We start from the raw sequence: 144,179 nt of genomic DNA, 5'->3' as shown, positions 1-144,179 counted from the left end.
ATATACGAGTGCTTTATTTTGGTTGTTTTCTTCTCACACTCCACAAGAACAGAGGAATATAGGAACAATAGGCAAGCTGACAGAGAAATAGTCTTCACGCACGTGTGCAGTTGTCTTGTGAAAGTGCTTTAGAAGCCTCTGTTTCTTCTAAAAAGCATCAGAACATGCCAGTGTCATTCTCTAGAAAAGCAAGAACTGGAACGATTTTCAAAGAAACACAGTGGGGTGAGGGTTAGGTTAGGGTTAAAGTCAGGTTAGGCACGGGGAATCCCTGATGTGTGCTTGATGTGACACTTCTACAGACAGATATGGGCAGAATATTAGGAAAAAGTAGTGGTGGTTGAATATCAAATACAATGTCCTAAATGTATTCAGTTATGCATTCAGAAAACATTTAGATTCACAGATATCCCACGTTAAACAGGAATTCCAACATTTTATTTCATTTAACTGAATAAAAAATGACTGAGATGTAAACAAAGTCATTCATAGTGTTTTGACACTAAAGTATTAATTAAAGAGAAACGTACAGACTCATTCATTTATAGGGTGGTGATAGAAACCAGAGGATGCAATGTCTACAACACAGATATATCCATTTTATTTACTATCCAAAACAATTAGTGAACCTACACATGTCTTCTGAGTTTATGCTCATGTAATGTTGATGATGGTAAAATAGTGGTAAATCTGAAAAAAAGGAGTTTGCTTTGGGGACTATTTTCCCTTACAACACCCTGCATGTACCTCTCTGTCATGAATGAATTAAAAAAAAAGAATTACTAAGGCTAAGGCTTACTAATTATTTAGGCTAAAACCTTATCTCAAAAGTACCATAACACAATGTTTCACGCATCAGGCAGTGCATTTGTAACCATTTAATTTCACAGCTTTCTGTGATGTAGCTTTAAGAAGCATTAAAGGTGCAGTGTGTAAGATTTAGTGGCATCTAGTGGTGAGGTTGCAGATTGCAACCCACTGAATACCCCTCACTCACCCCTCCCTACACAAGTGTGTAGTAGAACCTATGATGGGTCTGTGTCAGATTTTCTGCCGTCGCCTGTCCTGATTTCATTTTGCGTCTTCAAGTTTTTGCTCATTTGATGATGAGGATTCACCCTTGGAAAAGGACCCACTCCCTATGTATATACGAAGGGCCCATTCTAAGCTAACCAAAACACAACATTGCATAGTTACAGATGATTATACACTGATGACAACATGAATTTATACTATATATTTCATTTTTGCTGATAGCTCCCTCTAAATATTACGCACTGTACCTTTACACATTTTGACGTCTGGTTCCTATCATCACCGCTATGAACATTCTGAAAGTTTCTGTAGAATGGAGCATTTCACATCAAACCACTCTGAATGACTTTGTTTACACCTGAAACATTTAATTTGCAGAAATTCTGAAATTTTAGTGGAATTCCCCTTTAATATCAAAATACCTACTTTTCACTCAGAAATCAGGAGCCTTTTTTATTCAGACATTGAACTATCTGCTGCAAGTAAGATTTTGTCAGAATTGCATTAACACTACCATTGCCAAAACTAACGTGTCAAGTGACAAGTTCTTCCTAGAACTTTTTTTCATAGGTTGCCATGATGGCTGAGTTATTTAAGTATGAATTTACTGACAGTGGCAGTACTGACTCTAAAAAGGAATGCATTGTAGTGATGACAACTAAAAAAAAAAAAAACATTAAACATTTCGAGTCAAGTGGAAGAAGGAATTTGTGTGGCTGGATTATGATTTTGAGAAAACTGTGACATTCTGTTGAGCATATCGTTCATTCTTCTTTACTAGAAGTACTTTGTTTACATCTTCAGCAACTCCAATGACAATCCCACAAGGCCGACTGATCAAAGCTAGAAGAGGATAGAAGTGTTTCAGTGGAATCGAATCATCAAAATCTTCAATCTGGCTGACTATATTGTGAAAAACAATGATGATCCTTAAATGTCATTCCCTGGTTACCAGTGTAATGACAAAAGACAGAGTGGATATTGGGCAGCACCTGGTTTTTGATACTAAAGCATGCTTGTCAATTACAAATACAATAAACATGTTTCTCTAAATCTGGTCACAGATTCTCAATTTTGGTCACATTAGCTTGGTGGCCTGAGTTGCCAGTGCACTTTTTATATGTCTACCTCTGATTGGAATCTACCTCACAAGTGGTGTGTCATGGTTGTCATCATGTACATGTTCTCCCTGAGTGTCACTGAATTCTAAATTGCAAGATTGTTTAGTAGCCAAAGTACCGATAATACTGCATACATGCTGCAAGCAACCTAACTCTCTTGCACACTGAAATGATGTTGCATGAAATAAGTCTACTATTAAACTTCAACACTATTATGAGGTCGCTAGTCTTATGATCTCAGCAATGAGTTCAGCAGTGTTAGCTTGCCTGTAACAGTAGTTCAGCTCCTTAGTGGCCCCGTTATTCAGAGGATCTGACAATGTTCAGAGAACACTGCATGCAGAAAAATGTATCAACTTTGGAACATTTTAGTTTACCACTTGACACATCAGCAGCGATTTTCCAAAATGCCTTTCATTTCTGAAAGACAGCTGTAGGCATCCTGTATACTGAAAAATCTTTGCTTTAAATGTTTTAAAAATCAGGTGCTCTTTGGTGTCAAGTGAAAAAATTCAATGAGGAAAAAAGAGAAGACATGAATGGCTACACATGGGCATTGTTTAACAGTCCAGCTGGGACATGTCAATATAATAAATACATTTCAATTAAATGAGTGCCTATGGTCAGAGTGTTTTTTTCTCTCTTTTTTCCTTGTTGCCTTTCATTTCTGTTATAGAGACAACCGGCTTATATGGGCATGACACTGACTACAGACAACCTGATTTCAGAGGTCTATACATTTTGATAAGACACACTGGAGAAACTATGCTGTTGTCATTTTAACTTCATTCTCACTGTTTTTTTGCTGTTACTGGTCGGGTGTTTTCTTCATGTAATTTTTCTGTTAATATGTTTCATATGAAAAATTGCTTATTTGAATGACTTTACTAACACTGAGATCAATAACTGGCTCATCACATTGATTTATCAGTCTACTCAGGCTTCAGGAGAGCTCAGTAATGCTGAGATTAATAACCAGCACACCACGTTGATTTATCAGTCTACTCAGGCTTCAGGAGAGCTCAGTAATGCTGAGATTAATAACCAGCACATCACCCTGATTTATCAGTCTACTCAGGCTTTAGGAGAGCTCAGTAATGCCGAGATTAATAACTGGCTTATCACATTGATTTATCAGTGTATTCAGGCTTTCAGAGCTCAGTAACACTGAGATTAATAACTGACTAATTACATTGATGTGTCAGTTTACTCAGGCTTTAGCAGAATTCAGTAGCTCTGAGATTAGTAACTGATCATTACATTACTTTATCAGTCTATTCAGGCTTTAGCAGAGTTTAGTAACAAGATTAATAACTAATTCATCATGAGTAATGAATCTACTCAGGCTTTAACAGGAACTTCATTTTTTGCAAAGAAGCAATTTGCTAAGCTCTTCTTTGGCCATGTTTGCACTGATTTTTAAAACATTTAATAAACAAGCACTGATGGTGTTTCTTTTAAAATATTGTATTTTTTATTTTAGTGATTTAGTGGATAGATATTCAATTCAGTAAATAGATATTCTTCCAAAAATGAAAAAAAAGTTCTGGATATTGCCTTTTAATGTTTCATGAACTGAGTACAGATATGTACTGTATGTATTCTGAATACATATTTCAACTACTTGTACTCTGCTACATCCCAATCCTGTCTACAACACTGTTAACCCAGATTTTTATATCTAATTAAACTGTTTAATTACAATGTACGTAAATTATTTAAGTTTTATTGCATTATTATAAAATTTTAGTATATTGTACTAATTCGATCACATATTTAAATGTGTGAATATTTTTAAACTAAATAAACTAAAACCCTTACGTTTTAATATATTAACTTAAAATGTTAAGTTAACATAACTGAACAGAGGAGGGGAAAAAAACGAAAACTTTTTTTTCTTTTTTTATGTGAAAGCCCGCCGTCTCTTGAGAAGGGTCTGCATCTCTTCAGCTTCTTCTGGCAAGTCAGGGAAGGCGATTTTGGATGTGGAGTTCGAGAGGCTGATAGTTAAGGTTTGTTCTAACAAGTGAGAGAGATATTTTTCACCTAACCCTGTGTTCTCGAGGGAGAGTGTGTGCGAACTGGAACCTTTGTTTTCACCAAGTAATGTTAGACATTTTCAACTGTTGCCAACGGTAGTAGCTAGCTAACAGACTGGCTTAAGACTTTTAGCTGCTGGCTAGCTAACGCTAACAGATTCGACAGACATTTTCCCCTCGTTGACTGTCTGAAGACTTTTTGCTAGCGCTAACTAAAAATCTAACAAGTTCGACAGACATTTCAGACATTTTCTCCCGTACCAACGGTTCTAACAGATTGTCTGAAGACTTTTAGCTAGCACTAACATTAAGCTAACAGGTTCGGCAGACATTTTCACCAGTTACTAACGGTAATAACAGACTGTCTGAAGATTTTAGCTACCTAACGCTAACAGGTTCCATCTCATTGTTCTGTTTTTCACCAGGTTTTTTTCATTTGTACCAGTCTATACTGTTTATACCAGCCGGACGCTTTCATCTGCTAACTACCGTTTTTCAACTTTACCACGGCCAAGTGATTTAACCTAGTTAGGTAACGCTAAGTGCTGTAATGAATTTACGAAAATTAAGAATTTGTTTGAAATAAGTCTTGTTAATGTTTCTTGTTTTTCAGAAAAAGAGGAGGTATAATAATGATCCATCGGCATTGCTTCATTTGCTAGCAAGGAGCATACTGTGTATTGGCTAGTTAGCATTGTAAGTTAGTTAACCTAACTAACGCTAGCTAGCTAGAAAAACATCTCGAGCAGAACTTTTGCGCTCGAAACGTGCACCCTACATGCTTTCACATGAGTCAAAAAGTACAAAAAGGAGTAGGATTTCTTGTGGTGGCAACGTGTAGGCTTGGTTTATGTTTATCCATGCATTAATGCTATTTATGTTGGTAATTGTATTGCCATTTCAAGCGAAATGTTGGCAGTGCATTTATATCAAAGAATCATAGCTACCAGATTCAGACGGAACCATTTCCTTGTTTATATGAGGAATGTGTTTGTACTTTTAAATCAATTAATGCGCTAAAAGTACACCTATCCCGCCTTCACTCCAAAACTTTGGATAACCAGCCACATGTAGATGAATCAGTCACGTTTTACAGTCTGTCATGTGGGTTCACTGAGTCTTGTTCTGAAACTGATTACTTTACTCACCTGCATACTGTACATTATAAAGTAAACCATAAAGTCAGGTGCCCTTTTAAAGACTGTAACTTTGTAGACCAGTGTGTACTCTACTTTTAAAGTGCACAAAAGTAAAGTACACAAAGGGCATAGCTGGAAGAAGTTTAAGTCAGAAATTATTGGCTGTGTAAGCCATGACAGTGATGCAGTTCAGGAGGAAATGTCACATGTTGAAGATACAGAGAATTTAGAAGAGGTGAGCAAGGAGCCAGTGAGCATGATCTTTGTGACTTAGGAACACAGCTTGAGCACAACATAGCATCTCTTCTGTTAAAGATGCAAGCAGTTTTGCACATACCAGAGAGTTCTGTGCAGGAAGTAGTACAACAGTTTTATCAAATACATACCCTGTCACAGCCACTTCTGCATAACAGAGTGAGAGAAGTATTACAGAAACATTATGCTGATGTGAATGAAACAGTAGTGAAAGACGTTACCAGCGCTGTGTCAGAAACTAACCTGATGACATTTTGTGACAAACATAGACCCTTAGGAACTTCTAAAAGGAGAGCAGCCTATGTACGGAGAGAGTTTCCTCTGGTTAGCCCCGTAGAATATACTGTGGAAAAGGGTCAGAAACCACTTGCATATGTCCACATTTTTCACATGCTCCAGAAGTTGCTTAACAAAACTGATATACTGGACAAAGCCATGTCAGAAAAAAATCATTTCCCACAGGAATACAGATTATATGTAGATGGACTGCACTTTAATGAAAACACTGCTAAGGATGAGTTCTCAATTGCTCTTGGCCTCTACATAGACAACTTTGAAGTTGCTAATCCTCTCAGAACGTCAAAGCTAAAACATAAAATGTGTGCAGTATATTGGGTCATTGCCAGCTTACCTGCAAAATACAGGTCAACCCTCAACTCATCCAGCTTGCTCTGCTCTGTAATATCTCCACTGTAAAAGAGTGTGGTTATGAAAAAGTGCTTCAGCCACTTATCTATGACCTAAAGTTGTTGGAACAAAATGGTCTTTATCTGGAGCAACTAGGTGCATGTGTAAAAGGCACAGTCCTGTATGTTGCTGCTGATAATCTTGGTGCCCACTCTCTTGCAGGATTCTTGGAGAGCTTCACAGTTGACAAATTCTGCAGATTCTGCTTGACAAGCAAGAGTAACATTGAACAGCACGAGGTACGTTCTGGTTTCTTTAAACTCTGAGACAGAGACTCTCATGAGCAGCAAGTGCAGGAGGTGAGAAAGGACCCAGAACTGAGTCAGACTTATGGTGTGAAAAGAGCATGCCCTTTAACTGAAAATTTGAACACTTCCATGTTAGTACTGGTTACCCACCTGATATTCTACACGATATCTTGGAAGGCATTGTTCCAAGTGAGTTATCCTTGTGTCTTACAGACCTGATAGTGAAGAGGTATTTCACTCTAGAAATTCTAAATCAGGCCATCAAGTACTTTAGTTACACATTTACTGACAAAACAGACCGACCTTAGATTATTGGAAAAGGATTTTCCAATAAAAGGACAATTGGAGGAAACGCTCATGAGAATTGGTGCCTCATAAGTCTCCTTCTATTTCTTATTGGCCACTGTGTCCCCGAAGGTGACAACACATGGGAAATTCTAATGCTTCTTAAAGACGTTATTGAACTGGTTGTGGCACCAAGGCATACTGAAGAGATACTGCACTTCCTGGACTGTAATATAGCGGAACACAGAGAGCTGCTGCAGTCAACATTTCCAGATTTTAATTTGAAGCCAAAGCATCACTATTTAGAACATTACCCTCAGCTTGTAAGGAGGTTTGGTTCCCTGTCTGAGGTATGGACAGTGTGCTTTGAAGGAAAGCATACGTTTTTTAAGAAGGCAATTCGTGTCAATTTCAAAAATTTCAATTTCAAAAATGTTGCCATGACACTTGCTACCAAACACCAGAAAGCACTCAGTTACTATCTTGACTGTAGCTGATTTTTTAGGCCATCAGTTGAGATTACAAAGGCTACCCCGGCTTTGCTCACTTCTTTCCCTTTGAATGTTCAGCGGGTTATCACTCAAAACTTTCCAAAGCAAGGGTCACTTCTTGTTGCATCTTCTGTCTGTGTAGGTGGAATCAAGTATCATCCAGGCATGATACTTTCTACTGGCTCATCCTCAGGTCTCACAGGATTTGCCCAGATTGAAAAGATTCTTGCAGCAAACTCAGACATTCAGTTTGTCTGCCACAGAATGACAACATGGTACTGTGAGCACTTGAGATCTTACCAACTTCTCTATAGTGACACCCCCTCTATGTATGTGGTCAAACTGTCAGAGTTGAATGATGTCTTTCCATTATCAGCATACAGTGTGCATGAAGAACTTATGGTTACATTGAAAAGATATGTTATTTGCTAAATACCTTCTTATATTTTTCCCAGATGGCTGTGCAACAGACATTTACCATGAGGGTTATTGTCTCTGAGGGAGATATAAGAAAGCTGACAATGTCAACACGACCTGACACATTGGAAGATTTGATTGGTTGGCTCAAACGCACTCTACAAACAAACTACAGCTTCTCCGTACAATACCAAGATCCTGACTTTAACAACGAACTCTGTAACCTTACAGATCTTTCTGAACTCCCAGAAAGGCCAACCATCAAAATCATCCTATGATTGAGCTTGTGTCAGTGACTGCAACAGCTGAATCAATTAGTGACACAAGCAGTCATGCAGACACTGATATCCTGTCTGTGTCCCCTCTGGATAGAAGTCATCATTGGCCAGAGGTCTTTGACATTCTCAGATTTTCTGTAGATGTGGAGTACAGACTTCGTCAGGGTAACTTATTATATCTTAGGGATGCAACCTGCCTTAAAGTGACAAAAGAACTGAAGCATGATATCCTGGAGACGATGTATGCATTTAAAGCGTACCCAACAAAACAAGATTTTGAGACTGTTGCAAAAGCTTTTGTACAAGCACATCCGTGTGTTACAGAATCAGGATCACCTTCTGGCTGGGATGGATGGAAGAACAGCCTCAAGTTCAAAATGGGTAATTACAGAACCAAAATGCGCCAGCTGGGTCGACTTGATGTCTCCTTCAATTCTGGTAAGCGTGGAAAGCACACTACAAATGGAGACCCTCCCAACAAGGACATCAAGAAGCCAAGAAAGGGGGAAATAAATTATCTACCTGAATATCCAGAAGGGATGGATAACCACATCCTTGAAGCAGCTCGTCAGATTCTGGTCAATGAAATGATAAAGACAAAGCCAAATGGATCTCTTGTTAAGAAACAAATGGATGTGACATTCGCTCTTCTGAGAAAATAAGTGGTCCAGGACAAGCCTGCCATCAGCCAGATGGTATATCGTTGGCCAGCACTTTTCACAGAAAATCAGGTTTGCTTTGTGTTATGTTTCAGGTGTACTGTGGGTTCACCAGAGTGGTGGGGAAAAATCTCAGAGACAGCTTCTTTGGTACACTTCATGATATTGCTCCAAAACTGATTAACCTCTTTAGAAAGAAGAAAGGACTTACCAGTCAGCTTTTGGCTGAGCTTTTATGACAGACAAAGGTATTTTTTCTTATTTATCCTTCTCTTCCATTGGTCTCACTTCCTCTTCTTTTCTCTTTCTTTTTCCTGTTTTCTTTTGTCTAATTTTCTTCGTTCCGTATAATGCTTTTTTTTACTTCATATCTTGTCTCATTTTCCTGTACACTGTTTTATCCCTCTTCTTCTGTCCTTTCACCACATCTTCTGCTTTCATCTCTTCTTGTTATTTCTGTGATGACTACACATAAGTATCCTTAACAACTTTTTGCTGTGTTCTCCACTATATCCACTACCTTGCAGACCACTGAGCCAACAGACATCAGGTGCCTTTGTCTTCGGGGGCTGCCAATCATCTTGGGGGATAACGCTTCTAACTTCTTCAAGATATGCTCTGTAAGTAACTGAATTTGTTGTTCTTTCCCAGTTTTAGGGTGTTCTCTCAGGTTGACTTGTACTGCGCCCGAGCACTCCCCACTCACCCACTGGTCTGCATTCACACTGTGTTTAGCATTCTGGGCCCATGATTTGGACTGCTTATTCGTTGTTCGAGTTGTTTTGGTCACGTTGATACACAGCTCTCTCACATGCTTTGAAGATTTATGTTCTGTTAATCGCATGTATAAGAACATTTTTACAGAGGCAGCATCACTGACGTGCCCACCGTGCATCACTGACTGAACCGTGCCTGAGCCCACCTCTTCAAGCGGATCAGGGCATGGTTTGGAGCGATTGCACTAGTCAAACGAACCATGCTTTTGGGGGGGTTGGGGGCTGGGACTTGATGGGGTACGGTACGGATCGCCTAGTGTTAGCACACCATAACTTATTACTTAAACAGTGCCTGCTTCAGTATTAGTATAGTCTGTTTTATGGCCAAAGATTTTTAACATTTTACATACTAAATCTTCTTATTGATCTGTCATTTGTTCATAGACAGATCATAAATGGAAGTTCTGTTACATTTTTAAATGAGCAAAAAAACCTCAAATTAACAACATAGTAATAATATTGTATTCTCACTTTACCTCTGTGTGAGATGAGAGAGTAAAAAAGTGTGGCTTTTTGCTGTGGCAGTACAAATGAAAAGAAACAGAATTACTGACTTTAAAGGAATAGTTCACTTAAAAATCAAATTTACATGGTTTTTCCACTTCCTTTTGTACACTATTATTTAACACAGTTACATAGTTTTCAGATAGTACAAAGCAATTCTGAGATTGGGGCTGTAAAGAATAGTTTGTAGTGGTGATTTGAGGCAGGTTTGTCCATAAGTAAAGTAAGTTTCTTTCTTTGTTAGGATGTAACTGACGAGGACTCCTACAGTCAGACTCCTGTGGGACTCCTCTGTGTTGATCAGGAGCATCCTCAGCACAGCCCATCCAAAGTGGGGATCATCTTGGAAGGGAGTGTGGTGATGGATGACCTAACCAGCCTGCCTCAGGCCTTCTGCCTGCTTTTCGGCCTGATCTATGCCCTCCACTTAGACTACCCCAAGGGCATGAAAAACACATTTTACTTTATTCAGCAGGTAATGCTCAACCTGGGTAGTCATGAGCTGGGACCCAAAATTCAAACCTTAAAAAATCAGCTTGCTGTGTGAAACTGGGTTCAGGACAGTTACTGTACCACAGACCGAGTGCTTTGTTCATGCTGTTGCTCTGTTGCACTGTTTGGCAATGTATGCCTTAAATTTAAAAGTGTAAAAGCTTTTTACTGTTACTCTGTTCAAATTAACATTAGAAAAAATACTGAATTCGCTTCAGTCTTTGAGATGGGGGAGTAGAGAAATATGGCTTTTATTTGTTAACATTTTGTTACTAATGCCCGTTTGTGTTTAATATAATGCACTGTTGAGCTTTGTGATTGGTCATACCTCTGACTTAGAAGGGTGCTTTTATTTATTTATTTGTTTATTTATTTATTTTTTTGGGATGTAGTTTGATGTACTCAGGCTTTGTGATTGGTCATACCTCTGATATGTGAGGTTTATTTTTTATTTATTTTTGGAACGTAGTGTTTTGAGTTTTTTTTTTTTATCAGGACAATGATGTTCCCTTGACCATTATTCTATGTTGTACTTTCATGTTAATACATCTGAACTGCAATAAATTACAAAAACAATTTTATTCTTGTTTTTCCATTAATATGTCTAATTTCATATTTTAGTTAAATGAACTTAAACAAAGAAATCATGATAAATCGAAATGGTATTACCTTGGACTTATGATACTAAGTGGAATTATTGGGCAGTGTAATAGGTTTAACAAAAAGAAAATTACTAAATCAACTTGCCATTTAGGCATTACAGCTTGAAGTTTTAATTTGAATTAACTCAAGTTTTCGTGAGACATTACTTAACTTTTTTAAGGCAACCGGTTTCCTCAAATTTTTTGAGTAAATTCAACTTATCCGGGCTTACAGTGAAGGCACAGAAAAAGTACAATGATAAATAACACCTTCATTTAATATGAGGTAAATTTAGTCTTTCATTCATGAAAAGAACACTTTCTCCTATTAGAAGAGTGTCCTGCAAATACATGGACAAAACCCTACAAACCACCAAGGATCAAAAAAGAAAACAAACTACTCTGAATGTCAGATTTCTGCCCCTCAGGTTGAGAGCATGTACACACAAGAGAACTTGAAAAAGCATCCAGTTAATCTTCAGTTAATTCTCACAGAGGTGCTGAAAACCAGTGTGTGTGGGAGTGTACGTGTGTGTTTGAGAGAGACAGTGAGAGTGTGTGCGTTTCTGTCTGTCTGCTTGTTTGAATATGAGCTTATACTTGGTGGATCAGAAGGACTGCGGCAGCCAGCGTTGATGATGCATCCTCTGAGGGAGATGCCGGCACTAGCGAGGGCTTGTGCAAAAAGGGCCGAGTGCCGCCAAGTAATCCCCATATCAGCAGCAGCTGTGAGCTCATAACGGCAGAGGCACAGCCCTCCTCTCATCACCCCTTAACTCTCTCATGGCTGCTGCCCAACACTAACACACACAACATGTTAGCAAGCTGTTAGAGTGCAAGTTTAGAATGTTGCTTTCAGTTCACATTTCTTTTACTGTCTTGCACACTTAACATAGATATGTTTTTCAAGGGTTCTTTAGTAAAAGCAATGATTCTATTTATGATTCTGTTTGCAATCGTTCCATGCGTGGTGAAATGGTTCTTCACATTGATGGAGAATGTGTCATATATGGGTCGTTACGGAACACTTTTTGGTGCTAGAAGCATTTTCCAAAGGGTTCTATATAGAACCATATACAACACATTCCCCATAAATTTGAAGAACCATTTCGCCATGAAAGAACCCTTGAAGCATGAATTGGTTCTATATAGAACTCTTGGCTCTAAACAGAACCATTGTCTTCATGAAAGAACCCTTGAAGAACCATCTTTTTGGTAGTTGTAAATACAACTGTTTGAATTGCCAACTTTGCATAACAAAACAAGCACAAAGAAGCATTTGGAGAGACCTGAATAGTGTAAATAGTGTCTCTGAATTTTTGTGAAGTGTGTACGTCAGAGTTGGAAACAATGCATTTGCAATGCAAAACTTAATGTCACAGTCAGGCTTTTTAGAACAAGCCACCCAGCATCAAATGTGAGTAGCAAAACTGGCAATATCAAACAGATTTAAAAGGTTCGTTAAAGGTGCATTAGGCGTTGTGCTTTTTAAATGTTCTTATTAGAAGAAAACGTCAAAAGTTTCTTTCCATAATGAATTAATAATCCTAATATAGCATTGTTATTTCTTGTTTGTGTAAAGCCCATTCCTAACAGCATTATATCATGGAAAAAAAGGGTTTTGAAAGTGGTCTATAATGCATTTTGAAATAAAACCCCTCATATCAGGGGTGTCACAGTGTGCATGTTAATATAATTTTTTTGGGGGGGGGGTGGCTGAAAGTACGTGCTGTGATTTGAATACGGTTTGATTTCATACTATAAAAGGTGTGATAATGGGAATGGTTTCTATATTTTTATTTAAAACAATCCACTATATACCTAAAAATGACTTCACTGTGCAGCTCTCGGAACTGTTAAAAGGGCAATGGATGGTTGATTCGCCAACTCGAACTAAGTAACAGTGGGCAAAGAGTGGGAGATCAAATGGTGACAGTGTGCTGACATTGCTCAATGCAAGGGTCAAATACACATGGTGCCTCAATTATGCTAACTCATTTGTGAAGATGTCAATTTAATGTGTCAGTTACCGGAGTGAGTCAAAAACACAAAGCTAAAGTTAGTCAGCTTCTTATTCAAATTTTCAGAACAGAAATTTTAATAAGACAAGTAGGAAGCCAACTTCAGCCTCATGGACAGAACAGCATTCAAGCAGCCACTAGGGAAGTTAATTGCTTCTAATTTGCGCCACTACTCAATTGTAGAGTGTTTGCTAGCAGTGATTGAGCCACATTAGAAAATCACCTCTCACTCATTTCAGCCAGTTTGTGTAGAAGCACAAGATCAGACTGTAAATTAACTTGTAATGCTCAGTTAATTTAATATTGAGATGTTGCCTTGTAGTTTACATTTATGTTTAGTTTTTGACTAGATAGCATAAGACAGCACTTTTATATTCTTTTTTAGATTTATGTCTTCTAAGAAAATGACTCATGCCAGTTATACCTTCAACAAGCACTGTTGTCTTTTAGGGATAGTGCAGAAGTCAGAATTACAAAAAAAGGTTTTGGTTTAATGACAAAAATGTTAGTAATGTTAGTTACATTATGTTTTAAGTTTGTATCAAAAATGTACTGCAATTTGCATATCGTTACACTCCTATTTCATATGTACAACATGATAAAAAATGTTTTAGCAATGGTATCAGCACAAGTATATTATGTGCCTCAGAAGCCTCTTTTGAGAAACTGCACCATGAAGCAGAGGAATTGACTGTGTTCACATTGACCTCATGTCAGTTATTTTATAAGACACTCTTCAACGGGACGTTACTCCACCCCATCTCAGTCTGTTCAGCTAATAAAACATGGTGGAATCCGGTTAGCATCCTGTGCCAGTAGGTTTTAGTACCTTAGGGAAAAAAAACAAACAAACTGTGATAGCAAAAAACTTAACGACAAGGAACATGCTAAAACAAAAATCAACACTGGAAACACATTTCCAAAATAATGAAAGTTATGTTAATATATTATGTATTATATTATATTATATGTATAAGGCAATAAAGTAGCACGCAGAATTAGCAATGTTCCTCCTGGACGGGTTTGTAAACAGAACTGTTTGATTGGTCAACTATGCATAACAAGACAATTACAAAAAAATTAAAACCATGGTATTCACTGTTGTTAACAACTTATTTTTGCTATGAAAAAGGGCCGCACTTGATGTGTTGAGATGTAGGCTATCCATATGCATAATGCCATTATCATTATTTACATTATTATTTATATCTAAATAACAAAGTAAACAATACCCTTAATAAACAGCCTACTTTGTTGCTAGAAAGTGAACTCATAATCCTAGGTGATGCTAGCAAACTCTAAACAAATTCTGATAGGCACCTTTAGTTCTACGGGCATTCTTTGTGTTAATGGGCAGTAACAGAAGGGGAATCCAGAGAGTCGAAAAATTATTTCAGTGTTGTTGTAGTTCACCTGCTTAACCACTAAAGGTAAAAGCATTTGTTAGAAGTAAGGGTAAAGTAAAGAAGAATCTGGATTTTTCCAGACTTTGGGTCACATATATTTGGCTGAGAGGGAAAGCGAAAGCGGTTCTAAAAACTGATCCCTGATATGTCTAAAAATGGCGGTTTGGGATTCACTTCATGTGAACCCTAGTAAAGCAACTGTTCATTTTGTCACATTACACTCTCTTTTAAGTTTTGTAAAGCAAGGAGACGGAAAGTGGTGCAAGTGTTGGCAGTGGCATATGGCTAAAATTCTTCTCAGTTGAGAACAGCTTTTCATTTGCAGGTTCCTGCACAAGGCCATGCCACACATCCAATAACCAATGTTCATCACTGTTTGAGTGTTGGTAGCCTTACAAGTGGGCATTGCTTTCCAGAGCTGATCCCCTTTTGCTCTTAAATCCCTTTTCACAGCAGCCACAAAATGCAATTTCCGCCTGTTTTGGAGGTCCTTCAATTTTAGGACCTCATTTAACATTTTTATCTTTAGTAGTGTTGATTGGAAGGAGCAGGTCAACATTTATAAGGATGTTTTTGTTGCGTTTAAAGGCTATTTTTACTTTTTTCCAGGTGAAAAGTACAGATTTGTATCTTTTGATAATCTAATGTTTTAAAACAAAGCAATAAAATAAAAATCTGGAGACGAAACAGGGTGTGTGGAGTCAATACAACTTAGAAAATATAATTTCAATGGATTATGGACAATTATGTTCCCTGACTAATGGTACTGAGATGTGCCCTTGAGGGAACCACCCCAGTGACAAGAGGGATACTGCCTTAGTGACAGTTTCATACCTTTATTTCTGAGAGTGCATGGTTTTGAAGAAATTCACCTGTGTGAAAACAAACCTGCTATAATGTGCCCCTCCCCCAAGTAATTATTTATAACCCTATTTTCAGAAAAGTTGGGACGCTGTGCAGAATGTAAATAAAAATAGAATGCAGTGGTATGCAAATCATGTAAACCCAATTTTAAAGGAAAATACTACAAAAACAACATATCAAATGTTGAAACAGAAATTTTGTATTGTTTTTTGAAAAAGACATGCCCATTTTGAATTCGATGTCTTATTTGATATAGGATTTCAGCTGATCATCAGTTTGGGGGCTCATTTGTCATATTTTTCATTTCATAATGTGCCAAATGTTATCAGTGGGCGACAGATCTGGACTGCAGGCAGGTCAGTTTAGCACCTGGACTCTTTTAATACAGAGCAATGCTGTTGTAATACATGCAGAATGTGGTTTGACATTGTCTTGCTGAAATAAGCAAGGCCTTCCCTGAAAAAGATGTCTGGATGGCAGCATATGTTGCCAAAACATGTATTTATCGTTCAGCATTAATGGTGCCTTTACAGATGTGCACATCACCCATGCCATGTGCGCTAATGCACCCCTATACCATCAAGAATACTGGCTTTTGAACTGTGCACTGATAACAAGCTGAGTGGTCTTCAGCCCAGAGGACACAGCGTCCATGATTTCCAAAAAGAATCTCAAATTTTGGTATGTCGGACCACAGGACACTTTTTCACTTCCCCTCAGGCCATTTTAAATGAGCTCAGGCCCAGAGAGGGTGGCAGCATTTCTGGATCCTGTTTATGTACGGTGTCTTCTTTGCATTTTAGAGTTTTAACTTCTGTGCATTTGTGGATGCAGCGACGAACTGTTTTCACAGACAGTGGATTTCAGAAGTTTTATGAGTCCATGCAGTGTTTTCCACTACAGAATCATGTCTGTTTTTAATGCAGTGCCCCCTGAGGGTCCAAAGATCACGGCCAACAAATACTGGTTTTTGGCCTTGTCCGTTGTGTACAGAGTTTTCTCCAGATTCTCTGAATCTTTTAATGTTGTTATGTACCGTAGACGATGAAAAACAAAAGTTCTTTGCTGCTTTACGTTGAGAAATATTATTCTTGAATTGTTGCACTATTTGCTCGTGCAGTCTTTCACAGAGTGGTGAACCCCTCCTCATGTTTACTTCTGAAAGACTCAGCCTCTCTGGGATACTCATTTTATACCAAATCATGTTATTGACCTGTTGCCAATTAACCACCAGGTGTTTTTCCAAGCATTACACATTTTTACCAGCCTTTTGTTGCCCCCGTCCCAACTTTTTTGGAACGTGTTGTTGGCATCAAATTCAAAATGGGCATATATTTTTCAAAAAACAATACAAAATTCTCAGTTTCAACATTTGATATGTTGTCTTTGCACTATTTTCAATGAAATATAGGGTTTAAATGATTTCCACATCATTGCTTTTTGTTTTTATGTACATTTTTCACAGCATCCCAACTTTTTGGGAAATGGGGTTGTACATTTAGCCCACCAAGAAGAAAACCAGAGATAAATTAACACCAAGCAGCAGGTTTAGGGATAGTGAGGGGCTGCACCAGAATGTTCCAAAGTATCCAGGAAAGGGGTTCTGTGACTTTCAGCGTCATAAGATTTTTTATCTAAATTGACACAGTTCAATGCGAATGACATCTGTAGTAGACAGTCAACCAGAACATGTATGGTGTCTGAATTTTGCTTATGCTTACTTATGCTACATTATGCAAGGTGGCTAGCTAGTGATAAAGTAAAAACTGGCAAAAGTTTTTATCTTAGATGTGACATTGTCATGACAGTCAATATGCTACAATCTAATGTTAGCTAAATAAGTTAAGGTCTTACATCAGTTAAGGTGGAATGGGAAATGAGAATAATATATATTAATATTACATTATATTATATATTAAAATTATATATATATATATATATATATAATTTTAGCTTCATCTAATCTCTATCCACTGTCTGAGACAATCAGCAACAGGGGCTATACCACTTGAGATGGGGGCTGCCGGTATAACCACTAAATTACTACAGATATGCACTTGGAGTTTATACATTAGCTCACAATGACCCAAAACACTATTGGTCCACAGGGAATGCTTCCAACTCTCCTGATAACTCACTCCAGCATTGCCACCAGCCAGAGCTGGTCGGCCCTATACGCTCACTATGAACATTACGTAGGGACCCGCAAAGTATGCAAGGGCCCCACCTCCCTTTCATGTCAAAGCTGATTATTTTTACAACTTTGATGAGAAGATGAAGAGGAACTATCCATCTGGTCACGAAAAAAGAAAAAAAAAAATTACCATGAGAGTATTCTATCCATGTCCAGTGCATCTCTTTCTAGTCTGTCTGTCAAACCTAGCTGGGCAGTGCATCTCTTCGTCTGTCTATGTCTTGTTTGCTTGCTAGCCACTTCCAGGGCTGTGTTCTGTGACTTTGTGCCTGAAAAAGTGAGAGTGAAATACAACAATTTATTACATTTGATAAATCCCAATGGACAACAGTGTTTACAAGTGCAGCTAAGAAAAGATAACTGTGTCACATGTAAATATGTTCATATGCATGTGCACTAAATGAAACTCTGCAGCAGCAACCTCTGTGCACACCAGTCCAGACAATATATGGGCATGATAGCACACACTGCTCTTAGACGCACATACTTGTAAAACAAGGCAATGGTTATCTGGTTAGTCAAGGTTTAGTTACAACTCTGGACTAATGCAAAATGGAAAGCAATGGATTGACATTGACTATTGATTAAATGTAGAATTTAAAATGTTGATTAACTAGGCACACTGGGCAATATGGATGCACATATCATAGTAAATAATAACCGTCTAGTATTCAGCCAAGCCATAGTATAAATAGTATTTTATATTTCAGAACCGGAATCAATGTACTTTTTCAAGTATGTTACAAATACAAGGAATTAGTCTTGGCAATTGCACACATACCAAACAGACCAGCAGTCAGACTGTTAACAAGCATTTAGATGAGAGAAAATTAAAATAAAACTACAATAAATAAAATAAAGAATAAAGAATAATGAATAAAGAGCAATGGAGAAAAGCTAAAGAGACATGTGAATATCTGTACAAATGCAGAAAAGAATATCTATACATATGCAAGTCTAATGACATATACTTCAAAAACTATTGTATACAGAATGCTACAGTTTGAATATTTGCAGAAATTTAACATCTGCAAATATCATTATGTTACAGAGGACTTGCTGTAATACAGTAAGGGCTTTTGATGGTTTAGTTTAAGTTCAAAGTGCGAAGTGTCCACTGTGGTTAACCCTTAGGACCTGGAGACAGTAGGTCACTTCTAGCCTTCATAACTTCAGAACAGTTTAAGATACAAACATGATCCACATATCAGGACATTCAGCAGATCCGCCTCTAACTAGAAAGCATGACACCATCGAGCTGTGAGGTGAGTTAATCAGTGAGTTATTTGGCTCGGAAAATCACCTAAAATCCTGATATTATTACTCCGCTGTTTGGCCTTCATATTTTAACAAAGAGTTAAAATAGCGACAAGATTCACACATCAGATCACTCATCAGACTCTGCCCTCACAATCGAGAGTGATTTCATCCACCTGTGACCATATATCAGCCAGCAATCCAGCTCCAAAATTACCCACAACCCACTCCCTATTGTTATATTATTATTTTATCTCTGCTTTTAGCCTTCATATTATAAACAAAGGGCTTTCAGTTTACATTGATTTTGCATATGAAAAAATCTGATACTAAATATGCAACTCAATTTAGATTTAAAAATAAAGCATTTCTTGCTGTGTATCATAGTTTAAGCACTGAGCATGAATCCAAGAGGACAGAAAATCAATAAAAAACATGTCCACGCTAATTGTTTACTCATAATAACCAATAGAATGAATCAGCATCAAAATTATTGCACTTTCAGCTCAGAGACACTCCAGACTAACATTTTTTGAAAAGATAATTACAGCTGCACTTGTATTCAAGATCTCTATAATTAAAAAAAAATACAAAATTTAGCAGGCACTGGGTAAACTTTTGATCAGAAATGACCCAAATTCATAAAGATACCAAATTTCTGTTAGCATTTACAATGGCATATCTGAATAGCACAGGGTCTCGTGAAAATAGCAACATATGGCATGTGTAGCTGTCACATGTAAATTCTTTATAATTGCAATTGTAATTGTAATTGACCCAAAAATACCAAAAAAAGCCCCGAAATTTTAGGTTTCTGAGGGTTAATGAGGTCTACAGCTCTGGGGAAAAAAAAATAAAAAACTGTTAGCATGTCTGATGATGCTGGTTTTGATGGCTCTCAATCTTCTACCAGGGGTGAGTGGCAGGAAGAGGTGATGTCCAGGATGAGACAGGTCAGCTGTTATTTTGCTGGCGCGCTTCATCACCCTACTGTTATAGATGTCCAGAAATGCAGGCTTCAGGACATTGATGCAGCTGTTAAAATTGTATTATCTGTAAGTTTTTAGGTGTTATGCTAAAGTTTGTCAGTATAGGAGATGCTGGATCAGCCAGTGCAAGCACAGACTCAGTTGATCCACATCCAGGCAGTACTAACACAGACCCATTACAGCCAGCTACAGCAAATACTAACACAAACCCAATGCAGCTGTCTTCAGCTAGTACTTATAGTGCAAGCAATGCTGTGTCCGGAGTGACTGTGTGACAATTGCAAATGGTTTACATGGCTAATGGGTCAGGTAGGAGGGCCCCAGGGAGGTCAGAAAGGGCTCTGCTACCAGCCATTTTGAAAGCTGAATTTTGCCCATACTTTTGTCCATATGTCCATTTTCCGTTTAGCTATTAGCTAATAGATGCAGTGCAAAAACTATGCTGAGATATTTTTGGGGTAAGGGAAATTTCGTGAACTTTTAACCAAACTGTTGCTTTACAATGCTTTTGCATTACCAACATATGACTGGTCGCACAGTCATATGCAAAAGTTTGGGCGCCCCAGTCAAATTTCACGTTTTGCTGATTTTCTATGTGAAAAAAATATACATCCTCTATAGACAAAGCACTTCTGCTCATTTTAATGCACAATTACAGGTAATTTGCTGAATTTAATATTGAAAAAACCCAAAATATCAAGTGTTGCCTGAGCAAAAGTTGTCACATTTTATATTTAATGTTTATTTTTCAATATGTCAAACTCAGCAAATAAATAGAAATTATACACTTGAATGTGCAGAAAAAATGCCATATTTAAATTTTTCCCTGGAGAAGACTTATTTTCATGTAGAAAATTGAAAAAAAAATAATTCGTTATTTGACCAGGGCTACTCAAACTTTTGTATACCACTGTATGTCTGGGGAAAAACAATAACAACAAAACTGTGTGGTTAGTAGCATGCAGATTTCTAATAACCTTTAATATCCATAGCCATATCATTTTGGAGGCAAACACATATGTCGCCAGGGGAATTCTTTGGAGCAGACGTCATGGGTTAGCTATAGAGGGAAAATGAAAGAACGCTGAAAAACATTTGACTGTGATTTCAGATCTGAGATTGCAGGGCATGATGCCCCCATGCACAAGGATGAGTCAAGCCTCTAGTCTCTTTATAGTTCCAGTCCATTTGAATTCCTGCAAGGCCACTACCTGTAAGTCTGATGCAAGCACTGAAATCTGCTTTCTGCATGATTTGTGCTAGCGCTCCCTATGTGTCTGACATCAAAACAATACTGCACTCTCCATTGCTTTAATGTCTATCAGCCTGAGTCTGTTTGGTTGGGCCACTTGTGACTGTTGTGAAAGCTTTAAATGGGTTTTAGAGAGAATATAGCAATATATTCTCAGCCAGCAAATGAGATCTGAGGTAAGATAAACTAATCGACACCAACTTCAACTATATAATTTCTAACACTGGCGTATAAAATATGAAACTAACTGCAGGTTCATGGCCCTGAATACAGGGCTACCTGTAAAACAATAGTAACAAACAAATAAATATTCTACAAACAACAGGCTTCAAGAAAATATTTTTTGATGCAGGATGCACAGGGCATCGAACAACACATTCAACAGAACAAACAGATACAAAATTTTTATATTGCTCATGTTATATATATGTTGGGGCGAATGGGGCACAACCTATGTAACAGATTTTTTAAGTAGTTAAATAGGTAGAAATAGATGTAAAATGTGCTTTTGATCATCTTTTATTCCGATAGCATTGTCATCTGTGAATTTATTCAGTAGTAGCGCAGATATTTCTCAAGATTCATGTTGAAGACCCATGAAAGTCTTTTTTTTCATTATAAGTGTTTTTTTTTATTACGGAACTGTGTGTACACATCACAGAATTTGTACTTTTTTAAAAATTTTAATTAACCTTCTGTAATACAGCACCATTTTGATGCATATAAATAAATTCACAGTGAGCACTAGCCAGGTTAATATAAAGCCTCCACATGGTGGGGTTAGTTTTAACACAGTGTTACAACTAAACCTCACAGAATAAATAATGAGAGATGCCCATATCTGTCTATATAAATTCAAAGTTCTTCATTCCGTTTTCTGCACAGATATACCAACACTGCAATGTACAACTGTACTATAGATGCCCTGTAAATAAAACATATTTTAATTTTATTGTGCTGATATTTGCTGTTCTACATTGTGATAGAAATTGCTTCATTTGGCACAAAAATTACTACATGTGACACATCCTTGTTTCACTATTCATATATATTTTAAGGCGTATTTTTTTGTATTTAGGTTGGAAAGCATATTTTTATGTATTTAGGTTGGTCAAACAACATACAATTGTTTTAAACTAATTGTGTTTTTCGTCAAGTCACCAGACTTTTTAGCAGCTGTTAGCTTCTAAGTCTGTGACAGTTAACACCACCTATAAGATGAATTGTATCATTTGCAATCGCGTCACTTTTGGAAGAACTGTTTGTAGATAGTAGGGGCTGGAATCAAAGTTTACATTTTCATTTGTAGCAGACATTTGCAGAGACTTGTATGTTGCTTGTAGAAAAATATTGAACTTTTAACTTTTTAAAATTCAGCAACATAAATGTGTTAGGTTGTCACCCTAATACATAATAATTTTCTAAGGTAACACATTCTCTAAAGCCCATGTGTCAAACACAAGGCCTGCGGGCCAGATCAGGCCGTCAACACAATCCTATCCGGCCCGCAAAAGTATTTTAATTTTTTATTAATATTGGCTCGTTTCACAAAGCACTGCACTACAGTTCCCAGCATGCACTGCAACATAATGTGCGCTCCAACTCTCTTACTCCAACAGTGGCAGACACTGGGACAGCGGTTACACCGCAGTTCTACACAATTCTGCACAATTCCACACCAGTCATATCACCAAACACACTAGCTGAGTTTCAGATGCACTTCAAAAAACAATATACTATATTATATATGTTACATACATACATTATATACAATATACACTTAACGTTTGCTCAGCAGCTCAGAAATTGAGCCCAAGTATTAATGAACTTGCAGCAAAGAAAAGATACTAAGGGTCTAGTTCAAGTAAATGGGTAGATTTGAAAGACCTAGCTCCTGGGGACATTTAAATTTTGAATATTTCAAGAATTCATGTAATATTTGAAGGTCTACTGCAACATTTCATTTAAGTAGACCTTTTAGAAGACCTACTAACAATTTAAAATGTGCCATAACCTTTTGCAATTCCGCAAATAATTGCGCATCAAAATGCACAGAAGTGGATTCTCTGTTGACAATGTGTTAACTTATATTCACTCACAAAATAGAATTTATTTTGGGCTGTTTCTTTTGGTCCATTCATCGTGAAATTTGCACACAATTTAAAGGGCAACAGGCATTTTTACATTAGGTCAAAAACTGAAAAATGACCAAAAATGGAGATAAATGGAGAAGGTTTTGTTCCGACTAATAAATTATAATATATATATAAATTCCAAACTCATTCCTGAAAGGAAATTATCTTTACCTTAATGTAGCAACTGTCCATTGTGAGATACTATTCAGCTGCTTTCTGCTTTTCTTAAATACATCATTATATCAGATCAGAGTGCTCTATCAGACAGATGTGTGCAAATGTTTGAATTTCTTAACAGCCTGTTTTTCAGATCTGTGGGCAAATTCCCAGATTGAGAACAGGGATAATGCTCAGGGGCTGGCTTTCACCAGACATGTGACACACAAGAGAATTCCTCCTGGTATGTAAACTGGAAATGAAGTTCAGACAGGTTGACAGAGAGGCCTTGTCCTTCCTTTCTCCCCCCTTTCACTCTCTCTGTCTGTCTATCTGTCTCTCTCTCTCTCTTTCTCTCTCTCTCTCTCTCTCTCTCTCTCTCTCTCTCTCTCTCTCTCTCTCTCTGGATTGCACAATGCACATGCTGACATGCTTAGGTGCTGCCTGATTAATCATCGCTGGTTACCACCACTGTCTCCTCACATCTCAGATTTGTCATCGGCGTACAGAAAAACCTGAACACAAACCTGGACGAGTTCCAGGAGGACTGCAAGCCAACCTGAAAATTGTGCCAAAACAGCCCGTCGGCCTCTGTGTAACCCAAGTCAGGGGGAGCGGATGGGAAATACTGCCTGGACGTTTTGTTCTGGAGCACAATGGGAAAATTAAGCACATTGCTTCACAGTAAAGAAAGCAAAAAAAAAACAAGATGGACGCATTTCCAGTCGGGAACTTACTAGTTTATGTCTCAGGACTTTGTATACAGTTGCATTCTTTACAATCTCCAGACATCACTGATGCGCACAACATGCTCGCTTGTTTAGATGATGAGTAGAAGCTGATACTTTATCAAAGCTACCTGCATGAACAGGAGTTTTCTTGGGTGCGCTGGCAAAAGGCCCAGAGGCCTTGAGAGGCGCCTACGTGCAGATCATACCTGTGCAGTGTGAACTGGCTGTGGCTCAGGTCGGCCCTAGAGAGATAAAAGGCATTTAAACAAGTCTAACCTGAACAGTTTGGCATCAGTGGCTGCTGCATTCAAAATAAACATTCATGACCATATCGCTTCATGCACATTCTCTTCAGGGTGAGTAACGAGCTCAGTAGCGAATGGCGACTGCGAGTTATGATAAACTGGTTCACGCTTCGCAGAGAACTGTAAGGTGATGTGGAGGTTGCGGTCGTCACCCGGAAAATGACTGCACATCATCGCTGCGATCTGTGTGTTTTCCTTAGCTAAGACACCTCCACAAACCAAATGTGAGCTTGTAGTATACTAGGTACCACGGTAAATCAGAAAGTGCTTTTACAGATTTAAGTGTGTCAACAGACTTTTTGATCCATAACGTTTGGATTCTAACAGACTGGAACAATAGACTTTTATTTTGTAGTGGGGCCACATATTGCATTTATGGTCAACATTGCTCGTCTAGTCTGATAAATAATATTTCAAACCCTAATTTTTTCCACAATTGTCCTGTCTAATCAACGAGCCACACGCAGTAGATTCAAACTATAGCCTATCTGTTTGACTTAATGGCATAATGAAGTATTCCATGTTTGTCTGTTTTGGCACAAAAATATATTAAGATATCTTCCGATTCTTTTCTAATAAATATGAAGGTGAAATGTATACCTTTAAACCACCAAGAACCCTTCCTGCCCTTTTTAGCTATATACCTGGAGCAGCTGCCTGTTGTTTTTTAAGCAGCTGGTGGTAGAGATAATGCAGTTCATCCCCAAAACCTCTGAAACAGTGTGCTTACTACCAAGTGTTCAATGCCATCTAATCAGATTTGGAAACAAGCTTCTTAAACTATTGTAAACCTCAACCTTCCTAGCTAACATAAGTAATAAGCTTGTTAGCCAGCTAGCTAGCTGCAAATGTGTGCCTTTGAGTACATTTAGCACCTGTTAGTTAGTAAAACAGTAGGCTAAACATCATAGTTATGGAAGGATGTCAATTTCAGTAAAACCTATTTACATGGACCAGGTCTACTGTATAAAAAATATTTGATTCAGTTACCTCATTTATATCTGACTCTGCAAGCTCGGCTACCCATGTGTCAAAATATCAGCAAATAATCTAAGCCATTTGATGGTACAGAATGAACAAGTTAAAACAACATGAAACCCATTTGTACGTACATGATTGTGAAAATTGATAGAACAATACAAGCAAGAACATGCTGCTTAAAATTGCATTTTTTAAATATTTTAGTAAGAAAATACAGTGTAATGCAATGTTAGCTTAGGCTAATGTGTTATTGTAAGAATACTGCCCCTTGTGGTCTGGAGCCCTACATCTAGGTGACATTCTGAGTTAAATTGAGGATATCAAGTAAAACTAATTTTAGCCAGAACATCCAGCCACTTCTTCTCACTTTTTTAATTTTGTGATGACATCTGTGTTGAAACTGGAACATAAAATCTTCGAAGTCCTCTCGCATAACGTCAGTATGCCAGGTGTCTAAGCATGACTTCTCAAAAACAGGCTAATTCTGAGCATGCCCGATACTCCTGTCAGATAAGCCTAAAGAGGACACCTTTCCGTGAGAATCCTTATCGGAGTAGGAAGCAAGAGCCAAAAATGTACTGTCTTCTTAAAGAAGCATGAATCTGCTGGCTAAAGCACTGCCTTCCCGATAGCCATCTTATTGTCAGGATATTGTGCATCACTCCTGATAAGCGATCTTCCAGCTGCCTCTCCTGCATCCTAGATTCCACTAGTGTCTCTTTTTTCTCTCTCCCTCTCCCTCGCTCTCTCACTCTCTCAATCCTCCTTCTGTTTTTGATCATCACCAAGTAGCATTACAAGCAAAACAGCCATTAGCTGGAAGCCACATCTGAGACACAAAAAGGTGGGGAGTGGTGTTTTTTCTTTTTTCTTTTTTTTTTAGTCTTCCTTTTTTTTGGGGGGTGCTGGTGATGTTTTAGAAGACTGGGACGTTTTGAAAAGTGCTCACATTACACTGATATGGTGATTTATTTATATGCGAGGAGCAAAGTCATTTGCCTGGAGAGAGCAGTAGAGATGCACTGATTAAGACTTGACACCTTTCATCGGCAGACAGAGAGAATGATAAAAGCAGTGAATAACAGCAGGTTTGTTGTGTAATAGATCCATCCCAGTTGCTCTGGACCATAGAGCAGCTCCAAGATGAGACGAGACTCATCTGGTCATACTGTAGAACCCTAACCCATGAGGGCCATTAGGATCCCCACAGATAAGAGGAGCAGTGCACAATGAGGTAGACAGAGAACATTAAAGATGTGTGCAGATTTAACATTATCAACCTGTATTTTAACCTTGCAGAGCTAGAATTTACTGATATGATTTCTGTGATTTGACAACAGTCTTTGTGTCTCAATTCAGGCACTATGCTCTATATTCTTACACTATGCTCTATGTACTTTACTACCTAGAGCCTTGACTGGAATAGTATCTGAAATCAAACACTTGTGTCACAAAACTGACATGACAAATTACTATATGATACATCATGCCATTATTTAAGTGACATCTAGAAGCAGCCCTGCAGATAAAGACCCAGCATGGGCAAAGCCCCAGCTTGGAAGGAAGTTAGCTAACTAGCAGGTGAGCTAGTCAAATTCTCATTCTCGTTAATGTTGTAAACATAATCACATAAATAACAATTTAAAATCTCTTTCTTTGTGTTAACTAGCTAACTAAAACTAGGCAACTAAAATCTCTTTTTCTGTGTGTTAACTAGCTAACTAGTTAAACTAGCTAACTAGTAAACATTGTTGCCATTATCCCTAACCTTTCTGAAGGAACCATTTACACTAGCACTTGGTTTAAGAAGCAACATAATTCGAACCTTAACCATTTTATTTACACAATGTTAATATGTGTGACCTTACCAACATTTTAGCTAGCTAGAAAATGGAGGTAGCTTGCTAGCTTGTTGGCTAAAAGTTGCCCAAACTGTTGCATCTTCTGCCTAAAATGAGGCTTTGCCCAGCCTGGGGCTCAGCGTGCTTGCTCAATTCTACTTATTAAATCATGCTAACAGTTAGCTAATGTTGACTGAATAATAGCTAACCAAAGCTTTAGTTAGCTGTTACATACCAAATTACTATTTCCTGCTAGAGAAAAACAGTACCGACCAGTACATCTAATCACCAGCAAAAACAGCATATGGGAAAAATATTCTTGATTTGTAATTTGTAGAGGTCATATGACAGGATTTTATTCCAAGTAATTTTTTACAATTTCTGTTGGTCCATTAATCATAGATTGTATCAATCATAGTTAAAATACAAGGAGTGTTGTATTTTGATCGATGTTTTCAAATAAAGCAAAAAAGTAAAAAACAACAAAAGTAGAGATACAAGTTTTTTTGCGTGACAGTGATGTTATGTTGTGCTTTGGATGCTGGTATACTGGTCATAAGCAATGGAAGCTGTTGTGCTCATCACCGCCAAGAACAAGAATTTGTTGCTCTTGTTGCATCTCCATTTTTGTTGAGATGATATGACTATGACCATTGGGTGACAGCAGCACCCAATACACCAGCATCAGACCAGCATAATTAAGCTTAGACCAGCATGGAATTCCTGCTGGTGTAAGCTTCTTTTTTTTCGTTTTCTTTTTAGCAGAGATAATATTCTGAAACCATAGCTATTTATTGAAGGACAAACACTCTCATTTAAAATTGTAAAAATGTCAAACTGATGGCAGCCTGCAACCACTGAGTGCTAAGTGTGTAACATTCTACACTTCTACACATTTAATTACTTTAGATAAGAATAATGAAAAAGAGGTTAATAGGGCCTATTTGTTAACAAAGGAAAACCAGTGGTCAATTTGTTATCACTTTCTGACCTATGAATTGCACAAAGCTTCTCTAATGATAACACAGAATCTGTAAGGTGGCCTTGATGACAACTAAAACTCACAACAGTCTACAGGTAAAGTTAATGGAGCCTTGAATGCTAAATGCAAATGACAAAATAAATATGGTCTAAAATATGCTGGAAAATGCCATATTTAAGCTTGTTCTGTGTAGAGGATGTGTTAATTATTTTCACATCAAGAATCACCAAAATGTGTAATTTGACCAGCGGTGTTCAGACTTTTACATACAACTATAGATTTTCATTGCATCTGAGAAAAATATATTCTTAAAATTGAGTTTAGCCCCAGTTTGCTTCATAGAACACTGATCAGAGGTTTTTTTCTGCTTAGTGTTTTACATTGCACCAATACTTCTGAAGTGCTCACTGCACCCATGTTTGTCTGCCTGGGCCCTTACACACGTCAGTTATGCTGGGAGATAGCTGATTGCCAGAGATGAGGGCCCTGATCTCGGCCTCCTCTCTTTGATGAGTCCACTGTGATGTTATAGAGTTCGCTGTGCGATAAGCATTTCGCATGATAATTCTTGTTTTCTGAACTGATGAAAGTGGACTGTAGTATCGGCTTGTAGAGAGACATAAGACGTGGGACCAGTCCTGCCACGTACAGCTTGACCCCACAGGTCATAAAAGGGTTTGAAAATTCAAGGTGAAGCCTTGTTTCAGTGTGTTGGTTAAGTTTACAAGTTAAATTTTTAGGCTCAATATATGGCTTAGAATTGATTTAACTGACTTCAAACAATGACATCTTGACAAGTACATAAACCTTATTTATAATTAATGTATGTATTGTTCATTATAGGACAGTTGTAACAATATTGTATCATTGTTCATCCTATTTATAGACATTTTAAGTTATTTTAGGTTATCTTAAATTAAAGTGATCTTGAAAGTGTTCAAAGTGAAATGGTCCGCCAGAGTAGTAGGATAATTTCACTTCCCATGATGTCTTTTGCCTTTTTTGCTCCAATAATAGATATGTTGCCTATATTTAAGATGCTTGCCACTTGCCAAGAGGTCATTTGTTGCAGTGCTTTAAGTAGCAAAAACAGTATTCATTTTCAGATCAGATGTTTTTATGCTTTTTGATATGCTTTTGTTTAGGGTGACAAAGTTATTTAGATCTTTGATCAAAACACATTTAAGCATAATGGCACCCACTGAATGAATAAATAAGCATTCATGTGCTTTTCCGACATCGACTCTTCGTTTACCATCCAAACAGAGGCACAGTGTTTTCAGTGATAAGGGGACTTTTCAGCGGTGACCTCCAGCTAGTTTTACTGCATTTAGGCTGCAGTGACCCCGAGGCGGGTCGGCGCTGAGTGTTTGGAGTGGAGGAGTAATGAGGGGGAAAGACACACAACAAGCACAAGCTGCCCAACACAAACACACACCAGGGAAAGTGTTTAACACAAACTGCGCACTGCACCGAGTTCAGGCAACGGCCCCTAATTCTGCCCTTTGTAATCTGAAGCGTACTATAAACACACACACTCCGTCTCACACACAAATACACAGACACTCACAGACGCATGCACACAGGATGGACAGTGAAAAGCCCAGCACGAACAGGCACACCTGGCTGTCAGGTGTGTTTCAGTGAAAGGAGGGTCACCGGGGTTTGATTAATGATGAGGTGACGGTTTGAAGTTGACAGTAGCATATAGGGGGTGAGGTCCTCTTTACTGCTTTTTTCACAAATGTAAATAACTCCATACTCACCCTTAAACAATTTTAGGATCATCTTGCATTTATCCTTTACATGAAACTCATTTTATGTCGTTACACAAAAGCTATTACTCTTCTTACTCTTAGCAAAAAGCATTCTACAAACCTCAATTCCAAAAAGTGTGTGACAGTGTGCGAAGTGTTAATAAAATAGAAAGCAGTAAATCCTGTTTGATCAAATTAAATTGAATGTGATACCAAAACACAATATTTCATCTTGTTTTTTTTTTGGTAAATATGCACTAATTCCAAATCTGTTGCCTGTTAGATCACCTTTCCTTCTAATGACACTGACACTCATTTAGTGTCTTTTAGACACTATACTGAATAACTGAATAATTTCTGAAAGAGGACTTTTTTTGTCATTCTTCCATAATACAAGTTGCAAAACCATATGGGGCATTCATTGTCATAGTTTGCACTATGGGCCACACATTTCCAATGAAAGACGGGTCCAGAGTGCAGACAGGCCAGTCTAGCACCCACACACTGTCTGATTACGCAGCCATGCTGTTGTAACTCATGCTGATTGTGGCTTGGTGCTGTGTTGAAACAAGCATGGACGTCCTTGATAAAAAAACGCAGCGCTTGTTGTCATAAAACGTGTATGTATATTTCAACATTAATGGTGCCTTTAAATATGTACAAGTTACCCATGCCATGACAGATTCTAGCTTTTGAACTTCATGCTAGTAAGAGTCTGGACTGTCCTTTTCTTCTTTGGCCTGGAGAACACTGTGTCTATTGTTTCCATAAACAATCCAAAAGGTTGACTCGTCAGACCACAATACTTGTTTCCACTGAGCATCAGTCTATTTCAAAGCTGAAGCCCAGAAAAGTCAGTGGTGTTTCTGGTTGACTTTGCTGTGAATTGTGCAGTCTTAACTTGCATTTGTGGATGCAGTCAGAAACATTGTTTATTAACAACAGTTTGTCCCTGAGCCCATGTGGTGATATCCCTCACAGAAACATGGCACTTAAAAAACAGTGCCATCTGAGAAATTGAAGCTCATGGACGTAGTTATAGGTCTTGCCCTTTATGCACAGACATTTCTGTGGATTACAAGAATCTTTTGATCATAGTATGAATGGTAGAGGGTGAGTCTCAACCCATTCTAAGGGACTAGGCCTTTCCTGGATGCTCTATTTATACCCAGGCATTACCTGTTTACTTTTTCTTTAACATTTAACAACATTCCTAGTATTAAACTTCTCCCTCCTACCTTTTTTGCAACATGTTGCAGGCATAAATTTCACAACGAGTATATCTATATTTAAAAAAAAAAAAGTAAAATGAAATATATTGTCTTTGTACTGTTATCATTCCTCTTAAAATCAAAGTGGATTTACAAATCACTGCTTTCTGTTTTTATTTGCATTTTACATACTGTCATAACTGCCATGTTTTGGCATTGAGGTTTATAATATAGTAACAAAAAATTACAGAGTATAGATTATAACAGCAGATCTAAAAACAATAGAGAATATAATATCTGTCCATCATAATCTAATTGAAGCAACTGAAGCATAATTAGAATAACACACCTACAACAATCATCAGTAATCATTTTGCTTGACCATTTAATATTATCATAGACTTGATTGTACACTTAAGCCCAATATTAACAGATTATAAGATCATTCTTTATCAGCACCCTGATATTCAGTCTGCTGTCATTAACTTATCACTGACATTGTTGCAAGTTCCCTAAATCTGCTGTTTGATAAACAGTGACTGAAGGAGTTGCCAAGAGAGCTGATAATCTGTATAACTTTATGATGAAGGGCTCCTGAGAATATTTATATATTTATATTTAAATCTATTTCACTAGCCAATAAATTGTGTTTAACAATAAACACAAATAAATATTAATACAATAAATTGTGGTTGTATATCTGTCAGTGTGTTAGTTTAACCATTTCCTTGTCCTCAACACAGCCCAGTATTTGTAATTACCATCCAACATCTGGCCCAGCTAATCAATAATTAATTTGCTCTAATGCTCTATAGTGTGTAAGCAAGCAAAGACTCATTTAATGCTCAGAGAAACAGTTTCAAACAATGTTCTTGGCAGGGGTAAGACTTTTGCTCATCAGGCCTACTGTATTTCTGTTGGGTCAAACTGTCCCTCTCACTCTCTTTGGCCAGTTTTACAGAAGCATAAGTGTTCCTGTTCTTGGGAAAGGCCAGCAGCGAGAGGCTGCTAGATGTAATGCTGGAGGCCTGATAAGCATCAGGTACGGCCATTGTGCTCTACTGGTGTGTGCCATCAACCACAAGTTGAGGCCTTTGAGAGCAGGAGGGTGTGAAGTAGTTGTCACTGAACTCTGAGAGAGATCCCCTAGTTGGTAATGATACAAAACTCAGGTTGAAGCACTCAACCTGCCCGCAAACTGGCATGACCCCCAAAACTCCTACTCTTCACCCCAACCTTCACCCTGTTTATCTCTCCCTCTGAGATTGAAATGTGGATTTTTTTCATCCCAAGAATAAATTTAACAGCTTTCATTGTGCTAAGATAAAACAAATAAAGGATGTGTGGTTTTGAAAGCAAAAACCCCACTAGTCATTTGCCGTATCTGTGAGGGCCATGTATCATTAAAAATTATAAAGGATCTGGCCATTTCTAAGAAAATCTCATGGTTCATAGCATCTTTTGACATTGGGAACATTGTGTTACATCATCACTGTTGTAATAAAACGCTATATGTCCAATATGGCCAGAGAGAAGGATAAAATGTTCTTAATGTATATTAATGAGATTTCAATTCAAGTAATTATGGACCATTTGTGATGGTCATTTATATATATATATATATATATATATATATATATATATAGAGAGAGAGAGAGAGAGAGAGAGAGAGAGAGAGAAATGACCAAAAATATAAATATAAAATGTTTTTATCCTTTTACACCTTATACTGAACATATTTTTTTTCTTCTTCATTTGATATTACATTTTATGTTGTTAATCTATGGACCTGAATGGAAACAAACTTCATCAAACTGCAATGTGAAAGACAAGAAAGGCGTGTATGTTGTGTGCGCAGCAAAACAGCAAACTCAGCCCACTGGTCTGTTTAGGCAACAAACGTATGCCACTCCATGCTTGAGGACATTGACTTATTTTCAGCTGAACCTGAATGCCGTTTTGCTTTGCTCGAGGTGTTTCTGCACCAGTGCCTGAAAGTCATTCAGGTCAACCACCATCTTGGCCCTGGCTGGTGTGCGGCGTGCCGTCAGGAGCCTTCTACCTCTTTAAGCCCCCATTAAAGTGGTCAGACCCAGACTCAACAAGTCTGCAGGTGCAGGATTCATGATGGAGGCCAACCTGTAACAGGCCCTTTAATTATTACAGCAACTCCTAAAGGGCTGAATCAGACAGAACTGAAATGGATTTCAAGAGTACAGTTTTTATATGAGTTTAACATATTGGAAAAAAAATTAAAATGACATATTTATATATATATATATATATCGCTGCTGTCGGTACAAAACCTCATATCTCCAAAATGGTAACTTTAACAGCGAAAGGAAAAAACATACTATACTTTTAACATTAGTGTCAATGAAATCATCCGTTCATCATAAAATTTACACACAAAGTAAAAGGCAACAGGTATTTTCAAACTATGTCAAAACCTTAAAAATTACATAAATGGAGATACAATTTATATATATATATATATATATATATATGTATATATATATATATATATATATATATTACATTTAATATAATTAAGTCTGAGTAATCAAGCCGGATGATGGATTATGACCACAAATAACACTGGGCTTCCTTAAGGAGAGGTTTGGAAAGCAAGTTAAGCAAACACAGTGACATACGTAAAATCACCACTTACTATATTCATATAATTCATATAATTCATAAAATATATATTCTCAAGTCTCAAGTACCTAAAACTTTTGCTCCATACTGCACATTTATGATTTTAAAAATCTTGGATTCTGTGGGTGTCATCTTCAGGTCACTTTGCGTGTGTGGCCCCCTTATGCCGAAATACTAAATGGAGGTGAGCGAGTGAAGAACACCCCTATGAAACCCAATCCGGACAGCTGCAGGATGTCCCCCCTTTCACTCTGATGCTTAATGAATTCCAACGCAAACCAAATCACGGTTAACTTCTCCACGATTGATGGATTGCCTTCGCACCGTCAAAACAGCTTAAATGTGCACTTTTTTCCGCTTTTGCTTCTCTCTATCTGAGTATCATGATCGGTTAAGAGGATCCACAGAGGCGCCAGGTGAATGCTGGATAGACTAATCTAATATCAAAGTCATTTTATACTTGCTTCTCACGAATCAGATGACATTTGCTTCATAAAATGCTTGCCCTGTGCAGTTTAGCTGCAAACAGGGAAATGACAGTAATGTCTTATATGAACCAAATTATAAGGGTGATAATGTAATATAATAATAAAAAGGTGGTTATACAGTATCCTAAAGGGTACTTCTAGTGTTTCAACATTTTTGCATAATTCAGTGGATGAGATTTAAACAAAGTTATTCAGAGTGGTTTGACGTGAAATAATTTGTTGCAGAGAAACTTACTGACTTGGAGTTTTTTACAATATTGATGATAGGAACCAGGGGTCATGATGTCTAATGCAAATATAGCCATTTTATTTATTATACAAAATGACAGTGAACCTACACATGTCTTCTGAGTTCTTATATGTAATGTTGATGATGGTAAAACAAAATCTGAAAAAAAGAATTGTTTGGAGACTATTTTGCCTCACAACACCCTGCATGTACCTTTCCAGCATGAGTGGCTTTTCAAAAATGTGTTTTAGGCTCGAACTTTATTGTAAACTATCATAAAACAATGTCTCAGGCATCAGGCAACACATTGAAAATCATTTCTTGTAACAACTTTGTGTAAGGTAGCTTTTAGAGGCATTAAAGGCTTCAGACATCTGGTTCCTATCACCTCCACTGTGAACAACTCTGACTCTATTATAGTATAGTATCTAGTATTTTTTTTCTAGAACGAAGCATTTCATTTCAAACCATTCTTAATGACTATGTTTATGTCTTAATCATTTAGTTATGTAGAAATTTAAAAAAATCAGTGGACTTCCCCTTTAAGATAAACTTTTTACATAACTGTTATCTCTTTAATATCAGTAGAATGTATTAAAGCTAAATTACACAGACCAGTGCACAATTATTTTTCTTTCCAACATTAAACTGTACACATTGTATACATTACTTTAAATGATTTGATGAAAAATAATCAGCAACAATCTATTTATCTATTTACATAAAATGGTACGCAGTTGGGGGAAATGTGGGAGGTTTTATTTTGGGAGGTTAGATTTTTTTTGTAACATAAGAATATCAGTGAATGCACAGACTTACTGTTACCTCTGAGATATTTGTATATGCAGTGGTTTATGGCAAAACAATACATAACAGTTCACCAAAGGGCAGCAATTAAGTATTCAGACCTTAGGTATTTACAAGGATTATGTTATGATCTATTTAAACCTAAGCCATTTATTGTAATAGTAATAAGCTAAAAATATATAAATCATCATTTATAGAGGCTTTCTTTTATTTAAAGATCTTTTTTGTTTTCTTTTAAAGTGAAGTTGAAAACCTTAGATGAATCATGAGTTTATTTTTTTTAATAAAAAAAATCATGTCATGTCAGTCATGTCACTAGCGGAATACAAAGAGTTTTATCCATAGATGGAGCCTTATTTTAGCCACACCCCAGCATTTCGCATATTCTCTGCTCTGGGTAATTTACAATTAAGTAAACCTTTTGTGTTTTAATATAAAAAAATAATCATGTACTGGCTAGCATTTTTGAGTTTGGCTATAATTGTCACTACAGAAACAGTCACTACCAGAAATTTTGGTTGTATTATGTGATTGTTTTTGTAGTGACAAAATGGGACATTCAAACATTTATTTTAATAAAATAACCTTAATTAAGGCATAAGGTCAGTTAAAGCAAACTGATTTTAGTTTGAGTTGGTCAAAAGTCCAAAATGTGTTTTCAGCTCTGACTTTTAACCAATTGTGTAGAATAATCCATATTGTCATAAAAGTGTCAGGCAGCCTTATGAAGGCTGCCCTTTAGTGAAGTGTTACCAAACCATGATCTTTCACAAAGTGGAGGTAAAAATACAATACCAAGTAAATTATGAATATGTTAAAATAAGAGATCTCTTTATATCGATGTAATTTATATATGCTTTATATATGCTCACATAACTGTAAGCATAGCAACTGGTAACACCAAAATACTCTTTGTAGGCCTCTAAGGAACTGTATGGCCAACTGCTTATATTGTCCTTTTATCCTGCTGTGAACACTTTATGGTTGAGACGTAATGACACCATGTGGGTTTATAAGTGTGTGTATGTGCATGATAACAATGGTGCTTGACTTCTTCCTTTTTGAAGGCTCAGCCTATATGCACCTGTGCACCCTCTTTGAGGTCTGAGATTTCTACCAGTGACATTTTTTACCAGTCACAATACAGAGACAACAGAGAGAGAGAGAGGTGAATAGAGAAGTGCTGGTAGAAGACTTGAAAACCAGAATCCATTTGTGTTTGTTGACCGGTCATAGTGCTCTAAAGTGCCTCGAGTTCTGTCTGAAGCTACCGCCACCAAACCTTGAGAGGCACTTTGAGGCTGCCGATGACCCTCCTCAAGTACTAGAATGCTTTTGAATGGATTTGGCGTAGCATGTATATTTCTTGTTTTGCTGAAAAAGGTCCTTTCACAGGACTTTTTGCTTTGTTTTTTAGGAAAATTCAGAAATAAGCCTAATAAACCAGTTTAAGATTTACACTGTTTCACTTTAAAGGGGAACTGCACAGATTTTTCAAAATTTCTGCAGAATTAAATAGTTACACTCAAAGTCATTGAGAGTGGATGTAAAATGCTCTGTCCTAGACAAACTTACAGAGTCAGAATTGTTCACAGTAGTGGTGATAGGAACCAGTTTTTTGAAGAGTTTAATGACTCTAAAAGCTCCCTGAATGGCTTTGCTTACATCTCAACTATTGAATTGTTCATAAATTTTGAAAAATTAGTGGAATAGCTGTTTAAGTTTGAATTAAGGTGAATTTTGATTTTTCTAAGTTGCTGCATGATTTAATTGTGGAGAAATAAACAGAGTCATTCAGAGTGGCTTCTTATGAAATCGTGCTCTGTAAAGAAAAGTTTTAACAGTGGTGGGGAATTAACATTAAACAATGTCAGTTCACATATTCATAATCAAATCATGTTGTAGCTTTTTAAACTTATTTTAGCTGTTTTGTGAATGACACTTTGTTGTATTTTAGAACATTATGTTGTAAACAAAAATAAAATGGGGTAATTTGGCAATGTAAACATATACAACATATACAACAGAGGACTAAGACATTAACAAATAAGAAAGAAAATACATGTAAGAAGAGAAAAGAGGCTGTGTTGTGTTTTAGCTTAGTTTAATTCAGTAAGTAAGAGCATTTCACATCAAACCACTCTGGAAGCTTTTGTTCACATCTTACCATTTTTATGCAGTGCATTTTGAAGGTTAAATGATGTACATTAACCATCATTAGTAGCCTAGATACTGCATTGTGGCCTTTCTGTGTTTAATATGATCCACATTCTTAGCTTATTTCTTTTTTGTGCTATCCTATGAAATCTTATTTGTTTGGCAAAGCCGATGATAGCAGTCATTCCTGTTTAAGGCGTAAGGATTCTCATAAGAGCAGAAAGCTAGGTCTCAGTAGGCCTACTGCTAAACCTGGATCCCTGAGTTAGTTGTACAACTTAAGTCAAAATATGGAATTTCCATTGGAAAAGACATACTAGCTCTCATTTGGTCCCCTTCTACCAGCTTATCGCCAGCCAATTTGGTTCATTAGAATGAGCGGCCAACCAAACAGCAGTTCCCTAGCGTTTTGTGCAGTGATAACGCCACCTCTTGGTGATACTGTGATCAGATTGTTTGCTCTGATCCGTTTTATTTTATTTTATTTTATTTATTTATTTTTTTATTTTTTGCTTAATTATTTGCTTATTAATTTTATTAACATTATAGACTAGGGACAAATTAGGGACTTGCTCAGGTAAAGTACAATGTACTTTTTAAAACCCATTAATGGTGGAGAGATGTATGTTCGGCGTTATAAGGCAAAGTAGTCCCCAATAAAACTTGTTTCCAGACTTACCATTATTTTACCATCATTAGCATTACATATAAAGACTCAGAATACATGTGTAAGTTAGGTTCACTGGTGATTTTGGATAGTAAACAATATATAGAAAAAAATTAAAATATGGCTATATAGACATCGTGACCCCTGGTTCCTGTCATCACCACCGTAAAGAAATTCGAGTCTGTATAAATTATCCACTTCACACCAAAATACTCTGAATGACTTTACGTCTAAACCATTTAATAATGTATTTTTTTATTCGGCGGGGTTCCATTTTAAACTGAAGTTACTCACTTGAGAAAAAAATAGATGTCTAATTTAGGCAAGAACATTTTACAAGGCAATGTAATAGGGTAAAATACAAGTACTAACGTCTCGTATTTCTGTTCCTCCTCTGTTATATTTCTATTTAACTTTAGCCCGGTTTGCATGTGGCGACTCAGCGTCACGATAACGACCATTTGCCTCTTCGGACAACAAACCCCACAAACCCACGCGCGTCCTTCTGTGCCGTGGTGATTGGTGCGCTGCAGTAGAGTCTCCGTTGCCTAGGAGAAGATGTTACACGCCTTATCGAGCCAGAGCTTAACTTTATCTTCCACACAACTCTACTATCTTCAGGTCCAGACAACGGAAAAGGGTGGTTCGCTGTGCAAACTGGTGAGTTTCACAAAAAGGGGGGACAGGGGATGAAGCGCAGATAAGTGAAACAATATTTTGAACAAGTGAACTAACGTTAACCTAGCTGTCGCAGCTATAGCTGTCACAGAGACTCCTAATGCGATTAGCAATTCATCGTTAGCTTAGCTTGCTACCACGGCTTGGTATTTTAATTAAACACCTTCAAACAAAGGGAAACGCGTCACTGTTACTTATTTATCATTGCCTGACTTTTAATACAGCCATACACCAGCGAAGCAAGATTAAAGTGCCATGGATTTGTAGCTTAGCTAATTAATATGGTTTATATATACCACTTTATTGACTTGCAGCATTGATCACGTCTTAACTTAATTGGTATTGGATGTGAAAGAAGGTTTATAACATAGTACCAGCAAGCGTCACATGTAAGGTTACTGTAACGTCTGTAAGCTTTCTAACATGGACTCTGCCTGCGCACTGTTTGCGTCTGTGTCCATGTGATGATTCACACGGCTACTGTAGAGCATGTGTCTGTGAGTTTGCTTGTTCACCGACCTTGAGAAGCCTGTTAATGCCCCCCCCCCATGCATCTTTCTAATTCCTTCTAAACCCCTTTTCAGCTGATTACTCTACGCCAAAGCTCAGTCAGTGGAGGGTAACTAGCACTTACATGTAGACAAAGGATGTCTTGCAATCTCTGTCTTTTGAAATAGAAGTAGTTTATATTGTAGAAGAATATATTTGAGAACTTAAATGTTGTTGTACCCAATACTGCTTAGTTGTGTCATTATGTACACTGAGGGTTGCAATGTAAGACAGTGTAGTCTAAATCAGTGTTTCTCAACCCTGTTCCTAGAGGCCCACTACCCTGCGTTTTTTTATGTTCCCTGCTCTCAACACACCTGATCCAGCTTGTTAAGAGCCCATTATTGAGGTAAAGTGGGTGTATTAAACCAGAAAAAGCATTAAAAGTTCAGGACTGTGGGTTTTCAGGACCAAGCTTGAGAAGCACTGGTCTAAATAGCTCAATGCTTTTAATGAATTAGGGCAGTTTGTTTGGCCCCGATTATTAAAGAGAGTGTAATGTCTAAGCTACTTCTTAGAGTTCAAAGGTATAGGCCAGTGTTTTCCGTGTCCTGGGGTAGCCCTGCACTTGACATTTTAGTGTTTTCCTGCTTCAGGAAGTGCTTACTTAACCTCATAAATGACTTAATAATGAGTCGGGAGTGGGAAGAACATGTGGGAAAACATGCATGGCATGGTTATTTGAGGACCAGTACTGGGAGACACTAGTGCAGGCTACCTGTAGTGGCCTAGGCCTGTGGTCAGATTTGGTTATGATTTCGATTCATGAGTGCACACTTGAACACTTGTAGTGGCTCAACCACGTGTTTTTCAAAGCAATGTACAGTACAGGCCTATTATTGTCCATTATAGAGAGTAGTGATGTAATATCTAGGGCTCAGAGTTTCCTTAGTGTTGAACTCCCCAGCACTTTGTTCTGCCTTGAAATCCACTTGACAGGAAGTCAGGGAGATTGAGTGTGATTCAGGGCCCAAAAGCATTACGCTAATGTAAGATCCTATTTATTTTCTCAGTGTGTGCTTAATCGCCTGGCCTGGCTTAATCATTTTCCCCTTGGGATGTGGCTCTGTACCTGGAGAGCAAAACACAGGAGAGGATGATGATGTCATGGGGAAAATTACAGCATTGCATATGGGCATCACACTGAATGTGCAGCAGGAGAAGCTTTGTCCTCCAGTCACTTGTTCTTTCTAGATATTTCAGAGGTTCCTTGCCCCTCATTTCAGTAGCATGCCCCCAACTTTCTGTGCAGGAGAGCCCACAGCCTTTCACATTAGTAATCCTCCTGGCTCTCTGATACAGGAAACTGTGCTTGCCATGCAGCCGCTTAACAGCCAAAATAAGGAAGACGCTTTGGACAGATGCACTTTAGTTTGGACTGTTGGATTGGATTTGTGATTGTTTGCTATGATTTTAGGTTTGATTTGTGATTGTTTGCTATGATTTTATGAAATGCAAAAATATTTTCTGGTAAGTGTGATCATGTTAAATGTAAGCAATATACTTAATATTTCTTATTATGTTGTCAGATTGTTGTAAGATCAACCTGTAAATGTCTAGAAATAATGAATAATATAGTATCACACAACATTTAATACATTGCATTACACTTCAGATGCTTTCACTTGCTAAGAAATCATTTCTTGAAGTGCACTACATTAAATAGTGTGTAAAGAAATCAAACTTACTTAAAAATAAACCAGAAACATCTGTAAAAACATACAGCTGTTACTGTTGTTTTAACATGTGTCACTGTAAGAAAGTCAAAAATAATAATAAAGAAAGTATGATGACTGACTTTGTTTTTCTTCTGTTTGCTTTAGAATTGATTGCAGACAGAGGGATGGCCTGTGCAACACAGTGGACATCACATCACACAAGCTTCTAGAGGTGTGCTATGACAGTGTGCACAGCTGTGTGCGAGTGAGCTGCATTGCTAGGCTGGCGAGGCAGGAGGTTAGCTGTACTCTGTTTCATCTGAGAGGTGGAGGGAGCTGCATGATTCTGCGAGGATGAACCGCTACACCACTCTGAAGCAGCTGGGGGACGGCACCTACGGCAGCGTGCTGATGGGCAAGAGCAATGAGTCTGGGGAGCTGGTGGCCATCAAAAGGTACAAAGAAAGATTTTGCAGGCTCTAGTAATGTGTACCCCTTAGGCTGTGGTGTTTTCATGTTTTCTCTGCTGTTAGATATATTGTCAGATTATCAGGTAATTCCTGAGGCCTATCAAGTCAGGTGTTCCAGAGCGGAAAACCACAGACGTGTAGTATGTGGGGTTCTCAAGCACTAGGATTGAGAACTGCTGATGTAAAATTGAGCCAGAATGGTAGTAAATTATCAGCTACATTATCATCAAATTAGGCCAAAAACATATATTGTTGCTAAGCCTTTTTGTGTTTTACATTGTGTGAAGGTTTCCTGATGAATAGAACAATAGAAATGGTCTGTAAGTTCTTGTTATTAATAATATCTTATTAATAATCTATCATAATATATCTATAATAATATCTGGTTATATTAAAATACAGCACCGTGCAAAGGTCAGAGACTGCCTTCATTTATTTAATTTCCAGAGTTATTCATTTTTCATGAGATATTACTGTGTTTGGTATTACTTGTGTCCCTTACAGATTTCTTGGAAAAATTAAAGAAAGTCTGAAAATAACAGAAACCATGATAAAGGCTTGACAGTAAGTAAGGATGGACACACTAAATACTAAAAAAATATGGATTCCTACTAAGATCTTGCGGCTTTTGTATAATTTTCTTTTAAATGTATGTTTTCTTCATTTTTTTCCAAAATAATTTTTGGCCATTTTGATTGGACATAAAATAAATTAAGAGTGGCTTTTGCACAGTGCTGTACATTAAAGTTACCATTTGTTACAGTATATTGTGTTTGTAATTTCATGGGTTACTCTTCATTGATTGCAAAGAATAGACAAATGCCTATCATTGGGTATCAATCTCATTTTGCCCTGGAGGTCTCAAGAGAATGTCAGCATGAGTAGGTGAGTTGTTATTAAGATAGAGATGGCCCCCTCAGAAAGTGTGTCAAGCCCACAGGGCTGGGGAATCTCCACTCCATACACAAACATTCCACTGACCTAAATAGTCACTTTGTCCACCCTGATCAACACACCACTGCATGGTCTACACTGTAGCACTGAGAGGATCATAACAAACCCCGTTTGCTCATGGGCTGATCTCAGCACGGGCTGCTCTTTCAGCAGGGGCAAGTAAGCTGAATTATGAATGGCCCAGCGAGATGCTGTTGTAGCTGCTCAGGAATGGATGGTTACCATGCAAAGCGATACTCCAGTGACGGTGAAAGGAGTGAAAGTGCATAGGCTTGTGTTGCCTCGGTGTCCCATCAACAAACGTGCAATATCGGCCCATCGTGCCTTGGGTTACATAATTCTTCATGCACTTGCAAGCAGGCTCAGATCCCTGCCTGGATTAGTTTTCACGTGCTACCCTGCTCGCCAACTGTTGTGCTGGGGACATACTGTACATAGCAACACTGCATTATAATGGAGCAGAGACCTTTTTAGTGCTTCTAGTGAAACTGGTTCTAGCCTACAATGTTGATTAGCTTCTCCCAGTTGCTTATTTGAAAAATACTTGGTCTTGGCTCATTTTATTCTCTGTTCTGTCACTATCTGCATATTATTAAGTGTATTTTGACATGTTGAATTTTAAAAAAGAGCAAAAATTGAATAAAACCATCAAAATTTACACAAAAGTTTCTACACCTTTTCACTTTAGGTGGATAATTATTTTGGCTGATAGAAAAAAATGCGATAGAGTATGATGGAAACACATTTGTGTAATACATAATGTAAATGATAGTAGGAAGTTTTTTCCCCTTGTAGAGACCTGATGGAAACTCACATATCTAATTTTCATACATTTGCTGCGACATTTTAGTTATTCACTTGAATTTAACTTCAAAATATGTTTTCAATGTAATTTTTGTCCAGTTCTTTTTTGCGTTAGTGCTAAGTAGAGTAAAAGATCAGCAGAGATGAATCGAGAGCTCCATTTAGTGAACTCACCTAGGGTCACCTGCACTCTTAAAAATAAAGGGTTTCTAGATGATTTGGACTAACCTAGGAAAAACCTGTAATTAGTATAGGTCATAAACATTATATGGAGTTATGTAGAACTTAAAAACAGCTCTTCACACTCTCATATGTCATTTACATAAATGATTCTTTAATAAACATCCACTAATATCTTTGTTATGGGACCAAAAGGTGGTTCTTCTATGGCATTACCAAAGAAACCTCTTTGGCATCTTCTTGCCAAAGAATGTAATTGAGTGATTGGATTTGAGTTGACTTGGATGGGAAATGTGACTAACTATGGTCCTTACCACCAGTTAATCTTTGCAAGTGAAGTTGTTTATGGTTGCCAGTGTTGAAAAGGGGTGAAAAGTGATGTTCTGTGCTCTACAGTCAAACCACAGTCAGAGCAGTAGATGAAAAAACACATTTCCTTTATCGCAAATGGTCCTCCAGACTTCTATAGACATAGGCTTTTTCAACACTATGGGCCTTACATCTGGAAAACACCGCATTCAAGCCCTAAGAACATCATTTCAGATATAATGCAAAGCACAGGAAGTGTCATCATTTAAATGTAGATTATGATTTTATGTCAAGATCTGATGTATGTATATAACTGCAGAACAGTTTTGCTATGATTTTGGTAAAGTTTTGGGACAGTGAACAGAAACTGGTATCCATATGGAACACTTACATCTCTTGATATTCAATCTAATTGAACTTTGCTTATTCCAAGCAGTGTGTGCTTGGATGTAGGGCTGAATGATTTAGGGAGAAAACTAATTGCATTTTTTCTGATCAGTATTGTAATTTAAATTGCATTTTCTTGAATTAAGCTCCAGTTCTGTTTTTTTTGACCCAGAAGACCAGTATATTGTCACTGTCGTAAAAAAAACGCAATTATCTAGATTTTTTTGTGTTCATTGTGACAATATGCACTTTTTTCTGGCTTGATGTCTTGAACACTGAACGGGTGGCTCGTGAGCTCTGTGTTGTTGGGTTAAATCTCACACTGTAAACTTGTTAAGGCACCTTGTTGATAATGTAGGCCATAATTAAATTTGTAGCCCTTGTGATTAGAAAATTGCACTCTTTCAAATTCAGTATAAAAGTGAATATGAAAATGATCATTTAGATAGAAAAAAATATCTTTCAGCACTACTGGGATACTTAATGAAATAACTTGACCTATTCTAAATAATCTGTGCTATTCTCTAAACAGCAGGCTGTGGTCTTTTGTTGCTAATGAAACCTTGGAGACTGAATTCGAGCCATTGTTTGTAACCTCCTCTAATATTTTTCACAGAATGAAGAGGAAGTTCTACTCCTGGGAAGAGTGCATGAACCTGAGAGAGGTGAAGGTAAGAGCTGCTGCTAGGACATGAGAGTCAACTACGGGACTGCAAACTACAGGCAGCACACCTTGGTTATGAAGTTTGGGTTATGGAGTCCTTATTCGTAGCTTATTTTTCTGATGTACGTTTATCTGCTGTGAGTCTATGGCACATTTCAACTGAAACATGGCATTTGTGTGTTTTCAGTCACTAAAGAAGCTGAACCATGCCAACGTGGTGAAGCTGAAGGAAGTCATCAGAGAAAATGATCACTTGTACTTTGTCTTTGAGTACATGAAAGAGAATCTCTACCAGCTGATGAAAGACAGGTATGAGGTACTTTAGCACATTTTTGACTGAACTAAACTCCACATGACCTGTTTGTTTGACTCCGCGAGTACAGAAAACAGACATTTATGTTATAGACTACAGCTTGCTGTTGGAATTCAGTTCTTAGCAATACTCTTAAAATCCTGTCAGCACATTCCAGCACACTGACAGCTATTAATCAATATCAGTTTCTGAGAGTATTTCTTCATTTTAATCAACCTACTGCTGTTTAATATGTACAGATGGGTGACAAATTAAAGGAAAACCAACAAAGGTGTTGTCCTATCATGAGCCGCCATAACAGCTTTGTTGCGCATTCTAGAAATCTATGCCAAAATCCCTCATAGATGTTCAATCAGGTGGAGATCTTGTGACTGACATAATTTTTATACTCAAACCATTCAATGAAAGCTTGTGCCCTGTGGATGGGTCATTGTCATCGTGGAAGAGACCACTCACATCAGTTTCATCATAAGATAAGGGGGATCAGTCAGAATAACTGTATTGATTTGCAGTGACTTCTCCCTCTAAGGAGACAGGTATACCCAAACCATCCCAGCAAACTACCCCCCCACAGCATAATACTGTTTCTATACTCACTTACTGAGGATTCCATTAATTTATCACCCCTCTGTTTTTCGCTCTTTAATAGACTTTAGGTTGTAAAATTAAAGTTGTGACTGTGTAATGCATTTGAGACTCTGTATACACTATCCCTCCTAGAAATAATCATTTGACGGTTATGTTGGTTCTCTTGTCTCCAGAAACAAGTTGTTTCCTGAATCAGTCGTCAGGAACATAACCTTTCAGATATTGCAGGGACTATCATTTATTCATAAGCATGGTATGTTAACTGTCTGAGGGCTGTGATATTCATGTTTAACAAACTAGAACAGCTGAATGGGAGCCAAGTATCAGCCCGTGCTGATCGAATATGCTGTCAAAGTGTTTGGCATGCTCCCACGATGTCTCAGCTGTTCTCATCATCATTTTAGTGACAGGATGTGCGAGTGTCTGAGGTGCACCATTAACACTGGACTGAATTTAAAAAGCTTACACTGAGAGCTAAACTCATTTTCTAACACCACATACTCTCTCGCACAACCTATGGGTGAAATGTTTTGGGGATTCTCTTTCTGTCCTTATTCTCTGCTTCTCTTTCTCTTTTCTCTTCTCCTTTTGTGCATGAAAATCTCTCTTATCAGGGAAAATAAGATGTTCACTGAAAATGAAATAAGGAACATCATGTTTCAAGTGCTCTCTGGTTTGGCATTTGTGCACAAGCATGGTAAGATTCTTATCTGTTTGTTCTGTCCTGTATGTTTTCCCCCAAAACTTTCTGTCTTATGTAGGAGTTATTTTTACTACTTCTGCTGATTCAAAGCACTTGTGGAATATTGTCAAATACTTGGCAAATAAGCCCAAATAACGGGCTAATAACCATTCTTGGCAGAATGTGAACAAAAAAAATCAGTTAATCTAAATTATGTACCTGTTGTGCACGCTTGATGGCCACTTTATTAGAAACACCTGTCTCGCAGGTCCACCTTACTGTACAGTTAGAAATGACAAATCGTCCATTTGTGTTGGCAATCCTGTAGCCCATCATCAGTGAACAGCTTCTGAGCCCCAGCTTCTGACACCCATTCCTTTTTTTGTGAACTATGTATATTCATTTAAGGTGCAGTTGACTCTGGGAGACAATAAATAATGTAGTGTAGTAATAATGCAATGTAGTAAGGGTATAGATAGTGCACTAATAATTACTTGTACTGCTACTAACAATGACAGCAAAAACAACAGTATATAGTAATATATAGTAGTTGGAACAAAGCTGTTTATCTGCGCAGCAAGCATTTATTTGTGCAGAAAAAATTAAGAAGTAACCTTACTACCGTAAGTAGTGATTTTATGTATGTCATTGTGCTTGTTAAACCATTTGTTCTTGTTACTTTTGCTGTGTTTAATTTTAAAAATCAATTTGCTTAGATACTATTACCTCAGTTTGCCTGCTGAGGTAAACTTTTGCACATTACTGTTCTGTAGATTTTTCGACAGTACTGTAAGTTCTCGGACATAGTCAGTAATACTCATTTCTATTTTTGGGTGGTGGACCACCTAACATACTAGCATGCCATCTCCATGCCAAGTCCTGTGTGATCACCAATGACCAATGATGAATGGGTTAGCAGCTCTCTTTTTGTATGACAACAGATGGGCTAGAGTGTGCAATTATATGCATCTGTGGATAGGTAGACCTCATAAAGTGAGCTCCTATTCAACGAGTAGTAGAAAAGAATTTCTACTTTTGGATTTTAAGAATTCCAATAAAAAAAAATCCATGAGGGATGAAATACTGGCTTTGAATCAGTGGGCATTACATGTTTGGCTTTGAAAGCTCTGGTTTGTGACCTTCACTGTAGTGGGTAGCTTACGTTTCTTAGTCATGCTATTAGCTACTTAGTTTACTGTGACTGTTACATGACTGTATCATGTTTACCAGCATTATTTGTGAATCTGTCTGCTTCTGTAGGGTTTTTCCATCGAGACATGAAGCCGGAGAATCTGCTGTGTATGGGTCCTGAGCTGGTGAAAATAGCAGACTTTGGTCTGGCCAGAGAGATCCGCTCTCGGCCTCCCTACACGGACTATGTCTCTACACGATGGTGAGAGACTTTCTTCTCCAGGGGACAGAAAACTGGCCAAACAGCATTCACAACGTAGCTTTATATTCTCTGCTTTTATACATGTAAACAGTGATATCAAGAAAAGATTTGCATGCCTCTACAGACTACAGAATGTTTTAATACAGTCTGTTCGACAGCAATAACAGCTTTATTCTAGTACACAGAAAATGTGTGATAAAAAAATCTGCCAGTTAAGGGACTACTGATTTTTTTCAAAATGTATTGATGAATTTGAGCATCTCTATTGTTTGGTACTGATGTAACTACACTGTAACTACACTCTTCTGGTGTCACCAGAATGATAAGCCTATTAGAAGTATTTTGTCACATTTACAACTCCTATGTGCAGGTATCGAGCTCCAGAGGTCCTCCTGAGGTCATCCATGTACAGTTCGCCAATTGACATTTGGGCAGTGGGCTGCATCATGGCAGAGCTCTACACCTTACGACCTCTTTTCCCTGGCAACAGCGAAGTTGATGAGATCTTCAAAATCTGCCAGGTTCTTGGTACAGTTAAGAAGGTAGATAAACTAAACATTACTAAATCAAAATCGAATGTGAAGAGAGATGGAAGTGTTGCTTTAGTAGTATTAAATAGATAAATTGTATATCCAGTAGTAAATCTGTCTATCCTAATTTTCATTGTCATTGTTCATTGTTATCTCCTTATTATGGTCAAGTTTTCTCATTTTATTTCCTCTGGACTTGCAGACGGACTGGCCGGAGGGTTATCAGCTGGCAGCAGCAATGAACTTCCGCTTCCCTCAGTGTGTGCCCACGGCTCTTAAGACCCTCATCCCCAATGCCAGCAATGAGGCTTTGACCTTAATGAAAGACCTTTTGCAGTGGGACCCGAAGAAAAGGCCGACAGCTGTGCAGGTTTGCTGGCTCATGCGCTGTGGCTTGTTTCAGGGCGCTGCATGGTGTTTAATATTTGATCAAACATTTTTTAGGCTGCTAAGTTGATTAACTTAGGCTGAAATAAAACAGGTAAAAAACAGGAATTCAAACTTTTGTTCTTTTTATTAGTAAACTTTCTTCAACACCTGACTGAGTCTTACCTTACTTGTTACTATGCTTCACAAGAGTTCTGTCTATACTGTTTCAGGCGCTGAGGTACCCCTACTTCCAAGTGGGCCAAGTGCTGGGCCCTCGGACACAGACTCCCGACCTCCGCAAGCCACAGGTGAAATCAACGCAGCCCAGTGAGCCTAAACCTGAGCTGCAGTCAGCCTCGGAGCCAGTCCTACGCTCTCAGGCCAAGACCCAAGGCAGGAGCTTCCATCAGCCACTCCAGCAGATTCCACTGCCTCAGGCAGACCGCCAAGCTGAGCCTCTGCCACTTAATACACAAAAGGTGACGGATTCTAAACAGAATAATCAGGAATACCTTATTTCTGATAGCTTAGACATAACCTCAGTAGGGCAGTGAGTATACAGTTGTATGCAAAAGTTTGGATACCCCCTGGTTTTGTTGATTTAGTGAAAATATGTTAACACTTCCTCTATAAGGAACACTAGTAAATATGACATTTTTCTGCAAATTTTACTGCACAAGAGTTTAACATTGGAAAAGAAAAAATAAAACAGAAAATGTGCAGTAAGTTTTGCACAGGCTGTAGTTAAGCTTTTCTTCCCAATATGCTATATTTAGCAAATAAACAGTAATTGTACATTAAAATGTGCAGACGTGTGTTCTCTGTATGTGTACTTATTTTCACTTAGAAAATCAACACGACATGTAATTTGAGGGGTGTTCAAACTTTTGCATACGAATGTATATGTAAGATAACACCCACCTTTGTCCATATCATGAACCTTTGTCCATTCTGTCCTATAAAACACTCTGATAATTTGTTCTTTTTTAGTTAATTAAGAGCTATCTACTACCCTGTTCATCAACTTTTAACTCTATTATTATTCTTATGAATCTATAAAATGTATCCCAGGGCCTCCATAGAGCGCTTCCTTGAGTTCCTTACAGTTAATCAGTTAATCAGTTTGCAGAATTATTTTTTTTTTCTGTAGAGCCTTAAGATGTATTTAAAGATTTATCTCTGAGTGAGAATTTTTTTGTAGCCCAGTATCAAAATGTGCTTTTATTTCTGAAGAGGTCAGTGGGAAATGAGAATAGCCTGTCTGGGCTGAAGAGTGGGCGGAGGCGCTGGGGGCAGACCAAGCCCTCGGACAGCTGGGACGAATCAGATCGCTCAGACACTGCTGCATCCACCTCCAAGAAACCCAGCATGGGCATAGAAGAGGACAAAACAAGCAAGGAGTGTATTTCTCAGTAAGATGGTTCTACTGGTTTTAGATGTTCTCAACAGAACTTTATTAAAATATCATTTGTGTATCTACCCATTTTCTACCCATTTTTTTTCTTTTTTCTGTTTTAGGCCAAAGGAACAAAAACCTCTTTACACTTTTAGCACTGTGACAAAACTACCAAGCAACATCAAAATGAACCAGCCAGACTCCAATCTTCAGAGCACCTCCTCAGCCAGACAGCATTACCTGCGCCAGTCAAGATACCTGCCTGGCAAGTCTGCTTGATTTTTGTGTCAAATTTAAAAGTTTTTTATTTAGTGGAAATAAAGACTGGCAGATCGAGTAAAACTGTTTACTATGACTGCTGTCTTGTGATTGCATTGTATGTTCAGTTAAAATGAATTTGCTTAGAGACTAACAAGGTCTATTTAACTACTCCTTTTATTGTACACTAAGTTGCCAGTTTATTAGGCTCCCACCTTTACATTTCCCACTTTTACATTCTAAATGTCGCACATTACATGACTGCGGCACGTGGTATAAAATCAGGCAGACAAGCATTTCTAGTGTAAGTTAGTGTTAGCGACTTTTCACATAGCATGATAAGTGTGGTAGGTGAGCTGCTTCCAAACAATGAAAACAGCATGTGGCTGTGAGTCAAACAAGAATGGTGAGAATTTTGTGTAGAAAAATTGTGTAGGCAAATCACATCTAAATTTAAGACTGGTGTGGTGTTTTCTTAGCATTCACCACTTATTGTACACTGCAAAAAAATTATGTTTGGCAAGTGAAATCATCTTAAATCTAGTGCATATGTAACTAATGCTTACCATTTTGAGATTGCTGTAAGAATATTATAGGATTATTTAGCTTATTTCTAGACGTTTTTGCTTGTAGATGTCTGTTTTATCTAGTGTACTTTTTGTTTTATTGGCAGCTATATTTTCTTGACCTCGTCAAGGTCTCTTTCTGTCCCCTCTCGTCTGTTAGCTGTGTGTTTTTGTGTTCTTCAACACAGTTCCTTGACTGGGGAGATTGGGGTCATTTTCCCCTACCTTATACACAAGACTGCAAGGTAGAATAAGTATAAGTACTTATACTAGAGAGACCTAAAAAAAAGACTACACACAGGTAGAAACATGTTTATTGCAGAAAATGACACCGGTCTCGCCACGGAACTTACCAATTCTGACAATATTAAGGAGGAGACTGGGAAACAGAAACAATAACAATAACAAGAGCATGTGATTAGGAAATGGGAGGGGGCAGAGATGAGATGGGGAGAACACGGAGGTCCAAAATCAAACCCAAAAGGATGGAATGGGAGCTGGGCTGTAGATGGGGCCAGAATAGGAAACAGAGGAAGGACCAAATACAACAACAAGAAGAGCACATAGCTAGGATATGTCTTTAACAGAAATAAGCATTTTATCTGCATAATGTCCTGAAACAAGCAAACGTATTTGCCAATAGAATAAGACAATTTAGTAGATAAAATGATAGAAAACAAGTAAACAGCATCTAGAACTAAGTTTAATGAGTTACACCAATCTAATAACGAGAAATATTACATATATTGAATAGATTTAAGATGTTTTCACTTTCCAAGATATAATTTTTTTGCAGTGTACATTGTCTTGAGTGGGCTACAACAGCTGAAGATCTTGTTTTATCTTGTAAGCAAAGAACGAGAAGCAACAAAAACTGAACTGTTGAGGAGTAGACGAATCCAGGTTCCTGCATCATATTGACGGAAGAATCAAAAAGCTACATGAGTCTATGGAGCCATGCTGTTTAGTGTTAGCAGTACAGGTCAGTTGTGACAGCATGGTGAAGTGGGGAATGTTTATTTGGCACACATCAGAGCCCCTGATACCCATGGCATATATGTTTAATGTGAGGTCATATATGTATGACATGGTGCGTATATGTATGGTTGCTGACCAAGTTCTTCCCTTCATAACTATAGTGTAGCTACACTTCCCACATGATAATGCGCCATGTCACAAGGCATATATCATCACCAAATGGTTCCAGGAATACAATAGCAAGTTTCCTCTATCATATCTATCATGGCCTCTATCATATGAAGGGTCTTTGGGATAAAGTACAAAGGGCTGTACACCGATTCCATTTGCACCAACTACATTATGCAGTCCTTTCCACATGGTACAGTGCAGCGAAAATCCATGCCCAGTCAAACTTGTGCTCTTCTAAAAGCCAAAGGAGGCTAAAAAAAAAAAAGCTAAATGCTACTAGAAGGTTATCTAATACAGGGGTTCACAATCCCAGTCCTGGTGACCCCATGCTCTGCACATTTTTGTGTTTTGTGTTTGTCCTACTCTACACACCTGACCCAGCCCACAAGGAGCTGGTTGATTAGTTAATGAGGGAAATCATATGTGCATGGTGTATGGCTGCCAGGACTGGGATTGGGAAACCCTAATCTAATAAACTGGCAACTCTGTGTTAATAATACTACATGCTACTCCATTATATTATTCCATGATCATGTAACTTATCATGTAATCTCTGTAATAATGTCCATCCAGTGTAATTAATACTCTCAACAATTTTAGGCTTGATAAGTAAGACCACGCCATCAGCTGGGGAAAAGGAGTCTCAGAGAGATAACATGTCAAACCACCCCAACAAACCACTTGCTCCTATTGGAGGAGCACCAGTTACCCGAGCCAGTCCAGGTAAGCTTACACACAACATGGGTAATGTGTTAGCCAGCAGCTGTCAGAAACCCAAGGCTGTGCACCTGTAGGTTGTAACTTGCACAGTAAAGAACTGGGCTTGACTGACTGCTGATTTTCAACACTTCTCAGGGACAACAGACTGTTTTAAATGCTAAGTGGTTCAACCATGGTAGCAACCAAGTTTTCCATTATTCATGGGCCATGTGAGCGACACTCAGTATAAAACCACAGTGCAGATTCTTGCTTTATTCAGAGGATCTGGCTAGTGTTGTGCTTGTATCAAATGACCCTCACATTGCTGTCCAGAGAGGCATCAGAGCCCAGACACAAGACGCCTAAACAGAATCCCAACACGTCCCTTCTCCTTCAGATTCTTCTCAGTTTCCTCGCACCGTTCACATGCTGCTGTGTGGATAGTGACACTTTACTTTTGAGTTGTGTTTCTTTTGCTGTAATATTTCCATCATTTCTCCTTGCATGCTTCCGTGGCCTTTCTCATTAACCACAGAAGCAGAAGAGAGTGGCCCTAAAGCCTCAGATAAGCCCAGAGAAAGGATACTAGAGAAAATTGAACAGCCCAAAGGTACACATAACATTGGTGTTCTGTTGTGGTGAACAAGCCATCATAAAGTTCTGCAGCTGGGCAGAGCAAATTGTACCTTGTGCATTAATTGACTTATACATGCTCTGCATTCCTTTGTAGCAACTGTTGTGAGGTTGGATAAGCTTTACAGAGCACTGGCTATCCTACTGAGCTGGACAGTGTTGTTGTAGTTAATTAAAAGTAAGCAGGTAATAACAACAAATTACCGTGCTAAAGTTAGCTTTATTGCATGACTAATCTATCTTAACAGTGTGATGCAATAAAGAAAAAAAAGAGTTGTGCACTACACATTCTCATTATGTTCTGTAAAGCTTGAATTTGTGGCCGCAGCACAGATAGAACATTCATCACCTGAGTATGATCTGGGTAAATTCAATTAGAGCCCCAAAGCAAATCTTTATAAAGCATAATTGCTTTGAGAACAGGGAGTAAAAGAAACTGTGGCCATGAAATCAGTAATCAAACATATATCAAAACACATACCATAAATCTGTCCACCCTTAATTTATTTTATTTCGAGTCAGAACAGCCATTCAGTACAAGTTACTAATTTTACAGCATCAGCAAAAAAGCAGAAAAGTATATTTAACAGTAAATTAGCCTCGTGAACTAAATATAATAGCAAACATTTCAGTATTTAATATATTCACACTTTGCCTTTATTACAGCTTCCATTCTTTTCAGGAGACTTCCTTTCAGTTTTTCAGAGAAATCTGAGGGATATTTTTTTGCTCCAGTTCAGTTCTAGAAGTTGGTTGCATTTTCTGCTTCTCAAGATCCAAGTAACTCCAATTACAAATTCAGTCTCATCAGTCCATAAAACCTTACTCCACATCTCAGATGTCTAGTTTTGTTCTAGTGTAAATTTTCTATTTTGTCTGTTTTCATTTTCTCAGCAGCAGTTCTTGACAGCTACACATGCTTTCAGTCCCATAGTATTGAGTTGTCTTCTTACAGTGGAAGCAAGGACAGAACCACCTGTGGATTTTTTCAGAGTGGAGCTTGATTTTCTCCTGTCTTTCAAAGATGAAATCTTCTGATAGTGCCGGTTTTGGGTGTTAAGAGTCCCTTTTACTATTCTTCTGAACTCCTGTTTTGGAAACTCCTGGTATTTCACTTTGGCTTGTCTCATATCTAATCTTTTCTGAATTATCTTCTGAGAAATTAATAACGTGTCCTTAATGGCCATTTTGCCTGGAAATTAAATAAATTAAGGTTGGGCTCTGACTTTTGCACAGTACTGTACATTCATAATTTTTCATTATTAAAGCATTTTCATTAGCTTCAATAAACTATTAATTGTGACAAGAGCCTACATACCGTACAATTGAAATATATATTTGGTATTCAGGAAACTTTATCAGCACCACATACAATCTCTCTGGAGGTTATATCCCATCTTTCCAGAAGAAGGAGGTTGGATCAGTCGGCCAGAGAATTCAGCTTGCACCAATTGGAAACCAGCATGCCCGTATGTATTAAGACTTACTAATCAAACTCTATACCTTTTTTATGTTCATTGTCTATTTCCGTTACATTCTTCTTGGTTATTCATCTCACTGGCCATCTCACTCACTCATTTCATGCTAAGCCTGATATTCACATCAAGACTGCTGACTACTTTAAGGCAACATTAAAAATAGTCTGTACACACTGCAAAAAATTATGTCTTGGTAAGTGAAATCTTAAAACTAGTCAATATATCTAATTTTTTCTTCCTTTTTGAGATTGTTGTCACCTCATTATAAGATTATTTCACTGTCAAGCATATTTCTTAATACAAGTAAAATGATGTGCCAAAATAGTGCAATCTCAAGATGAGAAATATTAGATATTTTGACCAGATTTAAGATTATTTCACTTGCCAAAATACCTTTTTTGCAGTACAGTTTAGTTTTGCAGTCTGAGAACTTGGCTATGACTCAAGAGGCAAGGAGTTCAATCCCATCTGGTGGCTTCTGTCCTTGAGCAAGGCACTTAACTCCAGGGTACTCCAGACGGACTATACCTGTAGTTGTACCTATACCTGTAGTAACGTTGCTTTGGACAAAAAGCAAAAAACGAAATAGGCCTTGTTGGTTACAGTGCCTCTTACTTGACTGTATCGGGCCTTTGTCTTTCCCCTGTTTCTTTCTCTTTCATTCTTCTTTTCCATGCTTTTCTATGTTTCCTTCCTCTTAGTCGATCTGTCCACCACTGCCGATTCTAAAACTGGCAAAACAAAACCTTCAAAGCCAAAACCTGCCGCTTCCTCTTCACTGAATGAGAGTACTGAAGGTAAAGCTTAAGGCCTTGCTCTTCATGTAGATGGAAAATGTCAACCAGTTCTAGTCCAAGTTATGACTGGAATTGTTTGTTATTTCCTTCAACAAACTTGCAAGTAGGGTTCAACCAGTAAAATCGGGCAATGTTTCTAATGATTGTTTGTTCTTAGGGAAGCTTTTACAAAGACTGCTATGCTTGTAGTCATCTAGGCCTGTCACAACTATTACATAAATGCCTTATAAATAATATTTAAAACGTAACAGGCACTAAGTTGGATTTTATGGAAAATTTTTTGGACCTCATTATACATCTTTACATATTAATGTAACAAGCAAGGAAGGTCCATCTCGATGTTTAGATCTCAAATGCAAAATCAACAATGTACTGATGAAGATTAGATGACAATAATAGATACAAACATACATACATCATCTAAACCGCTTATCCTTCTGGGTCACGGTTCATCGCAGGGCAGACAGACAGACATACACATTCACACACACACACCTAGGGGCAATTTTAGCATGTCCAATTGGCCTGACTGCATGTCTTTGGACTGTGGGAGGAAACCGGAGTACCCGGAGGAAACCCACGCAGACACGGGGAGAACAGGCAAACTCCACACAGAAATGACCGTGGTCACCCGGCCAGAAATCGAACCCAGGGCATTCTTGCTGTGAGGCGACAGCGCTACCCACTGCGCTACCGTGCCGCCCCTACAATAATAGATAATTCACTTAAATCCATGGAAGACTTCCTGTTGGAAAACAAGTTTTGACTAAGTTCTCTTTCGATACTCTTTCAGCACCCTTGCAAATGTCAGATTCACCCACCTGTCTTTAATGCGTTATATAATTTATTTGGCAGTTAATCAGCTAAAATGTAATGATTGTGACAGGCCCAGTGCAAAACTACATTGCCAATATTATTCGCTATTAAACTTAGTAGCTCCTTACAATTGGTATTGGTGACAAAATGTTCACATTGGTTGGGTACTGCCAGTGAGGCTTGTGTTCTTAAATGTGACTCATATTCTTATCTAATCTTTAGATTTCGATGGGTGGAAAAGGAGAGCAGAAAGATCCCAGTTCAAAGGATCAAGTTACTCAGCTTTGGGGAAGAACTCTGGAAACCCCCTTTCTCGCGCGGCTCCTGTCCAACCCGTCCATGGTCGAGTGGACTGGGCAGCAAAATATGGAAGTCATCGGTAGCGTGTGCTCAGATTAGCTCAAGTGGTACGGAGCAGGCCATCTGGACTGAAGTGGGGCCTTGCTGCAACTCTGCTAATTACGGAGTAAAAACCGATGCTATCGAGAAGCTGCTAAAAAATCACTCCAAGTTTCTTGTTTGGACATGTGGAATGTCTTCAGCCTGACACAATGATATCATCCCTGCAGTTTCATTATTAAAATGTGCTTTAATTATACAGGGGGCCTCTACTTGCTAACCTAACTGACTCCTTCATCTTCATCAATGGGTGTCTGTTAGTGTTCAGATTAGCAGTTTTATTAGGCGTTTTCTGGCCTAAAGCCCAATGTGCTGTGACAGTAGAATTTGTAGCCATGGAAGTTCAAAATGTTAACGTTTCTTGAGGTTAGGACCTAAACTGTTCACTTTTAAATAATAGTGTTTGAATGATTTTGTATTTAGCAATTTTTCCTTTTTTGCTACGTGACCTGGCTTTGTAGAAAATGGTTCACATTTTTGTATAACAGATCTTCAAAATGGAAATATGCTTTTGGATTCTTTACCCACTGAGTGAAAACAACTCTATTCACTGATGAAACTAAAAGGCTCATCTGATGCCTTGAAAATTAGGCACATTGATGATTACATTTCATTTTGAATGCCGGTACAGATTCCATGTCACTACTTCAGTTCAGAGTGTATGGATAATTCCTTAAAGGGGAATTGCAGAGGTTTTTCAAAATAAATTACATAATTAAAGTGCTAAGTTGTAAACAGTCACTCAAGAGTGGTGTGATGTGAAATATGCTGCCTGATGCCTCAGATATTTATGACAGTTTTCAGGTTTTTTTTTTTTTACCTAAAACTAATTTTTTATGTAAATTAATGGAAAAGAGGTACACATAGGACATCAAGGAAGGCAAAGTAGTACCCAAAGAAAACATATTTTTTGGTATTTACTGCTATTTTGCCATTATCAACATTACAAAAAATATAAAAGCATGTGCATGTTAACTGGTTGCTTTGGATAGCAAATAAAATAGCTGTATTTGGGTTGTGGATAGTGATCTTTGGTTCCCATTACCACCATTGTAAAGAAATCTGTGTCTGTAAGCATTCATGCAGTGCACTGTTTCACATCAAATCACTCTGAATGATTTTGTTTACAAATCAACAATTGAATTTATGCAGAAATGTTGAAAAATATGTGGAAATTCCCTTTAATGCCATTGAAATGCCACTGATCCAATGCAGACCCGACTATATTTTGTTTTATAGGAGTGCTCCCCGAATGACAACCCGTTTTCTGTATACTGGACCAATACTGTACCTAGATCTGTGTCATAACTGAATATATACTGTAGATAACCAAACTAATTGGGTTGTAGCTGCAAATCAATAAAAGTGATCGTTTTCTATATCTTTTTAAAGCATGGTGAATCCTGTGGTTTGAATGTGTAGAAGGTACAATGGAAATGCTGCAGTTGTGTCGCAAATGAAAATAGTACCTCCCGTAGTCATAGCTAAAAAGAAAAATCATGTTTGCTTAATTTTTATCATTTATTAAACATTTTATAAAAAATAAGATCCACAATCACAGTTGACTACTGAAAGACAGTGGTATAATATAACAATAAAGAAAGAATTTTCAGTGTTTTGTGGCATCAATTTATCCTGATTCTTGTGGCTTCTGTAGAACTCCAACACCAAGCTTCACCAACATCAGAATACTGGAAAAGAGATTAAATCAGTATGAATTAAAAAAGACTGCACACTTCCGATGTGATAATGGACTGGCATTATCAATCAATTTCTAATCCGTCAATATACATCAATAATAATTAATATCATTGTTAATATAACTGTTGTTGAAATAGTGTAAGAAAGCTTTGTGGAATTATAGCCAGCAAAGGGCAGCCAGCTGGCTCAGGAATAACCCAGAGTTTACTGAATGACCAGATGCAGAATCTCATTGTGAAGTATGATCAGTAGGTACCTTGCTCCAGCCACTATACCCGCAGGCATAATCTTCCGAGAGTTATAAAATCTCTTTCCCATGATAGCAGCCAGAGTTCCTGATGTAGCTGCCCAACAAAGATATAAATAGACAGTTAAAGTGTGTCAAATATATCGTCACTGTCCAAAAAACATGCATTTCCATTTTTGTAGATTTTTTTTATATCATTTGAACACGGTGTGAAAATTTCATGATGAAGGGATGGATAGAAATTCTCAAAAATTACTTGGAATAAAAACTCCAATGGATGGTTTATAAAGAGAGGTGTAACATTGTGACAACACATTGCACTGCAAAAATATGACAACATGCATAAAGTAGATAAGTGATACCAGCTGCATTCTATTAATTATGCCATCTAATGTAATTGCAATGTTTGAACAATAATCGTAATTAATTTAAACCACATCAGTATGGTCAGTGTCATGAGGCACACTCCCAGCTCCAGGCCTCTCACCACAACATGGATACATTCATAATTTTTCTTAATTCAGATATTGTTCAAAATATCATGAGAATATTGAATAGTGAACAGGTACAGCATAGCGAGTTGAATAGAAAAATGAGTTCAGTAAACCGTTACAGCCATATTTATGACTACTACAAAACTCTATTCTAATAATGCTCTTAATAATGGCCATTTTGAGTGTCTAATCTATTTGACAAAACTCAATCTGTTTGTGACAAGTATTCATGATTATTTACTGTGTGTCAAGGTATATAATCAGTAATATCACTTTGATTAAACATTAATATGCATCAAACTGTATAAATAAAGCAGTACATATGAAAGAACCAACCTAAAGATACCCAGATGTTTTTGGGGTCCTGTGATATCTGATAAGCACCAAAACCTGCTAGACCACCAAAGAGCAGCCCAGCTGCCAAGGAAGGGGCACTGCCTGCAGAAAAAGAGGTTACATATGATAATTAGAACTTAAGGGGAATTCCACCAATCTTTCAAAATTTCTATATAATTCAGTCATTGAGATGTAAACAAAGTCATTCAGAGTAGTTCAATGTTAAATAATTAATCGTAAAGAAACTTGCCATATTTCTCTACAATGGTGGTGACACGAACCAGGGGTCTACATCACAAAAACTGCTACTTTATTTAATATTCAAAATGACCTACACTTAAAACTGAAAAAAAAATGCAATTTTATTTACTGTCCTAAATTGTCTATTTTCTGACTTTTTTATAAGTGATGCTGATAAAAGGTAAAATAGTGCTAAATCTGGGAAATTTTTCTATGAGGCCTTTTCCTTACAACGCCCTACACTTACTCCTCCACCATGAATGGCTTTAAAATTATGTTTCAGGCCAAATCCTTACCCCAAAGCTTTAGTAAACCAACGTCTCAGACATCAGGTAGCATATTCGGAACCATATAAAGTAGTAAATTCCTGCTTTTAGGCATTAAACGCTTCAGATGTCTGGTTTCTATCACCACTACTGTGAACAATACAGACTTGGCAAGTTTCTCTAGAATGGAGAATTTCAAATCAAATCATTGTAAACACTTTTATTTACATCTTAACTGATTAATTATGCACAATGGTTTTGAACAATCGGTGGAATTCTCGTTTAAATACATCTGCTAAAACTGCGAAAAACTAATACCCAGCAACGCAGGTACTACTCTCTACACATCTCACACACTTCATCATGTTAAGTAAAAAAAGTGTACTAGGTTAGTCTGAGGGGTTACTTGAGTTGAAGTAATCGGCGACTGTAATGGCTGGTTTACTATTTTAGAATTGCACTTTACCTGCTTTGACATAACCCAACACTCCTCCTGACGCAACCAGGGCTGCGTACCCATATCCAGCCCAGTCAACTGCCATGACCAGGGCCTGGAAATACAATAATTAATGTCAATAAATCGATTAATCAATCAATACGATGGTAAACCTTGCCCCGCTCCTCGCGCTAATTAGCTAATAAACGCAGACCTGCTTGAAAAAGACAATAACAGCAGTGACAGCAGTAGCGTTCATGACTGTAAGGTCAGACAGCGACGTGGAGCCCTGACAGCCCGACCTTTTAAAAACTTGCATGAAATGCGAGCACAAGTTGTGCAGCAGATAAACCCGAGTGAGATAACGACTGTGTCAAAACTTCACTCGGCATAAGTAACGTTAGCCAGCTCACATGGCCGCGCTGCTTGCCTACATTTAAGGCTGAAAAAGTGCACCGACAACTTCTCTAAAAAAGTGCTCTAAATGCATAATTAAAAGAAACTGTGTTAATTTACAACAGTCACAGCAAATTATTTCAGTGTACTTACTTGAAATCAAGTGTAGCTGGTACTGGAGATGTCCTTGCACGTTATTTTAAAGCGACAAACTCAACAACCAATGAAATCTCATGTCCAATGACGTCTTTCACAGATGGCTGACGGGAAGTTGAGTTTTGTGAGGAAATCTTTTGTAACACTTTATAGTCTTCTATTGAAATGAGGATTTGTTGATTCCGTGTGATATGAGGAAGCTGGTCACAGCTTCTTCCGTTTTCTCAGAGAATTCAGAGCAACTTATAACGTTATAAATCGATGAGGAGAACATAGCACGAAAAATAAAATAGTTGGCGACATATTGATAAGTGCAACGACGAAGTCAAATGCTGCCCTCTAGTGGTTAATTCAGACCAGCACCACAGTTTAAAATGAAGAAGCAGTTTTTTTAGACCGGAGATCTCCAAACTCATCCACAAAGGACCTAAAAAGAGCACACCTCATATAACTAACTTGTTTGAAGACTGAGATCAATTGATTAAAAAACTAGAACCAGACGTGCTTCTGTTCGATTAGAATGAAAACCTGCAGCCAACCCAGCCTTTTGTGGATGAGATTGGTAACCCCTATGTTAGACTGTACAACTCAAACATGGGCAACTCTCTCCCTTGGCAAACACAGACCCGCAGCCGTTATTCATAATTTATTTATTATTTATTTAATCCTCTGAATGAACAGAATTGTCTAATTTAATCCTACACTTAGTGCTGTGAGCTGATACGAGAGACTTAGCAATGCTGGTAACCATGTCAAATACTGTGAGACTCTAAAAAGTAAACAAGTACTTAATAAAGAGCAATGTATTTTTGTATTCTAGTTGGTGCCATTATGGTATTATGTATATCATTTCTGACATGGCCTATGTATACAATCATTACAATGTCACTTCAGGTTAAAAGGTTAAAAGTGAGTGTACATGTAAAACAATTTTGTATACCTGCAAATAAAATAACCCTCTATATCAATATTGCTGGAAAGAGAAGGCAATCACAGGTTTATTAATTTGATGGACACGTGTCCCGTGTCAGAGGTCAAAGGATAATCTTTCAAGAAATATAAGGGCTCGCCACTCTGCCAACCATTCGCCCACAGTGCAAAGCCAGGGTACAGGGGCTGGGTGAAGTTAGAGCGGACTCTGTGGAGCAAGGTCATTGTGCTGGACACACTGTAAAAGGACAGTGTTCCTGCCCTGTGATCTAAATAGACTCCCACTCTGGTGGCTGACCTGGGGGCCGGGATTGTGACATTTTCATTGTCATGACGAAACACATAAGTCAGGTGGAAACAGTCCAGTCCCCAGGACAGAGCATCTCGTCCAAAACCCATTGCCTGACTCTGTTTCCTTCTCTGGACACCCTCACACAGGCCTATTGTGCAAATTCCACTGTCGCTGTACTCTGCCTCCCAGTAGCAGCGTCCTGTCAGGCCTTCTCTGCACAGAACCTGAGGCCACTTGTTCACTAATGAATTATAAGAGACCCATTTAACAGCTCTGCTGCCTGAATGCACACTGAGGTTTGGGTGGACAGATGAGGACTCCAAAGTAAGATAACAGGAATCTGTAAAATACAAAACCTGGCTTCATAATGGAATACTGAACAAATGACCTATTGAGCGCATGATCCTGTTAAGATCATGGCAAATTGACCCAGCATTGACCCGGCAAATTGACCCAGCATTGACCTGGCGTTACCCAGAAGCTAACGCTGGATCTATTAAGCATTTATGCTAGCCTCAACAGAACAAGTGATGTAGCTCATATTTTCACATTCAACAGAGAAAAATAAGCTTTGATAGCTTTACACATGATTCTGTCTAATTGTAGACACTGGTCTGAGTGTGTGAGCACAGAAAATCTATGAAAATCTAATGTATTAATCACATTATTTTAGCACAACTAGTGTTAAGCGAAGGTAACCAATAAGCAACATTGCTAATGTGTCAATTCCTATACTCAAGAGAAAAAAAAGCTTAGCGTGACTCTGTACATGAGTTTGCTTAAATGTAGATGGTATGACAGTACACTTGCAACGTATTGTTTCATGTCAGCCAAGTTAAGCTAATTAGCAAGCAGTGTAGCTAATTCACCAAATTAGATGCTTTATAGTGAAAAAAATTAATAATTAAAATTGTTAAGTTATTTGACTGTTCCAGTGAAACTAGAAACACTAATTAGTCTTGTCGGTTCCTGTTTGGGTCAGTTGTAGTTTTTGAATGTGCAGCGAAAAAACACAGTTGGATTGACCCAATAAGCCAAATGAACCAGCGTGAATGAGGGAGAACGTCTTAGAACATTGCAAATAGGGGAAAACATTTGAGAACAGTGGTTAATTCTCTTGTATGTTAATGTTTCTGTAATCTGTTGTCAGTTTATTCAGTGCACCTACATTGTATCAACACTCATTGGCCATTTCAGATACAACTATCACATAGGTGTGCTTTGTAGGAATATTATTACTGACTGTAGCCCATCTGTTGTTATCAGCCACCCTAGACCCTATAGCATCTTTTTCCATGCACGATTTGTGTTAGTCATCCGCTAGCCTTTTGTTACCGGTCAGTTTCTGACCACAGTACCATTGTTGGCTGAATATTTTTGGTTGGCGGGCTATTCTGAACCCACCAGTGGTGTTTCAAAACTCCAGCAACGCCACTGTTGGTTTATGGAGGTCCTTTTTTTCAATTGATGGACAGCACAGGGGGCTGACAAATTGTGCCCCAAAAGATACTCAGTGATTGTAAACCTTTAAAGTGCACCTATATCCCAGAGTACACTGATCAGACAAACACAGACATTCTATCTACATTTTACAGTTGTGTGCAAAAGTTTGGGCACACCTGGTTAAATGAAGTTTTATTCATTTTCTAAGTGAAAGGAAGTTGACATATCTTCTACAGGGAACACACTTAATACACAATTTTGATTTATTTTTTTTAACATATTGGGAAAAAATAAAATATAAAATGTGCCCTGTGCAAAAGTTATGGCACATTTTATATTTTATTTTTTCCAATCTGTTAAACTCAACAAATAGACAGAAAAATGCCATATTCAAATGTGTGCCCTGTAGATGTGATAGATTATTTTCACTTAGAAAATAAACAGGTAATTTGACCAGCGTTGTTCAAACTTTTGCATTCAAATGTATCTGTCTGTGGAAAAGTCCAGAAAAAGTACCAGTGAACAGTCTAAATCAGTGCTGCGCAAAGTGTGGCCTGTGCGGCAAAACTTGCTTGTGAGACAAAACTTGCCCCTAGGGACATTTGATTTTTTTTTTTTAAAAATAGTACATAGAACTTAAATTCTTCCTTTTCAATTTGTATTTTTCTAACTATTTTGAAACAAAACATAGTGTGATGCTACAAAATATATTGGTTATTTGTACACTGTTTTGTCTTTTTGGCCCTTAGCCCACCACAAACATTTTTGCACCCCTGGTCTAGATTCAGTCAGTCAAACACAAGTAAGACACACCAATCATATGCTTGTGTTTGTTTGCACTAGTCCATGTTTGTTCGGTTGGTGTACTTTGGCTTTTAATGGTAAGTGTTTCTGATAAAATGGCCAATGAGTGTAGGTAGGCGTACCTAATATCTAGCAACTTAGAGTAGATTTTCAGTGTACATTTGTGAGGGCACACACACAGTGTAAAACTAGTTCATTCTGTGCAGACCAATGTTAATGATTTTGTATAGTTCCTGTGTGTGTCAATACAAATGTGTGCATACAAATATACAGACTTACAGTGTAAAAAGTCTTTCCTTGTCTTTGGTTCTGGAGCAACAAACAGTACAGATGATGTGATAAGGATTTGCAAGACAGATTATATGATATTAGTTTAGAGATCATTTGAGAACTTCTTTAACCATTCAGCATGCGATTACTAACCTGGAATGGGATTCAGTGGTGCTTGTGGTTTAGGGGTTTCTGTTTGAGAGAACAAGCATGAGCAAGAGCATTAAAGTCATTTATTAAAGGAAAAACAAAACAAAACTTGACACTTACTTTGCCTTGGCTTTCTCCTCCGGAAGATCTGGACCTCCTCAACTATTAAAACAAAGACAGAATGTAGTAATACATTGACCATGACCAAGGGTATTAAACACGAATGAAACCTGTTATGAATAAGTAAAACAAGTATCATATTAAATGGTTAATACAGACCAACCCTCCTCTTGCAGATCTATGCTACTTGCTGAATCCTTGTTTTGACAATGTTTAAATAGATACCTCAAAGTATTTACAGAAAGAAACAGTACATTTGAAATGCCAAGTATTTTTTCACACTTTTACTTTAGACTTCAGACTAAAACCCAATTGCTTTAGGTGACTATTTCACTGAAATTTACATGCTAATTTATGACTATTTTCATTCAAGATTTTAAATTCTGATCATTAGCGTTCTTGCAGAGTTGTCCAACACACCTGATCCTGATAATCAAGGTCCTTCTGGATGAGGCTGAATCAGCTTCTTCTCTTCTGATAGAAATTGCAATAGCTGAGCTTAAAGTGTTGCAGAATACTGAGTACCAATCTGATACCAGTACTCTGTTAAGGCACATGCTCATAAGTTCATAAACATAATGTAGAGGCTAAGGTACCCCAGGATCAAACATAGGATCAAACATTCTTTTTAGAATTATGCATTTTTGTTTTATTTTACTGTTATACGAAGTTTATAAAATTGCAGTTTTATGATGGCTGTGACTAAGAAGAATATTCGAAAGTGTCGATCTGTTTAAAAAAGTCAGTTTCAGGATCAGGATATATCGGATCAGCATCATTAATAACAAAGTTGGAAATCAGTTCTGTGGAAAGGCAGTTCTGCAAGAGGATGGTTGTGAAACATTGGTCTAGACCATCAAACTCTGACTTGTTTCGAAGATGTTGCTCATATCTGTAGTGCAGACGTCCTCCAGGCTCTTCTGTAGTTTTGAGACGGAGTGAACGACTCTCTCAAATGTGACTTTAGGATTAGGAGGGGGGCTTGCCAAGGTTTCACTCCAAGATGGACATGTCAAGGACAGGAAATTCTTCGAAGACAGTATAAATATCAGTTGTATGGGCACCCTTGACCAAATTACATATTTTGTTGATTTTTGAAGAAGTAAAAACAACAACTTCTGCAGCAAATTATTAAAAAAAACTTTTTTTTCTGCAAATGCAAAATTCACAGGTATTTTAAATTTGATTGGTTTAAAAAAATAGGAAAATTAAATTGTGTCGTGCAAAAGTTTAGACACCCTACTAACTCAGTGCTAACTCAGTTTACCTACTTTAGCAGATAGCACAGTGCTTTTTGTAGCCAGTCAGGAGCCTTTCTATTTTTGTTTTAGGGACTTTCACCTACTCATCCTTCCAAAACGCTTCTAGTACTGTGATATTCTTAGGCTGTCTTGTGTGAACAGCGTGTTTAAGATATACCACCGGTTTTCCATGAGGTTCAAGTTAGGAGACTGTGAGGGCCATTCCAACAGTTTTAGCTTTTCTTCAAGTAGTTCATGATGGATTTTAGTTTTAGGTCACTGTCCAGTTGTAGAAGGCAGCCTCTTTTCAGCTGCAGTTTCTTGACTGCGTAATATCAATATCATCAATGTCAGTGGAATTCATTCTTCCATCTATCCATGAAAGGATTCCTGTGTCACATAACCCCAAAGCATAACAGATCATGTTTACTAGTCCTTTTTAACAAACGCTGCTCCTTTTTTTCTCTAAACATACTTTGGAGATTTTGGCCAAATTTTGAGTTCATTTTCATTTCATCAGTCCACCTCACTTATTTGCAAAATTATTTTTTTTAATTAATCATATGTAAATAACTGTGTATTAAAATTTTTGAACAGTTATTTTTAAAATAGTTTGTTGCAGAGGTTGTGTTCACTTTTTTCACTTCAAAAAGTATACATATACGTACATATACATATGCCCTAAACCCCTTCATTTACATATAACATCCTTAACTACTTAAACTACAAACACACATACATGGGTCCACACTTCAAGCCCTTACTCTCATAACTATGTAACAATATAGCTCTCATAACTGTATAACTATATAAAATAACATCATAACAACATATATGTGGTCTGTAAAAACTCATGTAGTGTCAAATGCAAGTCTTGGAGGGCTTAATGTGTGGTTAATTAAACTTTTTGGTTTGGTTATTTTGGTTATAAATCTTCAAGAATAACTAAACCAAAGTTAACTTATACTTTACCAATTAGCTGATGAGTTGAATCAGGTTGATTAAATGAGGTGGAATGCCATGCAAGGACTAAACTAAAATGTAAACTAAAGTGGTAATGTTGTCGCTTTACAAAATAAATAGCATTCATACTCAGTTTGAATAATGATAATGTCAAACCTGCAGGAACTCAAAGGGATCACAATTCTGTGAGGTCTCCTCTTGCTCAGTGCTTCTCGTCCTAAGATCCACAATCTCCATCTCAACTTGCTCTAGGACTCCCTCAGCTCCTCTGACCTCATTCTCCTCCTGTGCTCTCAGCTGTTCCATCACGTCTGAACGCATCTTCTCAATGGAAGCCAGCAGGTCAGTAAACATTCGCTCAATCTCATCACGTGCTAGCTGTGCAGAGCACTGTTTGGACAAATACGAAAGCAATTAAACACAGAAGCATTAAAAATATGGCAACATTTTTTTGAAGGCTACCAACAAAGGGACTTCATAATACACGCACAAGCATTGAGTAATGTATTAATAAAGCAACACTAGAATATTTATGAACAGCTCATGCCTGTATTCACAAGACAGCATAAGATGATTACTAAGTAAATGACACTGTACTGACAGAAGGGCCTTAAACTTATTTTATGGATATTTGTTCCACTTATAACAGAGTCTCGCTGACAGAACTTTCTGCAAAGCGTAAACAGACAACATATGTTAAATGCTAATAACATCCTAACATGATAAAAATGTGAGCACAAATAAAACTGTGAATAATCTTTACTGTGGGCGGCACGGTGGCGCAGTGGCGCAGTGGGTAGCGCTGTCGCCTCACAGCAAGAATGGCTTGGGTTTGATTCCCAGCCGTCGACCAGGGTCGTTTCTGTGTGGAGTTTGCCTGTTCTCCCCGTGTCTGTGTGGGTTTCCTCTGGGTACTCCGGTTTCCTCCCACAGTCCAAAAACATGCAGTTAGGCCAATTGGACATGCTAAAATTGCCCCTAGGAGTGAGTGTGTATGTCTGTCTGTCTGCCCTGCGATGGACTGGCGACCTGTCCAGGGTGTATCCTGCCTTCCGCCCAATGACAGCTGGGATAGGCAACCAGATGTTTCACTGGCAACTTTGTGGGTTTTTATTTACAACAACACAAGTAACACACATACATACTTATAACTAACAGACAACAACAATAAACAACGAAATTTAATCTCTTTGTTGGAGGGCGCATGCTACCTTCAGCCTTTGCATAGCCACACCTCCAGAGTCTCAGGTGCCAGCCAGTAGCAAAACGTTATAAAATTAGCTATATGTATTATATTATTTTGAACATCTTCTGCTGAATTGAACAACAGAGTTAGCTGTAATGTAATTTCCTTCATAAAACATCTTATGTCATATTGCGATTACTGACATAAGCTGTTTATAATAACCCAAGCATTACAGTCCCTATGAAATCAAGACATGTGCTTGTCATTTGCCTGCACTTGAAAAAGCAAAGCCAAGTCACAGGACTTACAAAATACTTATAGGTCACACAGATCCAATTGAAGCTTACCTTAATATTTTTAATTGCTTTTCTCAAATCCTGACACACTTTCTCTTCCTGCTGGATCCTCTGGTTTATCACCCTGTTCCAGTTCATGAGCACCTCCTTTAAGACAGAGAAACCATTCTTGCACTGATGATTTCGTTTAAAAGCAAGCAAAAACAAAAACAAACACCCAACATTCCAAACCCCTGTAATAAGAACAGTTACCATTCTGGAACAGCAGGAAATAAAATAAGCCTTAAGAGCCTTGGTGCTCTGAACTAGAGCTTGACAGATATGTGATTTTTAAGACCAATACCCATTTTGATATTTAAAAAATAAACTTGCAACTTTGGGATTTCACACTGTAGCATTACGAACACAAATGAACATCCGTCGTATTCTCCTATATAGAATTTAATAAACAACCAGATTACCTGTGGGAGCATCTAAACATGGCGTTGCCCATAACTTTACCGGAACACCTTTTTGAGACGTGAATAACGGCTCACAGCATATCAATGCGCTCTGCATTTTACAGCACACTACATGTTTGAAAGAGAAGTTAGACAACTTTGTTTAGCTACCAAGCAATGTTGGACAGCTACTTGTTCAGCTCACGTTTATGTACAATTCCCCTCTGGTTTAATAATTTCCAATGACTACAATACATACAGACATGTGAGCCGCGGCTGGATTAACCATTGCTTTTATTTAGGCTCAAGGCTGAAGCTGGCCTCCTATTCGCCAGCTTCTTGTTCGAATTGTCCCGTTTCACCTTAAATGTTGCAGCAGATACATTCTGACACCTGCGGCCTGATTCACACATATTATCTCTGTGTTGTGAGCGATGCAGCAGCGTGAGCGCTCAGCTCGAACGCGCTAGCCTTCCATACATACAGCGTTTGTCGGCGGAGAAGAGCAGCGGGAAGGTTATACAGACAATCCTTTTTTTAGATGGATAAATGGTCACATCAGTCACTCTGCTCAAGAAAAATATAATGTATAAAAGTACACGTTATATTTGTTTAGCTCTGTTTGATTAGCTGCCCTGTATTGTGCCTCATTCAAAAAGCAGGCCAGGCTGAATTATTCCTCATAACTTCATGTGAATGGGTGGGGTACACTGCTGGAGGCGGAGTAAGTGGATATATGTAAACATGTTGGTTTTCGTGACATCACAAAATGCAGTGAATTCACAAAAGGCTGATTTTGCAACTTGGTGTGCTTATATGGGTTATATGGACTGAGAAGTAAGCAGTATGTTTTGAAATTTGAACAGTATTTGCATACTAACTGTTTTATTTCTGAAAAGGCGAGGATAATTAAGTTTTCGTTGATAAGGGCCCTTTAAAATAACACTCAAGTTTAGGATCGTGCCATTGTATTTATGTTCGGACTTTAATTGTGCATTCCTCACACTGTAGAAAGAATAAAGGTAGCTGATCACATGGCTCAAAAGTATAATACCTTTTCCACATAAATGAAACACGTTGCATCAACCCAAATTAAGTAGCCTAACATATATTAAGTACTTACACATAGCAATTATATTGATGTAATATGTTTCATTCATGTTGAGCCATCTACTTATACTGGTTGAAATGCTTTCTGAACTGTTTATTTTCTCATTACTGTACAGCTCCCACGTACCACTTTCTCATCGCGGGCAGTCTCAGCTGGCACTGTGTCGTGACCCTTATGTTCGCCCATAGTGCACAAATAACAAACGCATGTCTGCTCGGTGCGACAGTAAAACTCGTAAAGCCGATCGTGAACGGGGCAGATCCTCTCCTGCAGCCTCCTGCAGGCCGGGACGAGTCTGTGCTTCTTAAAGGCAGGAGACTCATAGTGGGGCTGAACGTGATCGGCGCAGTAAGAGACCAGACAGACCAGGCAGGAACTGACGGCTGCTTGTTTGTCGTCGCTGCACACGTCGCACAAGACTCCGGCGGATCCGGATCCAGAGACAGCTGGGGATCTCCGCTGTGAGGTCTGCGAGGTTTCCCTGAATTTCTCCACCAGCTCAGCGAGCACTGTGTTCCGGTTCAGCTCGGGCCTTACGGCGAATCTGTGCCAGCACTGTGGACAGAAACAGCCTCTGTTGTCTCCACCGTGATCCCAGTGCTCCCTGATGCAGATCATGCAGTAGCTGTGTCCGCAGGGAACGGTCACTGGATTTGTCAGCAGGTCCAGACAGATCGAACAGCAGAGTTGCTGCTCGTCCACAGAAATGTTGGCCTCCGCCATTTCCCCTGTGCTGTGTGTGCACTGCACTCCACTCACTTTCACTTTTGCTTCACTGGAATTGTGAGCCCTGCTGATAACTGCTTGAGTGATATTCCAAACAAGGTCAGCACCTGCTAGCTTGCAAAAAATCTTGGGAAAAACATATTAATTATGAAACAACTTCCTGTTATTGAAAAGTACACACTTAAAAAGATGGTTGTTTAATGGATATTTAATAAAGGCAATGACTCTATATAGAGCAATACGTTCTATATAGAACAATTGCATGCTTAAATGGTTCTTTACATGGGAAGTGATTCTTCAGTCTGATATATTTGGTTCCATATAGAACCTTTTTGTAAATGGTTCTATATAACACTGGAAAGGGTTCTTCAGTTGTTACGATGAGAACCCCTTTTGGTGCTATGTAGAACCATCTTCTAAAAGGTTCTGTATAGGATAATATACAACACATTCTCCATCAATCTGAAGAACCATTTCACCATGTGGGCATGAAATGGTTCTGTGTAGAACTCATGGTTCTAAATAAAATCATTGCCTTTACTAATGAACCATTGAATAGCCTTCTTTTTTAAGTGTGTAGGGATGGGTGACACCAGTAATTTTCTTTTTCGATTCGATACCAAGTAATATCAAGGCTAATGTCCCGATATCAATGCAGATACCAATTCTTTTAAAAGGGAAAATTCTTTGTGATATCTTCAGTGAAAACCCGTAAAAAGTTGTTTTATTACAATTTGATAATGTTTTGGCCTTTTTTTTTGTCTGTTCATGGTGGAGAGATACATGCAGCAAAATGTAATACCTGTAAGCAAAATAATATCCACTACTCACCACTATTTTACCATTTTATCAATATTATGAATAAAAACTCATAAGATGCATGTAGGTTCACTGGTCATTTTTGATAGTAAATAAAATGCCTCAAGAATCAAATTATGCATAAATTGTTTAAATTTGATGGAATTCCTGTTTAAAAAACTTTTAAGCAGTTTGTGTTTGGTCTTTTATTCTTTGTAGATGCTTGTTATATTTGCACACTTTGAGCTGCTATGTGTGAAAGGTGCTACTACTATTACTACTACTACTAATAATAATATAATAACACCATTATTGTTAATATTATTATACAATGGTTTAACTATTTAGAAAGAATGTTTGATGATGATGATGATGATGATGATTATTATTATTGTTTTTGTTGTTGTTTGTAGTAGTAGTAGGAATCTTATGAAGTGATGGCATGTTTGAAATGTAGCCCTTATTTTCTTCATCTAGCCAGTCAAATAACAGCAGATGTGTGATGACGTATTTACTGCATTCTTCTTTTGTGTGTGGTGCACAAACTGTCAGAACCACTCCACTGAGTTTCATTGTGAAATTATATTGAATTCAGATGTAGCTCACAGAGACTGGCTCACACTGAATGAATTGAACCATTCATGTTTCAAGCATGCCTGCAGCTGAGGAAACTGCCTGATAAACGTTTCTATAGCGTATAACGCTATAGTTAGCCTAGTTGAGTGTGTGTGTGTGTTTGGTATGTGTGTTTGTGTGTGAGTGTATATAGAGTGTGTGAGTTTTAACTGAATTTGTGCTTGTTCACCCTATTTATCACATCACTGTGCACAATAGAAAGTCATGTCTTGGCAAGTAAAAGCATCTTAAATGTAAATCATATATCTAACATTTCTCATTGTGAGATTGTTGTAAGGAAATGATAAGACTATACAACCTATTTTTACCTATTTTTACTTGTTAAGTAATGGAATATACACTGGAAGATTATGCATGTTTCAAGAAATAATGCTTGAAGAGAACAAAATGATCTACCAGTGCAGTAAGATCATTTCACCTAATGAGATCACAGGGATGCGCTGGTACCACTTCTCCCTTCTGATACTGATACTGATACCGGTACCAATACAAATCCTAGCTTTATTACTTAACCCGCATTTATTGAAATATTTTATTTTGGTAAAAGCATTATCACAAATAAAACACTACTGTGTAGGTAAAATGTGTAGATTAATCTTACAATGTTCTTTCAACAAATATTATGTATGTATATGTGTGCATATTAACACTCACTAAGCACTTTATTAGGTACACCTACCTTGTATTTATTACTCAAGCTCCATTTACCATGGTCAGGACCCCCACAGGACCAATATATAGCAGGTATTATTTGGGTGCTGGACCATCCTCAGCACTGCAATGACACTGAAATAGTGGTGGCATATTAGTGTGTGTTGCGCTGGTATGAGTGGATCAGACACAGTAGTGCTGCTGGTGTTTTTATACACTGCCTCCACTGTACTAGCAGCGGAAACACATTCTGTGAAGTGACAAATCCTGCTTCTCTATCTGTTAGTCTGATGGACGAGTCTGAGTTTGGCGAATGCCAGGAGAACGTTACTTTTCTGACTGCATTGTGCCAACTGTGAAGTTTGGTAGAAGAGGGATTATGCTATGCTATAAACAATATCAGGGGTTGGCCTAGACTTCTTAGTTCCAGTGAAGGGAAATCTTAATGCTTCACCATACCAAGACATTTTGGACAATTACATGCTTCCAACTTTGTTGGAACAGTTTGGAGGAGGCCCTTTTTTGTTCCAGCATGACTGTGCCCCAGTGCACAAAGCAAGGTCCATAAAGGCATGATTGGGTGAATTTGGTGTGAAAGAACTTGACTGGCCCACACAGAGCCCTGACCTCAACCCCATCAAACACCTTTGAGATGAACTAGAATAGTGATTGTGAGCCAGGCCCTCTTGTCCAACATCAGTGTCTGACCTCACAAATGCTCTTCTGGATGAATCAGCAAAAATTCCCACAGACATATTCACAGGAAGCTGTTATAGCTGCAAAGAGCGGACCAACTTCATATAAATGCCTATGGATTTAGAATGGGATGTCATTAAAGCTCCTGTACGTGTAATGTGTAGGTATTCTAATACTTGTGTCCATATAGAGTATATATTTATTAATATATTCTCTTAACTGAAGTGCTCAAAGGTGAACGTATCTTTTACAGCCACTAGGTGGAGACAAAGTACAGTTAAAAACAGTCAGTAGCTCTAATTCCAGTCAGTGAGGTGATACTCTGTACTGTAATTTAATTATCATGTTTTGTTCTGATTGGCTTCCTGATTGTTTGGGGTTCCAGAGACCTGAGAGGTGTAAGACATTATACAAATAATTAACCTTTTTTCCTTTAAATTTTTTGTCGTGTTAAAACCCAATAGACAGAAACTGATGGTCCCTTTGCAACAAAGTACTTGTGAAAATATGTACATTATTTAAAGTGAGTTATAGACAAAAAAAGAGTAAGACAGACTAAAATTAAGAGGAAGTTTGCAAATATTTGTGTGTTTGCATGCACAGCAGTGGACAGATTTATTTAGTGAGGAGTATTTTAGAGCCCTCCACACCAATCACAGAATAAAGCATGCTGAATACATTACATTTAACCATATTATATAGTCTGAGGTCTCTAAACTAAGGACTAGATCTTTCTATAGAGGACCTCTGATACATACCACCAAGTCAAAATCATGTTATGTGTCAGTCCTCATAAAACAATGTTAAGTATGTTTGATCTTTTACAGGGTGCCTGGGATCTACAGGACCCCAAACATTAAATACAATACAGTTTAAATAAGTTGATTTATATCTGCTGGTAAGAAGTTAAATAGGAATTATTCTACCTAATTTTTTCAAAGTCAGAGTTGAGAACACATTTCTGTCTTCTAACTGACTTGGACTTTAGACTAAAATCCTTTATCTTTGAGGGACTTTATACCTCAATTATGTTTATTTTATTAAATCAAATAATTGAACATTCCATTTTGCCACTACCAATTTTAGCTAATTTTGAGCATAACTCAAAAAAGCTAGCCAGTACACGACTAGCAAACAGAGCTTTAAACAGTTGCACACACATTTTTCATTAAAACATAAAAAAGTTACTTAACTGTAGAAAATATGTATTTCAGTAATAATAATTCTTACTGTTACACACAGATTTTTAGATTTGGGGACATGTTTACTTTAAAACAGTTGTAAGTGCTCACCAAGTGGCCATGAGCGACAGGGATGCAGTCTCACTTCCTGCTCTAAAATGCAGGGATGTGGTTAAAATAAGGCTCCGGCTATGGACTAAAACTCTTTGTGCTTCAGTGGGGACATAAAAATGTGGGGCATCAGTTTTTGAATATATAAATATTTTATTTAAAAATTAAAATCATGGTAAATCTAAACCTTTCAACTTTAATGAAAAGAAATCAAAAAGATCTTTAAATAAAATACAAAAAGTATTATTTTAATAAATTTAAATTTAGAGGTTAGGGTTTGGGACACACACCTCCCAATAGAAAGCACTCTATAAGTGATGAATTTGAATCTATTTTTACAAAATAATAATAATTATTATTTTACTAAATATATCATAACATAATCCTTGAAAGTATCTAAGTCTGAATAATTGATTGTTGTTGTTTTTTTGGAGTTACAGTTTCAACTAATTCAGTAGAATGGTCCATGTAATAACTGCATTGCTTAAAAAATCTGCAATGGCTGGCTTCTGTTGTAGTTTCATCACCCTCATGTAAAACTACCACAAAAAGACATCAGAATGACAATTTATGGCTTCTTTTAAATAATGCATTTTCTGCACAGCCATAAAATACAAAATCATTTTTAATGCAAAATAATATATTTAGGTAAGGGAAAAAATAAACAGAAAAAAAATCTTAACAGATGTGATTTTCACTAACACAGCTGACTGAGAGTAGCTGGCGATTATTCCAGCAAAAATTAATTCTACAAAAAAAAATAGATCAGGATTTGTCCTTTTCATTTCAGTAAGGTTATGATAGGTTCAGCTAATAGATATGAAATTGTGAAAGTAATTAAAAAGAAAAAGGAAATAATGCTCTAATAAAAGTAGAACTATTATATTTTTTCAAAATGACTAACACAAATAATATGTTTACTATCTATTATAATATATTATAAGTAAATAATATTATATACAACTCATGTACAGAGAATTAAGTAAATAGGTTACATTCAGAAGTGAAAATTCAGAGATGATTGTAAATATCAGTACACTGTAGTTGAGTGTACACAGATTTTACATTGGACTAGTAGAGCTTTTCTGTCTCTGAGCTTCATCCTCCTCCCCACAGTTCATGTTAGACTGGACCACCACATGCAACAGGCCTTTACATGAGATACAAACACAGATATGCAGAAACACAAATGTGGTTTATTAACTGTTACTAATATTCTCAGTGTCTTTGTATTCTCCTACAGGTGTTTTTAAGAGACCACCCTTTTATTTACTTTCCAGTCAAAACCATTATGTATTTTTTTTAATTTTTCAATGTCAAGTACAAAAACAGGAAACATTCAAATAACAGGAAGTACAAAGAAGCCTCAACAACTAAATATAATATCATTTTTTCAGCATTTAGCGTGTCCACGGTTTGCCTTTATCACAGCTTCCATTCTTTCCTGGAGTCTTGCTTTCCATTTTTCAAAGAAATGTGCAGGCATATTTTTCTACACTTTCAAAGTTCAGTCTTAGAAGTTGGTTGATTTTCTGCTTCTCATGATTCAAGTAATCCCAATGACAAACGTAGATTGACCAGTCCATAAAACTGTACTGTCCATCTCAGATGTTCAGTTTCAGTGTTGTAATGCAAATTTTCTTCTTTTTTTCCTATTTCCTTTTTTCAGTAATAGCTTCTTGATAGCTACACATCCTTTCAGACACACAGCACTGAGGTCTCACAGCGGAAGGATGGACAGAATCACCTGTGAATTTTTGCAGATCTGAAGCAAGAGTGGGTTTGATTTTCTCCTCTCTCTTAAGGAGAGCTTTAAGTACTGTTTATCTGATTGTGACAAATTTGGTGGTCTACCAGGTCTTCCACATTTGTTAAGAATCCCATTTTTTCTATTTCTTTTAACTTCAGTTTTGGAAACTCTTGTTTTTCCACTCTCTTTGACTTTCCTCTTCTTTATGGAAGTGGATTATCTCCTTTAGTGGCAGTAGGGTGCACAAAAATAAAGAGTGGGCAAATTAAATACAGGTACATAGATTTTTTTGTTGGAGGCTTCTGTGTATTTTTTGTTAAATATTTGTCACTTTCTAAAAACAAAACAAAAAAAGGTATCTCTAAACTGGCAACTTTACAGAAGAAGGCAAAAACGTTCTTTACTTTCAATCTAAGTTAGTGTAAAGAAATATTATTCCAAGCCATTTGGAAGCATTTCTGTTGGTCCATTCATTGTGAAATTTTCACACGACTTAAAGGGCAGCTGCAACTGTTAAAAGGTGTAGAGAAATGAAAATTGACCCTTATTTTTAGGACAGTACTGGTAAGTTTCCAGCCATTTTTCTGAAGCTAAAAATGAACAACTTGCATTTAAGTACCATTTTAACTGGAAACTGAATAAACAAAATGGTGATTCCTGACTACTGTGTTGTACTGTATATCAAAATGTAATAAGTCTGATTTTATGAATTAATATTATCTCCAACAAAGGTTTCATGTTGAAAATATGTGCTAAAGTTGAATTTTTTTTAGAATAATTCAAACTTCATACTTTTTGCTGCGTGTTTCATAATGTGTATTATTTTGGCCACTACATCATCTTGAATATGTTGAGCAGAAGGCCTGCTGGCCTTACGGAGGCTGCTGTAGCCTTGAATAGGCCTCTGCACCTGGGAGCACAGTGATGATACACACACACACACACACCACTACGTCTCCTTCCCCACCATCTCTGACCACAGTACACACATTACCCAGTGGGTATAATTATTTTGCATCGGATGGCTTTCTCTCTCTCCCTCCCTCACTCTCCCTCTTGTTTACTTGGGCTCTGTCTTTTTTCCTCGCGCTCTGTCTGGGTCGTGCTCCAGCGGCCTGCGAGTCAGCCGTAGGGACTCAGTGGGTTTATCTCTCAGAGCTGAATGCCGCTGATGGTGGCGTGGAACAGGTGGAGGATTACTCATGACCAGCGGCCCTGGAAACTGCTCCACACCGGGAGCAAAGAAACCTGCCTCAACCCCCAATGTCTCTCTCTCTCACACTCTCTCACTCTCTATCTTTTACTCTCTCACACTCTCTCTCTCTGGCTTTTTCTCTCTGTCTCTCACTCTTGAGCTCTACCTCTCTGACTCTCTCATCATCTCTCTTCCTTGAGCTCTACCTATCTCTCTGTTTTCCTTTCTCTCTCTCTTTTTCATAACCTCTTCCTTAAGCTCACTCTCTCTCTTTCTTTGTTTAACCTTTCTTTTTCTTGCTTTCTCCACCTTTCTCTTTCTTTGTCTACCTCATTTTCTCACTTTCATTGTCTCTTTTTCTTCCTTTCTCTTTATCTATCTCTCCTTTTCTCTTCGTCTCTCTCTATCTTTTTTGTTTGTCTACTTCTTTTTCTATTTTCTCTCTCTCTCTCTCTCTCTCTCTCTCTCTCTCTCTCTCTCTCTCTCTCTCTCTCTCATCCTTGGCCTATTCCTCTAACTCTATTTCTTTCTCACTATCTCACCTTCTTTCTCTTTTTCTGTCTACCTCATTCTCTCATTCTCTCCATCTTTCTCTTTCAATTTGACGATCTTTATCTCTTGATTTCTCACTGGCCACAGAGGTCTACCTACTGGCTACTTGTCTTTCTTTCACTCATTCTTTGCTCTGTTTCCATTCCCCGCTGTCTCTCTCTGTCCATTCCTCTTTTTCCTCCATCAGCCTGTCGCTCTGTCCTTCGGCAAAGAGCAGGCCACTAATCCCAGCACCACTTTACCCCCATCAGTGTCCGAGAGAGGAGAGACAGAGCGAGAGAGGCAGACAGAGAGAATGAGAGAGGGAGAGAGATTAGAGAAAGAGAAGCAGTCAGTGTGTAGACCTCTGTGGCCAGTGCTGCACCTCGTCACACTGCGCCAGAGTTTGTCTCTGTTTATTCTCCAGGGGGCTCCTGTCTGAAAATCAACATATGCACTCATCATCGTGTGCTTTTCTGGAAGAAGCCCGTCCGCCTGCGCCCGCCGACCTTGTCAAGTGCGTCTCGCGATGCTAAACTGCAAAAGCTCCTTGGGTGAAATCATCCTGTCGCTCACGATTAGCGTTCACGGCGGGCCCCCGGATTCAAGGGCCAGAGCATGCATGTGTGTGTACATTCCCTTCTGTGTGTGTGTGTGTGTGTGTGTGGTCTGTCGTCTTTTCTCTCACGGGTTTTTGGTCCCGCGGCCCATGAGCGCCGGTGTGTAAGTCAAACTGCCGGCAACAGGCGGAGAGACGCACGGACTTGTGGAGACTCATCAGAGTGACAGGCCAGCAGTATGTGTGTGTGTGAGGCCAACAAGACCCCTGGCACATCCCAAACCCAAACCAACCCCCACCCCCCATTCCATCTCCCCATAACCGTCCAAAGGAGTGGTGTGCTCTCCTCTGTGGTTTGTAGGAAGTTTTGTCGTGGGGGCCATGTTTCTTTTTTTCCCCCTTTTCCCGTGCGGGATGACGGGAGGCGCCCGCAGGGGTGTGTGTGTGTGTGTGTGTGTGTGTGTGAGTTGGGAGCGGTGCCGTGCTGGATTAGGAGCTCGCTGGCTGCGTTTGACGGCAGACCTGGACAGACAAGCCCTGCCAGGCACAAACTGCTCAGCCCCATGATGTCAGGAGGACACACAAAAAAAAAAAAAATTAGCCAGCGCTGGAGCACGGAGACAGATGACACCCAGCAGGAAGCTCCAGCCAAATCTGTAAGCAGCCACGATCCAGCTGACTCGCCCTAGGGTACCTGTCTCCGTGAGGAGGAATCCACAGCACACCGTGAGCTGTCAAATTAGCTCACAGCTCTGGAAAGGCTGAGGAGATGTGGCCCCCATGTCGCGAGCAGGGATGATTATAAAATGTTATTAATTCATTGTTGCCTCCCGTCCTGTTACAGGAAAAAAGTTGTGTATATATGTGTGTGTGTGTGTGTGTGCTTGTGTGGTGTGTATATATATATATATATATATATATATATATATATATATATATATATATATATATATATATATATACACGCCATTTTACTTAAAGCTGTGTTTGCTATTCATATACTGACTAGTATTTTTGAGTTTTGCTCAAAATTAGCTAGAATCTCTGTAGGGATATTTTTTTCCACACCTTCAAAATTCAGTCTTAGAAGCTGGTTGAGTTTTCTGCATCTTACAATCCAAGTAATCAGAAACACATTCAATGACGCTGATATCTGGACAATGGTGTGATCAGTTCACTGTTCTAAAAACACCAGCAGATTCTTTACTTGATCTGCAGGTTCTTAGGGGCTTCTTGACAGCTACACATCCTCTCAGAACCATAGGGTTGAGTTGTTTTCTCATAGTGGAAGGATGGACAGAAACACCTGTGGATTTAGCAAGCCTCAAGCTTGGCTTTTCTCCTAATTCTCAAAGATGAAAGATAAATACTGTGTCTACTCACTGTCCACTCTATCAGACACACCTAACTTGTTGGACCACCTTGAAGATGTAAAGTCAGAGACAGTAGCTCATCTGTTGCTGCACTAGCAGTGACACTGAAATATTTAAAAACTCTGATCCTCTCGTACCAGCGCAACACACACTAACACACCACCACCACCACGTCAGTGTCACTGCAGTGCTGAGAATGATACACCACCTATATAATACCTGCTCTGTGGTGGTCCTGTGGGGGTCCTGACCATTGAAGAACATGGTAAAAGTATGCTAGTATGTCAAAGAAACAGTTGGACTACAGTCTGTAATTGTAGGACTAAAAAGTGCACATACATGGGGTGTGTGTGTGGTGTTAGTATACTACAATTATATAGATTATGCTGTATACTATATATATATATATATATATATATATATATATATAAAACAAAGTAGGAAAGAAAACAAGAATGCAGGAGGATGTAACATGTAACAACAGCCACATGTGAACCATGCAGCCGCAGTTCGGAACACAATATGCACTATAACACAGTAGGGAAGTATAGGCAGCTGTGTATACTCTTGTGAACACGTTCTATCTCTCTCTCTCTAACTCTCTCTCTCTCTTTCTCACACACACACACACACACACACAATACTTTCAGAAAAAAGGGGGAGAAAAAAAATTGCCAGAGGCAAGTTTACAATTATTGCCCATGTTGAGCAGTCACCTGGGAAAGATGTGTGGTGTTTTGTGGGAAAAGAAAATAAGTAAATAAATAAATAAAGCTTATCCAGTTCAGTATCTTGTTTATGACCTTATTTCAAGAAAGAAAAAAAAAAACATCTGCTCCAAAAATGCAAGTTCTAAGGTTTCATAACATACATGTTATAAAAATAATAAATGGGGAAGACATTAAAAAAATTACCATTACATGTTTTCATTATGACTGCCATAAAAAGCCACAAGGAACCAAAAGTAAATTCAGTTAGGGATGCTACAGTTTATACATTAGTCTCAATTATACCCTTTACAGCCAAAGGCCAGAGTTTGAAGATATCAATGAGAGCGACAGATTCTTCTGTTTCTATAATGTGAAATCTGTTTACACACACAAACACTGCTCCTACTCCATGGCATGAAGTGAACTCCCTGGTCAGCTGTGTCTGTGCTGTGTCACTCATCTGACCCTCTGCAGAGAGAGACAGAGAGAGAGATAGAGAGAGAGAGCGAGCGAAGAGAGACTCAGACCAGGTTGTCTCCTGAGGGACTTGCTGTGGCTGAGAGAGATGTGTAACAACATGGATGGAGGGAGTGCCATTCTCCTTTCTCTTTCCCCTCCTTATCACATTTCTTTTCTCCCCCTCTCCTCCTGTCTCTCGACTCCTGTCCCTGTAGGTCATTTACTACTGTTCTTGGCTCAGCCTTGGAGGAACCAAATGCTGACATTTTTTATGAAGGGGAAGAAAAGAGCAGCATCATGAGTTTGGGCAAAAACGTTCAAGAAAATATGATCATATTTCCACTGTGAACTGCTACATCTACTTGTATTATAACAGTATATCGCCACTATCATAACAAGATGTTATATCTCTGAAATTGTAACGTAAGAATGCTAATGAAACAAGATTTTGGACCATTTCTAACAGTACATTTGCAATCAGTGTACAGTTATGATTTAACAGTGACATTATGCAAATCAAACAAATGCGGCCTACTGCTTAAAGAATTTGGAATTTTCTGATGTAACCAAATACCTTATAAATATAGACTGTTAAGATCTTACAGGAAAATTTTAGTTTTTAATTATTTTTTATGTTATTAAAACAAAAAAATTCTGCATAATTATTTTGTTCAGTTGGAAGCCATGTCATTCAGAGTGGTTTGGTGTGAAATGCTTTGTTCTAGAGAAACGTACTGAGTCAAAATTGTTCACCGTAGTAGTGATAGAAATCAGATGTCTGAAGAGTTAAATGCTTCTAAAAGCTCCCTCACAGAAAGTTATTACATGAAATGTTCACGAATATGCTGCCTGATTCTTGCGACGTTGTTTTATGACAGTCTTGAGATAACATTTTGACCTAAAACGTATTTTTAAAAATCCATTCATGCCAGAGAGGTACATAAAGGGCACTGTCAGTTAAAGACAACTTATTTTTTCAGATTTTATACTATTTTATACTATTACCATGATTAACATTACATATAAAAACTTAGAAAACGCGTCGGTTCACTGGTTGATTTGTATTGTAAATAAAATGGCTGTATTTTTGTTGTGGACATCGGAATCCCTGGTTCCTATCACCACCACTGTAAAGAAATGTGACTCTCCACAATGAACCATTTCACAGCAAAATACTCTGAATTATTGTGTTCACAGCTCAACCATTAAGTTATGCAGAAATGTAAAAACATTGGTGGAATCCTACTTTAAAAGGTTCCCAAGTGTTTCTTAACCCCCTTAAAATTCCAGGCTTGTTACATACTAAGGCTTACATTTCAGTAACTACAGGGACGTCAGTGCAAACTAACTGAGTTATTCTTAGGTTATAGAAGTGTGTTATAAAACTTTGGGTCTGCCCATTAAAGGGGTTAAACTTAGGGTTCTTGTTGAAAACCTATAGAACCTTTACAGTGCATTAAAAACTGTGTAAAAATGTTTTTTTTTAAAGAACAATCAGCCATCAAACCATCAAAGTTCTTTAGGGAACCAAAGTAATTATATGGCATCATGCTGAAGAACACTTTTGGAGCTTTTATGTAGGGGCTGACACAAACTTTGAACCACAGATCATCTTGCGTTATGTCCAGCTGTGTATTTTAGTACACCTGCTTGTCCTTCCATCCCTTCCAGATCCTTATAATGAGTTTATTCACCCAGCAACATGGCATGAAATTACATTACTGCAAATAACACAGCGAATTAACACCAGTGGCGCAACCACTAAGCGTCCATAGAGGCTGTCACATGTTTGTCCTCAAGTATGATGAAGATATATTGAACCACTCCAAGCAAATGGGGTCCAATGTGACAGCAGGGTTCAGGCTAGTCGTAAATGAATTGAGAACTGAAACGTTAAAGGGAAACAACATGAGATGTTTTAGCTAAGGACGGCTATAAGTGCTCGCGAAGGGCTGTAATTTTGCGCAGATGAGAGAGGGACAGTAGGCCCATTGTGATAGTGATGGACTTGATGGCGTAAAACACTGATATAACCTTCTTCAAATGTAGTGCGTTCATCAACAGAGTCTTTGAGAGACTACACCAGCACGGTGCCTCTGGCTACAAGGGCTGCAGGCCCGGTTCAAAGGCTCTGGGTTTGATACGGTGGGTGTTAGAGAGAACGACCCTCTATAATGATGGAGGAGATGGTTGGGGGAGTTAACAAGAGATGTGGGGGGAACACGAGACCGGAGAGGCTGCCTTGCGGGCCTCCTGCGCTCCGGCACAATAACGTGCCTTTGTCCCTCGTCCTGATGCGCCGCTCTTGGGTGCAAATGTCGATTTCACGCCCGCCTCGAGCGTGTGTGTTTTTCAAAGGAGCCAGCAATCAGCAGTGTGTCATGTGCACTTAAATATAGCCTGAAAGATTTGCTTTCTTTTAAGATTCTCCAATAAGCAAACACTCAGATCGGTGAGATGATCTTCTCACTTGGAAAAGATGTCGCCAAGCTGAATGACTCGGGGGTGAGGAAGAGCACAGCTTGCAGCACAATGCAGACATCCTCTGCACAAGGCCCAAAGGCCTTGTCTGCAGGGCTTTTAGACTAAGAGAATGGAGGAGCAAGGTCCATTTCCCCAACAGAAGCCGAAAAACAAACCTCTAGCATGTTATGGTTTTCAAGGTGTTTCTGGATGGGGCTGCCGATTTCACAGCAGGAATGCACATTAGTAAACAAGACGTGGTTTGTTTTGGTGATGAAAGATTTGCTGAAGTGCTGTGTCTGTAAGCTGGCATGTTCATTTGTCTGATCTTAATTCAGGTCCATCTCTGGTTCTCCACATAAAAATTAGATCCAAATTAGTTCCTTAATGGATCTTGGCTTGAGTGTACTGTTCTAGGAAAAAGAACACACAGTGTCATTGATGCAAAGCACAACTCTCAAAAAGCATTTGCAAATACCAAACAAATTTGACTGCTATCGGCACCCCCTTGTGGAGAATTTGTAGCCTGCTTAACATGAGTGAGTGAGTAAGTAACATGCCAGGTCCATAAGGTGCTCTGCATTTAATTACATTTAATTGGTGTAGATCATTTTCATTCCATTGAGAAGTTTCTTTAGACTCTTAATGTAAAATGGTTCTTTGAAGGACCATCCATCGAAAGGTCCTTCAGAGAAACAGCAAAGGTTCTATGGCATTGCCAAAGAACCATTTTTAGCATTTATTTTTTACAGACTAGTCATAGCCCCTAGAGCTTTTAGGGTTCCTGCTGAGACTTCATTTGGAAGCATTGGAAGCAATACACATACGCATTTTGCCTCTCATACAGCATCATGTCTGGAGGGGGGCCTGAGTGGCACCAGCCCTTACAGAAATATGATTGGCCACCTAGGGTGCCCCCCTACTGAAGCTGTTAGGTTGGGTAGTTGGGTATCATCCACTGCTTTTTTTAGCAAACAGGAAAGAGAGGTAGTATTCTATTGGTAAATCTTCATTTCAGTCTTCACTACATGCATTAAGCTTTAAAACTGTATGACTTTTGACTTTATCAGAAGTAGTATCATGTGGTTCAAAGACCTGAAGGTTTCCTCAGTGCTGTTTTTGTGAATGAAAATGCTCACAAAGTGCGTGCTTCAGATGAATAATGCTCAAGACAAAAAACTTGCGCAGTGCTTGAGACCAGTCTTGAGACCATAAATGAGTGCTCTCAGTCTTGTCTCAGCCTCGACCTCATTTAGACTGTGTATTGTCTCATTTTCAGGGTAAGGCAGAAATTTTTGTTGAGACCAGCCAATCGCGATGCCTCCATCTGAAGTAAGTGGAAACTGAATTATTATTCAATATCAACAAAACCAGAATAAACAGAATAAAACAGTCCTATTCCCAAAATTTGCTGCTCATGGCCCACACAAATGACCCCAAAAGCTTCTGTGAATTTAAACAATCAGATCACTTTTTTCTGGCTCACCTAATGAAAAGGCAGATTTGACAGCTACTGAGTGCTGGATGTGAGGCTGAAGAGAGGAAAGCTGGACAGGTCTAGAAAAATACTCACTGTGATTAGTCTCCAGAAAACATCACAGAGCTGAGTTACTCATTTTCAGTTTTCATGCATGTGAAGAATTGAGCTACGTATTCACTGCTGTATTTCCTTTGTTTTGGCTATACTGAAAATATACCAATAACTAGCTAGTATTTTGCCAGAACAATCTACAAGTTTTATAGAAATATGTTTTATTTTGGCAAATAATTAACAATAGTTGTCATATTTAAAAGAGTTTTTGGGTTAAAAAAAACTGCAGTACCATCATGTCCCACTGGGGACACATCCCACAGGTTGAAAACCACTGCTGTATTGGTTTAAATAAAATCTGCTGGTTGAGGACCCAATTGATCCTTTCCAAAATGGCTGGAAATGACTGAGTATTATTTGTTTGTGTATGTTCATTGGTTCCAAAATTTGAGCATGCCTTCTGGCCCTAGTGGTCTTACTAAAACACTAGTGTGGACGGAATTAAAGACTTCACTTCCTACAACCAGACTATCTTGCTTTTAACTCTTCAGTCAAGGCGCTTCAATGCAGCCAAGACCAAGGCAAGGGGAAATGTTTTTTTTTAATATTTAAGTGACTTTCCTTACAGGCGCACTATGTAAATTTCTCTATTAAAATTGAAAGAAGCAGCATTACTAAGTCAGGAGAAAATAAACATGCCAAAATATGGTTTCATTCAAGGTTCGACTGAGTTTTCTTTGAATACCCTTCCTCGCAATCATCAGATTATGAGTAAGGGATCCGAAGCACAACCGACATTACAAAATGTCCCTGTTACTCCAGTCAGGGAGTCACCACTAGGGACTGCCCCTTGAAATCTAGTTTGGACATGCCACTGCTCTCATGGTTCTGAACTTGTGCTCATGTTGAGGGATATACAGACTGGAAAATAGTGTGTATGTGTGTGTGTGTGGTGTCAGATGCTCAGTGAGTGCCTGAGCTCCAGCTACATGCCTTCAGTCCAAGATGAAGGCAGTGAGCGGTGATGGCACTTGGCTGGGACACACTCAGGCAGGAGGAAAAGGTGCACTTCTGCTTCATAAGCATGTCCAGTCAGTGGTCATCCATTAAAGACACTCCAACCAGCTGTCTGCTGCCACTGCTACCGCTTCACCGTACACTAAGTAAACCATGACCCTGCATAAGAAGTGAACACAAGAGAGTGCACAACAAAAAGCAGTGGTTATACCCCAGTCATGAGGTGGTGGGTTAATTTAATTTGCATCATGCTGCTGTATTTCATTTCTTGATAGCATAATTATCCATTTAGTTCTAATATAAATCTCTGTCTTAACATGCACTGTGCCTCTTTTGTGTTTCCCTTGCTGTCACACACTTGATCCAGTTTTCCAGGGTATTATTAAGCACCTCATATCCTTAGGCAAATGTTTTAGTTTTTTAATACTGTGATCAAATATCAAACTCAGTATGCGTCCCCTTTTTTCAAGTACAAGAGTTCATACTCTTTGAAGGTTATGCTTGAAAGCTACCAGAATAATGCTTGCTAACCAGTCAAAGCTATTACACCTTAAAGGGCCAAAATGAAAGCGTAGCCATTGCTACACAGTGGTCTCTAGAGTGATATTTGAAAATGTAAAGACTGCGATGTAATTTGAAGGTGGGAGGGAATTTTTGAAAAACTACAAGTGTTTTTGGGTAGATTTTTTTATCCAGTGAATGCTGAAGGAAACCATATAGCTAGCTTTGCTGCTAGAAGCCAAGTATCTTATTGCAGCATTAAAACTGATGTAAATGTCTACAGTATATCAATACAATGGAGAGAACAGATTACTCAAATGAGTTGTCCGATGAGAAGGACAACAAGCTAAAAGCTAAAGTCAGAAAGGAAGCTGCCTATCTAGGTACCTTACCGCAACTTGGCTACTTTTCACTGGCTGAAAGGGTGAAAAAAGTATCCTTGACATACACTTTGCGCTGAATAAATTTATAATTACTATTTTCTTTATGATTTTGTTCAATGACTAAGGTAAGAGTTATACTAGCTTGGTTGTATTTATTAGCGCATAGATGTGAGGGTAGGCTAGCAGTCAGGATTGGTAGACACCAGAGTGATTCCCAATGGTTGTAGGTCATAGTCTTTTTGTAATGCATGCTGGTTATTGTCGTGAGAAAATATTAATGAACAAAAGCATGAAAATGACATAAAATGACGCCCTATGAAACACTGTATAACATGGCAAACAAGATATTAAACATACAAATTAGTTTTAGGACTATATGTCTCTTAAAGAAGCATGATATTCACAGTTGCATCACAAATATACTTAGTCCCACACAGAATTTATCATGAAGGAACTAGTATTTAAGACTGCTCCCTTCTTCTGTTTCTGTTTTTATTAGGTTTCATCATGTAGTGATAGCCATGTCAAATCTACTCTGCTTCAATAAATGCAATTGTGTGCACATTTAGCAGTAACATTACATTGATAACAACCCATGCACTGAATATTTTGTATATTTTCATGTTTTTTCTCCTTTAACATACCTGGGTTGGCTCATGAAGGCTCGCTGAATTCCTAATGAGTTGATAAGACAGGAGTAAGAGAAGGAAAAACATACTAAAATGCACAGTACATGGGACTTCCAGAAGCTCAGCCACTAACTACTTGTCTACTACAATCTATCTATAGCAACAATGTAGAAATCCAAAACTGATCTAGGTTTACGCAAAACTTTAGTTTTTGATTTACAGATACAGTCAATCTCACTAAAAATATGAGAAAAAATCTAATCTCTTACTGAAGTAAACAAAAACCCTAATATATATATATATATATATATATATATATATATATATATATATATATATATATATATACACACACATATATATATATATATATATATATATATATATTTGGTTTCAATATATATTTATATATATTTACATTGAAACCACATCACAAGTTTATACCACTGCATTTAAAACTTTTTGCAGCCTCTCCTTGCCAACGTAACAGCAATGAGTCTTCTCCTGTCATGCTTCATGAGCCTGGTGAGCACAAAGCAAGGAATCCGAGACCTCTCCTCAATACAGGATCTCTCCAGATACTCCAGTCTTCTAGGTTCTCTCTTTCAGACTCTCCTCTTTAGCTGTCCCCTCAGGTTTTCAATTGGGCTTAGGTAAGGTGACTAGGAAGGACATGTCAAAAGCTTGATTTTGTGGTCAGTAAACCATTTTGGTGGACTTGGATGCATGTTTTGGATCACTGTCCTACTATAAAATTCAAACAATGACTTAGTTTTAGAGTCCATGATGCCATGTATCCTAACATTACGGCTCTGGTTGTTATTTACTTTCTTACTTATTTACTTTCTTAACAGTGGATAGGGATAGGGTGTGTAGCCATTTTACTATAGCCATTGCTTGATTTAAGTTGGTCAACACACCTGTCTCATTTGATTTGTGTATTCTCTAATCTTAACGTTGATGAATAAGTGACGGATTTTGGCCTTTGCAGCACCCCATATTTACACCTCAGCAAAACCATAAATCATGGAGGATTGAGAGAGTCTGAGAGATAATCAATGATCCAGTCCGTTTTTGCCATCACATCATTTAATATCAAATGTATATCAAAAGTATGTAAGGTTTATCGATTCATTTAGCTCATATTGTACATACTGAACCTTTGTTTTGTCCACTTTAATTCCAGCCGAGAGCCACAGTGATGTTTAGAAGTGATGCAGTTTCACTGTGGAATTGGACTGGACTAGAAACTGACAGAATATTTTTGCTTTGCAGTAACACCACAGTTGTGTTTTGAATCATCCCTTCGTGGTAACATGATTCATTAGCATAAAATAACAAAATTTATATATGACATGACCCCTGGGCCAGTTTTGTGGTACATAGTGTATCGCCTGGAAATCAAGGCTATGTTTTCCATAAGATAATTGCTGAAATCAGCTACATTCGGAAAAGAACTTGCAACAGATATATATGTATGCTTTAAATGTAAATGCTTTTGTTTTGCTTAAAGGCAAAGGCAAAATAACTCATATGTCTCATAAAAGTCAAATAAAACAGCTTTAGTGCTTTTAGCAATGAAGTTACTTAAATAAGATGCAGACATAAGGCCATACTTGTCAGCAAAACATGTACAAGCATTAGTGTTATGCTGTAAACCTGATTATAATGAGAAACTTAAAAAAACCTCACAGAACAGTTAGGTAACAGTTTATCACAATTAATTACATCAACTCATCTTCGTGTTGTTCTGCCAAAGAGACATGTTTTCAGCTTCTTTCATTAGAGGAACATGATATGAAATGAGTGTTTTGGGGGCAACAAGAGAGAGCGAACCATAATTTCACTCCAGGTTTAAATAAATTAGTCCAAATTAAAGCTTGTTCTGTAATGCGACGCAAATTAAAAATTCCTGCACAAGCCTGTGTGTGACGCATATGCAGATGAGACAAGAAGCTATGCTAATGAGGGCTTGTTTTTGCTGCCTGTTTCTTTTCTTTGATAGTGGTCATTACGGGGGGTAGCTAAGGGTGCTGACCCTCTGTTGTCCCCCCGTCTCACAGCACATAAACCCTGCAACACGACTGCAGGGTGGAGTCCCATCTCTCAGCCTCTCGCCTCTGGAGCCCTAAGAGAGCTTTTAAAAAGGATCCTCTTTGTCATGCCGTTTCAGTTGCAATTACTTTTAGTATCACTTCCCAGAGCAGCCCCGAGACATCCCATCAGAAGACATTAAGACAGGAGGCCTTACTAAAGTTCCCTGGCAAGACCTGTAGGGGAGAGAGGGCGGCTGGGGGAGGCGGGTAGATGAGACTGATACCTTCTCGTTTGGAAAGCACACTCTATAATGGCACTGCGGTAAGGATACAAATGAAGAGCTTCTGAAAACTGCAATGCATATGCTGAACTTCTGTATATCTTTTGGACCTGACACCAAGTTGAATGTCGGATCGCATATTATGAATGAGTCAAATCAAGTCAGCATATTACTTCAAACGTGGTTTAGAATCCACACTTTCAACAGTTTCATCGGTTGTTTCAATGAGTTATGAGTGTCAAATGTTTAGTCTCAAATGACACCATGGTTTTGTTATTGCCGGCAAAAACCACAACTGAAGGGTTATTCTAAACTGATGACTCGCAGACACTGGCGTGATCAAACTATGAGTTGATCATAGAGTGTGATATATAGTAAACTTTTGCAGCTTCTGTGACCTCACCAAGTAGTCATAAGACCTCATAAACACAAACTTTGCTGACATGTGAGTGAGACAAACATTGATATGAATCATCTTGACTTCCATCCTGTCTGAAGCAGGATGACTTCTTCATGTCTTCCAGTATATGTCCCCCTTCCACCCTCCTGCTTCTCCTTCTCAACCCCTGGTGCCCTCGAGCCATATCCACAACCTCTTGAGTGAGTGGTTGAACACACATGGTGCACGGGGGCCTGCACATCCACATCCTTTTTCGCTTCTCCAGAGCGAAAAAGAGGAGCTTCGTGCAGCTGAGGCAAGGGTTCCACAGTGCACAGAGTCTAATTCTGGAACAGTCTGTCATCCGTGCCTGAGTTAAAGTGCCATCTTGGTGCCTCGGGTCACACACATGCTCTTTAGCACCTTTTCTCGAATCAGACGCTTTCTTTGATTGATGAACTGAGCGAGGAGTGCCTCATGAACTCCTCTGCACAAACATACGCACACCTGGGATCCTCCAGTCGTCTCGTGGCAAGACACTACTTTTGCCAAGATGAAAAAAAAAAAAGAAAGGAAAAAACATAATAGTTACCCTTGCTGAGTTAGGTCACGACCTGCTGACAAAGTCTTTACCTCACTGTGCGACTGACAGCACTTTGCAGCTTGTACATCACTCATGAAGCATTGTTGCAGACACTTGTCCATCTATGATACAAATGTGAGGTAAATATAAATAACAAAACAATTTTTTACCCAAACTATCCGCTTGGCCAGTAAGCATGTGGATGAACTGCCATGTCTGACAGAGGCATCAATGCCAGTGCATCCCCTCCCTCACTGGCCCCTTCCTCTTCTGCCTCTACAGTTATCTAATTGCAGCAGACAATCAGATGCCATCTTTATGGGCGCATGGTAGAAATGTCACTGCCTGTTGGAGGCAGCGAGCACAGGAGCTGTCACAACTATTTATGCTGTGCTAACGGGCCCCCATGCAGCTTCCGATTGTTTCGTCGAATCAATCAGGGGGCCACTCTGTTTTGCCAGCTTTGCGTCGCGTCCGGCGCGCGCGTCTCTTTATCTCGTTAACGAGACATAACGAACAGTTGGTGAAAAACTTATGAAGCACCGCAGGGTGATGGCATATAAACACACAGCTCTAAACACAGCCTGTCCTCGCAGAGTCGCTGCCTATCCAACCATTGCTCCAGTGGAGTGGCGTCTTCAAAGCTGACCAGTTCCAACAACGTCCAGGCAAATGGTGTTATAATGCTTTAACTTCCCTGAACAGGCTAGAGGGTGTCGCTACCTTGCAGTGGTACCCTGGCTCTCTGCTGAGTCCCCTGCTGCCTCAAAAGTAAGAGAAACCCAAAGTGTCATCATACAGATGCTCAGGTGCCTGAGGCTTGCTCCCTCTGTTCTCCCAGAATTCACTGCAGTCCATAGTGATAGGTGGTTAGATGGTGATTGGAACCCTGCTGAGCGCTGAGGTCCCCTTAGCTTCTTGCTGATACCTTGGACTACTTGCACCTTGACCCCAACCCTTATAGGGGGTACGACAAATTAATGGTATTTCGACCACATGGAGGAAGAGAATTTTAGCTCTAATATGCGGCCCATTCCTGCTCACCTCCTGTGTTCGCCTTCAAGCACAGGAGAAAAGGCCAAGCTAATTGGGCTTTCCCCAAAACACCTGCTGTGGGTTTCTACAGTGTTTTACAATTATCTAGGGCCTAGCCTGCTGTAATAAATAAAATTCTGGCTGACCTTTAGAATAGCATCTACCAATAACGACAGGACTGCATTGCCTGCACTTGAACGAATGGTTTAGCTGCACTTCGTGATAAACCCTGTTACACGTGCACAGCACATCACATCCGAGATATCTTTCCTGACATCTTTAGTACCTTGAAAATAACATTTGCAGGGATGAACGCTTTACAAATTACTGTTAATGAGGTCAGTTAAATATCACTGATACATTTTTCCTACACCTCAAATCAGTGCAAAGCTTCTCTTAGATTATCTCAACAATTAAATGTGATGGGTACAGAAATAAGCTGAGAAACAGAGGCACCACTGTGGGGATATCCGTTATCTGGTCACAAGGCCTGTTCTGATGACTGCTTGATTTGTGCTCCTTCCCCAGTTTGCACTTCTTCTAAACACATGTTGCTTTGTTCTGCTGTTTCTCTGCGGACACAGTGAACAGTCGAAAGTAAAATTCATTGAATTCCACAAAAAAGGGATGCATCAGTGACACGAGAGGAGGAGAACTCATGGAGGACACGGAAAGTTCTGCGATCTCCCTTTTTTCTTTCATTTATTGGCACAAGACAAGTTTCTGTTGACATTAAATAACAAACTTCGGCTTGGGAGCAGCAGCCGTTTCATAAAGGAGGCTTATGAGAGAGGAAATACAATAAAAAGAACAGAGGGATGTTTGTCAGCATATGCACAGCAGATAGGTGAACGCACAGTGGGGCTGCTTTTCCCAAACTTTCATTATTGGAGGATTTTCCACCACAAAGACTGCGGACAGAACGGCTCCAAACCAGCCTGGCCACATGGTGTGCATTGTAGACAGTGGCTCAAATCTACTCAAGACGACATTTTTCAGATACATGCGGCTCATAAACAATAAATCTCCCCTTGTCTGAGAAATGCATGCTCTTGAATTCTCCTTCTCAACTTACTAACAGTTTAATTTCTAAACATACAACTTTATATGCAACAAGCTCCTCAAAGATTCAAAAATCTGTAATTCTGAAATGTTTACATTTGTGATATAGCAAGTTCTTCAGCCAGTACCCAGTTGGATAGCGCTGAAAAACCGCTGGAGTGTTGTGTCACAATAGGATTTTCCAGCCCAGGGCAGCAGAGAGGGGGACTGTGGGTGAAATGACGTGTAGTGCGTGGTTGTCGCTCCCGGCAGCTGGCTGGCTGTGGAGGAGAGACGTGGCCCTGGCTTGCCCGCTGCAGCTGGTAGCCTGCCCTCTGCCCCACAGCACAAACACGCCAAGCCAGGCTAACCATTCCACACTGCCCACACAACTACTGGTACTGCAGCTGAGAGGGAGTGAGAGAGAGCGAGTAAGAGCGAGAGAAAAAAAATGAGTGGAAAAAAAAAAAAAGAGTCAGATAGAAAAACAAAAAACAAAACAGGCTACAAGAGGGTGTAAACAGGCCTGAGTCAGTCTCAACCACTGTACATGCACCTGGGTCTGGCTGATCACATTTCTTTGCTCTTTAGACATCAAGCTGACTGTGTGATAGAGTGTTTTTTTTTGTTCCTTAAGTTTGTAGAAAAAAGTCATTCATTCCTAGCTGAGAAAGTTAATTTATTAATAAACAGCAACTGTTGTTTTCCTTAGCCACTGTGTTACCTGAGCAGCACATTTCCCTTGTAACCTAAAACTTAAAATTGTTGTAGTCTAACCTTCATAAATACACTTATCCATGACCTCACACATAAGTTAAAACTTGCCAAACTGCATGGCTGACTACACAAATACATACACATACAACAGACAGACTAGCCAGACAGATTAGCTCGACACCAGTCCATTTCATCCCGAATATCTGAACTTCCCCTGGTGTTTTGTCAGGCTTGGGTTTCAGTATGTAAAACCTAACCTGCTGGGGGCAGTACAGCGAGGAAAAAGGGGTAAAGATAGACACCCCAAACCCAACCTCCACTACCACGCTGCTTGGTTTAATAGGTAGAGGTCAGTGCTGGCCACTGGGGTACACTCTATTCCTCAGAACAACCACAGGGGCCAGGTGGTGACGCACTCCTGGATAGTGCTGGATGTGGTCAAACCACCGGGTCACATTCAAAAACTTCTCCTTCTCCTGTACAGCAAGGTCCACCTGAGGGAGGAAAAGAGAGAGACAGATGGTAAAAATTCTTGGCTAAATAACTAAATAATTGCTTAAGACATGGACTAGGGAAAAGTAGTTTGTTTTACACTACTGGACAAGAGAAGAATAAAACACTCATGTCTTGTTATATAGAATACAGTTCTTTAATTCATTTTTTTTTCCTCGTTTACAATTACTGGTTGGCTCACAACCAATCTTTTTCATTACCTGAAGAACAATAAATATACTGTAAGTTTATTTGCTGCTAAATGTAATTTAACAGTTTCAACATGCTTTGTTCTCCCTCTTTTTCTCTCATAGTGGGCTTTCTGGCATCTAAAGTTTCCTTCCTTACTTACATCTGGCTTTGCTCCTTATATGTGACCACTTTCAGAAGCTGTCATTGTTTTCCTCTCACTCTACTGAGTCTTTCTCCTGCCCTCCTGAGTTAATTCTGTCTTTCTCTGCCTGATCACTGTATTCTCTTGCCTGACTGAGGTTTCTCCATCCTGTCCCCTATCCCATTTATTCTGATTTCTTGCTCATCTTCTAAAGTAAAACTGCTTTGCTGTCTTAGTACAAAAGAAAGTACTTACAATGATGTGGTGGATGCCATAGTACATCAGAGCATCTGCCAGAGTAAAGCTGTTCCCAGCCAGATAGACCTTATCCTCCAGGTACTGGTTCAGTTCCTGCAAGACAAAGAGACCAGAACTTACATCAGACCCCGAAGTCATACTTTTGGCAATAAATGAGTACATATACTGCATTCCTATACTTAAATTAACAGTGGGTGCACTTGCATGCAGCATATTTTGTAATTCCATTCCATTTCAATCAGACTGGTGTACTGAAACATAGTTTATATGTAGGCTAAAAGTGCAACTTAACTCAGAAGAGGGAAAGTGATTAGGAAGCACAGACTCTTTGACATAATCTTACCTTCAGAGCAACTTCTAAATCTATTCTTATGCACTGCATGAAGTGTACAGTGGGGAACTGGGTTGATCTTTAAAAAGAATAACCCCATTATTTCAATGGACACTTGGGGCCAAAAAAAACAAAAAGAAAAAAAAAGAAAATGAACTACACAAAAATTTAGCTGTAAAACAAACCTGATCACATTTGTAAGTAACAATGCTCCAAAGTACACATTACGCTAAAATGTAGTGAATTTTACTTATAGCATTACATTGCAGGTCACTTCTAAGGTCACTTTTAGGCCACTGTTCAGCATTTCTAGTTATTACTGACCTCAAATATTTGACCCCCTCTGTCAGCGAGCTGTCACTCAACCTCTGCTGTTGGGATTTCTGGGGTATTTCTTTGGGTTTATTACATCAAAGCACATTTTCAGATTTACCAATCACGGTGTGCTGTTAAGTATTTAATTTTTTCAAGTTTTTTTTTTTGTTTTAGGAAAAAAGCAGAAAACATATTGAACAGAAAACTATAGAGAAGCCTAAACAACTAATTATAACAACTCTTTTTTTTTAGCATTTAGTGTGTTCAGCTTTTGCCTGTATTTCAGCTTCAGGAGACTTGGTTGCAGTTTTTCAAAGAAATCTGCAGGTGTATTTTTCCATGCTTCTTGTAAACACCTCCAACCACATTCAAGGATGCTGAGGTCTGGGCTCTGAACGTCTTTGTTTTATATGAAAATTTTCTTCTTTTTTCAGTACATGCTTCTTGAAAGCTACAATCCTCACAGACTGATAATGTTGGTCACAGTTCTGGCGGTCTACCATGTCTTTGGTTGTATATCTTTAAAAAATGTTTTGAACTCCTTTGACTTTCCACTTCCTTATGCAAGTGGAGTTTCTTATATCTTGAAAATATTGCCTGAAAACTTAACAGCCACTTTAAGTGAAAGTTCAACATAAAGGGCAGGTGGCATTTTTCAAATAGCGTAAAAAAAAGCTTGTTATGACAGCAATGACATATAAAATGAATTACACTGACTAAATTTAAGATGTGTCTGTCTTTTATATCCTTGAGAAAAATATTTAAAAGTAATTATATGATCAGTCCTAAATCAAGTAAGACTGATAACAGTGATGTCAAACATAGTTAATCTAATGCACTTACTACAATGAAACAGTTAACAGGGATCACAGAGACCAGAAACTATGAAGCACAGACTCTTAAGCTGAACAAACGGCTCTTAAATAAGCAGCACACTTCTCCATCTAGTTGAACTTACTAAACAAAAGAAAACTTTCCACAGATTTTGGACTCGGACAGATGATACAATGCGAGGGTGGTGTGTGTGTGTGTGTGTGTTATGTATGTATATGTGCATGCAGGTCCCATGGGACAGGACCATCTTTAGCACTTGTGTGCAGTACAGCTTAGCATCTTGAGGGCTAATGGAGTCAGTGAGTGTTCAGTGGGAATTTAAGCATGAAGAGGCAGCCGCTGCGCTCGGCTCCTTACCGAACAGCGCTTGCCCAAACACACACACTCTCCTGTCCAATGCTCACTTGCCCTGCTCCCCTCCAGCTAAACAGCAAGCCAGCCCCCCACACCTCCCCCCTTCACCATCAGATTCTCACCAATGTGCTTAAACATTAAAATGGAAAACGAAGAGTGGAACACCAGCGCAAACCTTTAGGCTTCCAGCTTCATCCACTAAAGCTTGTGAAAAATCATTCAGATGAAATGTCTGTATGTGTACCTAATGGGTATCTCTCTCACATTGAAATGACACTATGAATTATCTGAAATTCAGGCCTAAAGTAATTATTTAACTGCCATCAATATAAATGGACAGATTTCTTTGATCTTCATTCAATAAAGTCACACTAGTAGCACAAGATTTCTGCGAAGCACAGATAATGCACTTTTTAATCTTACAATCACAGGTCAATCAATATGAAAACTGTCACTGACAATGATTTCTAGAAGCTAACATATACAGTGCCTGATAAAACTGGCCAATGTAAAATCATATGCAAAGGCTTGAACATGTTTTGTTGATTTTCTAAGTGAAAACAAGTTACCACATACTCTACAAGGAATACATTTTGATATGGCATTTTCCAGAAAATGTTTGTATCCAATTTCTATTTGAGTTTAACATATTGAAAAAAAAAAATATTTAAAGTAATTATATGATCTAAAATGTTACATAACTTTTGCACAAGCCACTTTTTGTCCAGTATGTTAAATTAAGAAAATATACAGCAATTGTGCATTAAAATGTGCAGACGTGTGGTCTCTGTAGAGAATGTGTTAACTTATTATTTTATTTTATTGTGACAATATCTACAAAACACATAATTTGACTGGGGCACCCAAACTTTTCTATGTAACTGTTAATATTACTAGTACTACATTTGATCAAGATGTAAACAGGCTCCAATAATTTTAGGTAAACATTTTTTGAAACTCTAATGAACATCAGAAACTCACAATTGTTAAAAAAAAAAAAAGGTACAACATGTACCACATCCTTATGCTAAAACGTTAGGTTTAAATGCTTTTGTTAATGTAACCATGATGGTGCTTTGTGTTCAAGTTTACCAGTTCAGCCTGTATTGCTGAAATGAAAGTAATTACTACTACAATTCTCAAAAATGAATGATTCTCCTTTGAGAAGTCTACTGGTTATAACATAAAAGAACTGAAATATATAACTTTGTCAAAAAGCTATAAAAAAATACATATAAGTAGTGTGTGCGGCAGAGGCGAGCAGGAAATGCACCAGTTATGGCTATGGCAAAGAGAACATACAGTCTATGTTCTTCTACTGTATATTTTTTACTCAATCATTTCCTAAAAAATCATAATCAATTCAAATTGGTGTGAGGTTAGAAAGTTATACCCCAGCTGCAGTGTACAGCTTTTCAAACTCCACTCAAGTCTAGTAGATCTTCATCTTTGAAAAACTGCCCACAGATCTTTCTGGCAACGTTTTTGCCTTTCTTGGATCTTGGCTCTTGGCTGTAGCCCTCCCTGCCTCCTCTCTTCTCTATGTTGTGATCTGCTGTCTCTAAATCCTGCTGAACTGCTCAGACAGTGAGCAGCCCTGGGCACAGCACTGGCCCTTCGTTACTGTTTAAACTGACACTACTAAGCGCCTATCAGCACAGCTTTGCTCCGGACCAGCCAGACGTCACAGAGGCAAGGGACCCCGGCTGCCGACGGTGACACTTACTGCCGAGAGGAGTCTGTCCTGCCAAGCTTCCGTGTCAAAAACATCGCCGCATGCTGTCCACACGCAGGCTTTTTAAACGCTTGATCCATTCTGAACTGATTCTCAGGACAATGTGTGACTTCTCTGAATCTCAGCACGTCAATTAAACTCTGTTGAGTCAGACTACTGTAAAGTCTGGTTAGAGAGATTTCCCATACTCCGAACATCCACAGAAATTATTTGTGAGGTACACAAGGCCAGATGAGTTAAATTAATTAGAGGATATCTTTAAAGCACAGAGATTTTGCCTTTCATAATTACTGCTGAGAAATACATTATTGCCTGTTGCTCTGTATTGCTATTCAAACATCCCAGCCACAAGAAAAATTGTAAGATGATGAACAAAGAAGCCAACGTACTGTGGCTTCCATGTGACCCCCCCCCCAAAAGTTTATATATATATATATGTATGTATGTATGTATGTATGTATATATATAAACAAACAAGTCTACAAGCCCAGTAGGATAATTCAAAATACACATTATCACCAAACAAACTACCAACTAATACTTGCATATTTATAGAGAATTTTTTATTAATCAAGTAAGAGAGGTAAATCAAACATACAATATAAAATGGGAAACTAAATTTCTATTCAACCAGATTACAGAAATGTTCTTGCTTTGCCAGAAAACACTATTTTATACACTTAAATTGATTTTCATAAGACATATCCTGATTTTGGGAATAAGTACTTAATAACAATAACAACAGTTACAACAATAACAACAGTTAATAATTGGGTTAGTGCTTTTTCTGTCCTCTTTTCAGTTGTACAACTCATTTTGAGTACCACATACTGTACACGCTTTGACAGAAAGCTCTATGATGTATTTTTTATTTCAGTAGTCATAAATTCTGGAGTTATGTCAGAATTGAATATAATTTCAATGTAAAAGTGGCTCCATACTAAGAATGTTACTAAACAAATATACGCTAATTAATGAATACATAAATGTTTGACTGAAGATTTCAGTCAAAAAGCTAATTTAAATTTAAAGTTAATTTCTGACAAAAAGGTTAAATCTGAATAGGTTGATTTTTCATTCAACTTAAAGACACGAAGGTGCAGGCTCCGGTAGCCCTAGTGCAAAAGTTGATTCCCACTCTTGCTGCTGGATTTGATGGTTATAGCTCCAACAGCACCAGAGCTATTGATATAGAGACATAGCAGAGATTTAACCACCTTAAAAGTAGTTTACAGCACTACTGCAAGTAAGCTATTTAGCCACATGACACAGTACTACTGCTGGCTAAAACTGACGATTGTTTTTTAATGTCAAGTTCCTCCCGTTCAGCATGGCTTACAAATGTGTTTGTTATCTAACAGTTAACCTATTTTGTTAGTCTCATGGGAAAAAAGCTTAAAAGCTGTGAACTATCGACTTTATGGTAATTGCTGTTTAAAGTTGAAGTTGGTCAGGCAAATACATTTGTTAACTTGGTCTAATAATATGTGGTAAATCTAATTAAATAGACTACATTATGTTTCTGTCATAGCTGTTTTTTCATTCAATAAAGCCTTGAGCCTATTTTTTTTTATACAAAATACTGTGCTGTTTTTGTTGATTTCGTGTCTGTGGTTTTAAGTTTATCGGTTAACAATTAATCACTGACTACCGTTATTCGACAAAAGAATTCACCAAAATTCCCATCTGGTACATACCATACATAACCATTCAAGAATCTCACAACTGTGCTGTCTGTGCTTGTGTGATTCTCCAGGCAAAGGGGGATTCTCTAAAATAAAGCACTTTTATACAGGACAAAGAACACAACTGTTAAAGTTAGGGCCAATGTAACTAGAAGGAATCTGAGATTAATGGAACATGGAGGATATATTTAGCCTGGATTTAATATCAGTTGGGTGTTCCAAAAAAGCATAAAAATACAAACAATATCACAAGACCCAGAAAATAAGGGGTGATCACACCCTGGTTTACTTGTTTGTTTCTACTGGATTAAGTGGTGGCAATTTGTGGTGTATAACTAAAAGTTATAGAATAAAAAGCCTCTTACCTTTAGTATGACCTTGACCTCATCTTTAGAGCAGTTATCCAGTCGGGTTACTCTGTACTCCAGCCATTGCTGGACCACTGCTTTCTGCTCAGCTGAGCCCCCCAACAGCTCTGTCCTTTTGGCCTCACGGACCAGGTGGGATGCTATGGTCACCAGACCAACCAAAGCTGGGCCACTGTTGTTCTGAAGAACAGGAACCTAAAAATAAAAGGAAAACATTAGGCTCATCATTGCCAAATGCCTAATTAACTAGATGCTGTTTATATTTCTTAGTCAGAAGCAGAAAAAAATTTGCTACACTGAACAAATTTTCATTTAACATTAAACAATTTTGGTGAGCAGTATGAACACAAAGGCAGGTGTCTGAAATGGATACAGGTTTATCAAAAAGCATTTTAAACTGCTTCATTTTGTGTCATGCAGGTCTTCGTGGGTCAGGACAATGCCTCAGCTTGGGCAGAAAAAGCCCCAGCTCATAATAAATGAAATAAAGAATAAGGTTAGGCTACCTACTTTCTGTCAGTGAGATCATAATGTTAGAGAAATGAAAGCGTTAAGGTTAGGGTTAGTTACTTTTCTAAGCACGCAGCTCCTTCAAAATAAAAGAGTCAAGTATGGGGCTCCTTTTGTGGCAAAAGTTTCAAATAATATGATAAAATATAATAAAACATGTCGCAAATACAAATACAGAGAGTTAATTATTTTTTCAAAAAGATTACTACTCTTTTTCCCCCTTTTTATATACATTTTTTAATCATTTGCCAGTCTTAGCTTTAATTTTTTTTCTTTTTGCTAATACACTTTTGCTTCAGGAATCCCTCTTTCCTTATGACTTTTGGCACTTTTTAACATGGTGCTCACTGTTAGAAGAGGGCGTTCACCGGCACTCTCCATTGGTCAACTGATTTGAAGTGACAAGTCTTCTGACACATAACCACTCTGCATGAACTTCCCCCAGCATAGCGGAAAACGTCGCACTGAGTGCTGCCTTGGTCTAGTGCTGTACTGGTGTTATTAGCAATGTTTGTCATTTTCCTTTTAAGTTATTAATAAAACACGTTTATGGGTCCTGTGTCGATCTGTGTGAAACGACAGAATTGTTATTTTGGGCAGTGAAGAACAAACTTCTGTTCATGAATTCACGAAGGTGTATCATTTTTCGGATTTGCTGCTACTAGCTCTAGCTGGCCTGTCAGTGTCTACTAAAGGGCTAACAATGCTAGCCATACTGGTAATGGAACTAAATTGCTTAAATATCTAATTTAAGCAATTAGCTCACTGCATTATTATGAAGACAGTAATGTGGGGCAGCAGTATGCTGTAAACTAGCGTACTGAGATAGAAAGCCAGTTTCAGTAAAAACAAGAAAAGACTGACATCACAGTCTTCATAACCCGAAAACATAACAGCTAACCATGACATGTTAACTTTATTCCCTTTGTAGTGTTTAAACTAGACTGTCTGTCAGCTATAACATGGCAGCGGTAACTCGCAGCTGATAGTAATCAGAGTTATTTTCACACTTTACTGTGTTTAGCCAGTGCTACGTTAATTTCCCCACAGCACCACATATTTAACGTGAGCATTTTCACCTGATTCAGTTCAGGCAGGGTTTGATAATCAGTTGATGAGCTGAATCATGTGTTTTAAGGCAAGGAACAGTTAAAGCAATGCAGAGCTGTGGTTAATCAGAAGCAGGGTAAATAATCACTGATTTAAACAGCTGCACAGCTCACCTAGTCAGCCCTTTAGAGGACACTAAAAGGCTAGTTGGCAGTAGCAGCTTGAAACCCAAAAAATGATACAGCTTCGCTCAGCAACTAAGTTTACCTAATATCCTTCAATTTGCAAAATATATATATTACACAGCTCAACACGGAACTACACAGGAGAGCATGTGCTACATTAATAAGTAAGACAAATATTGCTCATAATGTTGGACATGCCAGCGCACTCTTCTCTGGCATTACTACACGCAGCATGAAGTGCTCCACCATGTTCGAGCCAGATCACCATTCACAGAGTGGCTGTGGTTACATATTTCGAAGACCTGTCACTCCAAATCAGTTGACCAATATGGAGAAAGACTTTAGAAGCAAAAATGCATCAGCCAAAAAGAAAAAAAGAAAAGCAATGACTGGCAAAATGAGTAATAAATTAATATCAGAATGATAATGAAAATATATAGTAATGCTTTTGAAAAATTAAGTTTAATTTAATTCTCATTTTTTATATTTGCAAAATAAAAATATGTTGGCCATTTTTATACTTTCCATAACCAATAATTCCATACTGAAGGTTAAGGTTTGGGATAGGGCTAGCAACACCCTTGACCACATTAGCTAGTTAGTTAGCTAACACACACAGAAAGAGTGTTAGGTTATCCAGCTTTATGATGTTTTAAGAATAACTACCTCTAAAACAATTTATTTGCACTAAGACAGGTTTGCCTGTAACATTAATGTAAACTGCCTTACCAACACTTTCACTGGGGAGCTAACTTAACCTACATAGCTTGCTAGATAGGTGGGTAACTTCCACTCAGGTTTGGGCTCATTCTGCCAAGGCTATGCCCAGCCTGGTGCTTGGTCTGTGAAACCATGTACACGCAGACATAAATTACATTTAGTAAGTTTTTAAAGTGAACATATTCAAAGGTTTGAGCCAGATATTTTAAATATATACATTTCAAGGATGGTCAACAATGTCAGTGAGCGTCAACCATCCAACACTATTAGTTGGTTGTGAATTCACCACATGCCTTAACACCAGTTTTCACTTCTCCACTACACTGACACTAAAGTGCAATTACAACACAATCATGTGGATTTTGTCTTCTAAAGAGCTAGCGTTATGTTGTAGAGGGCCAGGTTGGTGTGTATATATGCCCTCTCCATCGCACTACAAATTCTGATCTGCTCTCAAGTATTCAGTGACACTTCTTATAAACGTAAGCACAGCAATATTATCTAAGAAAGGAAAATCTGACCCAGAGAACAGTCAGATCTAGCTAGTTCATCAAATCACAGGTAGTATAATATTACATGTAGGCTACAGCACAGAGATGGAGAGAAGCCCAGCTGTGTTCCATTAAGTGACAAGAGTACTTAGAAAAAATCCTATGTATCCAAGACTCGCCATATATCGGACAGGCACTTTAATAACATTTTTCCAAATCAGGTTTTCTCGATAAATCAGTCAAATAAGTGAGTGCCTTCAAGTTTTAACGCTAGCAGGTTACTTTCATTCATTCATTCATCACGAATTGTTCTCGCTCTTTGTAAACCACAACGGCGCGTAAACCATTTTACTATTTCCTCTTGAGCTCACAATTCATGAGAAGCTTGTCTGGTTATACAATATCGATAAGCGCTGTAATAATAAAACGTACTCCGTTACTTATTGTTATTCATTAGCCAGTAAGCTAGCTGATGCTAACGGTACTCTGCTAGCTGTTGACAGCATGTGCTGCTAAACTTTGTGCTTGCCACGTATCTACAAGCGTTTGCACCTGAAACTTACTAGCACTGCTTTGTTACGATACAATTATGTGGAACAAATATACAAAATTCACCTTTCGTTCTCCCTGAGTACTGTATTTATTTGGCTTTTTCAACCCGAGGCATTTCTCCAACGAGGACAACTCTCTCAACGCCATGTTCGCCGAAACAGGAAAGCGGTGTACGCGCAGGCGCTGATTGGTGGAGAGGTTTTTGGTCACACCCACATCAAAGCTGACAGCCAAGTGACGTAGCCATACTAAAAATGTTTTTCTTGTCTAAGATGACACAAACTAAGGCTTTAAGGAATAACAGCTCGTCGCTGTCCAAAGAAAAACGAGGAAAAATGTAAAAAATGGCAACTTTTTTTTTTTTTACTTTTAATATAAGTTAATGTAAAAGGGTTTTAGTTCAAGTAATTTTTGGGCATTTCTATTGGTCCATTGTAAAGAGTAACTGATTTTGTCAAATTATGTATGAAAATGAAAAATGCTAAAAAAAAACAAAACTCTATATTCATTCACTGTTAGTTTCTAGAGCCAAATAAATGTACAAAAATATTAAAGTGTAAGAATGTGTATAAAAAGATTTTAATCATGGCACTGCAGTGGAAATTACCGGCCATACTGCCATAGGAGCACGGGAACCGTGGTCATGCAAAGCAGCCTTGGAGAGGCTCTCGGGAGGCGCCATGCTCGCCGGTAGGAGAGACATTTACTGTAGAGAAGTTGTTGTTGTCAGCTTAACACACGCAGCAGTGTTGTGGGGTTGTTTGTGTTGGGTTGGGGTCTACCATTGAGTACAATTATATGACTAGAAGTTACCTAACTGCTTCTCAGCATGTTAGTTATAGCTCTCTTACTTCTAATAAAATGGTGGTCGTCTTTAAAACACAATGTTTTCTGCATCTTCTGTCTTCTGTTTTCCATGTTAAGAGACAAACTTATCTTGTTGGTCCACGTAGTTAGTGTAAAGTTAGAGACAGTTTACCTGTTGCTGGGACGTTGGCAAATTATGCAGACTATAATTTGTAATTGTAGAACTATAAAGTGCATCTATAAGGTAATTTAGGGGTTCATGATCCCAGTCGTGGCGACCCAAAAGCTCTACACATTGGTGTGTAATCGCTTAAATCAGGTGTGCTGCATTAGACAAAGCTAAAATGTGTGCATAGTGTGGGGCTGCCAGGACTGGGATTGGGAACCCTTGTGGTAAGTGGCCTGATAAAAATCAGGACAATGAGTGTCTAATATGTACTTAATAAAGTGGTCAGGCAAAACTACAAAATGTTCAAATAGAACAGATAAGACATACATTCATTTAGACAAAATCATTCATAGCACAGATGAATCATGGGTGTTGGGTGAACTATTTCCAGCAAGATGAACAGGGAAATCTGAGCCATGTTCTTGTGCAGGCATGAAATGTAAGGATATGCGGAAAGCACATAAGTAACTACAATTGTAATAAATAATGTGAGTGACTTGCACACAGTGTAACCACTGTACAATGGCATTTAACAGTAATTGGCACAAAAAGGAAAAAGGTTGTGAATAAATATAGATGCAAAAATATGGCAGTATGAGAGCATGTATTTGAATACAGACTTTTTCAGGTTACAGTGGAAGTGACAGAATTGTCACAGCAAGAGAAATACTTGGATCAGTGGTAATATCTCTAAAGTAATGAGAAGATTGATGCTGAAATACTGGAGAAAGGCCTGACAATACTAAATCTACTTTACCACACCTGCATAGACATAACATTTCCAAGAAAAAAATAGCATTGTAGTTTATTCCCAGTCCTTTCCCCGAATGGAAGGACTGATTCCAGTTGAGTGGTGCAAATACTACTTTCTGCATCAGTGGTATAGTTTAGTCTGTGACTAATTAAATAAAATCATGGTTAGCAAGACTAGCCTAGCTAGCAATATAGTGTAATCGAAACACAATAGCAACAGATATTTAGGGAGCAATGACAGTTAACACTAACTTTCATTTAACATGATTATTTTTTACCTTATTTTTGCTCAACTTTCTATTTACATTTTTAATGCAGCAAATGTAGATATGACCTAAGAAGCTAGTTAAAATAGCTGGTAGTATTTGTAATTTATTAAACTTGTGTCATTGTGTTTATGGCATATACCTGTGTGTCATGTAGACTACACCTTTATTCCTACATTACAGAATACATAGTCTGTCTGATTTTATGAATTTGAGTTTCAAACAGGCCTCATTTAATCATGTTTGGTCACTTATAGTAGAGGTAAGGCGAAATATACACCCAAGATCTTAACATCAATCAACTCCCAACTGCAAATCCACGGATAAGAGGATTACAGTGCAGTTTATAAAAGCACATATTTGTTTTCACTCAATCAGATTTCATTAAAATCATGGACAGCTGAAACAAAATGACAATGCAGAGGTCTGGAGTTTCCTGAGTTCTCCTTTGCTTCACTCCCTCTTGTCTGTCTTTCAGTGACTTTGCCTCTTTGCTTCTGTTCGCTGTGTCTGTCTGGATTTAAAGAATTGCCAGATGACTTGCTCATAATGAAATGTCAGCTGTCAATCAAATAGAGCTTATTAACTCTATGTGGGCCAGGTGTGGGTGACATCCTCAGAAGAGACTGAAGGACAGCAGTGCCATGTGTCTCTTCTCCTCATCCTCATGGCAGTCAAATCACAATTTGTCACTCATATGTAGAGATCAAAGTTGAGCTGTCTGCTCTTCTCAGAGGCAGAGACATAGAGAGAGAGAGAGAGAGAGAGAAAGCCGGATAGGACAACAGTGAAAAGCAGAAAACAAAAGAGTAAGATAGAAAAAGGAAAGAGACAGCAAGAGGACACAACTGAAAGAAAGATGGTGAGACAGAGAGAAAAAATGAGAGAGAGCAAGAGAGTCAGAGACAGACATAGAGAAACAGATAGACATAATGAGAGACTGAAAGAGAGACAGAATGAGAGAACCTGATAGAAAGCAATATGGAGACAGAGAGACTTAGAGGAATAGATAGATAATAGAAAAAGGAGAGAGAAAGAGAGACAGACATAGAGAGTGAGACAGAGGGAGAGAGCTAAATAGGACAACATTAAACAGTAAAGTAAAACAAAATAGTCAAACAGAAGAAAAGGAGAGACTAATTGGAAGAAGGTAATTGTGAAACAGCAAGTACAAGAGAGGGAGACTTGATAGAGAGAGGAGAAATAGAGACATTAAAAGAGAGAAATGGCAGAGGGATGGAGAGAAAGAGAAGGCGAGATAGAAGAAAAAGAAAGAAAGAACAAGAAAGAAAAGAGAGCGGAGAGAAAGGAGAGAGAGAGAGAGAGAGAGGCAGACAAAACTGCTGAACCTCTAACAATAAACAATATTCCAGACACAACATGAAAGAGTTTATAACTGTAAACACAACAACTCAAAACTTCTATGATGTTATGTCTCATTTGAGGTCAATGCAGCCACACATTTCTGCTGTCTTTTTTCCAGGGCAGTTAAAGCTTAAGTCCTGCGTTGCTCTGGTTTTCGTGACATCCTCCTCGCTCCACACCTTTTTTTTGTATTCTTTGTACTGCCTATGTTTATTGCATCTCCGTGTTAGGCTTTCTCCTTTGTTATTTCAAAAGACATCATGATTATTTCTTGGAACAAACGCACGAAACGTCTGTCCCTGATACCAAATTAATAATGAATACAGATACGCAAACTATCAGAAGTGATTAGGTGGCAGAAGACAAGGTAGGCCTAATTCGACCTTCGCCTTTTTCTCCGTTTTTGTTAGTGCGTCGAGGCCCCCCCGTCACACACTTTTAAGCCAGTAGGAGTAATATAAATGCCTGCAGCGAGAGAGAACGCAGAAACAGCAGAAATGCCTTGGAGCTGCCACTTCCTGTATGTATAAATGGCCTTGCAGGATAGAGATCCCTACTCCATAGCCTGTGGGAGTTTTGCTGATGCCCATACACAATACAGGGTCACATTAGCAAAAAAATATACAGAGAGGTCACCGATAATGCCGTGAGGGCCTTGTGTGTCCAAATCAGCCCTGTTCGTGATCTCTCTCTCCCCTCTCTCTCTCTCTCTCTCTCTCCCTCTCCTTTTCTATCTCTCCCGTTACCCTGATTTTGTCTAGCTGGGCTGCATGGCTTGCTTCTAGCTGTCTCCCCTGCTGCCTCTCATAACCTGTGAATGCAGCAGCCCCATATTTAAACCTACAGCGGTGGCAGGCAGCGTCCGACCGGCCGTGAGAACAGACGTGCAGCCTGTCAGGAGCGATCGGCGCAGTTGCATCTCGCCTGATCTGGAGTCTCTCAGGACGGGCCGGGGGACAGCTTGGTGACAGAGGGAGAGAGGCAGGCCTGACGCCTGACGCAGCGGGAGGTGCATGTCAGCTGTAGCAGTGGTGCATTGGTGAATGCAGCTCACCTCTGTCTGTCTCCTAACGTTCTTCTGAGGGGGCATACCACCACACAGGAGCATAGGTGAAGCTATAAACCCAGAGCCCCTTGAGGAAAGCTTACAAAATAATGCATAATAATATAGTAAGACATGTTAATATTACAACTTAAAAAGAAATGCTCCAAATTTAATTTCCATGTGCTTAATGAAGGAGAAGAAAGCCTATTGATTCAAATCATACTTATAGCAGGAGCCACTGGGAAGGTGCTGAAGTTTTAAGACAATTCCATCAGTTTTTCATGATTTCTGCATAATTTAATTATTGAGATGTAAACGAAGTGATTCAGAGTGGTTTTACATGACTTGCATTAAGGGAAACTTGACTCAGATTTCTTTATAGTGGTGGCGAGAGGAACCAGTGGGCACAATGTTTACAATGCAAATATATATTATTTTACAATATTTTATTTACTATCCAAACCACCATTGAATCTACACATGTCTGAATTTTGATATATATATTGCTGATAGTGATAAAAAACTGTGTTAAATCAGAAAAAAAGCTTTGGGGAGTATTTTGCACCCTGCACAAACCTTTCCTGTCATGAATTGCTTTTTAAATTCCCCTGCAACAGATTTTTTTTGCTATTTTGCCAAGTACAAGTAAAGGCTTTGAAATTATTGTCTGTGGTAAACAATCGCATAGTGCACATGCAGCAGACAGAGATGAGATTAAAAAAAAAACAAAAAAAAACAGAGAAACCAGATTAACCTTTAACATTCCCACCTATAAATAGCTAATAATAATAATAATAGTGTTACATGTACTTACTAAATAATAAGCTTTAGAATTTAGACATACAAAGATGTACACATACAAAGTATCCTAAGGAGTTAGAAATGGCATATGTCTGGGCTGAAAACCCCTTGTAACATCAGTGTGAATAGATGAGGCTAAACTGTTGTAGGCTGAATGGGTAGGTATATGTAAATGGATTGTTTTCTGTGACATTACAAAAGCAGTTAATTTAAAATTGGCTGTTTTTGCAGTCTAGTTTTGATAAATAGATCAAAGTGACCAGTACATTTTGAAAAATTGTTTTTTCAGGGTATGGGCCCTTTAATACATCACAAGCCTTGTAATAGAAGTAATCCTGTAAATGACTCATAAACTAAAATAAAAGAAGTTTAATTTGTTTTTGTCATAGTTATATGGAGAAGATTCTGTAATGTAATAAAACAATGTAAATAGGTTCTGTTTAGATGTTAGACTTGATCCCAGATGTATTGTTTTCTTTTTTAGTATCAGCTAAGCCACAGCCTGGAGCCTTCTAGAAGCTTTTAGAAGCTTCAGGTTGATGGCTCATGTCCCAATATAGGGCAAAGAACCTGCCCCGTCTGAGCAAATGAGAATGTTGTTTCGCAAACTGCTGCTGCTTCTCCCTCACCACACACACACATATATACAAACACATGTAAATGAGCCAGTGGGGGTGCGGATTTGGAGGGGTGAGGGGGATGAGTGGGGGTCTAAAATTGCAAGTGACATGGAAAACGATGGCAATTGTGTGACATTTCTCGTCTTTTGCTTCTCTTTTGTGGCACAACATTAGCATGTCCACCCGGGTAGAGGGCCAAAACCCTGCAGAGACAGCTGGAGAGAGAAAGAGAGAAAGATTAAAAACTGTAGCTCAGTGAAAGGACACTTTCTTCATCCTCATTGCTTGCCAGCATAAAGCTGAGGGTCATGCTGGAGGCCACAGGACCAGCTCAGCAGTCCTAGAGTGCAACTCTCACCCAGCAGCACTCACTTAATACTCTTAATTACACTGTGAATTTTTGGCCGAGAGCAGTGCTGTCTCTTCATAAAAGAAATAACTAGAAGGAAGATGGTGATCATTATACGTTGTGAAAAGTCAGATGATTTTCTCTGGAGTTGCCCATTGGCCATGCAGGTTGTCCATGACTTACACAAATTCTTGGAGGAAACTATTACGGTCATACTTTTGCAATGTCTGCTAGCGTAATTATGCATGTACAGTGCAGCACAGTACACAAACACACACATAAACACAAACACTTTACATTTTTAAATCAGGCAGGACATCATACATGTCCCATATATGTTATGTATAAAAAATGTGTACAGTACATATTACATGTATGAAACTACCTATATGTAGCAATAATGTGTGAGTTCTCATATGTAACAATAACATTCCCTGTATACATAATATGTATACAAGTATCTATATGTAATAATAATCTATTCCATGCTTTATAGAAATGTAAGAAAATTTCTGTGATAATATGTGCGTTTTATTTTTTATATGTAAGTATTGATATATAATAATATGTCCATATGTATATGTATTATATGTATGTGAGTACATGTGTATTAATGATGTTAGTCAGGACCATTTTGTTGGTCCAGTAGTATAGCCTTGTTTTTCTCTGGTTTTCTTACAAAATTAGGGCATTTTCATTCTGAAAACAAACACACACCCACATTTACCCCACCCTCCAAAAAAACAGACACACACACCCCCCGGATGTAAGCTTTAGAAGGCTCTTCATTCCCAGCCATTCAACCAGCAGGGGGCACTGTGGCTCTTCCAAATTCTCTGTATTATCAGCTACTCTTTATGGACAGGCCTTTTTTCCTTTTCTTTTCTTTCCTGTCCTTTTTTTTTACATGAACTAAAAAAAAATAAAAAAAAATAACTAAACTGCAATGCCAAGCTGTTGTGTGGCCCCACAACCTCCGTTTAAATCAAGAATTAATGAGAGAAACAAGTCACAAAAGGAGCAGGGAAATGCCTATCATCCATTTGCCTCTGACCAAAAGTACAGTAATGGAAAAATGATTAAAATATAACATTTCTGTCAAGCCGTTTATGCTCTTTCAGATTAGCAGAGTGGATGATGATGTACTGGCATGCAATCTGTAATGGACTCCAAGCGATGGGACCAGCAACGTGCTACCCAGGGAGGATCTTTAGAGAATAGATCAGGTTAATGACCTCTGATGCCATCTTTCATACTGTGATTAATACCAATGTAATTGCCAGCGTGGCCTTTCTCTGGAATATATTTTCTAAATCTCTGAATTATGCACCCACAGTTGTGATTTAGTGATGCAAAAACACAATCTTGTTTTATCTGCCTGATCCTGATGTCTAACACGTGCAGGCCCAGGAAGTGACTGCTTTTGAAACATGATTGAGTTTACATGCCTTTCTATGCAGTTTCACTCTGTTAAAACGAGGACTTTGTGTGTGTGTGTGTGTGTGTGTGTGTGTGTGTGTGTGCAGAAAGAGAGCAAAAGTAAGAGAGAGAGAGAGAGAGAGAGAGAGAGAGAGAGATGGTCTAGGTGACAAGTCCACACTTTCCCTGCTGAGATGATCTATATGAGTTCAGCTTTATTGGCAATTTTAGCTGTGGGACAGCTGAGGCTCTGGCCATGATAAATACACACACACACACACACACACACACACACACACACACACAGAGAGAGAGAGAGAGAGAGAGAGAGAGGGGGAGAGAGAAGTAGAGTCCATATAGCGTACGCCTCAATGAACCACTTCATGTCAGTACATATGTGAACTGTATACTGGGCAAAAAGACCAAATATTCCTTCACGAAAAGGAACAAAATAACACAACACAGGACAGTAGTAGCACAGTTTAGCTGCTTTTAAGTGCCGTTTATTGCAATATATTAGTATAAGCGGTCACTTAGGGCCTCAGAAAAATATCTTATGTACATATTACTTTCTTTGTTTCTAAAAATCAAGAAAGCAGCAATGATGTACGTCACTTAGATACACATTGTAATTTATGGATTTGTAATTATTTATTTTATTTAGTTCAGGGGTGAAAAAATACTCTACTATAGATAGTATTATTTCTACTAAAAGAAGCTATGCTTGATAGAAGTCAAAAAGTATCATACAAACAAAAAAAAGTTTTTCACAAATAACTGAAAAGTTTTCCCTGTTTGGTGGTGTGTGTTGTAGTCACTAATCTGCAGCATTAGTCCTCCCACAAAAACACATTACCACAGTTGTGGGCAGTTTCATTTTACACTGATATAAAGAACAAATAAAACAAAACAAAAAAGATGTTCGGAAACTCAACTGATTGACATGAGAAAAAAGATAAAAATCTCTAAAAAAAAGTACTTTGAAGGTTGTAATGAAAAGGAGAAAAAAGTGAAAATCCATGGCAAATTTCATTGTGTTAAAAAGCTTTTACCTTTATTATAAAATGGCTGTGGACTAAACATCTCTCACCATGTTTCAGCATGAGCCTTTCTCAGGGACAGACAGTTATAATACAAGCTCCATACAGGTGCATTAAACACCCTCAGTTAATTAGTCAAATAACTTTGGATGTAGTGATTCACAGCTGTCACAATACAGAACTACAGGAACAAATAAAATATAAACCACAGAAAAAACCTTACAAAATATACAACAATGAACACTAGTACCAAATGGTTGAGGCTGAAATGAAAATGTAAAAGTATGTTTCCTTCTCTTGGAAATTTGAGTGAAAGTACAAGTAGGCCTATATTAAAGTAACAAAGTACAATTATTCATGTATTTTCCACCCTGTTTATTTATATAGATAATTTAGTTGTCCAAACATTATATTTCCCCTCTATAGAGTTGATTCTGTTCTTTATTTGTTTACAATACACTACAATAGAAAAAAATCTGAAAAAAATCCTGGGCACCACCATTCAACAGGACCTCAAATAGGACAGACATAGCATTGCAGTTATGAAGAAAGCCCAGCAGCGCTTGTATTTCCTGCAACAGCTCAAGAAATTTGGGCTGCCTCAAGCACTGCTGGTCCCATACTACATTGTTATAATAGAGTCCATCCTCACAGCCTCCATCTCCGACTGCATCTTCACACACAAGCGTAAGCTGCAGTAAACACTGCAATGTGCAGAAAAAATCATCAACTGTTGGCTCTCTACCCTTGAAGATCTTTACTCATCTATGTTGAGGAAAAGGCCAGGGAAAATCATGGCTGACCCCTCACACTCTGGTCACTCTCTCTTCCAGTGGTTTCCATCTCAAGAATGTGTGTGCCCTAAAGTTTCAGACCTTCACAGCTTCCTTCCCCAGACCATCATCTTCCTAATTAAAGATCCTTCTCACATCCCTCTGTTTTAAACTGCTGCACATGCACTTCATTACACACATTGTAATGTACATCTGTAATGTACCACTGTACACCCCATACCATAATCCTTCTGAATAAGAGCCTCTCCCACTCTCCTCTACCGTAGTGAGTGCACATATGCACTCACTTCCGATATGTATATTGCACTTGTTGCAATATACATATCGGAACAAAACCTCCATATCTCTATATTTGTCGTTTTTCAGTTTTTGGCATAATTTAAAAATGCATGTTGCCCTTTATATTGTGTGTAGACTTCATGAGGAATGGAACAAAAGAACTGGCCCAGAATGACTTGTATAAAGTCTGGTTCCATTAACTTACATTGTAAATAATGTTTTTTCCTTCTCTTGTAAAGTTACCATTTTGGAGACACAAGGTTTTGTCCCAAAAGCTGTGATATTTTATAAGTATGCTTACATTTACATTTGCTGCTCAGTTCTTTTAGCTGTTAGTACTGTATATGTGTACCTGGGTACTTCACTACTTGATTGTACTCCCATTGCACATCCTTTGGCAGAATATGTGTGTTGTCTATTTTATGTTTATATGTAGTATATCGTTTTCTATGTTTATTTTAATAAATGATTCTTATTCTGATTCTCTGTGTTTACTTTACCATAAATTAACTTTATGAAAATGGTCTCCCTCAAGCAGGGTGGTCTTATGGCTCCTAAAAGTTCAGCAGCAGGCCCTGCTGCTGTGTTTTTGATAACTGTTTCCAGCATGTCCAAGAGACACACAGAGCAAAACTAGGCCTACTGTCTACCCCCGCATGGTAATGAATGCTCTACAGATTAATCATGTGATTGGCTGCTTCTCTATGAAAGCAGATTTACATTAAGACATTAGATTATTGTTCCTCAAGTCCGAACGCCTTCCCGGGCAGTTTCCCCTTAGCATATTTTTCATTTGTTTCCACGGGCAGCCCACCAGGGGAAGTCGCAGTGAATTGGCTCAACTGCAGTGGAGTCTCGCGGCTCACGCGCTGTTTTCCGCGCGCTGTGTTTTCCTCGGGCGATTCCAGTCTGAAAGACAAGCCCGCGGAGTGATGATGAGCACCATGAAATAGGCCTGTAATGAATAATCACGCCACTATATGTTCCAGTCAGAACGGGGCACCATTAACGCATTCTCTGTGTCTCTCTGAGAGAAATCGATTTGTGCACCTCGCACACAAAACTCGCGCATGCGCTCTTACCAATTCTCTTCACACGCGCTCAGCCCGCGCGCGGACTTCACAGCCGTTTCACCAGGAGACTACACCAGGGACGGTTGATAGCACTGATTTTCTTTTTGAAGTAATTCCAAAGTTAGTATCTAAAGCTGTTTATCGAAATGTAGTGTTTTTATGGCACTGACCAAATTACTAACTAAATGGTACCGAAAAATGTCACCGAAAGTCATTTGACACCACATTTCAATACCTAAGAGGTCAATCTTATCAGCGCTAGTAAGCTAATAAACATGCTTGTTCCATAATCTAGGCTGCTGGTTGGCTGTTTAAATTACATTATGCATGTTATTAACATGAGGGCTTCTTCATTAGTCTGCTTTTCAGTCAGTAGATATACCCACTTCCAGCACCCCATACTAATTTCTGGTTTAACCCACATGCACTTTTGGTTTGTAATTACCAAAAAAGTATTGTTCAGAAATCTTTATCAAAGTAAAAGTATCAGTACTGAAATGCAACATGCAATATCCAGCCCTGCTAGCTAGCATCTCAATAGCAATAACAATACTGATACTTGTAGTGTACTTGTGCACATAAACGAAAAACCATGAAACACAGTATATGTGTTCATCTGTGTGCATGTTTGAAGATGGTGGAAAAAGTTGTTCCTACACATTTATTTTTTGCTTTTCCAGCATCATTTGCATATCTAGTTTCACAAAAAGCTAGATATTTAGATTACCCCTAAGACAAAATATTGTGGATGGATAAGTGGATGGATCCTCAAAAGGAAGCATAAGGATTGGATGTATTGATACACCAACTCCTAGTCAAAAATGTGTCTTTTCTGCATGAAGGAGGGTTTTCTTAGCATTGTGAGAGGGTGGCACTGCTAGGCCTACAGGGAATGACAAAGACCAATTGATGTTTTAATGGACTAATGGAGATCAAACTGGAATGAAATGACATTGTGTTTACAGCTTACTTGTTATTTTATTTTATAAATAGGCTACAACATGACTTTGAAATGTGTGTGTGTGTGTGTGTGTGTGTGTGTGTGTGTGTGTGTGTGTGCACGTCCTTACATTTAGCCCATGATGATGATGAAATATTTAATGTTGTGGAGTTATCTGAATGGTCCCAGTGAGAACTTTCAATTGTTATTTCATTTAAATGAGCTTCAAAATAGAAGTAAATAAGCCTAAGGTGAAGGTCATGGTAGGGTGCGGTATAGGCATAGTAAGTCAATAGAAATATCTTCCCATTATGGCAAGAATACTTGCGTGTGTGTGCACATGTCAGTCTGTGTGCACCCGCACCCAATCTTTGTCACTTCATCTCAGCTGTTTTCATTGTGATGAGAGCCCCTCACTCATCTTTCTCTCTCTCCCCTCTCTCGACTCCTAATTAAGCTGATCAGCTGCTGCTAGCCTGACATTTAAAGGCCTCATTTGCTTGGCGGAGGAGCACAGAGGGACCGGCCGCAGCCGTAACGCAAGCTGACAGCATCACAGCATAGAAGCATCTCTGTTACCAATCACATATGAAACATACATATCTACAGCAGCAGTGTTAGCGGTTAGCTTTGAAGAAGATACCGAAACATACTTAAAATAGAAGCCAGTGGGCAGGTGATAAAGCATCTATTAAAAGTCTGTCATTAGTCAATGTCTTCCCTGTTCTGGTACAAGACCTGACTATGGTGTCTGGGGTAAATCTTGCAAACAACAGACTAAGGAGTATACTTTCATGACCCAAATCAAAAGCTTGCTAAAGCTGATATTAGGAAGACATATGTGGTCTCAGACCAGAAGAAAGTAGCAGGCCTGCCAACGCTCAGGCAAAGTTAATAAAGGGATCAGGTGAAGAGTGTACGTGTGTTTGAGTGATGATGCAATGGTACCATGTGTCTGTATTGGTACCTGCCTATCTCTTTCTCCACTCTCTCTCTCTCTCTCTCTCTCTCTCTCTCTCTCTCTCTCTCTCTCTCTCTCTCTCCCCAGAACATATTTATCTTCAGATAACTTTGTCAGATTGTCAACCAAACTCTCCGGTGGGAGCTCAGCCCGAAGCCCATTAAGAGGGAATAAACTCGGGCCTGGCTGGCCACAGACAGCCAATACCTTTCCCCAAGCATCACTATGACAACGTTAACGGGGCTCCTGTTACTGCCCCTAAAGCCGGCCAGCAGCGGCTAATCGCATTTCCGACCGCAGCCGACAGCCTTTGTTTCGCTGATTGCAAAAAAATAGGATGGAATCACTTTTCCCCAGACCAGATGTACGACAAGTTTAACACATCTGTAATTGTGTTGTGGATCTTGGCGCAGAAGGAGGGCCGGAGGAAAGCAATGAATATTAAAATGGCTTGGAGTCGAGAGTGGCAGAGAAGCGTGCAGTGTGTTTTTTTGCTGTGCTGTAGCTTACCATGGCGCGGTTTTATGTCTCTACACATAGACACGCTTTCTTTCTCATGCACACACACACATACACACACATGCATGCACACACACACACACACAGAGGGCTCATGAATAATTTGGCTGTGTTAATGTTGAGCGCGACTGATTTATTCTGTGTTCCTTTGAAGACCAGCATGCTGAAGGGGCTGAACAGAGAGGAGGACGAACCGAGAGCAACCCTGGCAATAAACGAGAGAGACAGAGAGAAAGAGAGAGAGAGATAGAAGAGAGGGAGAAGAGGAGGAGGAGCAGGAAGGGAATTTGGCCTCTGCAGACGAGCGGCCTCTCTTGTGCTGGAGCCCTTCATTTTCCAGCCCCAGCAGTGCTTTCAGACAAGACGAGATTCATTAGTTACAACACAGCCACAAAACATTTTAGCCTGCATCGATGTCCAGTAATAAGTGTGCTCTCTTAACCCCTCCAGTGTTACTTCAGTGTTTTTAAACCTGCTGTAAAATTACAGTACTAACTGGCACCAGTTTCACCACTATAGTGCTGTTTATTTACAGTACTGACACTGTAGTTGACAAGGACGGAAAATTGCTATAATCCAAAAGTACAGATTATACTGCTTGGACTTAGAGGTTAGACTTTTTATTTACAGAAGTTGACTGTACTGTGTATCGTTTATATACAGCACTGTTGCACCATAATGTAATTCCAACTTTCAGAATAATATTGTATTTACAGAGGTTTACTGTCTATATCTTACTGTTAATACACAACACATGATAACAATTGCACATATTTAAGACACAAAGCTGTTAGAACCCAATGTCTGTTATAGTGACACTATGGGATGAAATGATTAACTGAAACCCAAAATACCATCAATGGCTGAAAGACTGACTCCTCAATACTGCACAAATTTAAAGTCACGCTCTCAATATACTCTGCAAATAACAGCTAATTACTGTAAAATCTGACATTCTAACTTCTTTGACTAAAAGCTCAACCTGTTTCTCTCAGAATGCATCATTCTTTACAGCAATCTGACCTATTTTTGGAATAGGCCTACAGTAGATTACTGTTGTGTGTCTGCTGTAAATTTACAGCAGTTAATTTACAGTGTTGTCTGTATTTACAGTGCAGTCCATATCTGTTGCATCTGTTTGCACAGGGTCAATCACCACAGACAATAATTTTGATATGTTTTGCTGTACTTGAAAAAGAACAGAAAACCTGTTTACTAAAAATACACTTATTATAGACGTCAGTGTGCAATTTCTGAATTTAGCTAGCCAGTGGCTTTTGTTGTATTGTACAAATACAACAAAATTGTACAAATTATTGTAATTGATTATAGTTAAAATATTTGAAAAATGCTGCAGTTGAATGGTCACCTTGATTGACTCTCTCACATTGATGCATTGCTATGTGTTGATTCATTTTTACAGCACAAAAAGTTGTCCACAGTGTAAGGAGTTAATTCTGAATTGTGAATGGAAGTTGCCTAAAGATTATCTCTGCATCTCAGCCATGTCTGTTGACCTTGTGATTCAGAAATGGTCAGTAATCACACAGCTGACCACTGAGAGTGTGGACCACAGAGGGGCTGAGGGGCCACCCCTTCACCTCCCCCTTTCTTTGCCAGTGATACCCCAGTTTAACAGGGTAATGACCCAGAACTAACAAAACCCCATTCATTTAGCTCTATCAAAGTCAATGTCTCTCTCTATCGTTCTACACATGCACACACACATTACACGTCTGCATGCTGTGTTCTTCACCGTGTTTGACAGATAGCTGTCTTAACCTCGGTTCACACGTCTGTCCGCCCTTCTTATTAGGAGTAGTGGAGATGTGTGTGTGTGTGTGTGTGTATGTGTTGAGCCACTGGTCAGGCTCTTGTGACGACCATTTGCATTTGCTCAGACAAACATGATCCAACTTAAAAGCTCAAAACGCATTTAAGAAATGTTTTTTTATCTAGTTGTTTGCACAAAAAGCCTTAAAAACAAGTTTTCTTTATAAAGCAGAAGAAGAAGAAGTTTGAAGAGCAATTCATAATGAATTAATTCCAAATTTCTCTGCCAACATCTAATTCTGAGGTGCATCAACTGTGTGAATTTTGTGAATTTTTTCATAATATCATTAGATGGGATTATATAAGATACATTCAGGCTGCTGAAAGAAGTAGCATTACTAAGTCAGATGAAAAAAAGCTAAAATATGGGATTTTGTGTGGGAGTTTTTTGGACCACGTCAGGTCCAGCTTAATGTTTAGTTCTCATATGCAACATTGTACTGATAAAAAAAGATAACAAAGGCAGATTATTCACTCATATCTTTGCATGACAAGTCATGTTCTTCATCAAGTTTTGAATGGGTTCTCTTTGAATATTCTTTCAATCATCAGATTCATCTGCTTGTGGAAGAGGGCTCGAAGCACCACCAACACTACAAAATATTCCTCTGCACGTTTCACTTACAAATTTCCACCAGAGGGGTCGCCAAATACCCAAAACTTATATAATGTGTCTTTTTCGAACACACTCCATGATGGTTTAAAAACATTAAACCATTTACAAATTGAGATTTTTGCAAAAATCCGAAGGCTATCATTTCATTATGCAAAGTTCAAGACTCCATAAGATACAATTATCAAAAGATACATTACCTGTCTGTATTTAGAGCTGTAGTTAGCTCATTAAGTGTAATTTATATATCTATACATGCACTAAACACCATTGGTCACGAGGGTTGGTGTAGCATAGTGGACGACACTGTGGTCCTCTGGGGAAGATTAGAGTTTGATTCCCTCTTTGGGCAAGTATGCCATGCTATACCAATTATAGTTCTTGGGCAAGACTCCTAACACTATGTTTGCCTACCTACATAATGTAATTGAGCTTTAAGTGTCTCTGGATAAGAGCATCTGCCAAAATGCCTAAATGTAAAATAACAAAAGTCACTACAACAAAGAGCTTTGACTAGTTGTATTTCATAATAGAATGAACATTCTTATCTTAGCACAACTAACAACAGAATATCAGTCAGAATAATTAAAATTTTGCAGATGTTGATTAAAAAAAAAAGCTTTTGGAAAATTGCATGGAGGAAGCTTTATTTTTCAGAGTGTGGTAGAAACCAGCCTTACCTCACTTTTTTATACGATAAAGTGTAGTGTAAACTGTTAAAATTTTGAATTTTACTGTTTACTACCTAGTCCATGCGGTCCATATATGGACACACGTTTTAAATATATCCTGCAAAATAGCCCGTTTTTAATTTATTATTTCAGTGATGTCTTGTCCACCTATTCAACCTACAGCAGTTTAGCCCCACTCACTCATATTCACTCTCTATTCTGGTTGGCTGCCCTGTATAGTGCCTTATATAACAATCACTCCAGAGCTAAAACTCTCCTTAGAACTTCAAAAAGAACTGCTTTTCAAATGAGACCCACACAGGGCAGCCTATCAGAATAGAGCTCATTTATCTTATGAATCTTAAAGGCGCAGTAACAAAAAGCCAGTTTAATTCTAACGGATTAAGGGAGGTTGAGAAATGGTCATGTAAAGATGAATTATGACCATTTTTGGTACATAAAACCACACAAATGTTTTTTATTGGACCTCAAGGGAAAAGATGAAATCCACTAAATGTGGCATGTGGGTCCTTTAACATGACATCATTTTCTAAACTAGAACATCAAAAACAAAACACAAACAGACTTGCATAATACTAAGGTACATCAGTTTTCACTGTATTTATTCTAGGGTTAAATTATATTCAGAGCTCAGAATGTAAAAGCAGAATATTCATTTGTAGTGTCAAAATAGCGGCTGAAAAGTGGATAAGAGAGAGTTTAGTCATGTGGGCACCTGGAAAATCGCATTATTTATGCTGATTCTGTGTCACTGCATTTAAATATGCAAAGGATGGAATATCTCAGGAAAAATCTGAGGAATGTATGAGGGGGTCCTTTTCCGGCTGAGCCTGGGAGTCTGTATCTGTTCCTCTGCTACAGGCATGAAACAGACCCCACCGTGGCACTGGCTACAGGCCCAGCTGGTTAACTCAATAACATAAAGCAACCTCAGCATAGCTGATAACAAGAAACCCAGAAATAAAATACAGCTAAAGCACGGTACAGTGATAGATAGATAACCAAGAAAAGTGGAAATTATAGAGAAAAATGCAGTGCTCTCTTTCTTTTTCTTTCTTTCTTTCTTTCTTTCTTTCTTTCTTTCTTTATTTATTTATTTATTTAGTGAACTCTACAGCATTTTGTTGTTGTCCAAAGAAAGAGCATTTATCTCTAAAATAGTAAGTTTACAGGAGAAGGCAAAAGTTAAAGTAAAGAGATTTTATTCCAAGTGATTTCGGAGCAGTTTTATTGGTCCATTCATTGTGAAAGTTTCACTCAATGTAAAGGACATCTGTTGTGTTTAAATGATGAAACAAAAAATAAAAATCAACAAAAACGGAGATATATGTTTTTCTTAGGACAGCGATGATATATGGGCTATTCTACTGTATTAGTTTAAACTGCCAGATATTTACCAGGTAAGCAGTTAGATCTCATTGCTTTGAAGTAAATGTGTCCCAAAGTCTGAAAATCAGTGTGTAACCTAAGAATTGTCACTGATTGAACTGTAACAGAATTGAAACATATTTTCTGCACTTAAGTAAAGCTTTTTTTTTTTGAAGTTAACATGTTTGTGTTGTAATGAAAAATATTATGATTTTTGTGTGTACACCTATTCAAAGTTCAAAATTAGCTACAATTGTCACTACCGAAAGAGTCACTACTGAAACATTTGATAAAGTTTCAGTAGTGTTATATGATTGTATTGGTAGTGACAAAAACGGAATGTTTAATCATTTAATGTAATAAAATAACCATAATTAAGGCATAAGGTCACTTAAAGCAAAAAGCAATTTAGTCCAAAGCCCAAGTCAGTTAAAAGTCCAAAATGGGTTTTCAACCCTGACCTTTGAACCAATTCAGTAGAATCATCCATATACAAACCCCTTGTACTTCCACTCACTGAACACTTTATGAAGTCCAGCTACCTACAGGTGAATTATATAGATGTACAATTAAAGATTTTGGCCCATCTGATGTCGTAATTTATAAGCATCCCTCTACCCCATTCATCAGTGGTCAGTTTTTGAACAGGACTGCTTTTAGGTAGGCTATTTGCAACCCAACAGTGATATTGACCTGGAAATGTGTGTAGTGCTGGCCTCAGTGTATCACACACAACTGTCAGTATCACTGCTAGGTTGAGAGTGGTCCACCACTCAAAACAGCCAGCTGAGAGTGGCTCTGTGGACAGAATTATTTCTGAACAACAGCAAGGTAGACCTGCAAGGTTAGGGTGTCTAATAGAGTGGCTGGTTTTTACATTTTTACATTGTGTTACATCTGTACAAACCTCACTGGGACTTTCACTTCAATAAATAAAGTTTCAAATGAATAATACACAATAATATTCCTCTACATTTATAGTCAAAGTTGTAGTCTCTCTCTCTCTCTCTCTCTCTCTCTCTCTCTCTCTCTCTCTCTCTCTCTCTCTCTCTCTCTCTCTCTCTCTCTCTCTCTCTCTCTCTCTCTCTCTCTCTCTCTCTCTCATGCCCTAAAGGCTAAAGGCACAGACTGAACTGGGGCATATACAGCCGAAATCATTTAGGTACTTTCTCCATCTGTTAATTTCCTATTTGAATTATCCACTTAAGTAGAGGAACTACTGATGCATATCATATGAATGAACACTTCCTGGAAACCACTGAAGACATCATTGCACAGTGACTGAGTGGTGTGCCATTCAGTCCACAGGAGAAAGTCTCTCTTATCTGTGTTTTCCTGGCTAAAGCGGGACGTTTTGGTTATGTATACAAACTGGTATTTAGTTTCCTCTGTAATTGGAATGTTTTTGTTGACATTTTGGGCTGTATTGTGCTGTTTTATGATGTGTGATGTTTATTATGTGAGGTAATGCTGTTTGTGGTTCTACCACCTTTGACTGCACTATTGACCCATAAAAATAATAATAATAATAATAATAATAATAATCATCATCATCATCATCATCATCATCGTCATCATCATCATCATCACACACACTGAGCACATAAACACCCACATGGACATCCTTCTCTCCTGCCCAGGACCCTTACCTCTCTATCAAGACACTAGGCCAGTAGCACCCATCCTCGGCTCAACTAGACTTTATTCCTGTCAAAGCTGTCTGATCGGAGCTTCAATCTCTGTAACAATTTTCTCCTTTCTCCCCTGTCCTAGCGGCTCAGGCTGCCTGTGCTGACAACACTCATATCATTATACTGCCTCAGCGCTGCGCTACCTATGAGTGGAGCTGACAGCGTAATATACCTATACACCCCCCCTACACACATACACCCCCACACACACCCCAATCTTCACTGCACACACATACACAAGGATACAATCACGCACAAACACCCACCCACCCGCACACTCTCTCACACACTATTGTTCAAAAGTTCAAAGAATCATTTTATTTATTTTTGTTATTTTATATACAGCCGTAAGCAAAATATTTTGTTGATTTTTTAAGTGAAAATAAAGAATAACAGTGAAAATAACATACCCTCTACAGGGAACAAACTAAAATAGGGCATTTTTCTGCAAATTTTATTTCTATTTATTTGCTGAGTTTAACAGTTTGAAGCAAATAAAACATTTTGCAAAGGCTACATTTAAAGCCCCCCCTAATACTAATATTAAAACAACTTAAATATTAGAAAATAACTTTTTATCGAAGTTTTTTGGAAATAACAAGTAATTAAATTATTAAACACACTATAATTATCTGATTCTTTAAGTTAACTGATTTGATCACCAGTTTGGAAATGTGAGGTATAGTGGAAGTTTTTGTTTTTTTGTATCTTCATATCATTTGAAACCTTTAAAGTTTATAATGTTGCTTTTGTTTGCACTTAGATTGATTTTATATTATTGAATAGTTTGATTCAAATCTTTTGAATACATGACCATGCATTTACTCACACATGCCAGCATTCATGTATTCAAAAGATTTGAATCAATCTATTCAATAATATAAAATCAATCTACATATCAACAGAACTTACAAAAATTCAGCATTGTTGATTGGCGTAAACCAAAAGAAGAGTGAAAACGCTGCTTGTGTTTTGTGACTGTCCTGGTAAACATTTTTAGATGTCTGCCAATCAGACCCTGACAGGGCCCTACAAAGGATCGGATAAACATTTTTCATGTACAGAATTAAGCTCAGGTTTGCCTATTTTTACAGAAATTTCATGCACTCTTGCACTCTCACATGTGCATTCACTCTGTCTTGCTCTCTTTCTCTCTCACGCTCTCACTCTCTGTCTTTAGTAAGACTACAGCACAACGCCGCGCTGGAATAGCTCTAGAGTTTCAGGAGTGGGTGAATGTGCCTCTGAATCAAACGGACGGCTAATGAGAGTCATGTGCAAATCAGCTGGGGTGAAATGTGACACGTTAACATTATTCTAGCCGAAAAGATTTGAGACTAGTTAAAAAATATTCTTGGCTATAGCCTCAGAAGCCCAGGCCAGGTGACGTCCCTGTATCTCACCCTGCACTCCCTGCGTGCACTAGAGGCCACTGGGCCTATTTGATTGACTTCTGTTTAGGACTGTGGGAGTGGTCATCCCCCATCTACTATAGCCCTGCCCACCCCCTTATTTGTCAGGGTCCAGTACTAACTGTCTGTCCATCTCACTGGCCAGCCCTGATTTCTTCCACCAACTGCGCACGGCGCTGAGGCCGCGGCCAGACCTGTGCCTGCGTTTGCGAGGCTGGCTGCTCTAATGAGGCTGCAGATGCGCATGGAGAGCCACAGCAGAAAAAGAGACAGAGGGAGGAGAAGAAGAGCGGACGAAGAGGAGGAGGTGCTACCTCCAATGGAGATGTCACATTCAGGGGGAGGTAGGATGGCTGAAGACTCTCGGCCCCACCCAGCCCCCTGTTCCCCATGTGATTAGAGCAATTACTTGTCAAACTTCTGTCATGGCCAATCAGATCCGGGCCGGTTGGCAAGCGAGGGGTGACCCAGACCTGCCTGAGCCACAGACTGCCAAGCAAGCTCCTCACTTTTATACACACACTAATAAACTCACTAATGCACTCACATACCAGCACTCTACTGACACATCAATGCACATAACGTAGTGCCATTGTGGGAGGGAAGATCAAAGGTTTGGCTCTTAGTCAGTACAGCTAGAATATGTATAAATAAATGTTCTGAGCATTAATCTGGCATGAAAGTGCATATGAACATACTAACGTAGACATATGAATGTGGTTTTATCATCACTGTTTGAAAAGGTCCAGTTGTAATTTTTGAAATCCATACTAGATGACTAATTGCCAATCAAACATCACTTGAAATCTAACTGGCTAACAGGCAAATGCTCCAATCATAAAAGACGAACTTTGGCTTCAAGCTTTACAGAAAGAGTTACTTGAAAACCGAGGCACACAAAGTAAAGAATAGGTTATTGGCATTCTTATTAAGCGCTTAATGTCATTATTTAATCTAAACTGATTTCCAAATCCATCACAATGCTGAGTTAACCCTGCTAGCTTGGCGCTAACATCAAACACTAGGAGCATTAGCACTGGTTTAAAATAATAAGCAAATTAACCGATTTTTGCATGAAATATTGCTATGTAATGGCATTGCTTTGTGGTTTTATGCCTGTACTTGAGTGTGTGAACAAAAGTTGAAATAAAATGACTTTATGAGCATGATGAAGCCCTGCTGAAAAAAGTCAGAAACCATTAAAAATTTCTGTTGATTCCTAGTGGTGTCCAATAGTCAGTACTGTTGTTTTGCGTTTTTCTGATGTGTTGACACAACATTGTAAAGGATCCAAAAGGTTTAACCAGCGGGACTGACAAGTATCCAGGGTCTGCCTTATTAACACTTCTGTAACCTAAGAACAGCTCAGTCAGTTTTCACTGAATTCCCTGTATTTACTGAACAATAAGCCTTATAACAAGCCTGGGATTTTAAGGGGTTAACCATCATCTTCCAACAGTAATATCATGACATATTATGAAATATAGAATTGTGACATCCACTGTGTTGAGTATCATATTGTGAACTAGTTGGCAATATATGGCATTAACTGTTAGAGTTGCCCCTTTGCTCTTATCCATCAGCCAGACTGACCCACTGTCTCCTTCTTTTCTGCCCCTGCCCCTTATCCTCTACTCCCCACCTCATTTACTGCGATTAGACTTGTATCTTTCCTCACTGTGGTACCTCTGACAAGGGGAGACCCTTAGACTTTTCTCTGTCTCTTAGCACCTCCCTCCCTCCCTCTCTCTCTCTCTCTCTCTCTCTCTCTCTCTCTCTCTCTCTCTCTATCTCTCTCTGTCAGTCAGTATAGAGTATGATGTCATTTGGCAGTGTGTCATTACACAGAGAAGTGGAAGAGGCTGATTTTTCTCAGTAAAGCTCCACCGTGACTGATCTCAGAGCAGCTGCAGCTACAGCCAGTAGACCAAAAGTGCCCCATGTATTTTAGGCTACACTCACCAAAACAAACAAACAAACAAACAAAAAATGCTGAGTAATTTCTCCAAATGTCTGCATAACTCAATCTTTAAAGGGCCTACATCACGGAAAATCAAAACCTCTTCTTTTTTTATTTAGTTATTTTATATAGTTTCAAAACATACTATTCACTCTCCAGTTCATACAATCCCTATATGGAAAATAAGCTGCAAAGCAGCCCATTTTGAGCTCACTGTTGGCCAAAAGTCATGGCTGTCTTATTCAAAAGTTGTTGTATATTTTATGTTTTGTCTGCATATGTTAAACTCTGCAAATAAAAAGAAATTGTGCACTAGGATTTCCATAAAAATGCCATATTCAAGGCTTAATTCTAAATAATTTCCACATTAATTATGAGTGATTTAGATACATTAAACCAAACAAACGTCATAAGTAGATCTCTTTCCGAGTCTTTCTGAGTGTTTTGATGTGAAATGCATCATTACAGAATGTTCGCTGTTTACATCTTGGTAGTGAGAGGAGACGTCTAAAGCATTTAATGCCTCTAAAAACTACATCACAGAAAGTTATAGTTTTACTAAACTATAAACATGATGGAGAGGTACATGCAGGGTGTTGTTAGGCAAAATAACATCTAATAAGATTTTTTTTTCCATGATCAATATTACATATAAAGTCTTTGAAAACATGTATAGGTTCACTGGTGATTTTGGATAGCAAATTTATGTCGACATTGCAACCTCTGGTTCTTATCACCACTACTGAAAAGAATTCACCACAAGTTTGTCTACAATTAAACAGTTCACATCAAACCACTTGTAATTACTGTTTACATTTCAACAACTAAATTATGCAGAGATTTTGAAAAAAATCCCCAGTCACAATATTTTGATGGTCGCCTATAGATGGTCTGTAAAAACATAAAATAATAACAAACTTTCTGGTGGTACTCAGTTGATTATCAACAACATTAGGGTAAAAGTTGGGTTTAGGACTGTGTGTAAGCTTTGTGTTGAAATAAAGATTAGGTTTAGGTTTAGGGTTAGATGTATTAGAACCTATCACACTTCTTTTTCAGTTGCATTTAGTATATATTTAGTTGAATGTTAAAGACATTCTGAGCATCTACAAAGCATCTGCGGTGGACTTTCAAAATAAAGTGTTACCAAAAGATTTTTCTAGAACTGCACATCCAAGCCAAGACTCATTTAGGAACCTTTATTTTTAGCTTAATTCAAATGAATACATCATGTTATGAATAAGTAGGAATAACCATGGATCAGATGTTTACATTCGAGCATTAATGAGCTTTTACAATTTCTTTTGTCCTCAAATGTCTTCTATCTGCCTCAGAGAGGTGCATGAATCAGTAATCAAACTCTTGAAAAACAATGCTGAAATGGAAGTAAATAGTCATTAAAGTAACATTAAGCTCTTGCTTTGTAAACATGTCTTTATATTTACCGATGACATTCACTCTGACATGCTGTTTGTGCTTTGGTGTAACAACGCTGTAATTGCGTTAAAGGACCCTGTATGTTTGTTGATCCTTTTATGCTTTTTTTCCTCTTGAATATGAACACTAAAAATAGGGAGCAGTTGCAATCTGCAAGCCACTCCATCCAACTCTCACATTGCTGCAGGCCTTTTCCCATCCTATCAGCGAAGCTCTCATCATCCCTGCTACTCCTGCTCTATTGATATGTGTTTTTGTTATATATATATATATATATTTATTTTTTTTTCTTTTCATTCATTTGCAAACTGGAAATGACAACTGGATTATGGCAGAGGACAAAAGAGAGATGGATTCTAGGAAAAAATAAAAAAATCGTGTAATTACACATATTCCATCTAAAGTTGAAACTCAGATATATTGTTTCTGAAGTCCCCGGCCTAACTGTCACCAGCCGGATATGTCTGCATCCTTGATATTATTTCTGGCCGGCGTGAGTCCGTCTTAGGGCACAACCACGGCTCTTTCATTTTCAGTGTCATAATGCGATAGCGGAGTCTCCCCCTGCGAGGCATGGCGGCCGTTGCAAAGGCAAATAACATATGTTGTGTCTCAAATGCGTCTCTCAGCTTTGTCCCACTGGTGGAGATGACCAGCCGGCTCACCAATGCCAAAGGCTTCGGAGACTAAGGAGGACGCTCCATGTCTGTCAGGCCTACACTCACTCATGTGCAGAGGATAATAAGAACAAATCATGCTCTTATGGCTGGGGAAGAAAACATGGGATACAAATCTGTTTTAACAATCTTCCACCCGCAGATATTAAACTAAACAGTGACTAATAATATGATCATTATCTGATTTTGGCAGTTGCCAGATTATTCATGTAAACAGCATGCTATATATCTTAGATTAGGTTAAAGCCGTTATCAGATTTGAATCCAATAAACACACCTAGATTTTACCCCAGTAATCAGGTTATTTGGCGCATGTACACTGTTAATCTGATATCTTTCGTTTTTCTACATATGCATGTGAGAAAAAAAAAAAACCTGGATAAAGAAAAGAACACAGATATAACAATTCAATAAACACACAATTTAACACTGCACCTTTACCAACCTGTAAGGAAATAGAAAAAAATATATATTTATATTAAATTTGACACTACATCTGCACCAACACATTATGTCCTTCTTGTTTGGTTTGTTCATAGGTGGATTACAATTGAGTGCCTCAGACACAACTAAGCCCTGTTTACATCTGGCATTAACATACGTCTTGATCTGATCATAAATAAACAGCGCTATGTACAGGTGTGCACAGGGTTAAACATATCTTGGAGATGCATTGTGGTTCAATCACTCAAACAAGCTTCAGAGGTGGTCAGGGATGGATATGACCACATAACATTTGTAATGTCCCTACACTCTTAGAAAAAAAGGGACTGAACTATCACTGGGGTGGTGCTCTCAAGGGTATGTTTTCAGTACCTTTAGTTAGGGAACATTACTGTACCATATTTCAATACAGTTATATTTTTAAAGTTGTATTCACTCCACACACCCTGTCTTGTGTCCAGCACTTTTGTTGTATTGTTCTGTATGTATCATGTCCCTGGATAAAAAGGTTGACAGTTTGACTTTAAAACCATTGTTGTAACTTTCAAGGTACATTTACATTGTTTGTACCTTGACGAATGAAAAATGTGCCCACATAGTACCTTTTTTCTAAAATTGTAAACACTAATGGAGGAGCAGAGATGAATGCTGCTGCTTTTCATAGCTTCTTTCCATCTCATCTCCCATTTCAAGTTGCAGCTTGTACATGTACATGAACAAAGACTTGCTGGACAGTCTTGCCTGACAACAAATGCAGTGAGAGACTGGATTAGTAAATATTTGTGGAACCTTTCATTCCGTAACAAAATTTGATCACGTGATCACCGGAGAGGCATTTGAGACACATAGAATCGCCAGGTGTAAATGATCAGGCTATTCCTTCAATGACTGTGAATGCTAAATGGAATACATTCCAACGCACTGTGGGTAGGGCAGAGGCTTTTTCCCACTATCAATTATGGTGGGCTTGTGTTATATTCCTTGTGTAGAGAACAGCATAAGAACTTTTGCCTTCATTCTCAAATCTCAAAGTTTAGTTATGTGTGCATTGCTACAATGCAATTCTCTCTTGCTTATGTGTGCTGACTTTTAAAATGTATAAAAAAAACATAAAAATCAACAATATCACCAGATATTCTCCACCAGAGTAGAGTAGGCTAAATCAATGCTCAAGTAAAAGCACTGATACTTGGACAAAATAATGACACAAAAATAAAAGTACTTTCCAATAAAACAACTTATGTGAAAGTATAAAAGTATTAGGTTAAAAAACTCCTCAAATACTAAGTAACATGTAGAACTGCAATAGAATGTCTTTGTAAATTGAGCATCTAGAAACTGAAGCTTGTATAGTTCTATTTTTCTCTTTTTTTGGATTATTCTGGTCTAAAACAAAATGCAAAAGCTCAAAACTCAGGAATGTGACTAATCACAAAGCAGTGCAGATGTTCTCAACAACAAAGAATGAAATTAAACACAAAAACAGAACTGGTAACTATATATGAATAGTTAAAATGCAACAGAGTAAAAAGTAGCTCCTTTACTCACTAATATACATGAATAGAAGTATTGCATTTTAAAAAATACTCAGGAGCGTACAAATCCATCAACATTTTACTTATACTTAGAGGTCTAAACACAATTAGTAATATCCTCAAAAAAAAAAAAAATTCTGACCATAAAATTTTTAGATTGGGTAGCAGACCACAGCCAACAAGTGTAAAAAAACCCTGGTGACATCACTGTGCTTAATACACTTGAGCTACTAGGATGTCAACAGCAGCCCTGTGGTCAGAAACTGACCAATATTGTGTACAGAAAAAGGTGTCTTCAGATGGACTGTAATTATATACACTTACTTACACTAATAAGGCAGATAGAGCTCAAAAAGTGGCCAGAGAGTGGAAGTATGCATGTGTATCTCGATGAAGGTAGGAGAAAAGGGACAGATGAGAAAACTGGGTGATGTTGACATAGTGTGGTACATTGCAGACAGTGCAATATATTGCAGACAGTGCAGTATATAGTAGTCAGTGCAACTATCATTCACACGTGTTAATTAACGACTCAATGAATGGCATTAAGTAGCCTTATTGCTTGAGGGTAGAGGCTGTTCTGCAGTTGGACTTCTTTTATCTCCTAAAAAAGAGAGCGAGAGAAATAACCATAGATTATTTTTGTAAGGAAAGTCTAAAAAAAAGGCCTTGAGCAGTTTGAGACTCTGAAGAACAAGAGCAACTTAATCAGTCTTCTAAAGCTAATTGCTCAGATGGCATCGGACAAGAGATGGGATATTTGCCCCGAAGTGCAGCAGGTCTCTACAAATGGAGAGCATTAAAGAACTGGGCAAGCAAGCAGTGTGTTTGTGTTCAGATGAAGGGGGCCACCAGCCGCCCAATAGCCACTGTCATGTTCTATAACTGTATTCAGATTGTGCAGAATATCTCTGCTGATAATCACCAGCCCAGGGGCCAGCAGAGGCCTGCACAGAGTAATTGGAGGCCCAACTCACTTACAGCAATACACCTTACTCACCTTAATAAACGCCAGTCGTGAAGCTGAAATGATATGTGCTTATCTTTTTAATTTTCCTACACTACTGAATGCATTTTACCTTGGGCTCTGTCTGGGTCAGTGGCTGGTGTATGTGCCCTGAGCCCTGTTGTGTGTGTGTGTGTGTGTGTGTGTGTGTGTGTGCATATAAGTGACTACAGAACTTATAAGTGACTATGAAAGGCAAAACATAGATAACAAATACAGTGGCTGAATACAATGTTCTAGTGTGGAAGCTACTGTTCTTTATTTCTCCCAAAGGAATAGTTCAACCAAAAACCATTTACATGATTTCCCCCTTATTCAAAGTGTGACTGTCAAACCAAGACAGGTTTTGAGTTTGAGAGTGATTCTGTACTTTTGTGCCAGAGCTTCAAGTCTAATGTTGCTAACAGGAAGTTAAAGCAAATGCGAACCTCAAGTCTAAATCACTCCACAGGGCCTCTAACTTTAAACTTTGATTTTCTATATAATTTAGCCTGTTTAAGTTCAAAGTAATTTTATATTTAATTGTGTTTTATAAATTCAATGAAATGTAGAGGCTTGAATGATACCACTCAAAGCCATGCTTTCCAGCAGTTTAATCACAGGGAACCCTCTTACCTGAGATAAAATCACTGTAAAGCATGGCCTCGAGTGGCTTAATGCTTTTATAAAATGGTGACAACATACAATATGATAAAATACACAAATGCTCAAAAATAATTAATAAATAATCATCACAATAAACAGTTGTTCCACCAAAAATGTAGTTTGTTCAACCCCTTAAACCCCTTAGTCTTTAGGCACTGTGATGGCTGGATCATGATTTGTATCTATCCATTTTGTTGATGGTCATCCTCTTCTTTTTTTACCTTCAACTGTTCCAAATATAATGGTCTTTTCTAATAAACTGGTTCCTCTGAAAATATGTCCAAAATAAATTCAGTTTGGTTATCTGGGCTTCAAGTGAAAAGTTTAGCTAGATTTGGTCAAAGATCCATTTGTTTTTTTTGTTGTCCAAGGTCCTCACCAATACTTTTTACTTTGTTCTGTAATCTTCATTATAAGGGCCTTCAGATCTTTCAAATTTTCTGTTCATGTCATATCATCCACATATCGATGGTTATTGATGTTTCTCCCACCAATCCTCGACCATCTTCCTCAAGTCCTACTTCTGTCATTATATATATAGCTCGAACAAAAACTTATACAGTTTACTTCTACCCCTCTTGTGTGCATTTTTTTTTCCCAGTTGGTTTTAAGTAATTTCAAGGAGACATTGTCATGCATTATAGATTGGGCTGTCAAAAAAACAACTAAAGCCAAATATAAGCATTTTGACACAGGCCTACTATCACAAAGGTATGTTCTTAGATGGAAGAAAAAGGAAAACAGTGCATATGCATATAGTAACATTTGAGTACCAATGAAGATATGTAAATTGACATGTATACATTGTAAATGAGATACATTGTCACAATATTATGGTGTTCTCGTCAACTGTAAAAATGCTGAAATACAACATTTAGGACAAAGGAGCTCCATGATTTCATCCCTGACCTGCGAGTATGCATCATTAACTCAATTCTCCCTCATAGCCCATCTCCCTAAAAAAAAACATCACTGCAATTAATCCCACTTGCTCGATGGAGCATCCACCGTGCCTGTCCTTCTCTTCATTCACAAGCCAATACATTCACCCCCAATCCCCCACCATCATTACTACCTCCGTATTGACCCGTCTCTTACCCCTAGTCACCCCCTCAGTGACCTAATTGTTTGGGGTCTGTGCTACTCTTGCAGTTCGACAATTCAGGCAGCATCTCCATGACAGCTTCCCCATCATTTCCGGGAGAGGACTGACCCTGTTTCTAAGGCCAATTCTGGGTTAAAAAAAGGCCAGTGGACTCTGATTATCCAAACTCACTCGTTCCCCCTCTCTCACCTCAGGGAGGAACCCTTCACCCCAACCTGCTAGACATGAGCAGCCAAGAGCTTTCCAAAACATCGTCTGTCCTGCTCGGGGAGACAGGCCAGTTAGCTCTGACCTGTCTTTGTTGACAGAGATGGTAAAATGAACCTGCATAAGGCCATTAGTTCAAGCCTCAGGTAAAGGGAGGTCATGGCATGCAAAATAATAATGAGCCATTTGCTTACCTTTCATTGAGCCTGTCACTAAGCCTTTGTAGAAATGAGGCTCTTTGTATTCTGAGCTTGTTTCTGAAGTTTTGCCATTAAATGTTTTGTGCACTGGCAAGTAACCTTTTTCCTGGACAAGTATCACTCAGTTTGTCATTTACAGTTAAAAAGTAATTGTTGGGTCTATGACTCTAACCCCTTAAAGTTTAAGCTTATTTTTCAGTAACTGCAAGGGCTGCAGTATATATTTTTCAATAATTGATAACAAAATTGGCCTTTGCAATACTCAGCTTCCCCTCTAAACACACCCTTTTCCTCATTAGAGTGATAATTAGCTCTATTTGTGAATTGTTTATCTCGGCCGTGGTTTTTAATTCAAATTTCACAATATTTACTGTTAAAGAATAAAAATTACAATCTAAATTTTTCTCCAACATTATTCAGCTGTAGTAACTATGAATCCAAAAAAAATAAATTGGGTCCTTGAAATTAGGTCACATACACAGGCCTTTATAGTTGAACTTTCAATCTTTTTGTAATGGGATTACAATTACAAAGTAAGTGATAATGGTAAAAAAGCATTTACAGTTTTGATTGCAATTACATTTCACAATGACTTCGATATGTGAGCTGGTTGGTTAGCTAGCCTCAAATGACCATATAACAAAGTATTTAAAAAATACTTCACTTAAATAAAGCAGCAGTTATCACCTATGATAACAAGAGGGTGCATTTCCCACAACTGTAGCCCCCTCACTCTCATTAACACTGTGGATTCTTGCTACAATAGAGGCTCTTGAGAAGAATTGTATCTATGTGATTTATCCATAGGTCTCTTGCAAGCTTTGTCCAGCATAGTCTGCTGGAGGCACTGAAGGTATTGCTTTTAAAAGGGCTTTAAAAGCTGTATTTAAATGAGAGGGCTACAATTGCAGATTCTATCATAGCTACACACAGCTTGGGAGCAGCTGGGCTTCAGCCTGGACTACTATGAATGATCTGAAGGGTTAAAATGCATTGTGATGATGTAAGGTACTCCTTACACATCACAAGTAAAGACTATTGTATATACTTACCTATACTTACCTGTGGACTGATCATCCTTACCTCTAAGAACTGAAAAGAAAACTGAGTGAGTTCTGAGTTTTACTTACCTGGATGAGTCCATCCTCTGTAGAAGGGGCGGTAGGAATAAAACCTGTAAAAGAGAAATTTTTTTTTAATAAGCATACACTCTAATTATAAAAGAATGTTTATGACATCATGACTGTGAATATGAACAGTGAGTGGAGATAATGCAATATAATTACTGTTGTATGTAAATTATGTAATATTCAGTACTCTTGTTTTATCCCATGTTAGTAATGGTTTATTCTAGGGGAGGAGCTACCTGAATATAAGTAGTATTACTGCGGGTATAGGGGGAGACTCTTTCAGCTCAGAGAGGTCGATTGAACCGTGTTAAGTGTACATGATCTAGATGACTTTGCAGTTATAGATCTACGTTTTCTGGTTGTAGAAATTGTTTTTTTTTTTTCATTTGGTTTTTGTATTAAGTGCGTGCCTTTGTAAATATGTAAATAGCTGTAACTTTCAGTGTGTAAATAAAGGTGAGGTGGAGAAGATCTCTTGTGCACGCCTAACTTTTTCCAGGTCCTCAGACCATTTGCCCGACACTACCCATAGAGTGTGCCCCCTATTACAGCATACTGCAGGGGTTGAGGGACATGCTTTATCACAAACTGTATCTATCTGATTTATCCATAGGTCTCTTGCAAGCACTGTCCAGCATAGTCTGCTGGAGGTACTGAAGGTATTGCTTTTAAAAGGCCTTTAAAAGCTGTATTTGAATGAGAGGGCTACAATTGCAGATTCTATCATAGCAACACACAGCTTGGGAGCAGCTGGGCTTCAGCCTGGACTACTATCATCATCATCATCATCATCACTTTTATTTATATAGCGCCTTTCCCATGCTCAAGGACGCTTAACAATCAGAGAGCATCAACACATTAGACAACAACACATTAAACAAACGGACAATATAGGTAAACATTCAAGTATAAACGGAACAACGATAACACAGTGAAAACAAGTACGTCTTTAACAGAGATTTAAAATGAAGACAGAGAGGTTGTACCCTGAATAGACTGTGGGAGAGTATTCCATAACTTGGGAGCTACTACATTAAATGATCGACCACCCATAGAAGCCAATTTAAATCTAGGAACATGAAGTAGGCCTAGATTTTGTGATCTCAAGGTACGGGATGGGACATATAGATGAAGAAGCTCTGCCAAGTAGAGGAGCCAGACTGTGCAGAGCTTTATACGTTATAAGGAGAACTTTATACTAAATACGAAATGTAATGGGCAACCAGTGAAGACTCTGAAGAACAGGGGTGATGTGGTCATTCTTTTTAGAAAAGATGACGATCCTAGCAGCGGCATTTTGAACATACTGTAACCTAGTGAGGGTTTTGACAGGGAGGCCAGAAAAAAGAACATTGCAGTAGTCTAACCATGATGTCACTAATGCATGCACAAGCGTTTTTACATCGGCTTGGCTGAGAAATGGTCGGAGGCGAGAAATATTGCGAAGATGGAAAAATGCTGTCCTAACAACGGAATTGATGTGGATGTCAAAAGAGAGTGTAGGGTCAAAAATAACTCCAAGGTTGCGGACGTGGGAAGAAGGTGTTACTAGAGTCCCATTGATATTAATGCTAAGGACAGATGAGCTAGGTATCAGTGACTTTGAGCCAATTAGAAGCAACTCAGTTTTGCTAGCATTCAGTTTTAAAAAGTTCAAACTCATCCATGACTTTATGTCATGGATACAGTCAGATAGAGCAGGTGGTGGTGTAGTCTGAACAGGGCTAACGCTAACATAGATCTGAGTGTCATCTGCATAGCAATGAAAACTTAAACCATGAAGGTGTATTATTTGCCCAAGTGGCAGCATGTAAACGGTGAACAGCAATGGACCTAAAACTGAGCCCTGTGGAACACCCTTAGTCGCAGACACCATAGAGGATTTATTATTCCGAACAGCTATATATTTTGATGTCTGTCTCTGAGATATGAGAAAAACCAGGAAAGGGCGGATCCAGTAATACCAATGCTGCGCATACGAGAGAGTAATAGATCATGAGATATGGTATCAAAGGCGGAGCTAAGATCAAGAAGTATCAACATACTAAGAGCTCCTGAATCAGCTATACATAGAAGATCATTAGTAACTCTAAGAAGTGCAGTCTTTGTACTATGCAAGGGACGGAAACCAAATTGAAAAGGCTTGTATAAATGACTGTGAATGATCTGAAGTGTTAAACAACAACAAATGCTTAAATGGCATTAAAAAAATGTATTAATGATTTTATTATTAATGATAATAACAGTATTAATGAAGCGTTAACATTGACAGCACTAGAACATGGGACTATCCTAATAATAGTTTTGAATTTTGTTTGAAAATAGCTTTTGGATGACATGGCTGCTGTTGCCTGATCTCATTTTGGAACAGAAGGTATGATTGAAACCACAATAGAAAAGAAAGAGAGAACTGGGATGGATGAGGACTTTATGTGAGTCTGGAGATCAAGTAGGACAAGGGCCTAACACTAATTCCAATGACTTCTTTTCTTCACACAGACATACAGCACACACTTTCTACCCAGTCCTACTGCGAGGAGAAATGAGGGTTGTGGAGAAGGGAGAAGGACAGATGGCAGGATAATTAGTGAAGGGAGGAGAAGAGACCTGGTGAAGAGAGAGAGAGAGACAAAGTGAAGGAGGGGGTCATGAACACCATGGGTAAGAGCTGTACAGCTATGTTATGCACGCAGTCAAAGATTGGCCACTGCCAAATGTTGTTGTCTGTTGACTGTGGATCTGTGGATTGAGTTCAGAGCTCTGGTGTGGGGCATTTCAGGGGTGAAGGACTTTGAATGGTTTGTTAAAATCAATTCTACCTTCTCTGGTCATAGAGTAGCCAACAGGGACGTATGTTGATCAAACATACAAACATACATGCTGAGAGTCAGTGTGTGTCCTATTCAATTCAATTTTGTCATTGTACATGTCGTTGCTGTCCAGAGAAAAACAAGTATCTCTGAAAGTTTTTTGCTTTTAATGTAAGTTAATGTGAAAAGGTTTCATTCCAAGCAATTTTGGAGTGTTTATATTCGTCCAATCATCATGAAATTTTGAGACATTGTGAAGGGCAGCCTCTGGGCTGAAATTATACAGAAAAATAATGATAGAAAAAATGGAGATAAAAATTGAGTTTTTTTTTTTTTGGACAGCAACAGTATGTTTGGAAACATTTGACCTCTCCATGCTTTGCCATTTAATATGCTCTTCTAAAGATACAGCTAGACAAGCTTTACTAAATGTTGAAAAAACTCAGTTGAACCTGATAAGAAATTGTAAAGTACTGTTTTGTGTCAAAATACATATATTTGGAGTGTGTTATTAATTTCAAATGGAATTTATTTCGTTCCAATGTGATAAGGCTCACCGGGCCAGATTTATAAAATGCACCAATTCATAAAATGCAGATTTACTGCATTAATAGGAGCAAGTATAGTGAAAGTAACATGTTTGCTTATTCACAGATTACCAGCGGGTTTTACTGCTTGTGTGATTTTAATCCTAATTTTCAATTTAAAATGGATTTGACAAAGAATTCAGTTAACACGTGAAAACATTTTTAATAGTCAAGATTCATTTCTTTTTCAGGATGTAATGTTTGTGTGGAAAAAATTACCACATGTTAAACTTTAATTCATGTTAGTAACAAAATGTAATTATGCTGCAATTATAATGAACTGGAAAAAGGCTTGAATCCTTGCCAAAGAGAAATGTCACTGAATTCACACCTGTATTGTTTTAATCACTCTGTTGCTGCCTGTAACATAGAATTGTTTTGAAGCATGCAAACTCACAGCTTCCCAGGCCAAAGTACAGCCTCACCGTAATGGGGTTAGTTTTAACATGATTTAACAAGGCCTGCCCAAATAACTTCATATCCCTCAGAATTTACTCTGCTATAGATATCATGTAAATAATAATTAAATAATTCTATTGTTCTGGTATTTGCTTTTCCACTTTCAAGTCAAAATTAAATTTGCCTCATTTTAACACAGCCTCTATTCACTATTCATATTCATTTATTTTCATGTATTTAGGTTGGAGCGCCCAACCAAAGATTCAAACATGCATGAACTGTATTGAATTTATTATGTTTGCATCAATTCACCATCTATTTTATGAATGTTTTAATTAGCTCATCAGTCCGTTACAATTACCTGAATGAGGTTAGTTGTAACATTTGCACTGACAATGCTTTTGTCTGAACTGTTCACAAATAGCAGATGCTTGAACAAAGTTTACACTTTTGTTCGAAGCAGAGAGGTTCAGGTTGTTTATATAAAAACATGAATCTTACTCAATTTAAAAAAAAAGATTTGTTAGGTAATGCCCTACTCTTCCCTCGATCAGAAAGCCTCACTACACTTAAGGTCCACATAGGACATGAAGGACAATATATTGCATGATATACAATACAAAAATCCACTGTATTCAGCTGTGCACAATATCTAACAGTCTATCATATGGACATTGTTATTTTGTTGTTTCTGTCATTCCTTATGTCCAAGTCAGCCCTAGATAATTTCCTTATGAAATAACAATGATAGCAAGTAAAGCCATCATGACCACTGGACAAGTATCCCATAATCCTTTGCTGCTATGCCACTATTCTGACAGGAGAGCAAACCTCAGTGGTCCCAGTATGACAGTGATCCCCACAGAAAGGTGAGTGGGTAGCTGGGAAGATATATTCAGAAACCATGTTTAGAATGTTGTTTGCTTCCTGAATATACACAACGCTGGCTGACAGGTGTTGTTCTACCCGCCATTTCCCTCCACTGCCAGTCAGAAAGAGAGAAACAGAGAGGAAACATCAGAGCAGGCGTTTGGCTGAGTGCTTTGTTGATAGTGGTTGACTGTTTTTAGACTCGGCGTTCTTCCCGAGTGACAGATTAACGGCCGTCCCCTTGGTACCGTTATGACACACTTTCAGCATCAAGGACAATTCAAAGGGCAACAGAGCAAAAATATAGAATGTAATATGTTTGCCTTACCTTGGGGAATGAGCCAACTCTTGCATGGATTGCGTGAGGTGGTCCAGGAGGAAAAAGCATGCCTGGGTATGCCACGGCAACAACTTTTGCTCGAGCTAGATTCAATCTTCACTGTGCAATTGTGGCCCCTGTTATTTTTACAAAATTAGAATTTTGCTAATTAGATTGAGAAATATTGTTTAGAGTGTACGTGTGTGCCTTGACTTTCATGTGCCTGAAAGTCAAGTGCCCAAATAAGCTTTCGTAGAAAAAATATTGAGACTCAACACAGTTGAATGCGCTCTACTAGTTTGTTCCACTTTCTTTCTTTGAAACTGGTCTAGTCCACTCACCCAGCAATTTGGATTTAAACAATACACCCTGACAGCAAAATATAGTTTGATTCAATGCATTTAGGTGCCACTGCTGTATTATTCTTTATTGAGACATCAAGTGCAGCAGCATCCCAAGTAATAAAAAGCTCAAGACTAGTTGGCAAGGACAAAGGCCTCAGAACACAAGAGAGTATCATTATCCTCGCTCTCTGGGTAAGTAGAATGGGTCTATCTCTCCCCATAACTAGGATGTTGACCAGTACAAGTGTCTCTTAGCAAATGTTACAGAATTGGCAGTTAATATACTTAAAACATGTTGAGCTGTTCATTGACTGTCCCAGCTTGGTAGCATTGGGTGAATCGGCCACAACTGAATTGAACAAAATTGCCTGTCCAGCCCGCTAAAAAGGTTCTACAACTTAATTAGTTGGAAATGTACAGTCCTTTTCCGCATGACATTAAGATACTACTTCTGCCGCTGCACAGACTCAAACGATTCAATTATAACCATTGCTTCACCTGTTTTTCCCTGTTTTTGTATTTCAATATTTTATACTAACATTGTTTGCTATCTGCTGTCAACCAGAGGAGGATGGGTTCCCCTTTTGAGTCTTGGTTTCTTCCTCTTGCTCTTAGGGAGTCTTTCTTTGCCACTGTGACCACTGGCTTGCTCATGGGGGCTTGAACCTGGATTTTTCTATAAAGCTGCTTTGTGACAATGCCAGTTGTAAAAAGAGCTATATACATAATCTTTGACTTGACTTGACTTGATCTCAAAAGTAAATGTTTAATTTGAGCTCACAGTCTAGTTTCTTGACCTATTCATGCCTGCTTCTTTTGTAGCTACCATTGTGAGGTTGGACAGGCTTTACAAATGGCAAACATGCCATTCAACCTAAAAAGAAGCTTTAATGTTATTGATATTAGTTGATAGATGACACTGAGCTGACACTGAGCTGGATTATGTTTTTGTAGCTAATTGGAATCAAGCAGTTTGGAACCATGCTAACATTAGCTTGATTAGACAACAAGAAAAATGATTGTTACATCTCATATATCCAGTGGAAACTGTGACTGTTAGAGCTGGGCCATCAATTTGAGCCATAAATTTCCAAATGTCACTTCATGGTTATGCTGATAGTTAATCTAATGTGTTAGGCCTTCTCTTTAGCTCTTTAAGTCCTAGACAATAGGAGAACTCATTTTGCTACATCCACCTAGATACTATGGAGAAAAACTATTCCTGATTGGCCAGTTTTCTACTTGGTATTTGAAGAATTTAACACTTTTGTTTCCACCCAGAACAATGACAGAAGTTGCACTGTAATACTTGTAAAGTTTAAATACAAGCATGATTCTATTGAATGAAAGTGAACAAAAAATTATACTTGTATTTTTAGTTCTCAGAAATCATTTGGTCTTCTCTGAAGGTGTAGAAGATCCTGCGGGTTCCTCACTCATGAAGGTTACAACATTCATGAGCATGGACACACAGTGTCAATAATGTGAAGCACTCTTATGAAGTACTAGCTATTTGCTATTTGAGTGCTAATAGTCTCTCCTGGCGGAGAATCTTCAGCCAACATTGTGTAAAGCTTGTTAAATGGAGAGAATGCATTGTCAAGTCAGTGATGTTACCTTACTTGACAAAGTATACATACTATATTTAGCTGTAAGATCAGATTGCTATTCTCACACCAATTGGCAACAATTAATTTATTTGCATTGTACCTGCCAGGATATACAGAAATAAGCTGTAGGTTTAGTAAGCTATGCAACTAAAGATATGACAGCACTGCTTTTCGTTATCCACACTGTTCACAAGAACTGAGTGAAATTCAGAGTAAGGCACCGGCAGCCAACTGACCTACAGAAAAAGTTGCAGTGGACATATCCTCACTCTCCTTCTGGCAAAGTACATTGAGGTTGTGGTGGTGCAGTGGTCATCGAATTTGGCTATGGACCAAGAGGTTCAGTCCCAGCTGATACAGCCCTACTACTGCCCTCATGCCTTAGAGCAGGACACTTTATCCCAGACTGCTTCAGGGGGACAGCAACTAGTGTCTGCAAGATAACTTATTAGGTCTAGATCGATGTTCAAATGGGTCTATGTGAAAACAAATAATACGACCACAGGCTAATGACTATATATAACTTTTTGTGTCCTCTAAATGCATAAAAGAGTTCATTTTTGTTTATTCCCGTCTAGCATTTCATTCTGTATTAAATTCACCGTCATTTACTGTTGGCAATAGTTTTATATAAGTCACATTAATGTTTTATACAAGTCATATTATTTGTGCAAGGTACTTTAGAGCGAACATGGTTTTCCACAATAAATGTAACAGAGCAACGGTCAAATATATTGTACTTTAGCCTACACTATATAAGATCCTTTACAGTGAGCATGTACTGCTGTAGATAAAATGGAGCAAAACTAGTTTGTGAATATGTACATTTTACTATCTACATCAGTAACCTTGCATCTGTTAAATGGTAACATCATAAGATATGATGTTCAATATACGTTAATGTGATTTCATTGCAGGTCATTTTTGATCATTTCTATTGGTCAGTTTGTTATGACATTCACACAATATAAAGGGCAGCTGCCATTTTCAATTCTGTCTATGATAAAATTAGAAACAAATAATTAAGAGTTGCTAATTAATCATGAATTATGTTGTTCATAATTCATTAATTATCCATTATTGGTACATTAATTAACTTTTCATTAAGCTTAATGAGTTAGTAAGCAAGACATAACTGAGTGCACTGTTAACTGTTCTTCTAGTTTGTCATTAGTTCATAGTTTATTGAATCATTAATTGTTTACTAGCTCCTTATTACACTGCTGGTAAACTCGTAAGTATGTTTACTTATATGAAGAAATAACATGAGAACTTACTAGTACTTATGTGTTTGTCCAGTTAATTATCTGTTAATTAATCTAGAGATTTAACGTTAGATTTTTCCTCCATGCTACAGAATTGTATGAAACACAGTTCACTTTCCATCACCTCATAACTTTTAATTACTGCTTTATGTGTTTCTCAAAGTATAGTGAGGATCATTACTACTAATTATGCTACAAACTAATGATAAAGACATGGCTATTTACTGATATCTTACATTATC

The 144,179-nt window shown here is 38.3% G+C and overlaps 4 protein-coding genes across 6 annotated transcripts; 1 reads left to right on the top strand and 3 right to left on the bottom strand.

Annotated features, from left to right (window-relative positions):
• Nucleotides 1–38,722: 38,722 nt before the first annotated feature.
• On the top strand, nt 38,723–57,085 carry mak (male germ cell-associated kinase). Its single transcript, XM_036560639.1, has 16 exons — nt 38,723–38,815; nt 41,206–41,495; nt 44,761–44,815; nt 44,996–45,117; nt 46,324–46,406; nt 47,652–47,784; nt 48,155–48,326; nt 48,517–48,684; nt 48,914–49,162; nt 49,917–50,095; nt 50,202–50,344; nt 52,653–52,775; nt 53,287–53,361; nt 54,734–54,853; nt 55,564–55,659; nt 56,698–57,085. The coding sequence occupies exons 2-16, from the start codon at nt 41,395–41,397 to the stop codon at nt 56,856–56,858; spliced, it is 1,980 nt and encodes a 659-aa protein (XP_036416532.1). The 5' UTR covers nt 38,723–38,815; nt 41,206–41,394; the 3' UTR covers nt 56,859–57,085.
• Nucleotides 57,086–58,381: 1,296 nt separating this feature from the next.
• Nucleotides 58,382–61,220, bottom strand: tmem14ca (transmembrane protein 14Ca). Of its 2 annotated transcripts, none has more exons than XM_036560638.1 (5): nt 61,144–61,220; nt 60,625–60,709; nt 59,653–59,754; nt 58,832–58,919; nt 58,382–58,565 (listed from the first exon to the last, which is right to left on the bottom strand). In XM_036560638.1, the coding sequence occupies exons 2-5, from the start codon at nt 60,698–60,700 to the stop codon at nt 58,505–58,507; spliced, it is 327 nt and encodes a 108-aa protein (XP_036416531.1). In that variant the 5' UTR covers nt 60,701–60,709; nt 61,144–61,220; the 3' UTR covers nt 58,382–58,504. The 2 variants fall into 2 exon arrangements, with proteins under 2 accessions (XP_036416531.1, XP_036416530.1); XM_036560637.1 differs by lacking the exon at nt 61,144–61,220 and adding an exon at nt 60,809–61,053.
• Nucleotides 61,221–61,350: 130 nt separating this feature from the next.
• LOC118800427 (E3 ubiquitin/ISG15 ligase TRIM25-like) lies at nt 61,351–71,145 on the bottom strand. Its single transcript, XM_036560636.1, has 8 exons — nt 70,519–71,145; nt 68,893–68,988; nt 67,516–67,749; nt 66,024–66,183; nt 65,156–65,197; nt 65,039–65,077; nt 64,895–64,924; nt 61,351–62,708 (listed from the first exon to the last, which is right to left on the bottom strand). The coding sequence occupies exons 1-8, from the start codon at nt 71,113–71,115 to the stop codon at nt 62,137–62,139; spliced, it is 1,770 nt and encodes a 589-aa protein (XP_036416529.1). The 5' UTR covers nt 71,116–71,145; the 3' UTR covers nt 61,351–62,136.
• Nucleotides 71,146–93,291: 22,146 nt separating this feature from the next.
• eef1e1 (eukaryotic translation elongation factor 1 epsilon 1) lies at nt 93,292–104,753 on the bottom strand. 2 transcript variants are annotated; one of them, XM_036560700.1, is made up of 5 exons: nt 104,642–104,753; nt 101,068–101,265; nt 95,446–95,541; nt 94,679–94,858; nt 93,292–94,054 (listed from the first exon to the last, which is right to left on the bottom strand). In XM_036560700.1, the coding sequence occupies exons 1-4, from the start codon at nt 104,723–104,725 to the stop codon at nt 94,715–94,717; spliced, it is 522 nt and encodes a 173-aa protein (XP_036416593.1). In that variant the 5' UTR covers nt 104,726–104,753; the 3' UTR covers nt 93,292–94,054; nt 94,679–94,714. The 2 variants fall into 2 exon arrangements, with proteins under 2 accessions (XP_036416593.1, XP_036416592.1); XM_036560699.1 differs by having other exon boundaries at nt 93,292–94,858.
• Between the last annotated feature and the right edge of the window lie 39,426 nt (nt 104,754–144,179).

The sequence above is a fragment of the Colossoma macropomum genome, unplaced genomic scaffold, assembly GCF_904425465.1.
Source record: "Colossoma macropomum unplaced genomic scaffold, Colossoma_macropomum, whole genome shotgun sequence".
Lineage (NCBI taxonomy): Eukaryota > Metazoa > Chordata > Actinopteri > Characiformes > Serrasalmidae > Colossoma > Colossoma macropomum.
This window is presented reverse-complemented; position numbering and strand designations above follow the sequence as displayed.

Excerpts from the sequence above, each read along its gene's own strand:
- eef1e1 (XM_036560699.1), bottom strand. The coding sequence starts at position 104,725 with ATGGCGTTGAGAGAGTTGTCCTCGTTGGAGAAATGCCTCGGGTTGAAA. Across the intron at positions 95,542-101,067 it reads AGGTCAAGGTCATACTAAAG|GAACTGAACCAGTACCTGGA; the intron begins GTAAGAGGCTTT and ends TTTGTCTTGCAG. Across the intron at positions 94,859-95,445 it reads ATGGCATCCACCACATCATT|GTGGACCTTGCTGTACAGGA; the intron begins GTAAGTACTTTC and ends TTCCTCCCTCAG.
- LOC118800427 (XM_036560636.1), bottom strand. The coding sequence starts at position 71,115 with ATGGCGGAGGCCAACATTTCTGTGGACGAGCAGCAACTCTGCTGTTCG. Across the intron at positions 68,989-70,518 it reads CTGCCCGCGATGAGAAAGTG|GAGGTGCTCATGAACTGGAA; the intron begins GTACGTGGGAGC and ends TCTGTCTTAAAG. Across the intron at positions 65,198-66,023 it reads GAGCAACATCTTCGAAACAA|TTGAGGAGGTCCAGATCTTC; the intron begins GTCAGAGTTTGA and ends TTGTTTTAATAG.
- mak (XM_036560639.1), top strand. The coding sequence starts at position 41,395 with ATGAACCGCTACACCACTCTGAAGCAGCTGGGGGACGGCACCTACGGC. Across the intron at positions 41,496-44,760 it reads GAGCTGGTGGCCATCAAAAG|AATGAAGAGGAAGTTCTACT; the intron begins GTACAAAGAAAG and ends TATTTTTCACAG. Across the intron at positions 53,362-54,733 it reads GAAAATTGAACAGCCCAAAG|GAAACTTTATCAGCACCACA; the intron begins GTACACATAACA and ends TTTGGTATTCAG.
- tmem14ca (XM_036560637.1), bottom strand. The coding sequence starts at position 60,913 with ATGCAAGTTTTTAAAAGGTCGGGCTGTCAGGGCTCCACGTCGCTGTCT. Across the intron at positions 59,755-60,624 it reads GTTGGGTTATGTCAAAGCAG|GCAGTGCCCCTTCCTTGGCA; the intron begins GTAAAGTGCAAT and ends CTTTTTCTGCAG. Across the intron at positions 58,920-59,652 it reads AAACATCTGGGTATCTTTAG|CTACATCAGGAACTCTGGCT; the intron begins GTTGGTTCTTTC and ends TTTGTTGGGCAG.